Source organism: Hyaena hyaena, unplaced genomic scaffold (genome assembly GCF_003009895.1).
Source record: "Hyaena hyaena isolate Hyena2069 unplaced genomic scaffold, ASM300989v1 scaffold_304, whole genome shotgun sequence".
NCBI classification, from domain to species: Eukaryota; Metazoa; Chordata; class Mammalia; order Carnivora; family Hyaenidae; genus Hyaena; species Hyaena hyaena.
The window spans coordinates 249-144,427 of NW_024080937.1; the positions used below are offsets into that span (position 1 = coordinate 249).

Consider the following 144,179-nt stretch of genomic DNA (forward strand, 5'->3'; position numbering starts at 1 on the left):
TCTCCATGCAAAATATAAAAAGTAGACTTCTCCACAGGCAGCTCAGACTATCATGCAGCCATCGTTAGGGACAGTCTGATCCTGAAATAGTTGGGAGGTAAGTAATTGACAAAAAGGGATATCCCCCATGGGGAATGAAACAAGTTCGAGCTAGGTTGATAGATCCAAACTGACTTTCCTACTTTGCCAAATTATAATTCATCCTTCGTCTGAGCCATTGACAATCAAGAAAAAATAGCCTAAAGATATCTAGTACCAAGAACTTGAGATAAGGTTTCATGTGTGATTAAATGTCTCAAAAGTATTTGTTTTTTACTTTAGGCATTGACTCAAAATACTCAAAAGATATATACAGTTGTCTGACCCTTTTGCATGATTATCTTACAGGTAGGGTTTCATGGTGATCCTGAATATGTATTTCAGTAAGAATATTAAGAAGATTGGGGAAACGCATGGAAGGGAGAAGTGTAATCTGATGTATAGTTTTTTCTGTTGCATCTTCAGGCGTCACATTTTTCCTTCCATTATGTAGACAGGCCACTAGAGGTCACTGTAGTTTTCCACGCACCCTGTGCGTAATGCTGGGTCTGATCACCAGGTTCTACACTGAGACCTGTAGAGGTTTTGCCTGTCTTTAATCAAGCCAGCTAGTGTCAACATATCTGCCTGAAGGAAGCTACGAACCCATACTTGACCCAAGGTCAATCCCTGCTCCCCACATTATTAAGGGCTAACGAGTCTTTCCAAGTGACCAAGGGCAAAGCACCCACTTCTTTCCTGTGGCTTCATGTTCATGTAGGTGGCTACCTCTGTCATCTGGTGGCCACCACTGATGACAGTTTACTGACTAACCCTCCGCCTCTGTAGAGTATTCCACCAGATGCTGAAGGTAGAACAAGAGAGATAAGACTTACAAATATAATGAAAAGGATCATGCAAGAAAACAAATGAACTAGCCTAAGTGCTATAGGAGTTCCAAGAGTGGTAAATGAAGTGATCTGCTAGGAAAGAAGGAGGTCACATGAAGAAAAGTGTTCTCAGAGGCCAGTCAGTCCAGGTGGAAGAAGGTATGAAGGCTGGGTTTTAAACTGATTTTCCTTTTCTCCTTCTGCCTTAGAAAGACTTCATGTTGGGAGTGCCCTGAAACTAAGATATGACTTAGGAAATAGATGATAGATAGATAGATAGATAGATAGATAGATAGATAGATAGATACATAGATAGATCCCCCTCTGTTCCCCATGATTGCCTGAGAGAAATAGCTTTCCTCTGCAGTGCAATATTTATTTGTTACTTATTGATTTGACAAATAACTGTGCCCCAAGCACTTGGTGGCAAATAAAATAGCCACAGGTAAGGCATATGCACACTTAGAATTCATAGTCCAGCGAGGACACGAAGATGACTGCAGTGCAGATCATATTTTACCAAAGTGTTAAGTCCTATGATAAGAGAAGAGCAGAGTACAATATGAGTACAGAACTGGGGCCCCTGATGCAGGCAGGAAGTTAGGAAAGTCTTCCCAGAGGAAGTACTCTGAAACTGAGATGCTAAGCATAATAGAAGCAGATCATGTAAGAAGACAGTAAGTGTGTTCCAGACAGAGGTAACAAGCACACACACACACACACACACACAAAAAAAAGAATCAAACAGGATTTTATTTTTATATATAGTTTTGGATCTTGCCATTTTCCTCTTACCTCTTTCTATCCTGAGTCTCTATATCAACTGTTTTTGAAAATAATATTTGATTTTATTTTTTGAAAACATGGTTTCAGTAGCTGCTTAGTAATCCATTGTGAGGATAGTGACTAATTTATTTACTTATGGGGTTTTTTTTTGGTTTTGACATTTATTTATTTTTGAGGGACAGAGAGAGACAGAGCATGAGTGGGGAAGGGGCAGAGAGAGACACATACACAGAATCCAAAGCAGGTTCCAGGCTCTCAGATGTCAGCACAGAGCCAGATGCAGGGGATCGAACCTATGAGCCATGAGATCATGAGTAGAAGTCGGATGCTCAACCAACTGAGCCACCCAGGAGCTCCTTATTTTCCTATTTTCAAAGGGCAATAGCATTTTTAAAGCTCATGCTAATTGTTCCATCCTTAAAAATTTTAAACCATGTGACATAATTTTTTGTGCTCATATTAATATCCAAAATAAATCTCCTTTATGTGGCTATCTGTTCAAAATAATTTCTGCAACCCAACCTGATATCCAGCCATAGTAAATACTAAATTAAGCAAGTTATTCATTTACTGAATATTGGTTACATTTAATGATTTGTAAATTTTGCTGTAATTGTTTTGCATGAATTGGCACAGCCTTCAGAGGGGCTTCAGGATTCTGGGGCTTTCACATTCCTGCACTGTCCCTCAGAGTCCCCTCTGTGTCCCTCAGTCTTCGTCGCCCCTCAAGCCTGCATCTCAGTGCCTTCTCTATCCCCCAGAACCCTTCTCTGGGATGTTAGCTGACGTTTATCTCCATATTTTCCCCAGTAAATGATTTTTTTTTTGTCCGTGGCTCCATTTCCTGAGGCTGCAAACCATTAGTTTCCTAAATGGTTTCTTAACCACATTTTGGGTAAAAATATACATATAATTTATTTGACAAATTGTTGGCATAGCAAATTGATTTTCTGGGTCAAGCAGGAAAGATATTCACAGCTCTAACAGGAAGGAGATCGCCTTCTTTTGAGCTGTTTCAGATTTAATTCATATGATTGGGGTTTTTTTCTGCCTCCCTTTAAAATGGATCTGCCTTAGCCTTCCATATCTCTCATTTTAACCTGCCTTACAACAAGATTTTTGGGGTCGTCTGTTTTTGTTTTTGCGTGTTTGCATTTATTGCCTTGGCATTCACTCATGCTTACTTGGTGAGGCATATTTTGGAGAGAGATGACTCACTGACCACAGCCATGTGGGCACTAGCTGTTGAATTGAAACACTGTTTTGAATTCAAATCTTCCTGTGTCTCACAAACTCTCATATTGCTGTGTGACTTGTCATGAGTGTGACAGGTCTTTCAAACCCCCGAGCACTCAGTGGTAAGGTAAGTTCTCCAATACATTTATTTCATGTGTAAGAAGTCACCGTCACCCTGGCCCGCAAGAATACCTACATGAAAAATGAGAATGTCTCTAGCTCCCTGATAGCTACCCCAGCCTCACACAGCACCCCAGTCTCAAGCCTTCAAGGTCCAATTCCTCTTCGTTCAAATGGGCAGCTCCGGAGGCCATGGCCTTGCTGTGCGCACTTAATTTATGCAAAGTAGATTTAACACCTAACAGCCAGTTCCCTGAAGTGAGGATTTTACTGAACACTTTAATAATCCCAGTTAAGCAGCTATCCATATATCTTTATTGACAGATGTTTTACAAATTTGCATAATTTAAAATGCCTCCCAGGCCTATCAACTGATGCCTTAGAAAGGTGTGCCTGAAAGATAACAGAGTCCCAGCTGGGGCTGAGGACTTCCACTCCAGTTGTCTTTGGTGGTTTTCTGGTATTGACTTTTGAGAGCCAGCTCATGATCTCAGGATGTACGAAAAAATAATAATACTAACTGTATTACTATTCTCAGGTAAGTGGATTTTTTTTTAGCATGATGCTGTTAATATTGGATATCAGATTATAGGTTAAAATGTAAACTACGTGATTTTAGTTCTGTCTTACTTAAATGAATAAATAAATGAGTAGTATCTCAGATCCTAGTCTGGTGTATGGATTTCTATTGGGACTCAGCTGGTAAGGTGGAGGGAATTGGGTTAAGAAGTTCCGTAATTGTGGCTGAATCACAATTTTCCAGTATGAGAAGCATGCTTCAGTTCGAAGCCTAACTACAGTGAAAAGAATTGTATCAAATATTATGAGAAATATCTCTGTGTGAATAAATTTGTTGCCTTATTTGTTCTTAATGAGGTTAACTTCTAAATTAAACAGTTGTTAATGAAAGTGATGGTGCATGTCCAATTCTCAGTTTTCAAAATGTTTTCTGAAAAATTATAGTCTCCTCCTTCGCCTGCCAAAAAAGTACAAGCTATAAGCATGAACTCTGAATCCATTGGGGAGCTGTTTCCCACTCTTTGGTCCTTTACTGAGGTATGATGGAGGAAAAAGAAAAAGCATCTTATTGGCTCAGGTGTTAGGTAGTTTGGGGAGAAACCAAAATCAATCCATTAAGATGAAATAACATGGAGTATTACTAAGTTGGTATTAAATTAGGAATATTTTTGGCCTCTTTCTGAGAACGTTATGGTTAATGTCTTCTCAAATGCAGAGTCTATGCGTTAGAAATACTAGTGCCCAGCACATAGGTAACGAGCAGGCAGCTACTTGAAATGTATGGAGCCCACAGACATTGCTCTAACTCAAATTGGAGTACATTCTAAGGATCTACTGGGCACTCTCTAGGAGACAGAAAAGGGAGCCAGCATCTTCTAAGGTATATTAGTGGATAAAAAAGCATAATGGTTAAAGCATAGACATGAGGAAGAGACAGAGCTAAACTCAAACCTGGTTACACATCTGGAAGTCTGGGGAACATTAAGGCAAATGAGCCTCTTTTCACCTCCCTGTCTTCATCTATAAGATGCCCACAATGTTGGTACCTGCCTCCTACTAATGAAATAGGGACTACACAAAGGAATAGTAAATTAGCAAATAATTTAGCTATGATAGTAATTACTGACTAGGGAACAAATCTGAATACGTGATAATGATTTCTGAGAAGTCAGGGAGAATGGGACAATTACAGGAAAACAGAAAACTAACAAAATTACTCTAATTTTTTTAAGTAGCAAAGTATGAAAACATTTAGCTTGAAGAAAAAAAAAATAAGCAGAAGGAATGTGGTATAATATTTAAATATATTCTAATACTTCTAGAGCTCTTGCACAAAAAAGAGAAGAGGTACTGTGTTGTTCAGAGGGCAAAGGAGGCCTACTCAATCGAACTAGAGGCATTGCCCATTTGTTTTGTTTTGTTTTGTTTTGTTTTGTTTTGTTTTGTTTGTGGTGACGGGTGGGGGATATTTGGAAAGGATTCCTGGAGAAGAAATAAATGCTTCATGTCTACAACTGCTCAAGTGGATAGTGTACTAAGGCCTCCAATGACATGTGACCCCAAAGACCACCCCCCCACGGCTCCCAGTGCAAATCCTGCCATCACCTTTGCATTTTCTGAAACGCTCCAAAGACATTCTCTGGAATAATGGAATAATGGAAAGGTGTTTGAGCAGCTTCCACCCTCCCCTTACTCATTAGTTGAAGTGGTTTAAACATCTTTGGCTAGGGGGAAGAAAGAAAAGATGATATTTCTTTCCCTGGGAATCTTCAGGTAAAGCCACTATTTATTTATTTTTTCTTTCAAATTTTAATGTTCATTATTTTTGAGACAGATAGAGACAGAGAGCAAGCAGGGGAGGAGCAAAGAGAGAGGGAAACACAGAATCAGAAAGAGGCTCCAGGCTCTGAGCTGCCAGCACAGAGCTTGACGCAAGGCTCAAACCCACAGACTGCAAGATCATGACCTGAGCTGAAGTCGGCCGCCTAACTGACTGAGCCACCCGGGTGCCCCTAAAGCCACTATTTCTAATTCTAAATTTATCAGATGCCATTCGCCAAGTGGAGAGTAAGTTCTCTTGAAATTATTTGATTCCCAATCCCTGAATTCCTTTACTCATTTGTTCATTTGGCACTTGTATGTCAGGTGCTGGCTACGGAGGCCACGCCTAGGAAAGGATTCCTCCAAGAAAGGAACAAGAGATGGTACCTCAAAACCGACACACATTAATTTTAAATTGGCAAACCAGATTTAGCATTCTTGTGATGAATTTCTTTTTGCTTTGGTTTCTAGAGGATTATTGAGAACATCTACGAACCTTTTTGGAAGCACATTTTAAGTAATTTCCTCAACTTGTCTTTGTAGGCTACAGTTCCTCTCAAGAAACTACGGAAAGTGAGGGCACTGAAAGTCTCCCAACAGAAGCCATGACTCATGCATCACCAAGTAAGTTACCAACAAAAGCAGACGGGTAATAGATTTCCGGCCACTATCATCATTTCTGCATATGTAATAAGTACCTATCTGTGCGGTCTTCTGTGATACATGACCTAGATGGCAAGTAAAGCAAGAATCCTAAGAAGAAACATGCCAGGGCTATCTCTGGGTGTTGGGAATGTAAGACTTCTTTTTCTTGCTTTTTGATGCTTTCCAGATTCTCTGCAAAGAGAATCATAAAACGTAATTAGGAAATGGTTAAAAAAGAAAGAAAGAAAAGAAAAAGTAAATGGAACAAATCATCTTCGCTTTCTAAGAGGTCTCTGTCATTAAGCAATGCTGACAAATATGAACAGGAAAACCAAGATACTGGCAGATGCATTTCACTGTGGTTACTCAAATAAACTTGGTTAGAATGTCTGATGAATCTTATTCCAGGGATCGAGTAGAGAAAAAAGCAAGAATTGTCGGTGAACAGAGGAGATAAGCCATCATTAATTTTCCCATTTTCCACTTTTTATAGGGCTTGTTTCTGTTATGATACACAACTCATCCACATCTAGTACCATATACAGCTCATACATATCTGTTACAACACACAACTCTATTGTGCTACACAACCCCGAGCTGCCAACTGCCACACTCCAGGAGAAAAGTGGCAGATGCATAGAACCTTAGGGTGCTTTGTTCACTGAGACTTCCGTCACATCATGGGAGTCAGGCTGTGTTCTGGCCCGTGCCTGTCTCAGAAAAGTAAATGACTCTAAAACCATCATAAGCCCCAAATTGGGGTGCCTGGGTGGCTCAGTCAGCTGAGCGTCCGACTTCAGCTCAGGTCATGATCTCCCGGTTTGTGGGTTCGAGCCCCGCATTGGGCTCTGTGCTGACAGCTAGCTCAGAGCCTGGAGCCTGCTTCGGATTCTGTGTCTCCCTCTCTCTCTCACCCTCCCCTGCTCACACTGTCTCTCTCTCTCTCTCAGAAATAAATAAAAACATTAAAAAAAATTTTTTAAGTAAAATAAAATAAAACCATTTTAAGCCCCGAATCATAAAACACCATACATTCTGTCCCCGGGCACCAGGCCAACCACCACAGCAAAGATGCTGGAAGAGATTTCTGACCTCATCTCAACTAGATTTCTGTCTCTCCTGATATTTTAGACTCAGACTGAAATTTAGCAATTTTCTTTGAAGATCCAAGCAAAAGGGCTGGGTTTCTCTGGGAGGTGTGCATAACCGACAGAGGTGTTAATCTTAAGCAATTACCCAGTGATAGAGACAATGAGCCCTCTCCTTTACAAAACCCATATGTGAAGAGAGAACAAGGATCACGGCGTATATTTAACTTTTCACGTATTCATTCAAGAAAAATGGGAAAAGTATTAGTTCAAACTGAACACTTTCTGTATATCAGGCATTATGCTAAGCCCTCTTACGTGGATTTTATTCTGACAATAACTCTGTGGACTAGGTATTATTCCCATCTTACAGATGAAAAATTCAGGTTCGGAAAGTTTTTTAAACTTGCCTGAGGACATACAGTCAGTGAGCAGGAAAGCTGGATGCAAATCCAAGAGGTTTGACGGTAGAGCCGTCAGCCTTAGCAGTCATTCCTGATCTGCTATCCAGAAATAAGTACTGCTGATATTTTGGTACAAATATTTCAGATATTTTTTCTAAGCATGTTTACAAATATACACTTAAAAATTACTGTATGTAATATTCTGAAACCTGACTTTTCCTCATTTAAAAAACATCTATTCCCTATTAGTAAGTACACTTATAAAATATTTTAATGGCCTCACCTTATTACATCTGATGCCTAATCATGGCTTATTTAACCTATGCCATGTTTCAAATATTCAGGTTGCTTCTACTTCACAGTCTGGTTGTGTTTGTTTGTTTCAAGTTTTTATTTAAATTTTAGTTAGTTAACGTATAAGGTAATATTGGTTTCAGGAGTAGAATTTAGTGATTCATCACTTACATACAACACCCAGTGCTCATCCCAAGTGCCCCCCTTCATGCCTAAACAATGGCATTAAGGACAGCCTTGTAGACCCATCTTTCTGTGTCAGAATATGTACCTTTTAAAGGTTTTCATGAATATTGCTAAATTTGCTTCCCCAAAAGTTATGCCAAAGTATATACCCATCAGTACACTTTGAAAGCATCTGTCTCAGTACCTTCTTGCCAAATGATGTCCTAAGAAATCTTTATCTGAAATTAAGGTTAAGTGAATAATATGGTGTATTTATGTTTTGACTTTTATTTCCTCGATTGCTAGTGAAAACAAACTATTTCTCTCTCTCTCTCTTTCTGTGTGTGTGTGTGTGTGTGTGTGTGTGTGTGTGTGTGTGTGTGTAACAGCTTTACTAAGTTATTTGCATGCCGTGAAATTCACAAATTTCAAGTGTAGGACTCAGAGCTAAAAATTAGAATGGGAGGTACTCACCTCAAGACCAAATTAAGGGGGCACCAAAACCTTAGTCATCAAGATAAACAGACTTTCAAAAAGTATTTTTAAACTCAAAATTAATTCAAAAACTCAATGGTGAATAAAATGTCAGAATATCACACATAGCTCAGATCTGTCAGAGTTAGGCCTGAGGTGAGATGAGTGAGGTGAGGCGAACCAGTGCCAGGTCAGATCCTGGCTTCTGGTGGGCAGTTCCTGAGAAAAAAACATCTTAATCCACTCAGCAGTTGAGCAACTGAGTTGCAGCTGGCAGTCCGTCCTTTTGAAAGCTCTCTTTCTACTCACCCCTACTTCTAGGGAGTAGTGCTTTGGAGGCCCCAACTTAAATCTTGTAGCGTTTATTTTAAAAAAAAATTTTTTTTAAAGAAGGGGTGCCTGGTTGGCTCAGTTGATAATGCATACAGCTCTTGATCTCAGGGTCGTGAATTTGAGCGCCATGTTGGGTGTGGAGAGTACTTGAATAAATAAACTTAAAAAAATTTTTTTAAACATGCTGAGTTTGTCATGGCTCCTTCTCCTCCTCAGTGGGCCCTGCACCCCTAGTTCTGTGAGACCATTAAATCTCTCCCAAGTGTCATGGCCTCTTAGGCCTCACTTGCAAATAGACAAATGTCTTGAGGGGAAAGTCAACATCAAGCTCATCTCTCTGTCCTTCCTCTTCACTTTCAGAGCCTACTGTGAAATGCTCTGTCTGATGCCCTCTCTAGATGCTATAAATTTGCTCAGCTTTTCTACTTATTGTGGACAGGAGGCTTGATCTGCAACAAGCTAGTTTGACTTGACTGGAAGCCAGAAGTTTTAGTTTATTCCTCCAGATGATTTTCAGAATCATTTAGGAAACTTATCCCTTATGCAACATAAAAGTATTCCCAGGGTTATTCGGCTAAAATAGAATGAATGATAGAATTAAATGAATAGATTAGCTCAGACCAAATAAAAAATGTTGTAATAGTAAATCTCTGAATTGGAAATATATCATGTTTTCCCACTGAGTCCTATCTTATGTCTTCTCAAGAGTTTGAAAAAAATTCTGAAAAAGTAATTCTGAAAAAAATCTTTAGATAAATTTTATGTATTTCTTTTTGGAAGAGGTATTCTACATGTCCTGTTGCTGTCTTAATTAAAATATGTTTCATTACATATTCAAATTGTTTATCAATGGCCTCAGATGAATTTATTACTTTGTACATGTTCATTTTGTAAGTGACATTGCTGACTTTTTTTGGTTAAAATACTTGGCTGTCTTCAATTTCCAAAATTAAGCAATCGTATTCCTTATAAAAGTGAAATGTCGTTTCTTCACTTGAAATAAATGTTCACAGCTGCTTCTTTTCTTATGATATTACATTTGTTAGAAATTCTAACTGCTGTATATGTTAGTTAATGTTATGTAATGGTTGTGATAGCAGTCATTCTTGCCCTGAGACTGTCTATAATATGAACGTCGCACCATTAATTATGATGTCTGTCTTTCAGCAAATACTACTTATGTTAAATTTCTTGTTAGCCTTAAACAGATTCAATCAAGAAAAAGAAAAGATCTTAAATTCTATAAAATGCCCTTTATGCATCATAGTTGAAACTTTGGAAGTTGACTTCCATAACTTAATAGTATAATAATAAATTTCCTGACAGTCATCATGAGAAAGAATTTGTTATACGTAGCATAACAGAAATACTTTTTAAACTTTTGTTTGTTTTTCTGTAAGAATGTCTGTTCATCTTATTAGTTTCTATTTATTTTACTATATTTTTATTCTTCAATATGTTGAAGTGATAAATTATATCAATGGATATTATCACATTGCCCTATACCTCCCATCCTGGTATCAATTACTTGGCTATTGCAAGGTATTCTTTTAATATCACGCTGCACTTAATATTTGTTTTAAGATCATTTTACCTATATTTGTCATATATAAATCTTTTCACAATACATTTGTGAGCACACATGCATTTGCTATCAAAAAGTAAAAGAATTTTTGCCCATTTTATTAAAAAATAATTCATTAATTACTATGTGCCAGTTTTAAACAAAAGATATTTAGAAGAAGAGTCATCTCTTCCAGTTATAGTAGATGGATTTTTTTAGAGGAATAGGTAAAAAAATATATTATCCTCATGTGTACATAATATGGTAGATTATATTATCCCATTTTTTCTTCAAATTTTTATTTTGAAAAATTCCAAACACATGGAAAAAATCAAAGAAGACTAGCATAAATATTCATATATTATGTTTCTTGATTCAATAATTGTGAGTAATTGACCATATTTGCTTTACTTGCCTATAAGTGCATATATATATATATATATATACACACACACTTTGATTATATCATTTGAAATTAAGTTACAGACATTATAACACTTTACCCATAATCATTTTAACGTTCATGTCCTAAGGAAAGGACATTCTCCGAAATAATCACAATTATTTCAATATCTAACAATGTTAACAGTAATACCATAATATAATCTTTCTATTCACATTTACCTAATTGCCCCATGTATATCTTTTATAGTTGTTTTTGTTTAAAATCAAATTTTAACCTATATTCATTCATTGAATTTGGTTGCTACATCTGTTTTAGTTTAGAATAATTATCCAACTTTTTTAAAATGACATTGATTTTTTGAAGGCTCCAAAAGAGTTGTCTTGTTTGATATGCCTTATGATTTCCTCACTGAGTGTATTTCTTATTGTTTTTTAATCTTTTTTTTTTAGTTTAATTTTTGAGAGAGAGAGAGCAGGGGAGAGGCAGAGAGAATCCAAAGCAGGCTCTGTGCTGTCAGCCTGGAGCCCAACATGGGGCCTGAACTCATGAACCATGAGATCATGACCTGAGCTGAAATGCAGAGTCAGACACTTAACTGACTGAGATACTCAGGTGCCCCTCACTGAGTGTATTTCTTGAAGGAAATTTTTGACGGCATTCTTTTTATGGCTGTTTATTTCTCAAGCTTTTTTTTTTTTTTTAGATACTCAATCATACATATTTTTCCAAGACACTTTTTATTTTAATTAAACTTTTCTAATTAAAAATGTTATCTGTGAATTTTATGTATCTATTTTCATGTCTAATAATTACATAGTTGTGTTTTATGTTCTCTCCTTATCTTGATTGAAACTTGCAATGGTTTATTTTATTATTTCTTCAAAACCTATTTTGATATATTTATCAATTACAGTATTTTACATTTAGTCATTTTTGTTCTTATCTTTATTAACTTGTTCCTTAATTTCTGTAAGGTTTATTTTGCTATCCTTTTGCTCATTTCATTTATTATCATTTTATGTTTAATAATGATCAATTGAGATTGGGAGTTTTGTAACTTTCCTTTTGGCCATTATTACTAAACTTTGACAAGAGATGTTCTGCTGTTAATTTCAAAAGAGTACAGCCACTGCATTAATATTTTACTTGTTACAGTTGACTTCTTTCTTAAAGTTTACTTTTTCCTTCACTTTATTTCCACATAATTTCTCATTTTGTTGTATTGTGGTCAGACACTATGTCCCATGTAATTTCTACTTTGGGATTTTTTTAAGCTCATTTATTCATTTTTGAGAGAGAGAGAGCATGAGCAGCAGAGGGGCAGAAAGAGAGGTGGAAAGAGAATCTCAAGCAGACTCTGCACTGTCAGTGCAGAGCCCAACACAGGGCTTGAACTCATAAACCATGAGATCATGACCTGAGCCAAAATCAAGAGTCAGTCTCTTAACCCACGGAGCCACCCAGGTGACCCTCCTCTTTGGGATTTTTGTTAAGAGCTTCTTTGTATCCAAATTATTGTATGTAAGCAGCAGAAAAAAAGATGTCATCTTTATTTTTAGTGTACCAAGTTCTATATACAGCTGTTTAATCAGTTTTGATGCATCCATCTCTGGGTATAGTATAGGTTAGGTCCTATATGCAGGTGATTCCAAAGAATAATAGCCAACATTCATGTAACATTTACATACTGCCAAGCACTACTCTAAGCCAATGCATATTTATTACATGTATGTAATAAAATTCATGTAATAAATTCATCATTTTAACCATTTTTAAATGTGCAACTTAGTGGTGGTGTTTAGTACATTCACAATGCTGTACACCCATAGCTATTATCTAGTTTCAGAACATTTTCATAAACCTAAAAGGAAATACCAGATGCATTAAACTCTCATTTCATCTCCCACTAGCCTTGACAATAACTAACTTGCTTTCTGTCCCCATCAGTTTCCTATCCCAGATATTTCATATACATGTAATCATAAATACATGGTCTTTTACATTTGTTTTCATTCACCTAGCATGTAGCAAGTGCCAGTACTTCATTCTTTTTTATGAATCAATAATATTCCATTGCATGGATGTACCACATTTTATTCATTCATCAGTTGGTAGACATTTGGTCTTGTGTACATTTTTGGCTTTTGGAAATAGTGTTATTATAAAGATTCTTATACAAGCTTTTTTGTTTTTGAACACCTGTTTTCAATATCTAGGAGTAGGAATTCTGAGTCAGATGGTATTTTATGGATAACTTATTGAGGAAATGCCATACTTTTTCCATAGAAGCTTCACTGTTTTACAGCCCCTCCAGGAGTGTATGAGATTCCAATATCTCCACAACTTCAGCAACAGTTGTTATTTTCTAGTAGGTGTGAAGTCATATTTCATTGTGGTTTTGATTTACATTCCCTTAGCAACTGAAGGAGTTGAGCATCTTTTCATGTGGTTGTTGACCATTTGTATATCTTCTTTGGAGAAATGCCTACTCAAGTTCTTTGTCCATTTTTAAATTGGGTTGTTCATGGTTTTGTTCCATTATAACAGTTCTTTATATATTCTGAATACTAGACTCTTATCAGATAGATAATCTGCAAATACTTTCCCCCATCCTGTGGATGGTGTTTTTACTCTCTTGAGAGCATCCTTTGATAACAAAAAAATTTTTAATTTTGATGAATGCCAATTTACTTATTTTTTAAAATTTTGTTGCATGGCACCTGGGTGGCTCAGTCAGTTTGGCGCCGGATTTCATCTCAGGTTATGATCTCAGTTTGTGGATTTGAGCCCCGTATCAGGCTCTGTGCTGACAACTCAGAGCCTGGAGCCTGCTTCAGATTCTGTGTCCCCCTCTCTCTCTCCCCTCCCTAACTCATGCTCACTCTCTCTCTCTCTCCCTCCCTCTCTCTCAAAAATAAAATAAACATTTAAAAAAATAAATTTGGTTGCATGTGCTTTTGGTATCCTATCTTGCAAAAGAAAACCACTGCAAATCTAAGAAGATAAATATTTACTCCCATGTTTCCTTCTAAGGGTTTTATAGTTTTAACTCTTATAATTATGTAGTCCATTGGTCCATTTTTTGATTTGATATTTTTAGATGGTGTGGGATAAGAATCCAACTTCATTCTTTTGCATTAGGATACTTGGTTGTCCCAGCACAGTTTGTTGAAGAGTCTGTTCTTTCACTATTTAATGGTCTTGGCCCCCTTGTTGAAAATAATTGATAAAGATATGGGTTTATTTCTAGATTCCCGATTCTATTCCATTGATTCTTTGACCAGCAGCACACTGTTTTTTTAATACTCTTGCTTTGTAATAAGTTTTGAAATTTTGGAGTATAAGTCCTCCACCTTTGTTTTTTTCAAGATTAGTTTGTTTTTTTATAGTTCTAGAAATTCCATATGAATTTTAAGAGCAGCTTTTCCATTTGTGCAAAAAAATACACATATTTTAACTCATTTAACTAAGTCAGTAATTTATAAGATAGTGACAATTATTATCCCCATTTTACAAAAGATGGAACAAAGGTACAGAGATCAATTGACTTGCCCTAGGTCTCAGCTAGTAGGGAAATTAGTCCGAACCCACACAGACTGGCTCTAGAATTTGTGCACTTAATCAAAACATTAAATTAACCTCGTTTGTCATACAGGCTTGTTCCAGGCTTGGCTCTTCCTGACTCTTACAACATTGTCAGTGTTCTGCTTGCGCTCTCACTAAAGTGGAGCCTGTAATGAAGGCTTATGGTCTGTCTTCTCCTTCTGGTGCAGTTAATGAACCTTAATTGGGGGGACTATGATGTTAACCTTTTGCTCCTTTTAAACTGGGCTAGATACCTTCTAATCTAAGGATCTTTAATCTAAGGATCGCCTTTGACAATTACCACTTATTTTTCAGTCACAATCATATTTAAAAATCAAACGAAAGAAAATAATCCTAAAGTACAAAAAGTGAGTATAGTCCATCTGTTGAAGCCAACTGGAAAGAGGAACCATGGCAGTGAAATTGCATCTTGCTAAGAGAGACACTACACAGATATGCCTCTTGGTGTCTGTCCTCTGAACTATTCTGTCACGTACAGATCTCAAAACCATCTTGTCAGGCAATTCAGCAACGTCACTTCAAAATGAGTGTATGGGAATGTAGAGACACACGGTAAAGTTTATTCTCATTGGTTTATTACTTGAGAAAAGTCAACATCAATCACTTGTGATTGCAAGTCAGATGTTTTTCAGGTCCTGTCAGTGTTTATTTCTTTGCGTCATTGATCTATCACAGTTGGAGAAAACTGTTAAAACTGTTCCACTACCATTGTAATTCTTCAAATTCTTCTTTTGCTTTATATTTCTTGTTGCTATGCTATGGGGATATAATGGCCCATATTTACCTAAGACTCATTGTATAATATATCCTTTAACAGTATAAATTAATCCTTCATGTCTTTTTAAGCATTTTTGCCTTTAAGTCTACTTTGTCTAATCTTAAATTTTTGATTCCTGCTTTTATTCATTTGTATTTGTCTAATATTCCTTTGCATCTTTTTTTTTTTTTTTTACACATTTTGCATTCTTTTGTTTGTGCTTCTTGTGATCCAGCATACCTTTGTTGGGGTCTTTTTTTTCTTGTCTATTTTGTCTAAATCTAAAGGTCTTTGTATTTTAATATGGAAATTTAATTCATGTGTATAAATGGATCCACAACTAAAGTATCTTTTATTATGTCTATTCCACACTTTCTTTTTTTAATGATTTATCTCTGATGTTTTGACATATATGCTATGGTCAGTTTGCTTTTATCCTCCTCCATGTTTTAAAGGTATATAGCCTATAAGTAATTATCCCTTTGGTTAACTTTATATTTTTAAAGAATTCTGTCTCAGAACTCGTAAATCATTTTAATGACACAATACACTTAGAAACTGTAACTGCTGTTATGGACCCTATAAAAGCTGGATAAGATTGTTCTATGGTGGAGCCAACTGGGCAACAGCTGTGGTTGCCTTGAATGGATTTCACTTGTGTCACGGGCTGTTGATTCCCTCAGCCCCTCCGGAGGCCAGGTATTCAGGTAGGGTATAACAGGGTATATCAACCTTAAGACACATTCACGTGTGATTAAGACATACTGAATGTACACTGCAACTCACTGTACACAAATACATAAACACCTATGAAACAAAATAATGTCCTTATTATGTGTGATGCAGTCTCTTCTATTTTACATGATTTACTATTTTAATGCCAGTAACGATACAGTGAATTGATTCCAAGGCCCATTAATGCAGGAATTCACTATCTTGACTACATGTTGGAATTATCAGAGGGACTCTCTCTAAAAGACACTGACAACTGAGTACCATAGCCAGAGATTCTAAATACACTAACACAGAAGCCAGCAAACTACAGCCCGATAGCCAAACCCAGTCCACCACTGGTCTTGTAAAGCCTGCAAGTTAACAATGGCTTTTGTTTTTTTAAGTGCTTTAAAAAAGCAGAAGAATCATAATATTTTGTGACATGTGAATATTATATAAAATTAAAATGTTCATGTCTATCAACAATTATTGGAACAAAGCCATACTTCTCTATTTACACCTTGGCTTACACATTGCCTATCTAGAGCTGCTTTTGCACTAAAATGACAGACTTAACGAGTTGTAACAGAGACCAACCACGTGGCCCACAAAGCGTCAGGTATTTATGCTTTGTCCCTTTGCAGAATGTCTGCCAACTCTTGCGCAAAGGATTTCATTCTGCAATTTGAAGACTCGGTTTTAGATTGAGGACTTCCCAGCCAAGTTCTTGCAGAGCTCCTTGGAGCTGCTCCCAGCCAGCCATGGGCACAGAACACGAGACTCCAGGCCTACTGCCCACCTTCTTTCCAATAGAGCCATTGCCACCTAGTCTGTTTCATCCACTGAGGAGCTTACCTTGCAAAATGCACAAAGTTAAATCAACTGTTGCGGGGAGAGGGGCTTTTCTAAGACAAAGGCACAAGAAATACCATCACGTAATATGGTTATTATTTCTCAAGCCAAAAATTGGGCTACTATCCAATTGTTTTCTAAATTGTTCAAGCTCTAGATAAGGGTGATATAAGAACCTCAGAAAATTTAAGAGTAGATCTCAAAGCCCTGGAAAATGAAGTTTCTACATGTAGGTTTAGTCTGGAGCAGTGGCTCTCACCACTGGCAGCACACTGGAATCTCATGCCTGTGCACCCCAGATGATTCTAATACGCAGTCAGGATTGAGGATTGAGAATATTGATCTAGTTTCTATTGTTGCCATTTGTCATTGTTTAACCAGTGGCAGAAAGTCTCGGTGGTGTGAGAACTTAGGGATAAAATTTTCACCTTTATTTTGTTGTTGTTGTTGTTGTTGTTGAGAGATAGAGAGCATGCCCACACATGCAAGCGCACCAGTTGGGGAGGGGCAGAAGGAAAGAGAATCCCAGGCAGGCTCTACACCCCATGCAGGACTACAGCTCCCAATCCCTGGAATCATGACCTGAGTCAAAATCAAGAGTCAGACACTTAACTGACAGAGCCACTGAGGCACCCCTTCACTTTTCATTAGAGTTTTTCTCATCCAGCCTAACTTCCTTAAGCTGAAACCTAATGTGTGCAAGAAGTCAGTTACCAAAATGCCAATATTTTAAATAAAGCTGGCACACCTAAAGTATGCGATCCTCTTTGGTTCTGAGGATTTGGGGTAGGCTTCGTAACTGGATTGGAAGATGCTTGGCTCAAAAAAGTGAGATTTCAGCTAACAAATTGTTACTAACCAGAAACATCTGTCTTTCCATAACATAGCTGTGATACTACATGTTACCCTATACACCTCTCCCACCTCAGGTTATGCACAAGGTGAGTTATTATTTTTGTATTCTTTCACTTAGCCCCACTTTGCCATAAGTGAAGACTTGCTTGAGAGTAGTTGTATAATTTGTTGACAACTTAATCTCTCAAAGCACCTTATTTGGGGCTTTCATTCTTTTTATTCTGCATAGATCATGGTAGACCTTTGCAGACAGTTCTGCAGTCAAACAGATCTGAATTTAAAACCCAGCTCTGCCATTTATCAACTGAATCTCTTAGGCAAGTTAGGCAATGTTTCTGATCTTTGTTTTTCTCTTTTACAGATAATGGTTAATATATAATAATATGCTTTCAGGTTTTGAAGGTGGAAAGAGAGGATACCCAGCATGTAGTGAATACATAATAGGTTAAACATGAATATTATTATCTCAGCCATATAAATTTCCATGATTTTGGACTAGTGACATCCTTTACAAGCTATCTGTCCCATTACTCTCATATTAGAGGCAAGAAACTGAGACTCAGATAAGTTGAGTGACTTACTCAGATCCTCAACCAGTTAGTGGCAAAGCTTGAACTGGAACTCTGACCTCTTTTCTCACTGGGACAAGGGAGATAAACATCCCTTGCTTTCTGTCTGGGCTGAAGAATGTACAGTGGCCAAGATTATAGGCTGATTTTTCTTTCTATGCCTACTGCCTCAACAATGATTTGGGACAATGAGGATGGCCAGTAGCTGGGTAGTACAGAACCAGGCTATAAAGTTCAAGGTTCTTTGAAGCTGTTGTCATCCTAGTCCACAGCAGCTTCAAGGCAGACTCAGTGAGGAGCTATTTTTCTATCAAGTTAAGGAAAGGCAGAAGTGTGACTACCTGGCTTCAAGGGAACTGCCAGAGTAAGCCACTCTATAGTCGAACAGAAGCTGGGTCATTGCATTGGCCACCTCGCCCACTGACCAGGCTACCCTCTTCTTTAAGAGCTAGTGATCAGAGAGTTGAAACAAAATATTGAGGGCTATTCAAAACATTAGGCTCAGATATTATCACAACAACCACTTCAGAAAACTCTTTTTTTCTAAATTGTAACTGGCTCTTTTGGCTTACTAAAACCCTTCCAAAAAAAAAAAAGAAAAGAAAAATGAATGACAGCTTGACTCAGTCCTTTAGTTCAATAGCAAAACTGAATATATTGCTTAACAGCCAAAGCCTACTCCAAATATTTGGGGGGGGGGGCAGGCAAGATCCCCATTTATACATTCATTCTGTATAAAATAGTAGGGTCTGGCAGAAAAGACACTGAGCTGGAAGTCAGCAGATGTGAGTTTTTATCCCTGTTTTACCACAAATTAGCTGTGTAAAACTTCCACAAATAAATGTATCAATCAATATTCATGGTCATCCTATGCCAAAACAAAACAAAACAAAACAAAACAACAACAACAAAAAAACAACCCTATAGCACTTAGAAAATTTAGTTTTGTGACTTGGAAACTATTTAAGGCATTTCATATGCAGGATGTGTCCTTGTAAGAGTTTGCTTTCATAAGATAAGACTCCTATCAACTCCAAGTCAGGAGGGAACCAAACCCAAACTAGCAGCTGTAAGAGCAGGCTTTATCACATCGTAACAGGAGCTCAGCTACTGGAAGTTTTGGGATAAAGCAAAATTATAGGATATTTGTCCAACATTGTACTTTATCATTGTCCTTCTAACAGCATTTCATGTTAAAAATGTCAGCTGTTTGGGAAAGCCATATGATTTGGTGGATAGAGCACATAACAGGTTATTAGGATACTGGACCTCTATTCCCCATTGTATCCCTAAATGTGTCCTGAGCCCACAAGTTGCCCCACCTTCTTGGCACACTGGGAATAGTGACAGGGTCCTTCTGTGTTCCCTGCCTCAATATACAGATGTCTCAGTCTGTTTTAATGAACAACTGTGAGAACAGAGCAGTGAGGGTAAGAAAGAAGAGGGGAATGTTCTGGAACAATTCAGATATGACAAGTGTGAGATGATACAGTTACAAAAATTTGGAATCTTTGATACTCTGGGTGGTATATTAATTTATTCATTACACCCTTCCAGAACCTAAAACTATGTGATTCATTTCCAGTCACTGTAATGTACTTTGTACAAAGTACCATAAAATGTTATTTCAGTGTCTGGGAACATAAACAAAAAATTTTTTTAATGTTTATTTTTGACAGAGACAGACAGAACGTGAGCAGGGGAGGGACAGAGAGAGGGGGAGACACAGAATCCGAACCAGGCTCCAAGCTCTGAGCTGTCAGCGCAGAGCTCAGTGTGGGGCTCGAACCCACACACTGAGATCATGATCTGAGCAGAAATCAAACGCTTAACTGACTGAGCCACCCAGGCTCCCCTGAAACAAAATTTTAAACGAGGGATTTGAGGCCTTGCTAAAGCTACCCTTGTGTTTTACTTTGCTCTAATTTGCCACTTGAACTTGAAGCTCTTGTCAGTCTGAGAAGTTTGCCAGCCTTGCCTCACTCCTGTCCCCTGGTCTTCACGCAAATGCACATTGCAACTCCCGTCTCTGCATTTTAGCTCATGCTATTTCTTTATCTTAATTCCTCCTCTTCCACATTTCTACCCCAAATTCTTCCCATCCTTCAAGTTTCTGCCAGTGAGTCATTGTAAGTAGGCATGGGGTAAGGACTTCAGAGTACATTTTTTAGAGCAACTAAGGAAATGTGTAATGTTGGGTAGCCAAATGCTGACACATCTTTCATAATACCTCATATGTGTGTGTGTATATATATATATATATATGAGAGAGAGAGAAAGAGAGAGAGAGAGAGAGAAGTGGAAATTTTCAGGAATAATCTGGAAAAGTGAACAGATTTTAAAAACAACCCTCACGTCAAAATTACCAGAAGAAAAAACCGTTCCTCTTAGTGGCTATAGCAAGAGGACGCTGAGAGCTGAGATATAATGTAATTAGCACGATAAACTGGTGTGACAAAGTCAAAATGAAGAATACTGACTATTTTTAAACTCTTTGGCCCTAGGATCCCAGAATCTCAAGGAATTTAATTGTCTTTTTTTGTGTGTACAATGCACCCCAGTGTTCGCCAGCTAATATGCTAACACATCCAAGAAATCTTTCTGATAAGATTTTGACCAGTCACAGATCTGGAAATGGAAATATTATTGGAAACCAGCAGAATTAGGTCTTGGTTCCATTCCTTACCAGCTGTGTTAAACTGAGCTTATGATTTAATTTTTTATGATATCAAATTTCTTATCTGTAAAATAAGGAAGTTGGATTAGACATTCCAAGAGACCTTGTAATATAAAATGTAAAAGTACATTCTAAATTTAAAAAGATAGTATTTAAATTGACCGTTTAAAAGTTTGCAAATGATGCAATAGGATTTCTTGAAAGCCAATTTACTTACAGAAATCTGGGGCCTAGAGCACAAGAGAAGAGAGAGAGAGAGAGAGAGAGACCTTTCTCATAAGTCCATCCCTAAGAGGTTTAGGCAAACCATGTCTATTGTTCAATGGTTACAGATTTGCTTAGATGCTTTCTACCTCATCAATCCAACTGAAGATTCTATTATAAAAAGTCCTATGTATCCCCTTATTCACAGAAATGTCGCAGCTTTGCATAACCAGATGCCCACAGATGTCCATTAGCTGATTAGGGCCCAAGGAATGTGGGAAAGCCAGATAGACTGGAGAGCTATTGCTGTCAACTATAGGTGTCAAAACACTCCCAGTGGTTGTTAGGGGTATGTACTATGGGATTTGGTTTCCTTGCCTTGAATTTTGGAAGTAGCTTAAGCACCTGGGAATGTACAAAGAGATACTTCTTTTGTTTCTCCTAAGTGTTTTTCAACCAGGGGCTAGTTTATTTAATTTGAAGTGACTGATAAAATTCTTCAAATTGTCCCACATGAATCTATCTTAGAATAACCAGCAAGTCTTTAAAATTTAACTAAGTTCTAGAGTATATAAAATTTATGTGAGTGAGCATAGCTATTTTTCGTTCAAGCTGACTTTTTTTTGCTATGTATTTTAGTATCAGATATCTCAGCCCTCCTGATACTGCTAAGCAAGCTCAGGTATTAACTACTATTGAAATACAAGATTATCTATTTTTCTTTCTGAAAATGGAAGGAAAACTATGACAAAGATCATTTTATAGATCGCCTACAGATATTTGATTATTGAGCAAGTGACGTTTAAAAACATTTTTTTATCAAGTTGCTCTTAGGGCATTTGTTTATTTATTAAGTATTTACTTATTGTGGTGGGGGCTTTAGGTGACTGTGATAAGATATTGCATCAAAGCAACTAAATCTGGAGAATTAAAGCAGGTATTTCTAAGAATATCAGTGGAAAATTTCAGCCTCAATTCAATTTGGCCACCATTCAGCTTTTGTAAGGGTGCAAGTAAAACACAACATTCTCAATGAGGACTTGAATAAAGTATATGCAGTTTATGGAAATTGCCTGGAGGACTTTGTTCCTCTAAACAATGTGTTCAATGTGTTGCCTTCAATGTTAGATATTCCTAAGTTCTGACTAGAGTTTAGAGCCTTGGGTTTCGGCCTCTACTTCTTCAGAAGAAATTTTCCACTAAATGCTCCTTTTCTCTGAGAAATAATGTTGGAAAAGAAAAAAAGTCTATTTGCTAGAGGCTGAAAATAGTATTGATAAAGTTCAAAACTTCTTTTGATGAGGTCTCTCTTCCTATGCATTTTCTCATTTCAATATCAAAAAAAATTTTTTTAGTTACATATACTTTGCTTATACTTTTAAAATACTTTGCTCTCCTTCTCTGACTTTGTTTAAAATCCAGCGCCTAAAGTACCAGTTTTAAGAAATGTTAGATTTTATTTTTGGCTCTTTGCTATATATATATATATATATTTTTTTTTTTTTTACAACTTGCTGTAATTTTCTACTCCTTTAAGCCTTTAGACTACAGGCCTTCTCCACCAAAAGCAATGCCAAGTAGTGATAAGGGCCTTCTGTGAGGAGGCGTGGCTGGGTTACCAACGGACTGCTTATCTTGGCCGCTTCTGAACACAAGGTGGGATCCTCTTATGATGAGTTCTGGGCATGTTCTTCTTTCCCACATCATCCAACCTACTATTGACAGTGATCTCCCGCAAATGAAAATTTGGTTCAAGCCCTGTATGGTCTTTCCACTGCTTTAAGGATACAGGCCAAATTCCTTACTATGACCCACAGCACATGGTGCTTCACTACCTCTGCAGCTGTTTCCTTTGTTTGCTGTGTTGGTCTCTTCACATCTTGTGCTGCAGCCACATAGATACTTGCAGTTCCCTCAGTGACGTCTCAAATTCAAGACATTGCTGACATTACCGACTCTATACCTAAATGTCCACACAGTCAAAATCCTAGAGTTCTCTCAAGATGAGTTTAAAGAACACCTCCATGAGGCCTTTCCCCTTCCTCCCCCTTCCCGTAGAATTGACTGTAGCCCCCTTTGTGCCCCCACTTCCCCTTCACCCTAAAACACTTTACATAGATTACATCATTGTGTTTCTTCACTAAGCTGGAATTTCCTTGCTGTGAAGACCATGAATTGTTTGTTTGTTTGTTGTGTTCTTTGTAAGCATGCAAAACACTTTTGTAAATTAATGGAAAAATGAATGAATACCCAAGGTTCCCAGTAACCATCAGGACCCTGGTAAGACAGATCTGAATTACAGTCAATCATAAGATTTCAATGAGACTCTACCACACCATGCCAAACACTGGGGACTTGGTAGAGTTTGTGGTCCAGGTAGGGGAAATAAGAAAGGACCTCCAAATAGAAATGGTATTGAGCTGAGACCTGAAAAGCAGAGAGCTAGGCAATACGAGTGTGGAAAGGGATATTTCAGGCGAATGAAACAGGAGGCACAAATGTGTGGGCATCAAAAATATGGGGCCTTTGAAGCATCTAGTGTGGCTTGCACCTGAAGAGAGAAGGTTGGGGAAAAGAAATGAGGTGTGGAGAAAAGCGGGGGGCTTGGAGACAAGGGGGGGCTTGGCCTTATAGGTGTGCATAAAAAGGAGGGGGCCCCGACCCATAGACTGAGCACACCTCCCTAACTGTCCCCTGCAAATCCAGACTCAGGCAGTCTCTGATGTCCTGCGGAAGAGTTAGAAAGCCTGGAGGAAGGCATGTTTGTGTTCACAGTCAAAACTCCTTACTGGCTTTGGTTAAATTTCTAGCATTTTAACAATTTTAACACTTAAAAATTTGGGTGTTGTTTGTTTTGTTTCTCAGTTTTAGATTTTTTTCTTGGGTTTAAAAGATGTGCATGTTATTGAAATGTTTAAAATATTTTATTGATCTTCTGTGAATGTGTGCTTTTCAAATATTCTTGCTTTCATTCTGTGCATGCCCCTTTGCCATATGGCTTCTTTAATTCACTGTTATGTTCATTTTAGATGCAATCTGGAAATTCACTGGTTGTTTCACTGTAAGAAATTGGCTACAAATTTATAATATTAGTATTTCACTGAATACCTATTATATACAAAGCACTCTTCTAATGCTGAGGGAATTCAAAATGAGCTAGCCCTGGGAACTAGCAGACCCGGGAACAAGTTTTACATCTCAAAAGAGTCATTTTGGTATCCTAAAGCAATTATAATTGAATGCTCTACATGTAAATAATTATACTGAACTGAAGGGTATAAAGGAGATGTAACATTCACTAAGAGCTATGGATAATTTTGTTCATTAGTTATCCTTTTTATAATTTTTACACACTTTCACTGATTCTCAATAAAAATATTTCTTTCCATAATTTTGATGTTAATATTTACTGAAACTTCAAATGTCAGGTTATTGCTGAAAAACATTTCTTCTTGAATTATCTTTTAAATCATCACACCTGAGTGTTGAAGATTAACTTAGAGAGGTATTTTGTTTATTATATTTAGTGAACCTGTATAGCAATTTTTTTAAATACATGTGATGAATCAGGTGGATGAAACAAGTTGAGAAACATGGTGACCAAAATGGATTTATAAGAAAGGAGAAAACATTGGGGAAAACAGTTTGGGAATAATGATTTCTTCCTGCACAATTTGGGGGTAAGGATTAGCTGGCAGCTGGTAGAAAGAGGCAGGTCTTGGCACTCTGTCCTTGAATAGGTAGACCAGAAATGTCAAAGACATTTCAATTCTTTGTAGATTCTTCATGAAACCTTGAACACTTAGGTGAGGCGCCAAAGTGACCTTCTCTCTGGGGAATGTCTGGAGGTGCTCTTCCACCCACTCTTCATTGTAGTTGGGCCCCATTTCCCTCACTAGAATGTCTCAAAGGAAGAAGCAGAGATACATCCACAGCGTTTAGTTCACTGATATTTATCTAAGAATGATTTATAAGTCTCATAAGCATAAAAATAACATAAATTCTCAAAGTCAGCGATTGATGACTAAACAATGGTACATTCATACAATGGAATTCTATGCAACCATTGAAAATTTGTCATAGAAGAATAATCTGTGACATAGGGCACATGTCTATGGTATATATATTTTAAACACTATGTACATATTTATACATCCTTAAACACAGTGGTCCTATATTTAGATGCAAAAGCTAAAGTTTAGATGGTGCTATACCAAAATGTTTAAAGTGTCCATCTCTGGGTGGCTTGTTAATAGATGATTTTTATATTGCTCTTGCTTTCCTCATATTTCCCAACTTTTCTTCATTGAACCTAGATTATTTTTACAATAAAAAATCCTATTTAATTTATAAAACTTTATAAAATAATTCACAAATTTTACATTTATAAAATTAAAAATAAAAGTGTAATTGTTTTCATTCTAAAAAGTGGCCTATAATGCATTGCATGAGATTTTAAAGGGACATATAAGAATATATTTGTGTGCTTATGTTTATTCTAAAGAATAACCATGGCCTTGAATTGATTATATCACTTGGTTACCTGCATACTCAGCCAGCCATCTCAAACTGGACCCAGGATTTCCTACAATTCTATTACAACTCAGAAATGCTACTTTTGAAAGAGAAAAAAGAAGTATGGTTGGGGTACCTTAGAATCGACTCACCCTCTATCAAGTGAGAAGAAATTGAATTCAGTCATGTCTTTGTTTTCATTTTTACCAGGGATGTAGAATTGTACCAACAAGGTGGAGACAGGGATGCATGAGGCAGAACTTTCTTCCTATGTAAACATCACGAGTGTCCCCCTTTCTTTAACATGTACAATTTCCCAAAGTTATGCAAAATACTGTGCAAAAAAGCTTCCAGTCTTTCCGTCTTTTATAGAATAATAACAATAATAACCAACATGTATGTAAAACTCATTATGTGCCAAGTACTCTGTTAGCGTGTGTGTACACACACATACAAACACACACACATACACAAACACACACACATACTAAAGTAATTTAGTCCTTATAATAACATTTTGAGGCAGGTTTTATCATTTCATACATGAGGAAGTAAAGATACACTTTCCTCAGCTGTAAAACCCTGCTGTAGAAATTCCGGAGCTGCCACTGGGAGGGACATAGAATAAACTTTTATTTTATATGTTCTAGAGTCCACTCAGTCACCTTGTTCCTGATCTTCTTCTCAACTTCTGTTTTATACAGGTCGGGATTCCACAGCGCTCCCGCCTTTCAACATTCCTGGTAAGAAAACAAGAATTTTTAGTTACCATACACCAACATCTCCCAGATGGGAAAAAAGATTTTTCACTAAATTTTTTTTAACTTCAAGTGTAATTAACATAATTTATGATTATTTTCAGATGTACAATATAATGATCACAAGACATGTACTCTTAATCCCCTTCACCTATTTCACTGTTGGTGGAAATGCAAGCTGGTGTTGCCACTGTGAAAAACAGCATGGAGTCTCCTCAAAAAAACAGAAATCAAAATACCATATGATCCAGTAATTCCACTACTGAATATTTACCCAAAGAAAATGAAAACGCTAATTTGAAAATATATAAGTACCCCTATGTTTATTGCAGCATTAATTATAATAGCCAAGAAATGGAAGCAACCCAAGTGTCCAACCACAGATGAATGGATAAAGAAGATATAGTATATATACACAATGGAATATTACTCAGCCATAAAAAAGAGTGAAATCTTGCCATTTACAACAACATGGGTGGATTTAGGAGGTATAATGCTAAGCGAAATAAGTTAGCCAGAGAAAAACAAGTACCATATAATTTTACTCATGGGTGGAAGAAACAAATAAACAGCAACAACAACAAAGAGACAACCAAAAAAACAAGGTTTGTTCATATTTTAAGATAGTTACTTTGGAGTCATTGTTATGATGCAACTCTATCTAATTAGACCTATCACTGTGGCAAAACTGTGATGAACACTGAGAAACAGAAAGCTAAGTAGATACAATCCCTACTCCAGAGGAATCCTCACTTCTGGAATATCTCACAGAAATACTACTGTGGGCTAAAAAAATTAAAACAATCTAGCAGAGTACATACATGCTGGATGTGACCATGAAATGGTACACACAGATAAAAGGGACCTCACCAGACAGTGGTGAGGATGATCTGTGGTCAAACCAAGCCGTGTTCAGCTGTCCCAGCTTTTGACCCTGAGTGAATCTCCTTGAGGGGTTTCTGTCCCCTTAATTTTATTATGGACCCATAACATTCGTCTTACAATATTTCTCTAAAGATCAAATAAGAAAACATAGGCAAAATTGCTTCATCCCGAGCCTGACACATCATAAGTGCCTAGTAAATTGAGAACTCTAAGCCAAGCTGAGTGCTGAGAAAAGGGCAGTCAGGCAACATTCACTATTTCTGGCTATTTTTTCTTCTTTTCTCTTTTTTTCTTTTTCATTTTCTTTTCCTTTCTTCCCTTCCCTTCCCTTCTCTTTTTTGCAGGCTCCATGCTCAGCCCAGAGCCTGATACAGGACTTGATCTCACAACCATGAGATCATGGCCTGAGCCAAAATCAAGAGTCAGACATTTAACTGACTGAGCCACCCAGACACCACTCTGGAAAAAGAAGACAACTTTACAAGAGCTGGCTGAATGTAGAAAGAGAAAGTGTCTTTTGTAGGTGGGATTAAGCAAGATACTCTAGATTTTTTTTAAGGCTCAGAAAAAACTCAGAGTGGCCGCACAATCGGCCATTGAGAGAATACACTGAGATAAATGCAAGCAGCAGAGGTTATGAACAGAGACCAGGAGAGGAAAATTAGGCTAAGTGCTTGGAACTAGTTATTAAGCTTCTGCATTCAATGAGACAATCTCATTTTCTTTTTTTTTTTTTTTTTACAAATAGTTTATTGTCAAATTAGTTTCCACATAACACTCAGTGCTCATCCCCAAAGTGCCCTCCTCCATGCCCATCCCCTCCTCCCCCCCACATCCATCAGTCCTCAGTTTTTGTCAGCATTCAAGAGTCTCTCATGGTTTGCCTCTCTCCCTTTCCCCCACCATTTCCGCCCTTCTTCTCCCCCTTGTTCCTCCATCAAGTTCCTCCTAATCCTCCTATAAGTGCAAACATATGATATTTGTCCTTCTCAGCCTGACTTATTTCGCTCAGCATAACACCCTCAAGGTCCATCCATGTTGCTACACACGGCCAGATTTCATAATCTCATTTTCAAAGTGACTTCAATATGAAGCCAACATGATGGTGTCAAACCGGAAAGTATTTAAAGGTCAAATATAGACACCCAGTGTTATATGCCCTGAATCCTAAACATAATGGCTAGCATGGTGGGGCATTGTAAGTGTTTCTACGCATTATCTAATTTTATCTTACAGGAATCCAGAGGGATAGGTATTATGATCTCCATTTTCCCAAGAAATTGTTAAAGCAGGGAGAAATTAAGTAACTTGTCCAAGGTCACACAGCTAGTAAAGGAGATTCTTCTGACTGAAACCCCATCTGTATTGCTCCAGAGCTCATATACCAACCACAGCTACCAACTACCATGAAAAAAGAGGAGACAAGCCCCAATTAACCTTTAAGTATAACTTCTAAGGAATGATCAAATATAACCAAGTCCCCTGAGTACGTGATACAATAAGGTATAATGTTCTTTCTAATAAATAAATTCACGAAAATTGTAAGGCTGTAGTAGTCTTACAATTTCATGATGTAAAGTGGCATTGGAGACAGCAGAGAAAGAAATGAGATGTGGACGGATCAGGTTAACTCTGGTGATGCATTAAGGCAACAATACTAGAAACTTCTGCAGATAGGGAATCTGGTGCAACTGCTGATAAAAGCTCAGGTGAGACACAATAAGGATTTGGATCCAGATGGTAGCCATGGTATAAATCTGGAAAGCTGGTAGCAACATGATCTCTCTTGGGGTTGAGCTACAGTTCATGTGGGGTGATGACTCACTGTGTCTCCTTTTTCCCCACCAGTTTTACATATTTTTAAAAATACTTTTGATAAAAGTCGATAAGTGGTTCTTCTAGTACTTTTTAATAACACTTTCCTTCATTTAAGGAGATGATTTGCTCATTTTTGACCCATGAATACTTGTTGGGTAGTTGAAAGTGGATACTGGAATTAACACTGTTACAATGGACACATTACTTCATAATTTTACTAGCTGCTTAAAATTCAACAGTAGCAGGGCACCTGGGTGTCTCACTTGGTTAAGCATCTGACTTTGGTTCAGGTCACAATCTTGCAGTTTGTGAGTTCAAGCCCTGCATCAGGTTCTGCACTGACAGCTCAGAGCCTGAAGCCTGCTTCAGATTCTGTGTCTCCCCTGCCCCTCCCCTGCTTGCACTCTGTCTCTCTTTCAAAAATAATACACATTTAAAAAAATTAAAAACTATTGTTGGTTAAGTGACCGACTTCAGCTCAAGTTATGATCTGGCAGTTCATCAGTTCGAGCCCCGAGTCAGGCTCTGTGCTGACAGCTCAGAGCCTGGAGACTGCTTTGGATTTTGTGTCTCCCTGTCTTTCTGCCCCAGCCCTGCTCACGTTTGCACTCTCTCTGTCTCTATCTCTCTCTCTGTCTCTCAAAAGTAAATAAACATTAAAAAAATTTTTAAATATTGAACAGTAGCTGCTAAACAGTTAATAAAAAGAAACCCACTCAACAATCTAATTCCAATATGAATTGTAAAGATACACTCTATGTATTCTGACTTTATTTTGAAATTTTGTTTTAGGATCAGAACAACTGGAACACATTTTTTCTGCAGGAGGTATGTTAATATTTGATGTAGAATAACAATAATTTCATCTTAAATTATTGATTTAAGATCAACTAAGCACATTGCTAGTTCCAAGTGCGTAAGAAAATAAGAAGCATCCGTTTTTTAAAATAAATGTTTATTCATTTTTAAGAAAGAGAGCATGAGCAGGGGAGGGGCAGAGAGAGAGGAAGACAGAGGATCCGAAGCAGGCTTCGTGCTGAAAGCAGCAAGCCCAATGTGGGTCCCAAATTCATGAACCATGAGATCATGACCTAAGCTGAAGTCAGACACTCAACAAACTGAGCCACCCAGGAGCTCCAAGAAGCAACTGATTTTTAAATCAGAAGAGCATATGCTACTAACTTTCATCATACGAAATTGTGAAGGCAAGCAAAATATGCTCTTTTTAAAATTAAAATACGGATTTCTTATTTTCCTAAACATGTTGGAACTAGCAATATATAAATTTGATAATAATTTTTCTTTTAATTTAGATATTTTAGCTTTCTAACCAACCATGGGTACTTGAACAAAGTCTTGTAAGAGCTTATAAAACAGTGGAACTTCCTTGCTTCTACCTTTTAAAGAAAGAAAGGAGCTCAAAATCATCTGATTAACCGGCACCATATCAAGAATAAATACAGATCATTTATATCTCAATCTTGATTTATTTGGGGCCCTATGACACCACTTTGGGGTTATCCTCCCAACCCTCTATGACTGGAGGACTGTCACCCCCACTTCTGAGGTGCTGCTGTGGATCTAGCTTTAGTTGATTCATGTGTTCCTTTACTATTCTGCATTTCTCAGCCTCCTTCACACCTGGACTGCATGCATACTTCACATAAGAAGAATGGATTGTAGGTGCATCTGGGTGGCTTAGTCGGTTGACTATACAACTTCGCCTTAGGTCATGATCTCACACTCGTGAGTTCGAGCCCCACGGTGAGCTCTGTACTGTCAACTCAGAGCCTGGAGCCTGCTTTGGATTCTGTCTCCCTCTCTCTCTGCCCCTCCCCAACTCGCGCTCTGTCTCTCTCTCAAAATAAATAAATATAATAAAAAAAAATTTTTAAGAGAAAAGAAAAATGGAATGTAGAACTGAATCACTATTTCATGAATTACAGCTAAATGGACAGGAAGACTGGACAATACCAATGGCAGGGAAAACTACTTTTACTTTTTTTTTTCAATCAATAATAAACCTTTTCAATATAAATTATCCAAATAAATATGCCATTTTACTTCTCTGTCTTGCCTTCAGTTCTATTTAACCCATTCGAAAGCACTACAAATACGAATGAATACGCAAGAACGTCAAACTTAACCTGTATTTCATTCTTGACATGTAAAAGGTTTGAAAAATGTTTTTAGTATACTTACAGTGTAGTATATTTTGTAAATTACATTAGAAATATACTAATCAGTATACACATCATATATGATATTAGTTTATAGTATAGTTTATTTCCTCCAAAAGTTCTGATTTCAATAATCATGATCTGTCCAAAATCTTCTGTACATCAAGACATTGTTTTGTCTCATAACTTTGAAACTGTGAGAGTTTGTGTTTTTTTTCCATATCGAGGTAGAATGTCCACAAAGCTCTTATCCATAATTACACCTGTAAGATCCTATAGAACAACGGAGGTGAGTTGGAACTCTTGAGTCTTAGTTGTCATTAGATGTGTGACCTTCGACAACGACTTGAGCACTCAAAGTTCCAGTCTCCCACATGGTTACTGTAGAAACCTAATTTTTTTAAATATAAAATACACTTAAAAGTATATTAATGTATTTTCTATAAAAAGGCAAAGTGATATTACCACGATTTTACCTGTTTTATCGTTCAGTTGTTCTGTGGTAGTTTATTTCATATTTTTGTAATTTTCTGTTCTCTTTTTCTCCGATAGAGATAACAGGGATTGTTTACGCAGTCATGGTTGGTGTCGTTGGAACTATCCTCTCAATTGCTTTCTGTGTTAAGCAACTTACAAAGGTGAGATTCAGTTTTTCATTTTGCTGTACGTGCTCTTCCTCTGAGTACAATTCAACTCAAGGAGAAACAAAATTCCATAACACTCTGTCTTTTTCAACTGGACACTTTTTTTTTTGCCCTATAAAGGAAGCTGAAATACAAAACTATCCTCCATTTTCCAAAGAAAAATTTTACAAAATTTTTGTCTCTCTTGATTTAATATAGTTTGATGCATACAGATGAAATAGTCAAATTTCTAATTATAGTATATACTTTAATTTGTGTGTGCAAAATATTTAAAACACATGATATGTTTACATATGTTTAACACATTTGCTGTTTTTCATTCTCATATTTGCTGATACAAATTGTTCAAATCCCACCTATGTGTTTTCCAACATGAGTGATATTTTTTCATCACAAAAGTTAACTTTACATCCATATAATACAGCATTGCAAAGCACATAACCTTTACTATAACTTTATATTTAAGATGTTTAAGACACATTTGTGTGTGTGTTTATGATGCTATAATTAGAACAGTAATCCTAGATCATTAAGGACCTAGTCACAAAAGAATGGTATGATTGAGTTCCCATTCATCCTCTACTCTTGATCTCTCATTGTGATCTCCACACTATAACCGCTATATATATTCTTTTAAAAAAAAGCTTATTTAGAAGGGTTACAACATTGCTATGACAGGAGTATAACAAGATTGATAGTAAATTCACGTTAAGTTTCTTTGCCTTTTTCTTTTTTTTTTTTTTTAATGTTAATTTTTTTGAGAGAGTGAGAGAGCCAGAGTGTGAGCAGGAGAGGGTCAGAGAGAAGAGGGAGACAGAATCTGAAGCAGGATCCAGGCTCTGAGCTGTCAGTATAGAGCCTGACGCAGGGCTTGAACTCACAGACCGTGAGTCAAGTTGGACACTTAATCGACTGGGTCACCCAGGCACCCCTTTTTCTTTTTTAACAACTTCTATTAGGTGACCTCTATAATGATCCAAACCTATGATTGATTATAAATACTCCATGTAAATGTAACTTCTCTAAATAATACTTCTTAATAAAAGTAATTGAGAGTACCTGTTATAATATGAGAAATTTTATAAAGACTTGAATATAAGATGATTCATCTTGTCTGCAGTATAAATATTGGGAGAAAATTATCTCCTTGTGTTTGAGCCTAATGGCAAAATGAATTGCCTTCTCTCTCGGGTGGTGATCTAAAACCTAAAAAAGTCAATAGAATACTTAGTTGGCAAAATTAAGAGAAAATGTTCTGTATGTATATAGAAAAATTGGGTCATGTCCAATATGCTAAGAGACTTTACCTCTTTTTTTTTTTATCTGAGAGAGAGAGAGAGGGAGAATCTCAGCAAGCTCAACACTCAGGGCAGAGCCTGACATGGGGCTAGATCCCACAACCCTGGGATCATGACCTGAGACAAAATCAAAAGTCTGACCCTCAACTGACTGAGCAACCCAGAGACTCCCTTACCTCTTTTTAAAAAAAAATTCCATTTTAGCTTTTTATTACAGTAGGGAAATATGAGAGTCAGTGTTTGAGGTAATAATGTCCCTATAGAAACATCAAATACTATTTAGAAAGACAAATATAAATTGAAATCAAAGTTTGTAGATAGCTATGAAACCATGAATTCTTCCCAAAGTAACCTCTACAAAGCACATTTTAATCAAAAGGAAACCAACTTTAGCCCCAAAAAATATTAAAAAAAATTTTTTTAATGTTTATTTATTTTTGTGAGATATAGAGCATGAGCAGGGGAGGGGCAGAGAGAGAGGGAAACAGAATGTGATGCAGGCTCCAGGCTCTGAGCTGTCAGCACAGAGCCTGACGCAGAGTTTGAACTCATGGACTTCGAATTCATGACCTCAGCCAAAGTCGGGCACTTAACCGACTGAGTCACCCAGGCACCCCACCCCCAAAATAGTTTTAACTTGAGGCATTTTCTTTACAAGGTCTTAACTTTAGAAAATTGTGGCATTAATATTTATCTGGTTTTTATTCATAGAAAAGTCCACCAACTCCTGTGCAACCCGCACACCCAGAAGACGCAGATCCTGAAAGTTCTATAGAACCAAGAAATCCAGGTTGGTGCTAATATCCTTAATGTCTTTTGCCTTTGGTGAGGGGAAAAAAAATTAGCTACTTCTGAGTTGGGAGGGGTATGTCCAGTTAAGATTCATTTGTATTCTATTTTATTGATGCTACTTCTGTAAGATTTTTTTTAATGTGAACATTTGTCTTCAGCCTAGTGAAATTATCCCTTAGGCACAAAGTATCTTTTAAGAATAAGGTAAAACAGGGGCACCTGGGTGGCTCAGTTGGTTAAGTGTCTGACTTTTGATTTCAGCTCAGGTCATGAGTCCACTATTGCGGAGATGGAGTTCCAAGTTGGGCTCTGCATTGACAGTGCGAAGCCTATCCCCTACTTGTGTTCTTTCTCCCTCTCTCCCTTTCTCTCTCTCTCTCAGAATAAATAAATAACATTTTAAAAATTAAGGTAAAACAAGTACTACAAGAAAAGCAAAAGTTAAGATCTTATGTATACTTTTTATTTTCCAAACTGCAATGTTGTGTATAGGAGACCCTAGACTGGATACAGTTTAATAGCCCCCGATCTTCAGCCATACCTGGGTTTGAATCCATATTCCCAACACTTACGAGCTGCATAACCACGAGGAAGCTACTAGTATGGAGATAATGATAGTTAATGTGGGGATCATTTAATAATGACATAATGATAATGTCGACCTCATGGAGTTTTACGAGGATTAAATGAGTTACAACAAGCAATGCATTTAGAACAGTTCTTGGCCATAGTAAGTGCTCATGCGTGTTAGCTGTAATAAGTAATACAGGATCCATGACCACATGGCCTCCTCTGCACAACTGGCTAGTCACCTGGCCCCCTGTTTTTGCACTTGCAGGTGCTACATAGATACACACATGTGGAAAACTGCAGGTCAATTTTTTCACACAGAACAGTATTTTTTTTAAGAGAGAGATATCACGCAGGCAAGAGAGAGGGGCGGAGGGAGAGAGAATCTTTAGCAGGTTCCACATTCAGCATGGAGCCCCATGCAGGGCCCAATCCCAAGACCCTGATATCATGACCTGAGCCGAAATCAAGAGTCAAATGCCAGACTGACTGAGCCACCCAGGTGCCCCACATAGAACAATATTATCCCAGACAGTGGTTTTTTAAGAGCATTTTTTAAGAGCATTCATTGCCAATTTTTGAAAAGTGGGAGATTTTTACATTAACAAATATCCAAGTATTAGTACTTTCTCACAAAAAATATATTCTAACAATGCCGGAGCCTCTATACCAGCATGAGAGCAATTAGCTCACAAGAGCCAAGGAGTGCTTGCAGCCTCAGCTATTGGTTTAAATACCAAGCCAATTTCATTTATTTTATTCATTATGGCCTCTTGTATAACCTCTATAATTAAGTCTATAGTTCCTATTAAATGTTGCCTGAAGCATAAACCCAAGTGATATCTATTTTGGGAGATGTCCACGAAGAACAAAATCCCTGTGAAATGGGCTTTAAGGCTCAAGCAAAGAACACCTGACTCTGCCTTCTACAAAATTGACTGAGGTTTTTCCATAATTAAAAAAAATCATGGCAGAACTGAAGACCTGTAAATTTTTGGATTCTAGTTTTAACCTGGGACCAAGCACCTAACTTCAAAGGGCTTGCTAGGTTTTCTAGACTTTGGAGTGAGGAAAGAAAGTTTTAAAGGTTCACTTCAGGTACATAACCTATAGGCAGGACTTGCCTCATTGGGTTATCTTGTGGATTGTTCTTAAAGTTTAACCATGGTTGTTACATAATTAGTTAGTCCCAGGAAGGTCATGCTATGTAGAGTAAATGGCATATACAGAGGCACCTAGGTGGTTCAATCAGTTGAGTATCCAACTTCATCTCAGGTCACGATCTCACAGTTCATGAGTTCAAGTCCTGCATCAGGCTCTGAGCCTAAAGCCTACTTCGGATTCTGTGTTTCCCTCTCTCTCTCTATCCCTCTCCTGCTTATGCTCTCTCTCACTCTCTCTCTCAAAAGTAAAGAAACATTAATTTTTTTTTTTACAAATAGTTTATTGTCAAATTAGTTTCCACATAACACCCAGTGCTCATCCCCACAAGTGCCCTCCTCCATGCCCATCCCTCCTCCCCCCCACATCCATCAGTCCTCAGTTTTTGTCAGCATTCAAGAGTCTCTCATGGTTTGCCTCTCTCCCTTTCCCTCACCATTTCCCCCCTTCTTCTCCCGGTTGGTCCTCTGTTAAGTTCCTCCTAGTCCTCCTATACGTGCACACATATGATATTTGTCCTTCTCTGCCTGACTTATTTCGCTCAGCATAACACCCTCAAGGTCCATCCATGTGGCTACACATGGCCAGATTTCATTCTTTCTCATTGCCATGGAGTATTCCATGGTATAGATAAACCACATCTTCTTGATCCATTCATCTGTTGATGGACACTTAGGCTCTTTCCATGTTTTAGCTATTGTGGAGAGTGCTGCTATGAACATTGGGGTACATGTGCTCCTATGCCTCAGCATTTCTGTATCCCTTGGGTAAATTCCTAGCAGTGCTATTGCTGGGTCATAGGGGAGTTCTATTGTGAGTTTCCTGAGGAACCTCCACACTGTTTTCCAGAGGGGCTGTACCAGTTTACATTCCCACCAACAGTGTAGGAGGGTTCCCGTTTCTCCACATCCTCGCCAGCATCTAGAGTTCTCTGATTGGCTCATTTTAGCCACTCTGACTGGCGTGAGGTGGTATCTCAGTGTGGTTTTGATTTGTATTTCCCTGATGAGGAGGGATGCTGAGCATCGTTTCATGTGTCTGTTGGCCATCTGGATGTCCTCTTTGGAGAAGTGTCTGTTCATATCTTCTGCCCATTTCTTCACTGGCTTGTTTGTTTTTCGGGCATGTAGTTTGGTGAGTTCCTTATAGATTCTTGATATTAACCTTTTATCTGATATGTCATTTGCAACTATCTTTTCCCATTCCGTTGGTTGCCTATTAATTTTCTGGGTGAAACATTAATTTTTTTTAAATAGCATATACAAAGTTCTCAACTAAAAGGATTAATAAAACCCAATCTGCCTATACTTAACAAAGTTTTCATGTGCCAGATTTACTTAATTTACTAAGGCTACTTAATTATAAGACTTGCAGGTGAAATTAATATGTGTATTTTTTTAAATCTACATTACGCATGGTTTCAAAAAAATGTTTTGATGCTATTTCTAAACTGGAGCAATTATCACTCAAAGCCTAATTTCTTTGTTATTCAATTTCTATATGCTTTTAACTACTGATGTATTTTGGTGACAAATTTAGCATTTAGCATTTCCTCTCCCATTTCTTCCTATACAATATTGAGCATCTCTGTAGAATAATCTGCAAAAATTTGGGACAATTTAATCCACCAAAGTGCATTAAAATACCATTGTGAGTTTAAGTGCAACAAATGCTTACTGTGGGTTAGGCACTACCCTTAATTAGATTTACCAGTTTATGTCTTTATCCTTTAGAAGCTGAGAACCTAGTGAAAGGTGGTCATTGCAGTGAACAAATTTTAAGGTATTAGAGGCAATAACATCTAAAGAGACTGGAGCAGGTAGCAAAGGCTTTTGGAGACAGAATCTTGTGGGACCAATCTTAAAAGAGAGAGGAACGTTACCCAGGGCAAGATAAGGCAGCTCCAAGCTGAAGGACAATACGACAAAAGGCATGGGAGGAGATAGAATAGGCTGTACACAAGAAATTATGTGCATTTCGATATTAGCAAGATTAATGCTTTGGTTCTCAATTCGTGTCTCAAATATATGGAAAGACAGTGGAAAACTCCAAAGAACGAGTGGAAAGTCAGATGAACCAAATTTCAGGCTCCTTTCATTTCTCCATATTTGTGCAAATGAGGTTATTAAATGTTCCTTAGTATTAGTGAAATGGGTTATAAAATCTGATCCCATCTCACAGGAAACATTGGGAAACACAATTATTAAAAAATGTTTTAGTCCTGTTTCCGTAGAATCCTGCTATAAAGAAATGTACAAGTCAAAGGCAATAAGAGACAGTAGAGTGACCATGGCATCCCAACAAGAACTAGAAATGTTAGGGTGTAAAGTATGAACTACGTTAACCCCCTTGAACTTGCAGATTGCTTATGCCTGGTGGGAAATGAGAATAAGTGAATCTGAGTTCGCTGTCCATGGTGATGGGCACGTGTGACTCCATCAGCTTATTTCTCACAGGAAAATGTTTGGGATACACAGTTCCTATTATACTCAAATAGAAGAAAACTGTGGAAAACACTCTTATTTTCGTGAGAACAAAACTCTTCTCATCCATTTAACGCACTCTCCAGGAGTAACATAAAGTCAACTTTCTAGCCAAGAAAGGTGGAGGATCAGATTTGATAAAGGACCCAATCCAGTGCCCTTTTCCCATGTGCTAGCATCAGAGAGGAACTTAGCAATGAGTTGTTGTACAGACTTCTCCTTGTTTATGTCCAAGGAAAAAAGTTATTCTCAAGAGAGATTATAGACCAGGGAGGTTGCCTTAGGTTGAAAGACATGTATGATAATTCAACTCACTTATCATTTGCTACCTTCCCACTATACTCGGCCCCTACACAACTTCTGTGTTGGTTTCTCATCTCTGTAGAAATTAGGAGAAGGGTAATTATGTTTGTGCCTTATTTAAGGCTTTTGCAATAGATTTCCTAAAAAACTCTTTCTCTACATATTATTCTTTTTTTTTAAAAGATTTTTTTTAATGTTTTATTTATTTCTAGGAGAGGGAGAGAGAGAGAGACAGCGTGAGCAGGGGAGGGTCAGAGAGAGAGGGAGTCACAGACTGAAACAGGCTCCAGGCTCTGAGCTGGCAGTCAGCACAGAGCCCGACGCGGGGCTCGAACCCACGAACTGCGAGATCATGACCCAAGCGAAAGTCGGATGCTTAACCGACTAAGCCACCCAGGCGCCCCTCTCTACATATTGTTCTAATAGTGCTAATCAGAAAGAAAATTCCTTTCATCCCCTAATAATTATGTTCAGGAACAACTCTCTGAGAATGTAGAATTCTAAAACATATTTTATGCATTTATTTCCTGTTGTGCTTAAATATAACTATGTCCCACACTACCGCTTTTTTTCCCTCTATAATCCTTCTACAGAACAGTAATTCATGAGAATCTGCTCGACAAACCAGATTTTGGAAGACGTCAAAGACACAAGACTTCAGTCAAGTGAAAAATGAACATGTGAATTACACAGTCCAATATATTGAATACCTTCCTAAGCTGTATGTACAACTTCAGGATGAAAATTTCATTGTAATGAGTCCAGTGACTCAATGATGAAAAATGTCTCTATTCATTAGGTCTCTATTTCAAAATAGAGAACAAATATTTCTTTTCATGCTTGCTTTTGTGTGTTAGCATTATTTTTATAATTAATTGATTTGGAATTCTGATCCCCAAACTTTAGTTGGCTTCATCCGCAGTTCTTTACAAGTGACTTACTCTATTTTATTGTATTTTAATGAATGGGCTGTCAGATGAAAGGCTTGTAACATCTAGATGAAATCTAAGTTCTCATTCCAAACTCCTGCATCTTGTCATTGTTTTACATATATTAAGGAGACCTGAAATCTTAATATTTCCTTCATTGCAAGATAGGGCACTATGATCATAGGTATACGATCATCATCATCATATTTTAGTCACATGAATAAACCTTGTGTTTGGGATGCCCTCCATACACACATGCATAAAAATATATGTTATACATAACATAGATACAGATGTATAAAAAGACATTAACACTCCTTCTCTCATACATAAAACAATACAAGTTTTCCCCATGTTAAAAGGAAGTGGCATGTTACAAGTGTGTGAACGACCTATTTAAAAGAATTTGTCTGACAGTTGAGCATTAACTCCTTCAGGGCACTGACAGATGCATTGTGTTCCACTGGAAGAGTAAGAGGTCATAGTGTCCTGACAAAGAAAAGAACTAACGACTTTACCTTGCAAAGTTAATAACTCTATAAATTCAATAAGATGTACAAATTTGACAAGCAGGTGAATGTTTTAATAGGTTGTACTGTGTTCTCAATTGAATTCTTTACTTCATCCAGTCCTACATTCTCTTCTTAATAAAGCTTAAATAAAATTAGTTTAATTAAATAATCCAAAAGAAATTTCTAGACACGAGACTAAGGGTTTGTAACTATACAGCTCTCACTCATTTATCTCTGGAAAACAGTGTGGAGGTTTCTCAGGAAACTAACAATAGAACTCCCCTATGACCCAGCAATAGCACGGCTAGGAATTTACCCAAGGGATACATTTATACTAAAATTTAAAAAGCAATGTAAAAACAAAGAGGTACCCTCCTGTGATATTCTATTTCCAAATTACTACAAACCCATATGGCTTTTCAGTGTGATAATTAAGTAAATTAAGTAAATAATAGTATGTACATATTTGGGCTTGGCAACTTAAATTTTTTTAAATAAATTACAAAATCTAAATCTTAATCTACATGCTTGTTCTGAGAGTGTTGTTTTGTTAAGTTGACCATTTAGCTGAAAATAAGAATAGCATATTTCTGTTGGTATATATTTTTTAAGCTTTAACAGTATTATTGGGTTAATTTAATCAAATGAAGGGCTCAAGCACCAAGGCAATTTTAAATGTACTTTTTTCAATAAAAATAAATTGTTAAACCAAGAGAGAACAGATGAGGCTTGTTGCTAAAGTAATTTACAAGTCAAAGGCAATAGACTAGTGACTCTACCATCTCAACTAGAGGAAGAGAATTCAGAGAGCAATGAAAGTATGAATTACTTTAAACTCCTGGAACTGCCCCAGCTAATTTCTCTGCACTTCCATCCATGGACTTTTCACACTTAAACTTACTGTTTATAGGAAGAAATGACCTTTACTCTCTCCATATTTTTACAATTAAACTAGCCTAAAATGACAGCAAAGAAATCTTACCTTGGAAACCAACATGAAAGGTTCATACTGAATTTCTTAAAATTTAGAACAGAATCAGGGGTGTGAGTGAAGTTGTTTAGAAAATTCTATCTTTGGGGCACCTGGGTGGCTTAGTCGGTTGAGCGTCCGACTTTCGCTTAGGTCATGATCTCGCGGTTCGTGGGTTCGAGCCCCGCGTCGGGCTCTGTGCTGGATGCCGGCTCGGAACCTGGAGCCTGTTTCAGTCTGTGACTCTCTCTCTGGTCCTCCCCTGCTCACGCTGTCTCTCTCTCCCCTAGAAATAAATTAAAAAAATATTTAAAAAAAAAGAAAATTCTATCTTTCAGGCCTGGGTATTTGCTTGTGTAGGTGTGAGCAGAGGGGCCACAGGAATGGAAAAGAATGGAGAAAAGTGAGACACTAGTGAAGGAAGAACATAGGGGGTAGAGGAATGAAATGGCAGAAGGGGTATTTTAGTGATATTAATACATAGTAATGGAGCAAGAGCCTGGTTTTTCTAAGCATTTGTCTTACCAAATGTAGCACATTTCTCATAAGAAACTCCTAAGTGCTACGTGTCATCCAAGCAAAAATCAATACAAAATTCTACCCAATATCATGTATGAGCCTGTTCTTGTGTAAAAACATATCTATCTAAGCTTATGCCCTCAGCTCTGCTCAGCTAGAAAATGTGCACTGGCAAATAACTGATAACCCACTTTCGGTCTAGATTGCAGCATGTGGTCTCAATCCTCACAGCACTGCGCATCTCGTGCTGTATTTACTATGATCTAAATTCCATCCCTCCTAACTGAGATCCCTTGGGAGCAGGGACTTTAAATCATTTTTGTAGCTCCTGCGGGGCCTCACAAAACATGCTCTTATTCCATGATGCTTTTCTTAATATTTAAAATGACATCATTCATAGTGATAGGCTTAGTCTGGCGTGGTATGGAAAGAGAGTCAATTTTGGATCCAGAGCTTGAACCCTTGCTTCTTTATATCGTAACTTCAGTTTCCTTACCTACAATGGGAGGATAAGAATAACTACCTTGAGGAATAACTGCCTGGGTGACTCAGTCAGCTGAGGTCATGATTTCATGGTTCATGAGTTCAAGCCCTGCGTCAGGCTCTGTACTGACGGCTCAGAGCCTGGAGCCTGCTTCGGATTCTACGTCTCCCTCTCTCCCTCCCCTGCTCACACTGTCTCTTTCTCTTTCAAAACTAAATAAACATTAAAAAAAAAAAAGAATACCTTGCAAAAATGCCTTGAGATTTGTGTGAAATGAGGTATGTAGGATGTGGTCAGCACCAAGGAGGTGCTCAATAAATGGCTCTGATTAACATTACCGGTTAACAAAGTCTTCCTTATTTGCTACCTGCAAAGCAGCAGAGAGCCAATCTGCTTTAAATGACCTGTGGAAATATTTAGCCCTTAAAGGCTGTTCTTATGTTTCTTTTTGCCATCTCAGTTTTTTGTTGTGCAAAACAGGAAAGGTAGTATTTCTTTATCTTTTGTCACTGGAATAGCACAACATGTGTTTACACTAATTAGATGTACAAAGCGAAATCAGTTGCCTCTTAGGATTTCACTTCTGCTAAGTAGCTTTAAAATGCTACTTGGGATTACATTGAAAAAGTAGGTTTGTTTTGAAGACAATAGGGTTAGAAAAATTGGATCTCAATGATAAAAAGAAGTAATCAACTAATTTTCATCATGTTTTATATATCCAACATACTCACTGTAGGGTTGTAATTGGAAAAAAAGCCTTCCCCTCTTATAATTCTGACTTGATTTCTTTCCTTTCTTAGAGAATTAGATGGAAAACATATGGAGATTCAGAGTGTTATGTAAAATATTCTTGTCATTTGTACTTAACAGCTAATAATAGAACCACCCTACAAATTAAGTGTTGTGTAACTCTTTAAGTGCCAGTTACGGTGTATACAATTGACCAGAAAAAAAATTCTTCAAAGGAAGAAGTCAGTATTTTTTAGATACTAAATGACTATTAAACGGACAGCAGCATAGCCATTCTTTTCAGAATTATGAATTCTATTGACTTTTAAATGCAGCAAGTTTTTATCATTTTGATATATTCTCTTCAAAAAGAGAATTCTTGGGGCACCTGGGTGGCTCAATCAGTTAAGCGGCTGACGTCAGCTGAGGTCATGATCATGTGGTCTGTGAGTTCAAACTCTGCATCGGGCTCTGTGCTGACAGCTCAGAGCATGGAGCCTGCTTTGGATTCTGTGTCTCCCTATCTCCCTGCCCCTCCGCAACTCACACTGTCTCTGTCTCTCAAAACTAATTTAAAAAAAAGAAAAAGTTAAAAATAAATTTTAAAAATAAAAAAAAGAGAATTTTTTTTTCTAATTCCAGGTGCTTTCTAGATTCATAAACCTTCCTAAACTGTCTCTTCTCCTTAAGTGACATAGTTGTGAGTATAGCAATGATGATTTGTTTCACTTTGCTGCCTGCATAAATGTGAACATTGGCATTATATATCTTAGACTATAAGGTCCTAGCAGAAATAAGATTGAATTTTTTTTCTTTTTTATTACCATAGTACTCATGGATAATGATATAGTAACATAACATTTATTGAACTTTTGTCAGGTGTCAAACGTTGACATGCTTAATGTGATATTCACCAAACCTTTGAGATAGGTACGAGTTTATTCTTTAAAATGTAGACAACAGCATGTTTTCTCCTAATTAAAAAAAAAAAAACACAGGTACATAAATTAGTAAGTTCAGAAAAACTGTGCAGAAATACGTAGTAGTTTCTTTTTTCTTGTTATTAAGCGACACTTATTTATTTATTCATTTATTTTATTTATTTTACAAATAGTTTATTGTCAAGTTGGTTTCCATATAACACCCAGTGCTCATCCCCACAAGTGCCCTTCTCCATGGAGGTAAGCGGCACTAATTTAAAATGAAGTGGTAGCAACATTGCATGGTCCTGCTGAATCTCTCTAAGCTAGCATTCGATTTTAAAACTGAATACCAGTGATATCTTGGCTTTACATCATTGTCCATATCTCCAGAAACATATTTTTGGGTGTGCTCAAAATGTGCTGTGACTCTGCAAAATTCATCCTTGAAAGTGGCAGGATAAATGTTTCAAAGGAAGTGCCAAAGAGAAAAAGTCATCAATAAAGTAACTTGGCCTGTACACTTTAAGAGGAATGTGATCCTATTTTTTTAATGTGCTGTAGTCTTAAAAACTCCTTTTTTTCATATTAAAATATCTGTCATTTTGGTGCAATGTTAGGAGTAGGTATGTATATGATAATTCATGAACTCAACAAATTTTACATCATTTCAATCCTTGTTTGAAAGAAGCAGGCTACTTCTCCCTCTTAGAAACCCAAGGAAGCAATAGCAGAGTATCATCCCAACAACAGAAGGCAGAAAATAGTGCATCTGTTTCTCCCACACACCGAGTCTGCTACTGGATAATGTTTACTTCCAAATATCTGCCAGCCACCCCATTCAGCAGTGGATCTGGAGCCCTGGTTCCCACGGGGGTCTTATCAAAAAAACCCAAAAGGAAAGTAAAAGAAACCATCACGTCTCTCCCTGGCCCGTTTGAGCAAAACGTATAGGAGTTATGTTGTCCATTTCCCCTGACATATAACAGTTCTTTTTCACTTCTAAAGCTAAACACAATCCTCTAAGAAATGATAACCATGTAATAATTTTCTAAAAAAACTTTAATAATTTGTTTTGATCTCCTTCCCTCAGGGTTATTACAAAACTTCCAATATATGGGAGCTCCAAGTTCCCAGCTTTCTTCCTTTATTCTTATTTAATAAAGCTGTATAGTATGACCACCAGGGTCATGTGTTTTACTCTTCTCTTAGATCCACTGTGTACCGGGAGAGTTCCCAGGGCAATACAGAAGACAGCTCTTCCACTGTGCTCAGAATAGAGCCCACCACAGTGGCACATTATTACATACACGTCTAGTAGCTTCTTGCCATCACAACTAGGACAGACCAAGAGTTCATGAATTTTTTTTTCCCTCAAGTATTCTGAAGACATACTTGGAACTGAGAATAGTACTGTGTTTCCTGGTAGTTTGAAATGTTTCTTCAAGTGACTGATACTGATTTTTAGATTTATAAGAATGGCTTTTCCCACAATTCCTCTACTAAGATTAGAAAACGGATGTGAATCCTAACTCATTCATCTGGTTGCCGATTAGATAGCCCTCTCCTCTGTATCCTCAGGGCCTGTTATGATCTTGATTCTAAGCCTACTCAGGCTGCTATCCATTTGAGTTTGAGTATTGTCACTGCCTGAAATTATTGCTACATTATCTCACCCACCTGACTGCCTGTGGCTGTAATTAGATCAGTGTAAGCCCCAAAAGATAATGATGCTAACACATAAAGGTTTATTTTTTGTTCAGGTAAAGGCACAGAAATATTTCAAGTCAGTGAGGAATAGAGATTATCCTGCGCATAGTCACTCATGGATCTAAGCTGATGACATCTTTGCCATCGTCAACACATGGTTTCCAAAGTTTCCCTGGCCATCAATATTCCAGAGGAAGGAAATAGTAAGTAGGAGCACATGTGAGAGGTTTCATCAGTCCCTTCTATGAATCAAGAACCGAAAGGACAGGGGCGCCTGGGTGGCTCAGTCGGTTAAGCATCCGACTTTCACTCAGGTCATGATCTCGCGGTTCCTGGGTTCAAGCCCCGTGTCGGGCTCTGTGCTGACAGCCAGCTCAGGGCCTGGAGCCTGTTTCAGATTCTGTGTCTCCCTCTCTCTCTCACCCTCCCCTGCTCTCTCTCTCTCTCTCAAAAATTAATAAAACATTTTTAAAAATTAAAAAAAAAAAAAGAACCAAAAGGACAGGGATGGGGTCCTGGTCATTAAATTCCATGGTCGTATTTGAATTGAGTGTTGAGCAATGTACCCTGCTTGTGAGCTATACAAATTTTGTAACACATTGTCTAATGGTGCTAGGGTTGTTTTGCTAGAGGAATAGGCAAAAACTTTTTCAAGCCAGGCTAACACTTACTCTGGCAAGACACATTCTTTAGAAAATTGAGTGACTTCTAGTCGGTTTGCTTTCAGTCTGCTCCATTTACCTATAACTACACCCAAAGTTAGTTCTGAGATAAAATTCTACATCTTTTCCTTTCTTTGTGGACTGCAATTAATCCTTGCCGCTAACTTAATGACAGCTACTTTGAGGCATCTTAAATAATGGGCTATGATGAAAAGCAATATTTTTGATGTGATCTCAGCCCTAGAGCGGGGTTCTTTTGGTTAATGAGAAGCACTGATGTGTTTTCCCTCTAAGTCTTTGTCAGTCTTATCTGTCCTACTGTTTTAAGCTCAGAAGCATTTGCTTTCCCCAACACCCTGAAAATCTTAATTTCTTCTTGAAAATCAGTCAATTCTTTCCTAAACTCATTTTTTGTTATAATATTGTTAAAAGCAGTAACAATTAACAAACACTAAAACTTGGGCTCTAACCACTCTCCTACACTATAGATGCAGAAGACACACCGTATCCCTTCCAAGTTATTGCAGACAATGCTTACCAGATTATTTACTTCAGCATTGCATGAATAGTCTGCTTTTCTGAAGTAATATCTAAATATTTGTCTCCTGCCACCCAAATACTAAGCCAATCCCATATATTTCAGGCTTTTGCTATGGTAGCATCCCTCTTTCTGTATTAGATAAGCTACATGCTCTAACAAATAAGGCCAAAATTTTAGCATCCCGCACAATTAAAGTTGGTCATTGTGATCACATAACTGTCCAGTGTGAATCTGGAAGGGGAAGGAGAGATATTTCTGTTCCATACAGTCATTCAGGCAATTAGGCTTATAATTCCTCTTGGCCTGCAAAGCCATCTTCTCAATCACCTAGTGGAAGGGAAAAAGAAGGGAGAAACACTCATTTGAGGTGTTCTGGGCCAGACTGGCAAGTGATGTAAGTGTTAACCTTCCCTCACATGCCACTGGCCAGATCTTGCATGACTACAGCTATAGGTCATGGAAGCTAAGACTTGTTGTTTTAGCCACTATCTTCAGTAATATGTTATACAGTGACAGTGATAGTTGGCATCCTTCTCACTCTTTTTCTTAAAGGGAATATGTCTGAAGTTTCTCCATTAAGAATAGTGTTTCCTGTAAATTTTTTGTCTATAACCATTATAGTTTAAGAAAGCTCCCTCTGCCCTAAGTTGCTAGGGGATGTTTTTTTTCATCAGAAGAAGTTATTGAATCCTATCAAATGCTTTTTTTAATTTCAGCTAATGATAATTTGTAAAGTTAAGTCTTTCTTACTCTTGTAATTATTACTTGAACAGAACTGCACCTGATTTGAAGCCCAGGTTTTTCCACCACAAAAGGATTTGGCAACTACTCCTAAGAAGCTTCTGTGCAACATGGAAATGAAATTATGCATCAGAATGGGTGTGATAAAAGAAAAATCATAATGCACATCTTGTCTCCAGAGAAACACCACAAATGTTCCGGGAATTGAGATGAGAGGGAAAGATCATGTTCAGCTAAAGGTTTTAAGAAAGACTGAAGGGGTAGACACCTACAGTCAGAAAAATACAAAGCATATGTAAGAAGCATATATAAGCCTAAAAGCAAGAGTCAAGTTTGGGAGAGCAGGGTGTTTCACAGTTATACCCTAGGAATCCTAACGGAAAACTCACTTCTCTAGGCCATGTAAAAGTAGACTTTTCATTCAAGATGGTACAATGAACATGTAACTATATATTTTCTCTTTTCTAAGATGCCATCTAATAATAGTAAAGGATAAGAAGCAAAATGGAAAGAACAGAAGAAATAATAATAACAACAGATGAATATTTCAATAAAGATCTGGAAAATGGAAAAGAAATTAAAGAGTTAACTGATGAATTCGAAAGAAAGAGGAAATATGATCTGTATAATAGAACTTCCCCCCAAAACTGAATAAGCTACAAGGGGAATAACAAGACCACCTGTGTGAGTGTTGGTTTCTAGGGCCTGAAATGAGCAGTGGGGAAAGGCTGGAACAGGAATTGTGGTAGAATAGCATAGTGGTTAAAAACACAGTTCTTATGGCCAGGACACATGGGTTTGAATCCAAGTTCTACCACATCCTAGTTGTGAGGTCTCGAATATGCTATTTAACCTCTCTGTGCCTCATTACTCTTACTTGCAAAATAGGATGAAAATAACAGTAGTACTTTCTCAAAGGGCTGTAGTGAGGAGCGAACAAGTTTATATATATATATAACATTTCGAATACTTAGTGATCAGTTAATATCAGCTCTTATGATTTTTTACTATAATACCATGAAAAGACATTTGACTTTAAGAAATATACATGTATTACTTTATGATTTATTATTTTCAATCTATTTAAAAAATTTTAAGCCCACCCCAGGAGGATAAGTGTGAAGGAATGAAGGTGTGAACAAAGCCAAGAGCAGAGAATGTGCAGAAGGGTGTGGAAGACATCAGCCTGTATTTTCACCGTGTGGCTGTCTAGACACAAATGAAATAAGATGTGAAGGATGGGAAAGGAATGTCCTAGAAAAACTGAGATTTAGTCAAGTACCCCAGCCGCCTGCTGCTAATGCTGCACTGTTATTAAAAACAAGCAAAAGATCAAGTTTATGATTCTGTGGGCTCCTTGAGGGCAGGACTGAGTTTGATTCAAGTCTTCCTCTCCAAGGCAGGGATTGTGTTAGGCTTCCATTGGTAAGAAGTGATCTCAATTATAGTTTGCCTGCTTGGAGTTTAGAGTCTTCCCTCAACATTTAAGAGAGGGACAGGCATAGGGTAGAAACACGCAGATGAAGGCCTGACATCCAAATGATCTCTGGAGAGTACCTGACATCTCAAGGACAGGGCAGACCTTGGGTCAGAAATGTCTGGCAGACTGCATGAACCCCTATGACATAAAATTTAAACCAAAGGATCTAATGTCACAACATGGAGTCCTCTGCCTCCCCATCACTCACATCAGACACACCATGACAGCCTTGCCCCAGGAGTGAGAGTCAGGGATGTCTGAGATTTCATGTCTCCTGTCCTAAAAGACAGGGTATGGCAGGGACCTGGCCACATGCCACATGCCTTCCCTTGATAGACCATAAGAAGACTGTCACACATCTGTGTTGTTCAGCAGCATCATCATTTGCAAAAATGCATACCATGGGCTCCCAAAGTGACTACTTTGAATGTATAAGTTCTAGTGTATTTTGGAAATCTCGGGACATTACTTAACAGTCACACTGTGCTGAAGTCTATTATATTCAATGACAAAGAATGTGGTTTGTTTCATGTTTAAAAGATTACCAAGTTGGGGGTGCCTGGATGGCTCGGTCGGTTAAACACCTGACTCTTGACTTGCTCAAGTCATGATCTCCGAGTTTGTTGGTTCGAGCCCCATGTCAGGCTCTGCATTGACAGCGAGGAACCTGCCTTGAGATTCTCTCCCTCTCCTCTCTCTCCCTCTCTCTGCCCTTCTCCCGCTTGCTCTCTTTCAAAATAAATAAACCTTAAAAATGTTTAAAAACAATTTTTTTAAAGATTACAAAGGGTTCCAATAGTAAGAGTACATTGTGCACACATGTGTGTGTATTTAGAAAAGGTATTATAGCAAATTTTAGGTTTTTTTCTTTTTTACGTTTCCTAGCTTACAAATTGTCTATAATAAGTTGTATTACATCTTTAAAGAAAAAAGGTAGTAGAAATCACTGACTTCTTCAAAGTTAAAAAAAAATCATGACCACACAGGTGCTAATTCACACTTCCCTAGTGGAAAAACTACATTCGTCTACATGGGATTTTACTTAATAATGATAAAAACAGTCCCCTAGATCTATGAACTCCTAGACTGTGTTGCTTGCATGTCTAATATGTTACAGTGACTGCTTAATTGTGGTTTATAGAAAATTGTGACTTCAGTTCAAATCAGAGACAAGAATTTCAGTCCTGCAGGGGGTATCCAAAATGTTCTTCAGTATAGATGGGTTTCGGAATGGAATTTGAGGTGATCAACACATGGTGAGTATTTTCTATTTATTTGAGCTTGGCCTTGAACTCATTTGACCCTTAGAGGCATTCCTAGAATTGATCTTATGCTCCGGGCAGTCATTTTGCAAGAAGAACATACAATTTCTCAGACTTCCCTCTTTCCAAGTTTTATGACTAGAGTTCAACCTGAGTTCACATTATCAGTTGATGAACATCACTCAGCAGAGCTTATTAACTGGGATTGTTGTCTCATTTTGGTTCTCGTCCAGATGGTTTTGCCAAATGCTATCAGTGCATCATATATTAGAACATGTTATTTCAGCCTCTACTTATGTTACTCATAGGATGTCCTTGACCCTTCTCATGGACTCTTCTCTCCTGAGGGTAGTGTTATTTGTAATGAGATGTGCTCGTAGGAAAGCTAACAAAGTAATTTTTAGACCATTTATCAACGGAAGTTGAGTAATTATTTAAAATATTGCCAACCATGTGAAAATAATTTCCATTCTCACATGAAAGATAATATCTTTAAATCAAAAGCAATTTGTTTAATGTAAGTCTTAACTTATCCTAAATCAATTACATTCTTTCTAGGCCTACTAAAGCACAAAAGTGCTGAATATTTGAATTTTCTCAGATCAAAGTACTTCCATCCCTGAGTATTTTGAAATTAAGGAAAGGGAGCACTGAAAAATGACCCACATCATTTATTCTTACTACAAAGAACAGATGAGATTGTCCGGAGCACAGTGACAGCCCGCATGTTATCTCCATACCTTTATTCTTATTTCCGGCACTCCTTCTACTGCAAAGCAATCAGAGTAATTTTTCTAAAACTTAAAACAGAAATTAAAACATAAACTACTTCGCCTATTTATTTATTTATTTTTTTACAAATAGTTTATTGTCAAATTAGTTTCCACATAACACTCAGTGCTCATCCCCACAAGTGCCCTCCTCCATGCCCATCCCTCCTCCCCCCCACATCCATCAGTCCTCAGTTTTTGTCAGCATTCAAGAGTCTCTCATGGTTTGCCTCTCTCCCTTTCCCCCACCATTTCCCCCCTTCTTCTCCCCCTTGTTCCTCCGTCAAGTTCCTCCTAATCCTCCTATACGTGCAAACATATGATATTTGTCCTTCTCTGCCTGACTTATTTCGCTCAGCATAACACCCTCAAGGTCCATCCATGTTGCTACACATGGCCAGATTTCATTGTTTCTCATTGCCATGTAGTATTCCATGGTATAGATAAACCACATCTTCTTGATCCATTCATCTGTTGATGGACACTTAGGCTCTTTCCATGTTTTAGCTATTGTGGAGAGTGCTGCTATGAACATTGGGGTACATGTGCTCCTATGCCTCAGCATTTCTGTATCCCTTGGGTAAATTCCTAGCAGTGCTATTGCTGGGTCATAAGGGAGTTCTATTGTTAGTTTCCTGAGGAACCTCCACACTGTTTTCCAGAGGGGCTGTACCAGTTTACATTCCCACCAACAGTGTAGGAGGGTGCCCGTTTCTCCACATCCTCGCCAGCATCTAGAGTTCTCTGATTTGCTCATTTTAGCCACTCTGACTGGCGTGAGGTGGTATCTCAGTGTGGTTTTGATTTGTATTTCCCTGATGAGGAGGGATGCTGAGCATCGTTTCATGTGTCTGTTGGCCATCTGGATGTCCTCTTTGGAGAAGTGTCTGTTCATGTCTTCTGCCCATTTCTTCACTGGGTTGTTTGTTTTTCGGGCGTGTAGTTTGGTGAGTTCCTTATAGATTCTGGATATTAACCCTTTATCTGATATGTCATTTGCAACTATCTTTTCCCATTCCGTTGGTTGCCTATTAATTTTCTGGGTTGTTTCCTTGGCTGTGCAGAAGCTTTTAATCTTGATGAGGTCCCAACAGTTTATTTTTGCTCTTGATTCCCTTGCTTTTGGGGATGTGTCAAGTAAGAAGTTGCTGCGGTGGAGGTCAAGGAGGTTGTTTCCTGCTTTCTCCTCTAGGGTGTTGATAGTTTCCTGTCTCACGTTCAGGTCCTTTATCCATTTTGAGTTGATTTTTGTGCATGGTGTGAGAAAATGATCTAGTTTCATTCTTCTGCATGTTGCTGTCCAGTTCTCCCAACACCATCTGTTAAAAAGGCTGTCTTTTTTCCATTGGATATTCTTTCCTGCTTTGTCAAAGATCAGTTGGCTGTATACTTTTGGGTCCACTTCTGAGTTCTCAATTCTGTTCCATTGGTCTATGTGTCTGTTTTTGTGCCAATACCATACTGTCTTGAGGATGACAGCTTTGTAGTAGAGGCTGAAGTCTGGGATGGTGATACCTCCCGTTTTGGTTTTATTTTTCAGTATTACTTTGGCTATTCGGGGTCTTTTGTGGTTCCATACAAATTTTTGGATAGTTTGTTCTAGTTTTGAGAAGTATGCTGGTGCAATTTTGATTGGAATTGCATTGAATGTGTAGAGTGCTTTAGGTAGTAATGACATCTTAACTATATTTATTCTTCCTATCCATGAGCATGGAATGTTTTTCCATTTCTTTGTGTCTTCTTCAATTTCCTTCATAAGTTTTCTATAGTTTTCATCATACAGATCTCTTGTATCCTTGGTTAGGTTTATTCCGAGGTATTTTATGGTTTTTTGTGCAATTGTGAATGGGATCAGTTTCTTGATTTCTCTTTCTGTTGCTTCATTATTGGTGTATAAAAATGCAACCGATTTCTGTACGTTGATTTTGTACCCTGCAACTTGGCTGAATTCTTGGATCAGTTCTAGTAGGCTTCTGGTGGAGTCTGTCGGGTTTTCTATGTAGAGTATCATGTCATCTGCGAAGAGTGAAAGTTTGACTTCCTCTTTGCCAATTCTGATGCCTTTGATTTCCTTTTGTTGTCTGATGGCTGATGCTAGGACTTCCAGCACTATGTTAAACAACAGTGGTGAGAGTGGACATCCCTGTCGTGTTCCTGATCTCAGGGGGAAAGCTCTCAGTTTTTCCCCGTTGAGGATGATGTTAGCTGAAGGCTTCTCATAGATGGCTTTGATGATGTTTAAGTAGGTTCCTTCTATCCCAACTTTCTCGAGAGTCTTTATTAAGAAGGGATGCTGTATTTTGTCAAATGCTTTTTCTGCATCTATTGACAGGATCATATGGTTTTTATCTTTTCTTTTATTGATATGATGGATCACATTGATTGATTTGCGAATGTTGAACCAGCCCTGTAACCCAGGAATGAATCCCACTTGATCTTGGTGGATGATTCTTTTGATATGCTGCTGGATTCGATTTGCAAGGATCTTGTTGAGAATTTTTGCATCCGTATTCATCAAGGATATTGGCCTATAGTTCTCTTTTTTTGTTGGATCTCTGTCTGGCTTGGGAATCAGAGTGATGCTGGCTTCATAAAATGAGTCCGGGAGTTTTCCTTCGACTTCTATTTTTTGGAATAGCTTGAGAAGAATTGGGATTAATTCTGTTTTAAATGTCTGGTAGAATTCCCCAGGGAAGCCATCAGGTCCAGGGCTCTTATTTGTTGGGAGATTTTTGATCACTGATTCAATTTCTTCACTCGTTATGGGTCTGTTCAGGCTTTCTATTTCTTCCCGTGTGAATTTTGGTAGTGAGTGTGTGTTTAGGAATTTGTCCATTTCTTCTAAGTTGTCCGATTCGTTGGCATATAAAAACTACTTCTCCTATTTAAAAATCTCCAATGGGCTTCCCATTGCTCCAGAGCAAAATCTTTCCTCTTCACCATGCTCTTCAAGGATCTCACAAGCTAAGGCCAGATCTTATCCCTCCTTCCCCCACCCTCTTCCACCCTTTCCTTATTCATAGGCTACAATCACTGACCTTTTCTCCTGAAACTCCAACACACTCTGCTTCTTCCTTTCTTGTGCTAACTTTTTCTCCTTTTTGTCTCAGATCTTTGCTTGGTTACCTCCTGCATATCATTCCTGTCTCACACATTTGAAAGTTATTGATGGTTTTACTTTTTGTCTGCTTTGTTTACTACTATATCCCCAAAGCTGGGAATAGTGAGTGGACAGAAAAATAGTAAAATTTTGTTGAATGAAATAGGTCTCTCCTGCCTACCCAAAGTAAAACAACTGCCTCTCTCCTTCCTCCATTAAATTCTATCTCACTTTTTTCCTTTATTTTCTTCATAGCACTCAGATCCTAGGACTGTCCTCTACATTTGTATAACTGGTTATTGGTAAGTCTCGATTCAACTGGGTAAAAAAAAACATTAAATCTTTTAACAACTATGTAATGTTTATTCATTTTTGAGAGCGATAGAAAAAGAGACAGAGTGAGGGGGGGAGGTGCAAAGAGAGAGGGAAACACAGAATGTGAAGCAGGATCCAGACTCAGCGGTCAGCACAGAGTCCAACATGGGGCTCAAACTCACAAAGAGATCATGATCTGAGCTGAAGTCAGATGCTTAACCTACTGAGCCACTCAGGCACCCCCAAAATTCAATCTTTTATTCACTGATGCTATATGGAATATACATTTCCGATTACTTCCAGACATCTTGGAGAATTAATAAACTTTCTAGTCTCTTTTGTTAATAAAGCTATTTCAATTTCAAAATGCTAATGTTGTGCAAAGCTCTGTGGCTACCCTTTGCTTTCTAGCTTTAGCTTCATGAGGGTTAGAAGCTGAGAACAAAAAGCAGGGAGGGACATCGTTGTACTTAACTGTTCCAGGTTGTGGTTCTCTGCTTGATGGCTGCAGCTGCTGATCTGGCTTACAGAAACTAGCCACCAATGGTCTCTGGGAGTCAAAGTACAAAATGGGATCTCTCAAAGGCATGGGGGAATCTCAGAAGGCTTTGACATCACATGGGGATTTATACCAGCTCTGCCCCTTCCGTTCTCGTTCAACCCCTATCCCCAAATTCTTATCCCAAGACTCTTTCTGTTAATGTCACCTTGCTTAGGGGCAGTCCTTTTATGCGAGACACCAGCAAGATAATTCTTTGGCCACTTTCCACTCGATCCAGTTGGGTATTCTGGCATCTGTACACACCAAATGGATGGAGTTAAACTGCTCAAGTAATGCCCTTCTCTAAGCCCTGTTGTTCCATTCCAGGTGTCTCCCTCTTACTCATATAGAAATGGGGCCATATTGGCAAAACACTGCACAAACAGCCTTCCAACAGTAAGCAAAACGGCGGTCTCCTATTTTCTTGCAGACATCCATCCTCAACCTTTGTAAGCTTTTCTTTCAGGGTCCCTTTCTCTTGCCCACTTAGATTCCGGGACTAGAAAGCACCCTTCTTTCCTCTTCCATCTGTTCCCTCCCAGATCACTGACAAGGAACCCCCCAGTGAGTTTCATCCCTCCACATTGCCCACTTTCTATGGACTTGGCCAGCAGAAAGTCTGGCTCTGTAAAGTCTAAGAAACTCCTGTGAGATGGTTGGGTCCCAGAAGCGAGCAGAACCCAGCTCAGTGGTTCTCTTTAGAATGAGGTGGTACTCAGTCTTTCTTGCTTTGTCATGGATGCCAATTATGAGAGAATGGGAATATCTCACAACATCTTATAACATTGGCTCACTTGTTTGTCATAAGCCACCTACAGCCCCACAGACACCAGGATTTAAGTTTCCTGAGAGGAGTCAATGACAGTAGGGGTCTCCATAAACCTAGATGAGTTAGAAGAGAGACATCACTCAATAAGTAAGTGGTGGAATGACTGACAGAAAAGTTTCAAACCTTTCACTGGGATGTATAAAATTTGTTAGAGTGATTAATAGATCACATCTCCTAAAAATAGTTAACACATTCAATGTTTTTCAAAACAACAAACTTGTTCACAACTTATCAATACACATCTATTCAAACTTGCAGCCACTCTGATAAGAGATGCCAGCTCACTACTTGAAACACATTTTACCTAAGTCTCTTTTCTGCTCAAAGCCCATCTTTACCAATGAAAACCTCTCTCACAACTGACTTCTTATAGAAATGTGTGTTTCCTGCATAGGGGGCTGATCTTTGTAGACCCTTGTGATTTAACCCATCCTACAACTTTAAGTTTGTAAGTTTTTAAGTTCACTTTAAAGTGAATGAAATGTGATTTCCCTTTACAGAGACACTTACTTCCCTCACCTTGACCAGCTCTGTTGTGAACACACCATTCTGCCCCTATACAAAGGAAGTTTCATTTTGATTTTAGTTACCCACAATTCCCCCATCTATTCATACACTGGCTTCATCATGGTTTTGTTTAATGACTTGCTTTTTGTATCTTCCTTCCCTGTGCATAACCACACCAGGTCATTCTTTACACTGTGTTTTCAAATAGTCTGTTTCAGTTGTCTCCCCAAGTCAACTGCTTTCAAATCAAGGACTGATTCACCTGTCACCACTATACCAATAGCACCTCACATGGTAACGGGCATACATTGGGCACTTACAGATGAATAAATGGATTGGTTTATTAATACTCTAGTAAAATCTTATGAAAGACCTTTACATCAGCTTCCAAAAGCAAAGCTTGCAATTATAGAGTTTAAAATGATACTGTTTTTGTTTTTGTTATTACTATTACTGCCAGTAGAAGTATTATTTCTACTGTGATTAGAAAAGCAGTAGATAAGCATAGAAATTACATTAACAAAAATCTAAAAATGAAGGTCAAAATTCTCTTCCTTAGGAATCCTCCTCCCGTAGATGTCTACTTGGTTTCTCCTTCATATCCTTCAAATATACTCTCAAAAATTTTTTAAAAGAAACTTCCCTTATTATCTTTTTTTTTGAGCTATTATATCAGTATTCTTTATTTTTTTTCTTCCAAGATTTTACTTAAATTCCAGTTAGTTAACATATAGTGTAGTTTTGGTTTCAGGAGTAGAATTTAGTGATTCATCACTTACATATAACACCCAATGCTCATCACAAGTATTCTACTTAATCTCCCACCACCCATTTAGCCCATCCTCCCACCCACCTCCCCTCAAGCAACCCTCATTTTGTTTTCTATCGTTAAGAATCTCTTGTAGTTTGCCTTTCTTACTGTTTTTTATCTTACTTTATTTTTCCTTCCCTCCCCCTATGTTCATCTGCTTTTTTCTTAAATTCTACGTGAGTGAAATCATATGGTATTTATCTTTCTCTGACTTATTTTGTTTAGCATAATATACTCTAGTTCCATCCACATTGTTGCAAATAGCTTATTATCTTTTAAAATAAACAATCCCTTGCTCTCTACCTCACTCCCCACCCCCTCCAACCACACACACCTTGTACTGAATACCGGCTACTGGCTGATTACTGCTATTAGCCCTCTCTGGGAATTGCCTGGGCAGAAGAAAGCCACCTTACAAGGTCACACTTCCTTCCCAGGGGACAATCTGCAACCAGTCTTTGGTCACTGCAGGAGCATAAAGACCTGTGGCTCCTTTACCACAACTCAGCACTATTCTGAAGGCCCTTCCTGGCTCCCTTGCTCCCCAGGGGGTTAGCGGAAGTCTGGTTGTGTCTACTTTGTAGCCCAAGCTCTCCCTCCAACCAACCCTGCCTCCACGGTTCTCTGACAAGTGTTGATCCTTTCAGTAAACTTTCTGCATCTCATCTCCATCACAGATTCTGCTTCCTGGACGACCTCCCTTGTTCCATTTTATTTTTCTTCATAGCACTTCTTACCCTTCCTGTTCTATCCTATATTTATTACTGATCTATTAGATATTCATTTTCTACTGTATTATGGACCACACCACCACCTCCCCTTCATTAAATTGTAAGCTCCTTTTTGGCATGTGCTTTGTTTTATTTGCTGCTATGACCACAAGCTTTGGAATACTGTAAGCAATAGATTTCGGTGGTAAATATTGAATGAATGAAATTGAAATTTGCAAAACTATATGCTGGATATACAGCCATTGCTCAAAAGGGTTCTTAAACCTCAAATTTCACCATCTACCAGAGATCCAAAATACCTACAATGGTGTACATTCAGATCAGAGCAGAAATTAAGAAATGCAAAGCGTATACCTTAGCCTAGTTAGGACTCCAGCGTCAAATGTTAACATTGCCAGGAACGCCTGGGTGGCTCAGTTGGTTAAGTGTCCGACTTCAGCTCAGGTCATGATCTCACAGTTTGTGAGTTTGAGACTCTCACAGGGCTCTGTGCTGACAGCTCAGAGCCTGGAGTCTGCTTTGGATTCTGTCTCCTCTCTCTCTGCCCCTCCCCTACTGTGTGTCTCTCTCAAAAATAAATACGCTTTAAAAATTTTTTTAGGCTAACATTTGCAGCACAATTTCTGTTATATTTCTATAATTTGGGTAACTTAGGTTGTAATAACCATCTTCAGAATAATGATAGCTAGAATTTGCATAGAGTGCTATGAGTCATAAAGCACTGCACATATTATTTTCATTTGGTTTGATACTGACAAAAATCATGCAAAGGACACAGAATTGTGAAGTCAGTTTTACTGATGAGAAGACAAAATCTCTGAGAGTTTAAATGACTTTTTCAACGACACAGCTGGTCCCTGAGTCAAATCTGGCTCTGCTGACTCCAAAGCCAACGTCCTTTCTCTTAGGACATCATCCCAAGGACTCCCCACAGAGTCACTCTACAAAGCTAAAGTTGTACGGTAACACCTAAAGCAACAGCAAAATATGAACAACTCAGCCACTCATTTAAAAGATATCCTGTATGCTAAAGTTAGTGTTGGTAGTATATTTACTGAAGCAACATTTTGTGGCAATTCTGAGACATTTGTTTTGTTTCATTTTTTACATCTGTATCTGTGAATTGATGCCTTAGCTCTACTGGACAAAAGACTTATCCTACTTGCTAATTCTTATACCTCTAAACATTCTTTTGCAATTCTTTGCCTTTCTATGGAAGAAGATATGTAGAGATGACCCTTGAAAAGCATAGGTTTGACCTGTGCAGGTCCACTTAAATGTGGACCTTTTTTTAGAGTACAGTGCTGTAAATGTAGTTTTTCTTCCTTATCATTTTCTTAATAACATTTTCTTTCCTCCAGCTACCTTTATTGTAAGAATACAGTATATAATATATAAGACACACAAAATATGTATTAATTGTTTATGTTACTGGTAACGCTAATAGTCAACAGTAGGCTATCAGTAGTTCAGTTTCGGGGGAGTCAAAAATTATATGCAGATTTTCAACTGCATGGCGGGGTCAGTGCCCCTAACCCTCATGTTGCTCTAGGGTCAAGTGTATTTCACCCATCTGTAAAATTGACTTGCTTTTGGTTTTGAGACACTTTCATTCTCTTTTACATATTTTGAAGATAGAAATATAAAAAGATCATACATGTTGGTGGAGCATGTGACTCTTGATCTTGGGGTTTAAGTTTGAGTCCCACATTGGGTGTAGAGATTACTTTTAAAAAACGAAATATTTTTTAAAAATTCATATAAACAAAAGCAAAGAAAATTACATATAGCAGCTCCATAAAAGATCACATTATCACACTAATACTTTTGTGTATATCCTTCTAATACTATACATATATAATGCTATATGATATATATCATATAATACTTATTATTTTACTAATTTATGTTCCCTAAATTTTTCTCTGGTGATACAGAAATGTTGTCTTCTCATTTGAACATCTAGAAATCAATTAGGATTTAAAAAGCAATTAGGATTAAAAAAAATTTTTAATTTGTAGATAAGTTCTTACCAAAACTAACACAATTAATATGATTGTCCACAGCAAATAAGTCAATAATGACCTGAAACTTCCACATTAAAAATAAAAGGAAAACATCTATGTAGAAAATCCAAAAGAATGAACCAAAATGTTCCCAGAACTAATAAGCAACTATCGCAAGGATGCAGGGTACAAGTGTAATATACAAAAGTCAATTGCCTTCCTGTATGCCAACAATGACCAAGTGGAACTTGAAATTAAAAACACAATACAATTTACATTAGCACCCAAGAAAATTAAATTAAATTCTTAGGTGGAATTCTAATAAAATAAGTATAAGATCTATATAAGGAAAACTATAAAACTCTGATGAATGAAATATAAGAACTAAATAAGTGGAGAGATATGCCACATTTATGGATAAGAAGACACTATATTGTCAAGGTGATAGTTCTTCCCAACTTGATCCAAAGAGTCACTGCAATCCTAATAAAAGTTTCAGTGTTATTTTGTGGGTATTGACAACTGATTCTACATTTTGTATGGAGAGGCAAAGACCCAGAATAGCCGACACAATGATGAAGGAGAAGAAAAGGTTGGAGGACTGACAGCACCAGATTTCAGGATTTACTATAAAACTACAGTAGTCAATCCAGTGTAGTACTGGTGAAAGAACAGACACATAGGTCAATGGTGCAGAATAGGTAGCCTAGAAATAGACCCACATAAGTATAGTCAACCGATCTTTGTCAAAAGACCAGAGGGAATATGATAGAAAAAAGACAGTCTTTTCAACAAATGGTGCTTAAACAACTGGACATACTACAGGCAAAACAAAATCTGGAAATAAAACTTAAACCTTTCACAAAAATTAACTCAAAATAAATCATAGACATAAATGTAAAATGCAAATGGATAAACTTCTTAGAAAACTTAAATAAGCCTGGATATGGTGATGACTTTGTAGCTACACCACCACAGGCATAAACCATGAAAAAATCATTGATAACCTGGCCTTCACTAAAACTAAAAATTTCTGCTCAGGGGGAGCTGTTCAGGGCTACCACCAGGAGCTGACACATCTGAGACCAGGAGCTGCTGCCATCAGGGCCCTGGTTTCAGCAATGGACACCGTAGCCACCTCCTACTAGGACATGGTTCACGATGCCCAGATGGATTACTATGGCACCTGCCTGGCAACCTGCTCATCAGGCAGGTCCATCAGAATCTTCCATGTGCTCAATGGAGGGCAGATCCTCATCACCAGACCTCAGGGGACATGAGGATCCTGCGTGACAAGTGGCCTAGGGCCACTCCCTATATGGCAAGCTCCTGGCATCCTGCTCCTTTGACCAAAAAATCCTTATCAGGAAAGAGGAGAATGGCATCTAGGAGAAGACAAATGAGCGCACAGGACACGACTCCTCAGTAAATTCTGTGTGCTGGGCACCCCACAACTACGGCTTTTCGGAGTTCAGGTGGGGCCATCTCCCTGCTGATGTACACAGGAAAAGGCCAGTGGGAAATGAAGAAGGTCAACAATGCTCACATTATTGGCTGCAATGTAGTCAATTAAGCCCCTCCTTTTGAACCTGGAAGCCTCATAGTCCAGCTATCAGTGCAGAAGCCCAACTACATTGAGAAGTTTGCAACAGGTGACTGTCACAACCTCATCTAGCTGTGGAGGGAGGAGGCCAGCCAACAGAAGAAGAAACAGAATCTAGAAGTGCACAGTGACTGGGCTCGAGATGTGGCCTGGGCCCTCTCCATTGGTCTGCCCACCAGCACCAGCACCAGCTGTTCCCAGGATGGTCATATGTTCATTTGGACCCGTGATGATGCCTCGGTAATATGTGACCTCTCAAACTGCTGCGTAAGTTCAATAAAGTGTGGCATGTGAGCTGGTCCATCACGGCCAACATCCTGGCTCCCTTGGGCGGAGATAATAAGGAGACCCTGTGAAGGAGTCCATCAATGGGCAGTAGGTGTGCATCAGTGATGTCAACAAGGGCCAGGATTCTGTGTCTGCTTCTGTCACAGAGGACCAGCAGAATGAGTAGTGACAAGACAGATGAGGCCCATCTCCCCACTGCTGACTCCAGGACTGCTTCTCCCTGGACCAACTGACCAAACAGCTCAGAGGAATAGCTCCAACAAGATTACTTTCCCAGAAGTAGCTACAAATGCAACCAGATTGATTATCTGCCTTAACACAATTTGAAATGGTTTGTAATTTACTGTCTTGTAGAAAGCATTCATGTTATGAGGAAAAAGCTACAGTGATCTTCAAATCTATTATTTTAAAATAATTTTGTTCATTTTATGTACCTTTTAGGTTCAGGAATGTCTGGGAGGGGGGAGGTTTTTCTCAAAATAGTTAAATCAACTCATATTGCTTATTTAAAAAAATTCTTCTCTGAAAAAGACAAAGTTGAGAGAATGAGAAGACACGTTACAGACTAGGAGAAAATATTTGCAAAAGATGCATCTAATAAAGGGCTGTTATCCAAAATGTACAAAGAACACTTAAAACTCAACAATAAGAATACAAACAACCCAACTAAAAAATGAACCAGAGACCTTACCAGACACTTCATCAGAGAAGATATACACATGGTAAATAAGCACATGAAAAGATGCTGTGTATCATATGTGATCAGGAAAATGCTAATTAAAGCAACAATGACATACCAAATGACCAAAATCCAGAGTACTGACAACACCACATGCTGGCAAGGATGTAGAGCAAGAGAAACCCTCATTCACTGTTGGTAGAAATGCAAAAAAAGGATACAACCATTTTAGAAGAGAGTTCGGCAGTTTCTTATAATACACAAAACATAGATAAATTCTTACCATATGATCCAATAATCACACTGCTTGGTATTTACCCAAAGGTGTTGAAAACTCAGATCCACACAAAAAGCTTATACATGGATGTTTATAGCAGCTTTATTTATAATTGCCAATACTTAGAAGCAACCAAGATGTCTTTCACTGGGTGAATGGATAAAAACTGTGGTATATACAGATAAGAGAATGTTATTTGGCGCTAAAAACGAATGCACTATCAGGCCATGAAAAGACATAGAGGAGACTTAAATGCATATTACAAAGTGAAAGAAGCCAATCTGAAAAGTCTACATACTGTCTAATTCCAACTACATGACATTCTGGAAAAGGCAAAAATATGGAGGCAGTAAAAAATCAGTGGTTACCAGGGCCGAGTGAGGAGAGATGAATAAATAGGTGGAGAACAGTGGATTTCTAGGGTGTAAAAATACTCTATATGATATGATATAATGATGGCTACATGTCACTAGACATTTGTCTAACCCCATGGAATGTCCAACACAAACATTGAACCCTGATGTAAACCCTGGACTTTGAGTGATTATGATACATCATGTAGATCCATCAGTTGTAACAAAGGTACCACTCTGTTAGAAGATGTTGATAAAGGATAAGGCTATGCATTGTGGGGGCAGAAGAAATCCCTACACTTTCCTTTTAATTATTCTGTGAACCTAAAAGTGCTTTTTAAAAAAAATCTTAAGTCTAAATAAACAAATGGAAAGGAAAATATGCCTTTAGTGGTTTGTTGTTGTTTTATTGAGTTTATGTGGAAATGCCATAGTTTACATATAATCAAAAAATGTTAGTAGAAATAAAGGAATAGCAAACTTTTCAGCTCACCTCAAGGTATATTCAGCAGCTTAGATTAGCTAAGGCCCATCAAGGTATGCTCCCAGAGTTCTAACCCAGCACCAAGGAAAGATCTGGATTTACTCCACAAGCCATGAACATATATATTAAATACCTGCTTACTCTCTGCCAGGTTGTGTCAGGTTCAAGGTTTTCTATAGCATATTAGTCCAGGTAATTTACATTCTTAGGTATAAATGATCAGATTTAAGGTGTTTAATTAATTATAGCTAATCTATAATTAGACAAGCACGTCAGAGGGCAGTGTCTACTGTTCTTTGAGGAACTAGTCTTTGAGGAACCTTGGAACTAGATGTCACTTTTTCTAAGAAGTGAGTCACTCTCTTGGATGGTTATTAAATCCCACGACAATGACCACACCTCCTGAGCACATCTCAGTACTAGAACTCATTGGCTGAGTCCTCTGGATGGTTGTTCATCCCCAAGTAAGACACCCTGTGGTAATCTTGAGGAGACTTGAAATACCCCTTTATCACACCAATAGCAGTGTCACAAAAAACAGTGGCTTTCCATGGAGCACCTGCCCAGGTACAGACCCTGAGTTAAATCCACCCCTCATGTTACTCCCTTTGCATCCCACAACTCTGTAAGGCTGGTATATTCATTATTCCCATTCTACCGATGGAGGGGGGAAAGTGGCTTCAAAAGAAACTTGGCCAAATAAAAACATAAGGGCCTGAGTAAAGTTTCAACTTGCAGTTGTCTAACTCTGAAGTCCACGTATGATTCTACCACAGGCTGGGTGATGAGGGGCAAGCTAAAATCAAAGAAGACTGGCAATTTAGAATTCTGAATTGCTGGCAAAGTCATTTTTCATCTCACTTTCAGTAAAGACTTAAAGCCCGGAACATACAATCCAACTTCATATCAGGACCCTGACAAGAATGACACGAAACGACTATTACAGGCCAAGTGTAAAAGAAAATGAGAATAATCGACTTTTCAGACCTATTTCTTTTCACCCAGAGATAGAAATGATATTAAACTCTTATTTATAACCGGTAAGGAGTCACACATATTGTCGAACTCTGTATCTGATTATTACTGTAGCACGAGCAATACACTTCGGTGTAAACAGAATATTTCTGAGCTTGATTAAAAACAAAAAAAAATTAAAAAAAAAAGTATCTGTGAAGGGGAAATCATAATTCTTCTTCGGTCTCTTTTTTTCCTGATTGGCAAGCATTTTTACATTTTTCAAAGACATCGAAGTAAATTCCACAATGCTTAACTTGCTCACATGACATTTGGTATACCTTTTAGTGCTGCAGAAGGACAAAACATATGTCCTTTGTGTGGTATAGGTCAAACTTGAAATACCAGGCTTGAAGAAGAAGGTACAATTTTGCCTTCTTTACTGAAACCTTATTTTTCTCTCAGGAATGTAAAAGTTTTAGAGGTGAAAAATAATTGAGAGAAAGGGATGAAGGAAAAATATTTTTTTGATCATACGTAAACATCTAAAAGCAAATTGTCTCTTGAAATATCAGTAATACAAGTAAATTAGTATGCTAGTAGCAAGCTCTTCCTCTCTAATACAGAGTCTATTTACTGCTCATTCTTTTTCATAAAGCTCCCCCAGGGTGGTAGAACATGAAGAAAATTGTTGGGAAAAATAGATTACTTTAGATTACTTTTTAGATTACTTTTCAAATATCCCCCTCCCACCAAAATTTAAAATGGATCTGTTTGCCTACCCTGGCCCGAGCCATAGTAATGAATATCACCATTCCCCCTTCCAGTGATTTTCACAAACTTCTACATTTTTTATTTTTTTACCCAAGAAGTCATAACACATCTACCTAAAAGAAATATATTGAGCTATCTCAAATATCTTCCAAAAGATGATCTTAAAATTGATTTTTTAAAATAAAGTTTATTGATTTTTTTTTCCTGCTAGAATGTGTTCTTCTGGACATATCCTATGCCCATTTACTTGAATTGCTGATATTTCAGGATAGGATTTGTTTTTAGATGTTTACATATAATTGAAAAAAGCATTTTTCCTTTACCCTTTTCTCTCAGCTGTTTATGTTTCATCTTTAAAACTTTTTCATTCCCAAAACTGAAACATGGACAATTTTTAGTACACAGCAAAATTCTCTCCATCTTCATATCCTTAATTTTTAAAAATTTTTTAAGTTTATTTATTTACTTTGAAAGAGACAGAGACAATGTGAGTAAGGAAGGTGCAGAGAGAGAGGGAGAGAGAGAATCCACAGCAGGCTCCTTACCATCAGTGCACAACCCTATGTGGGGCTTGAACTCATGAAACTGAGATCATGACCTGAGTCAAAAACCGAGATTGGACACTTAGCTGGCTGAGCTACCCAGGCACCCCACATCTTCATATCCTTTAAGTCTTGGGTTAATGCATAGATAAAATCAATAGATTTATTCACATATTCTAAGAAAATGTATAGCCTAAAAGAAACAAAGGAAAGAGAGGACATAGGAATAAACAGGATGGAATGAATTTTACACATAGGCATACATGCCGTCTACAGGAGTAGATGTTGCAAACCCTTGTCCTGGCCCTTTCCCCATGACTTCTGCCAGTTGTGTCTTACAGCCATTTTCTATTCAGTATAACCCAACAAGGCAGCATTTATCATTAACACAAGTGTGTGACAGGGCATATTCCTAATATCAGCTCGAAAAGGGATTCTGGGGGGTGCCTGGGTGGCTCAGTCGGCTAAACTTCCGACTTCAGCTCAGGTCACGATCTCACAGTTCGTGGGTTGAGCCCTGCGTCGGGCTGTGTGCTGACAGTTAGCTCAGGGTCTGGAGGCTGTCTTTGGATTCTGTGTCTCCCTCTCTCTCTGACCCTCCCCTGCTCACACTGTCTCTATCTCTCTCTCAAAAATAAATAAAACATTAAAAAAAAAAAGGAAAGGGATTCTGGGCTTAACTGTTTTTGTTCAGCATAGTTAGACCTGAGTCTACCTACCATGTTTCATCTATTTCATTGAAACTTCAGTTTTGTGAGCACCTAAATCCTGGCAAAGATTTATGCTTCTACAATCTTTAACATACTTGCTTCCCAGTTTAATCGCAAACTCTGATTCAGTTTGCATGTTATAAACTGTCTTAAACTTTCTTTAATTAGACTCTCAAATCCTAAAGAGACCCAAAGACAATTACTTTTAAAATCTTTATAACTATACTCATATCCATGTGCAAATAGACGCTCTGCTATCAAGAAATGACTAAATAAATGCCCAATAGGTGTCAACCGATCTTTGAAACGGGGAAAGGAAAGCTCCAGAGTGATTAGCTTGAGTGACAAGCTGTCTAATTTATTTCCGCTGAGTGAAATTTATTCATTTGCCAGGAATAATAGTAACACAAAAATAAAAAGGACATGCAAGTGCCAAGTAATTTAGCATGGTAATGGAATTACATCAGGCTGCCGTGGGGGGTCTAGGTTTTAGCACAACACGGATAGGAAATTGATTTGTATTATCTAGATGATTGTGCCTTTTCTTTCTGTGCCTTATACTACCACTTTAATATACTCTGGTCTCCTTTACTATTTTTCCTAAGATTAGGCCAGCTGAGGGCAGATGCTTTTGCTTTTACGTATGTAGTCCGTCAGTGTACAGAAATGTTCTTGTCTTCCAGAGACACATAAATAACATAAAATGCTGAGGTTCCCCTCTGTTCTGGAAGTACCTTAAATATTTGATTGATAGGGATTCAAACTGCCAGTCAGACTATAAAGACTCTACTATCTGCCAATATTGTAAATAGAAATTGCAAAATATGTCGTGATGGAAACAAAAAAAGAAACACAGAAGAACAGGGGCCCAGTTTATAAAAGAACAGTGATTGACTAACCCCTGTTTTTATGTCCTTTATTCTCTAGGACCTACAGTATTTTTGTGGGTGGGGACGCCAACGCAGAAATGAGTTCTTTAAGGAAAGCAGCCCTCAGGAGCACACATCCCTGAAAAAGGCAATAATAGCTTGGTGTCCAAGTGGCCCCAATTAAAAATAATACTTATCTGCACTTTTTATCCTAACAGACCTCCTGCTGTCCCATCCTCCCACCTACTCCCACCTCATAAAAGGACAGTCCATCAAGAGGTATTGTATACGTATAGGATACCTCTTTACTGTTAATTCTATTTAGAATTGTAAAGATTTATGTAGACGTGCTTGTGAAAATAGAATATGGAGTTTGCCCAACTCCAAGTATTAGAAGCTTTGGGATAAAATTTTTCTAATTTTGAATTTCAGAAATGTGGCAACAAAACTTTGCTTGCAAGAACAAGTCAGATCCAACAGTTCACAGATCAGGTCAAGTGAGAAAAAACATTAGATGATTACTATGTCTGTGCTCCCTATCCTGAAGAAATAAATCTGAGATTTGAGTCTTCTTTAAGTCATGAAACTAAACTGCAGAAATCCATCTTCTCCTTTTTAGCCCTATATGGTTTACAGAAAAAGAATGCCCTCATCTGCAAGAAATCTCTAGTGCCAGGGTCTGGAACTCACAAGCCCTGATATTCTCACATCTAGGCACATCACTTTGTCAGGCGCTCAATAGATTTCATTGCTTGCTTTACTTAGAAAGCAGTTTCAACAGAGAGCAATAATTGTATACTTTCCAGCTAACCAAGGGATCACCTCCAGCTGGGGTTAACAGCAAAAACAAGAAAATCATTTCCTTGTATTTTACTACCATGATGATGGCAAATGTTACTTTTGAAGGAAGAAACGAAGTTGAGAAAGAAAGTGAGATCCTAAAGAGTGAAATAAAGGCAATAAAAATAAAATACGCCATGTTGAGGTCAAGCAAAGTGTGCTATATTATCCTGAATGAAAGAAACTGAAGTAATATTGTAAATTAGTCCAGATGACCCTATGCTCTGGGTAAGAAATTCTATAAAGATGAAACCAAGTATATCTTTCTCAAAATCCATTTGCTTCATAATCTAATTGTTTGGTTTTTACAGTAAATCCAAAGGATTGTTTTAATTTAATGAAAATTCAGAGGAAGAATGTTGACAGAAAAATCACAAAAAAAATAGAAATACAATTAGACCCAAACACGTGGAAAAGAATGTTCCACTTCCTTTTGAGTCCACACTTTTTTGAGTGGATCTAAGAAATGTATCTCCAGGCTCGCCTGACCAGTAAGTCCGGTGTTGAAATTTAAGGATGTGTCCTGACATTTTGCTACAATTGCAGTCTATCCAACTGTCTGGGAAGCAAACAAATAAATAACTATGAATTTATTTATTATGTTCTGGAACATCCATAAAATGAAATAGTCTGCAACCATTAAAGATTATCTCAGGAAAGTGTATTTATTATAAAAGAAATATTCAAGATTAGAGAATTTCACATAGCTGTTTTATGAGTCATATTGGATATGCCCTCTTTGATTTGGGTGCTATTTCACAGCCCTAAATAAAGTCATGTTAATTTCATCTTTGTAAAAAAAAAAAAATAGTCTTTATGCTACAGAAATTTCTCCGTATCCCCAGTACCAGCCTCTCCAGAGTCTCCAGGGTAGGTGAGGTGTGGACAGAGGTAAGTGAGCCTGAGAGTTAGAGGAGCAGAATCTGCCAAAGTGAAAATAGGATGACAAAGACTTGAGTCTTCAAATGCCCAGAGCATCAAAATAGATAACATTGTGCATGTATTTGATCTTATTTGCAAAACATACATTGTAAATATCAAGTATGGATGAGATTGTGAGGAAGCAGATCGTCAAGGACAAAACATGAAAGTAGAATAGGGAAGTCACCTCAGTAGTGGAACACTTGAAAACATTTTACTCTATGAACCCACAGTTTAAGTTAATCTATGCTTAAGAAATAAAACGAAAACCCTCAGATAGATATCTACTTTTAAAAAAAAAAAAGCACTTAGTATCCTATACACACAAAAATCTTCATTTCAATCCTTTTTATTTATTTGTGGATTTGTTAATTTCAAAACTTGGAAACGGTTAACAAGGAATGGATAAATAAAATGTGGTACTTTTTTTTTTTTGCATTTCAGTATTTAATTGACATTGACCTTTTTTTTTTTTTTTTTTTACAAATAGTTTATTGTCAAATTAGTTTCCACATAACACTCAGTGCTCATCCCCATAAGTGTCCTCCTCTATGCCCATCCCCCCCTCCCCCCCACATCCATCAGTCCTCAGTTTTTGTCGGCATTCAAGAGTCTCTCATGGTTTACGGTACATTTTTATAATAGAATATATGCAATGAAGAGAAGTAAAAGAGATTTATATCCCAGGTGTATCACATGTAAAATGTATCATGGAGTGGACAAAACAACAATGAAAAGATACATATGTATAAAATATTCTATTATAGTAAGAAATACATAGGACTAGAGCAAAATCAGAAGCCGCTACTATGAACATCTTAGTTGAGGGGAGGGGGTGTCTCATGTAAGTATCTCCTAGTTATAAGTAACCACCTACTGAGCAGTAGGAGTACAGTACCTGGGCCCTCAGATATTTTCAGGACATGTCCTCCTTGGTATAAGACAAGAATGTTTTATTTTTTAAACTGTGGAAGGAGAACTTGAACTCCCATCTTTTGGGCAATCTCAGTGCCTCAACCTCTGAACGGGGGCCATCTGGCCTGAAAAGAAAAGTACCACCTGCTTTCACCTTTCTCTTCTTGTCCCCCATCTCTTCCTTTCCTAGCTGCTTCATCTTCTACCCCTACCTCCCCCCCCCCCCGCCACACACACACACACACACACACACTTGATTTCCAGTGAAGTAGGGAAGGGAGAATTGTGTAGCACAGGGTTGATAAGAAAGCAATTCTTTTCCTGACCCTCTTCCCATAATATAACATAGAATTCTATATATTACATATGTATAATACATATGTATTGAATAGAATTGAGTTAGGGGGAAAAAACGCCCAGTTTTCCCTCCTGTGTCTTCCTTTCCTGTGTGTTTCCTTTAAGCTCTTATACCACCACATTTACTACCCCCCGGCACAAGATGTGCGGAGGTTTTTCCCCACACCAAGCAATTCTTTGTGACAGCAGCTGGATATCTTACAATTGAACTCAATGCTAATACTATCTACTTTGAGGTAGTGTTAGATGCCACAGGTTAAGAGCTCAGTCCCACAAGACTGCCCCCACCTACTTCAGTAGCTACTTTAGTCGCCAGTCTCGAGTGGTGTGTCCCCAGGTTACCCATGACTTCTGTTCCATTTGGCTAAAAATTGGAGGCTCCCATGGCTCTTTCCTCGGTTTTGATTAATCTGTGAGACCAGCTCACAAATTCTGGGAAATACTTACTCATCAGCTTATTAAAGGATGTGACGAAAGATACGGATGAACAACCAAATCAAGAAATACACAGGGTGGGGTCTGGAAGGGTTCTGAGTCTCAGGAGCTTCTGTACCCATGGAGCTGGGGTGCGCCATCCTCCCATTGTGGATGTGTTTGCCAACCCAGAAGCTCTCTGAACCTCACAGTATTAGGATTTATGGAGCTTCATCATATAGGCATCCACAATTACCTCCATTTTCTGCCCTTCTCCCTTCTCAAGAGAATGGATGTGGGAGACTGAAAATTCCAAGCTTCTAATCATGGCTTGGGCTTACTGGTGACCAACCCTCATTAGAACAAAAGACATTCTCATTATTCAGAAAATTACAAGGGTTTCAGAAGTCCAGTGTCAGGAAAAAAAGATGACAGGAATTGGGGGAAAAGACTCATACATAAGTCTATACACACACACTATATACATTATATACATTACATATGTGATGAAAATATAATATATACACATTTTTTCTTTTTTAACAAATAGTTTATTATCAAGTTGGTTTCCATATAACACCCAGTGCTCATCCCCACAAGTGTCCCCCTCCATGCCCATCTCCCTCCTCACCCCTCCCCCACACCCATCAGTCCTCAGTTTGTTCTCAGCATTCAAGAGTCTCTCATGGTTTGCCTCTCTCCCTTTCCCCCACCATTTTCCCCCTTCCTCTCCTCCACGGTCCTCCAGATACACATTCTATTATCTAACAATTACAAATATATATATATATATACACATTATATGTGTGATAAAAAATATATATTCACATTCTATTATCTAATAATTACAAACAACAGCTTCACATAACAAAAGACTATCAAACCATAGATCTTACAAAGCAAGGCTTTGTCTGTGTTCCAAACTATGTAGGTTAACACTTCTCAAATTGTAATACCCTCCCCCTTTGAAACCAGAGTCCTCTTTCAATTTCTACCTTCTCCTCTTCCAAGAATTCCAGAGGATATCTGAGATACTAGACAGATCTCAATCATCCTAAATTCCAGAATGTCTTATAGAATCTAACATTGATTTCCTTTTGTTAGAGAACAGACATTTCTAGAATTGGTTTTTGTTTTTGTTTAGAATAACATTGATTTATCAGATTTGTCTATTGTTTCCTTTTTATCTCAGGAGGGGAAAAACAGTCATGATCATATTTCTTACCTAAGTATTAGTTTAAGGTGAAATGAAGAATCAATACATCAAAGATTTCTTTGCAGGGTAAGAGTAGGGTAGCTATGTAGAAAATGAAGAATGTGTAATCACATTTTGACACAACTTTATGACTCTAGAATCAATACATTTAAATAGAGCCAGACCATTAGTTTCATTTGGAAGCGTGGGCTTAACTACATGACTTGGATGAAATTGAGTATTATATTTTGGCTCTAAAGCCACATAATATAAACAAAAGTTTCACTGAAGCAACAGAGTATCAAACAGCATAATTTTACAAAGCCAGGTCTATTTCTATGTCCAAAAAGTTTTTGTGTTAGTCTCAACATTTGCTACAGTTCTACAGAGAAATGAAAATTAGAAATGACATCATTATCCAGTATTATTACTTGCAATCAAGCCCCATTTTGTTAGCACTTAAAAATTGAGTGTTTGTGTGGCTATTTAGGATAATGGGTTCCATTGATGCTGATGTTTTGTTATGATGAGCTTTGCCTAGTGGCCCAGTACATTGTTCTTCATCACTTTACTAAATGTATCTACATTTCCTTCTTGGCCAAAACTTCATTTTTATAATAACTCCTGTTTATTCAACTGGCTATGGAGTGGCTGACTCATATCATGGATTTGACAGGCAACTGCCTCTTATCTTCATTCTTCCCTGAGCCTCTCTATGCTTCCCTCAATGAGATTAAACCAATTTCCATTTCCTGGAAACTGAAAAACATGAGAGTATCAGAATTACTTCTCAAGAAAGGAAATGTTTATCCCCCTAGAGTGGCACTTGAGCGGGTGAGGGGCAGAGCAAGAGAAGAACACACACAGAATCCCAAGCAGAGTCCAAGCTCTGAGCTGTTAGTGCAGAGCCTGACAGGGGGCTTGAACTCACAAGTCCTGAGATCATGACCTGAGCCGAAGTTGGACGCTTAACCGACTGAGCCACCCAGGTGCCCCATTAACACCTTTTAAAGAATTAAGCCAGGTCCCATTTATAGCTCTTGGCAAACAAAAGAACTTCTAGGAAATTTAGGGTGTTGTTCCTCAGGAGACAATGTATGCAAAGTAGCAGTGATTAAGTGGAGAAAGGCATGACTGCAATCTGACTATAGGAGACTACTAACCCTGAATCAGTATTGTGCTTTCCCCCCTCTCTCTTTACTCTCTCCCTCTTTCTCAATCTTCCTAAGTTTTCCATCTAAAATTTTCAAATATCCCCAAGTCATGAGTATGAAAAATAACAAAAAGAAACCTCATTTAAAATGGGATGGGGTGGGGATGCACCTGGGTGGCTCAGTCAGTTAAGCTACTGACCCTTGATTTTGGCTGTCATGATCTCACAGTTCATGAGTTTGAGCCCCATGTCAGGCTCTGTCCTGGGGGTCCAGAGCCTGCTTGGAATTCTCTTTTTCCCTCTGTCTCTATGCCCCCCTCTCTCTCAAAAATAAATAAATAAACTTAAAAAAAATTCAAATAAAGAAAATAGACTCAGGAAGCACCTGGGTGACTCAGTTGCTTAAGCAACTGATTCTTGATTTCAGCTCAGGTCTTGATCTCATGGCTCATGACTTCAAGCTCCATACCTTAGGCTCTGCACTGACAGTAAGGAACCTGGTTGGGCTTCTCCTTTTTTGCTCCTCTCCTGCTCACATGCACATGCTCTCTCTCTCTCTCTCTAAAAAAATAAAATAAACTTAAAAAATAAAATAAAATAAAAGAGTCAGGAGATTAGAAGAGGGAGCTCTCACGCCTTACCACTCATCAATGGCAGACCAGACAGGAAGAGATGGACCTTGCATGTGAATACTACTTTAATACCACAGCAGAAGGAATGCTTTTCCTCCTACCCTGGCAACAGGCCAGCCAATGAGAGACAGTCACAACTCAGCTAATGAGAAGCCACTATACTGCCGGTTTACTCCAATGGACCTTGTGTTTATAGCAGCCCCTCCCAACTTTCCCTTTCCTCTAAAAAAGAGTGTCCTCTCCTTTGTTCTGAGTATTTGCCTATGGTTTGTCATAGCTTGCTTATCCCAGGTTGCAATTCTCTGCTATTCCCAAATGAACCCATTATGCTGGTAAAATAACTGGCAGTTTTATTTTTAAGGTTAACTCCACCTAGAGTTAGACTTAGGTAGGAATAAGCAATCATATTTACCATCACACTGCATTTGCAACTTTTTGGAACCAAACCAAAGATGTGTTGGCAGGTTACTTATCACACTGGTAGTTGGAGCCTTCATTGCTGAGTCTTTTGTCCTTTCAAATTAATATAAATCAATGTGTAACAGTTAACAAATATACAACAGCAAAGGTAAGATTTCCAAGGAATATAATATAAGGAGATTCAAATAGTCAAGACGTTCCAAATTCAGGGGTGTGGAGCTGCTGAAAGAGAATCCTGGGACAATGTGCTTGTCAGGAATGTATCTTCAGAGACTGAGCATAGAGTTTGAAAGGTTTAATTTGACTTGAGAAGTTATTCCGCATGCATTAAATAGCTCTAAGCCTTGCTGTTGGCCCTCCACATCATACAGTTTTTTAATAATCGAATAACCTTTATTTCCCAGGAGTAATACCTGGTTTACAATTACTGACAACACTATGGGTCAAAGAAACAGACACTCCTCTATTGAACTTGACTTGAAAAACTCCTTTTGATCTCTATAGCCAGAGGTAACAGAGTTAATAAGTTTCAAACACTACAACCCCTAGAGACTAGTTTTTCTTACTTGGAAAAGCAAGTGTGAGATAAAAAAATAAGTATAAAAACCTTACCGTGGAAGTAAATTTCTATCCCAATATATTGAAAACTACTTAATAATACTTAATAATAAAAAGCAAAAAAAAAAAAAACAAACCACATTGTCTCACAGAAGGAGCAGACCCATGTCTTCTTTTTTTCTTAAGTGTATTTATTTATACTGAGAGAGAGAGAGAGAGAACACAGCACACGATTGCCAGGGAAGGGCAGATAGATGGGAGGAGAGAGACAGAGAGACAGAGAGAAAGAATCCCAAGCAGGCTCCACACTGTCAGCATGGAGCCTAATGTGGGGCTTAAACTCAAAAACTGTGAGATCATGACCTGAGCTAAAGTCATGACCTGAGCTAACCAAATGAGCCACCCAGTGCCCCAGACCCACGTCTTCTGATTCCCATTCCAGTGATCCTTCTACTGCTGCCTCATTTGGCTGGATGTTTTACATACTATAAAGATTATTATCTATCCCAAATAATTCCAATTTAATTTTCTTTAATGTTGAGATTCTGTAAATTGTTATTGAGAATGAACACTTTTGGGGGGGAAAAGGCATGGTACAAACAGTATATAATATGATGTCATATTTGGAACACATGTTTTTTACTTCTAATATAATTGACAGTTGAACCAATTAAATTCCTATTAAGTTGAAGACACTTCCAACTAATTGAATGAAAACAAGATTAAATCTAAACAGAAGGAAAACCAATATTTCATGATTATCTTTGAAGAATACAGATGAAGAAAAACAGTTGCTTTTCGCCAAATGTTTTATTTTTTTTAATTATTTTTATAGGTTTTTTTTTGAGACAGAGACAGACAGAGCATGAGCGGGGGAGGGGCAGAGAGAGAGGGAGACACAGAATCTGAAACAGGCTCCAGGCTCTGAGCTGTCAGCACAGAACCCGATGTGGGGCTCCAACTCACGAACCACGAGATCATGACCTGAGCAGAAGTCGGACACTTAACTGACTGAGCCACCCAGGTGCCCCTTACCAAATGTTTTAAATCAACCCATGTAGGGCTTGTGATTAAAAGGGCCACTGAGGGGGAAGGGAAGGGTGCCTGGGTGGTTCAGTGGTTTAGCGTCTGACTCTTGGTTTTGGCTCAGGTCATGTATCTCACAGTTTCATAAGTACCAGCCCTGACTAGAGCTTAGCTCAGAGCCTGCTTGGGATTCTCTCTTGCCCTCTCCTCTCTCTGCTCCTCCCCCACTCATGCTGTCTCTCTCTCTCTCAAAATACAGAAATAAAACCTTAAATACATACATATATACATACACACATACGTAAAAGGGGCCACTAGGTAGAATCACCAAATAATATTTTGAAATGGAATGAGTAGGATTATGGGCTGACAAGCTATTATTTAAGTTCATGTAACCTTTATCTCTAAAGTAGCCCTATTAGGAATTAAGAAATCCTAGAATGCTTGGAATAAAAAGATGTTGAAAAGACTTCAGTGTTCAGGCAAAATCATACCTAAACCAAGCTAGAGGTAAGTGTTGGCTTATTAATTTGGGGCAGAGACTATATTCAACACATTTGACCACTTCTATCACATGTACCAGCCAAGCAGATCAGAATGAATACTGGCTGACATAATGCAGCAGTGCAGGACAGATAAATATCAGCCCCACGTTTAGGTAAAATTAATAAAATGAGCTAAGCAATAATGGGCCATATTCTATTGTTTTTCCCCTAAAACTTTAATGGAAATGCTTGAAAAGGTAGGAATGCATGTTCTTTAGCTGCCATATTGAAAGATGCCCTAATACTGATGCTACAAAGCACTGGGACATTTCTGATCTAAGGGCTACTTTTGCTTGGCCTGCATAGCATATGTTTAATATGAATTAATTGACATTATATTATAATAAATAAACTTCACATAAAATGTTTCAGCTTCTCTTGAAATGTCAAAAGATCTATACATAATGGTCTCACAACCCCTCATGACAACAGGGACTAGCAGTTGCTCCCTTCGGAAGGGACATGTTCCCCGTGGGGATGCAGTCGCCACCAGCCATGCTCTTTCTACACTTTTAGGGAACATGCGTCATGCTTACAGACACTTGAGCTTGGAACCCACGTAGAGTTCAATTAATCAAACTACTGAGAACAGCCTCAAGCTTCCTATGCGTTTAAGTCATCTAATTAGAGTTCCTCTACCCCATGTGTCCTTCCACAACCCAATCCAACCGCTGGCATACGTACAAAGGGGCTCAAAGATGAATAAGTGACTTGGAAATGAATATAAATTGTATGAACAGGCTGTCTACAAAAAGCAGGGTACAGACTACTTTATGATTTAAAAAACAAAAAAGCATTAGTGTTTCCTGTCATTTCCTTACAATTTGTCACAATGCCTCTTTATAAGGAGTAATTATTCCAAACACAGTGCCCTAAATTGCAATTGGGATTGGATGTCAGATGAACTATTTCATGTCTTCTAAAATTTCAATTAAAGCTTCAGACTTCTTTTCTCTTGCTAGACCTTGGCTACCTGTGGTTGGCTGAAGGGTTAGACACAAAGCAATTAGTATGCTTTGACCTTTCTTGTGACTCAGAAACATGTATTTGTAAAATCCTCATACTATAATCCAACCTAGTTTACTAGACAATAAGACTATAAAACACTTCTAACTGCAAATGCTTAATAACAGTTGATTAATATTGATCAAAGAAGGTACAAAAGAGGGATGCAAAGCCTAGTCAATATCTAATCATGTCAAATAAAACTCATTTCCTTTTTCCAATAGGATTCCTAGATTGGTAGATCAGGGGAGTGTGGCTATAAATAATAAATGTTTACATAAGCTTTTTAAAATTATACTTACTTTATTTTTATATTTATTGTATATTATTTGTATATATTTATAAATATATATTTATTTTATATTATTTTTTATTTATTTTATAAGACCACCTTGTTTTAGAAAACACTCAGTGATATACCCACTACTATCCATCGATTCCTCACAGCCTCAGAGAGCAAGTCTGTCACATCAGGAGTTCCAGTCTCAAAGCTTTTGTCACTCCGTGTCCTTCAGAGGTACCCTTGCACACTGACTATGTAATAACCTTTTTCAAAGATTCTAATTTTAAATTCAAGTCTAACATTCCTGATGAATGTTGGATACCTCTGCCATCCAAACTATATGACACTCAGAGCCAGGAGACGGGGGAAAAGGCCAAGTAGGAAAACAAAACACACACACAAAAAAAAACAAAAGCTAGCACAATACTGCCAAGTAACTTATGTGGTCAAAGTTTCGTTACTCGGTGTGATCAGTTTTGTTATTTTTTATGGGACGAAACAAGTTCCTGGGACTAGAACTCTCTTCTAGGAAGAAATTAGATCATACATTGCCCATGTGCCTTTTTTCAAGGAAAATTGGGAAAGGCTACATAAATATAACATAATGATGGCAAAGGATGTGGCATCGTATTATTTTTCTGCTGCTAGTCAAGTCTTTTCTTCTTGCCAAGTTTAGAGGAATTGAGTGTAGAAAAAGACTTAGCAAACTTTTCAACATTCTGGCCACTGCACAGGAAAGATGTAGACAGAAGCCATCCAGAAACTCATAACTATGAAGCTAGGAGTCAGGCTCCTCCTTTGATGATCCTCCAAGCATCTAAAGGAAGCAGGTCTGGATCAAGCTGAGGTTTCTAAAGCCGAGGGGGAAGCTCGCAAGATGGTGGTCAGCCTTCGGGACAAAGATAAATGGCTCTGGTGCTTTCTCCAGTACACATGCTATAGCATGCTGGCTCCTGTTGTGGTGTGGTAACTCTGTCAGAGGAAAATCCAGACATAGAAATACAAGAGGGTAGGGACACCTGGGTGGCTCAGTTGGTTAAGCCTCCAACTTTGGCTCAGGTCACGATCTCATGGTTCGTGAGTTTGAGACCTGTATAGGGCTCTGTGCTGACAGCTCAGAGCCTGGAACCTACAAAGGATTCTGTGTCTCCCTCTCTCTCTGCCCCTCCCCTGCTCATGTTCTGTCTCTCTCTCTCCCCCAAAACTAAATAAAAACATAAAAAAAAAAAAGAAGAAATGCAGGAAGATAGACAGATCTAGGGAGTGTGCAGTGAAAGAGAAATGGGAACTGTAATACAGATTCTAGCATAGCTTAACCTTCACTGGCCATCATGCCACATATTCTAAGTGGGAGAATCTGTGCCTGTTCTCAGTCTGGACTTTGACAGGGGAAGGGGTGAGGGAGGGGGTTGCTGAGCTTTCTAGAGGCTTTAATTTAGAAATTCAGAGAGAGGGAAGTATCTTCTCATTACACGTAACTGCAAAATGTCAATAAATTAACCTTAATGTCTTTTCCAAAATATCCCATAATGTATGGACTGTAATGGAATGTTAATACCCAATAAAATCAGAAAGGAAAGTTCAGATGATCATAAAGCATAAAAAATATAGTCATCAATTCATTCTCCACTCTTAGTTCTGTTAATCATCTTCCCCTGGATCTTTGATGCATGATAACTCTCATTTGCACCCCTCTGGAAATGGCTAAGTATGTTTTGAAATTGTATGGCTCATTTCGTGATCATTCTAACAGCAATTACAATATTCTGTGGTTAATACAGCATAATGTTCACTGAAACTCTATCATAATTATGCCAGCCAATTGTAAGTGAATTACCATGGCAGGCACTCTGGGAATATAATACCACCGAATAACCTTCCCTGGCCACCCACACAGAAAGCTCTCCCTCTCAGAGCAGAGGATAGGTTTGTACATCTCTCTCAGGACTTCTGAAAGAAGTTGTACATGGCAACTGAAAAAATATCTTCTGATGGTATCATTTGTTTCTAAATACTGATGACCTGATGGAGTTCAAAAATGTCAGTCTCCAAGCCACATTCCTCTGTGGGAGGTTATACCTAATGCCCCACAGTGCTTTCTTCTTGCTAATGAATCATTTTAAATGACTCTCCACATGACTCATATCTTGTTGCTGCCATGCTCTTATGCCATCTATTTTTCCATTGTAAATGGACTCTTGTACTTTTTCTTTTTTGTTGTTGTTTTGGTTTTTTTATTTTTATCTTTTGTAAATGGACTCTTGTGATTATTTAAAGTTAGTTTCAATTGTAAATATTTTGCATAGGATTTATACACACACAGGATTAGAACTCCATTGCTGCCTGTGGCTCTTGACCAGTGTTTATCCTCAAGAGAGGTGGGAGAAGGAAGGGCAGGAAAGCAGAAGTAGAATCCACGGTTTTCCTGAGCCCACTTTCTCCAGGTAAAGAGCTTCTGGCTTTGATCCTCCACTAAGACCAGCTGCCTGATTCCATAATTCTTGCGCTTACTTTCTGCGTGTGACTCGATTCCATAATTTCTGGCCCCTTTAGGAAAAAGGAACACACAAAAGAAACCATACCAGGTTTCGCATCCATCTTTTCAATGCCCATAAGCTGGAGGTCTGTGCTCAAGGCACCACTAAAGGCTTTCCCTCAGAAACTGGCCTCAGGGGCCAGGGGCTGCCTCTGTGGCATTCATGGTGGTCTCTCAGTTCTTACTTCCTTGTAGACACAAATATTTCCCACACTGAGATTTCCATTTCATGTCCTTTTCAACTTCAATTCTTTGTTCTATTCGCTTCTGTTCCAAATGGGAAACCAGTGACCCCCCCCCCAATTAATTAATTCATCCATTAAATCTTAATTTAATTTAATAAATTTAAAAAATTAAAGCTCATAAAAATAAAAAGAAGAAGAAAGGAAGGAACCATAAACCTCAAGTAAGACTTCTTAAGCCCCTCTATCTGCCAAGAATTCTAAAAGTGGTGTGTATATCTAAATGCCTGCCTCAGTAGCAAGAAGTCAGAGGAGTAGCAAAACCAAGAATTGGGCCAATGAGTGAAATTGGTAGTGGCTGGCCTCATGCATTGACATTCTGGTCTCAGCCATTGAAATTCTGAAGAAACTACCCTGTGTCCTCTGCCACTGGCATGACACATATCTGTTCTACATAGATGGCCACAGTTCCAGACAGAGCTTTTCAATTCTGAAAGATTTTATATATATATTTATATTTATAAACTATGACCAGATAATATTATTTTTGAGATTCGACCTATATATTTTTTCTCTCCCTTCCATTCAAACAAATACACAGCTGTGCATTTCTTGCCTGGGGGAGTAACCTAACAACAAAAAAGCAAAATTTATTCTAAGTTTCTCCAGCCTTTGGATTCCAAGCACACAAACTCCAGAGAAGGAAATCTACATGATTTTAACAAAATATTTTTAAGAAACAAGACGGGGAGAACAAATAGCCCCAGCAGGAAGGTTCTCTGGGAATGCAGGAAGTGGGAAGCGGGACCCGCTTCTTGCTTGCTGGGCAGTGCAGACACAGCAAAATCACAGAGAAGAAATGGCTCAGCATGCACCTTGAGAACTGAGGCAGCGGGAGGGGTGTACCAAGGAGCCAGAGGACATCGAGGCCTGTGCTGGAGGACAGGATGGGTGTCTTTCTGCTCACCGTCTGGGTAAGTGACTCCATGACCAGAGGCCATGCCCTGAAATCTTAGTAAGTTTTTATAACTATGACACAAATTCCACAGAGATAGAAGAACTCTTCAAAAGACTAGGGGTAACATTCTCTGCCTTTCTGGAGGCACAGAAGCCCCCAAATAAGATTTTTGATGAATTACAGAAAACCAAAGCAGTATTTCCTCCCCACCTGCAGTGTCTCCCCAGGCAGAGTAGGTGGGGATTCCTGATTTCACTGTGACCAGCACATAGCCATTGAACAATGCGCCATAGCTCCTCAAGTGTTCAAGAACTCCTTCGCTCCCAACTGCAATTCCATTCTAGCAGCTCATATTTCTCCCATCTCAGCAGAGGATGGGAGCAACTCTACATTTTCCAGCTATGTAATCATTAGACGCCTAATCCACGTGGGATTTGCAAACACTTAAGGTGTTTCAGTGAGTATTTTCAAACATTAATTCCTCTCTCAGCTCTAGGGTCTTGATTCTTCCTTAGGAAGTGGCTTTTGCAAAATACACAGCACACTCTCTTACATTATCCTCTACTGTATACTCTTTTACACGTCTGTGTGCTTCACAAGCCACAGAACTCCCTCTGCAACCTTGAACAGATGAGAAAAATGTCTTCCACAGATAGCCTCTTCCTAGACATTTTTGTGCAGCAATCAGAGATTAAATTCTGTATGTGCTTCAGCCACCTGAGTGATTGACTACTGTGCAAAGAAAATTCATCTCAATCTTCCCTATTGTTTGAGAGCAATGCTGGGTCGATACCTACTACGTAGTTTCACTGCTATCAGTTCAATCAATGTCTCCATCTTTGTTCTCTGCTTCTTACAGTGGGATCTGATGTTTCACTTTATCAGTAACGGAGCAAAGGCTGATGACAAGGCATTTTATTCCAAACCACAACTGGCAATTTATTTTAGTTTTTTCCCTACTTGGAGACTCAGCACAAGTACAGGTCATTGTCTCTTGCCTGTGTTGTTGCCTTTTTGATGACATCTTCACGATGGGAAGCAATCTACTCATCTGGCACCTCACTTGTCTCAATACATGTTAATGAATAACTGTAGCCTTTGTTGTTGTTGTTACAGTAACAAAAAGTGAAAACAAGGATAGAAGAATTGATCCCAGGGTCTGGGCCAGGAAATAGATTGCTTCCATGTGGCCAAAAGACAAGCTAAGGAGGTGTACGTGCCGTGGAATAATTGGTAGAGTGAAACGGAAAAGCTAGAGAGAGAAAGGGAAGAGAGCCAGAAGACTAAGAAGGAGAAGCCAGATTCATTAAGAGAGTAGCACCCAGGAAGAGATCCAGAGGTGAAGAAAGATCTCCTCCATTCAGAGAAATATGTAGAAAGAGAGAAATCCAAAAAGGAGAGATGCAAGCAATGAAAACAAACAAAAAGCAGGAGAGAAGGGGGCTCAGTAAGCTCAGAATTGCTTTAGTTGGCTTATGGGTTTCAGAGGAAATCATCACATATTACTTTCACCATTTGAAATTCTAATCTGATTATTAATGTTTATTTATAATTTTTATTTTTGTGAAGTCTGAAGTGAGTCCTCACTGAAGAGGTAATAGCTTCCTGTTTAATGAAGAAAGGAACAAAGATAATTATTTTCAACTGTCAGAAGTGACCAAAGTAATACTATCACCAAGACCTGATATTGTAGTGGAATTTTCAAACTGTCAGAAGTGACCAAAGTAATCCTATCATCAAGATCTGATATTGTAGCAGAAAATTGCATCAAGTAGCCAAATCCTTCATCACCCTCTGTGTTAATCTTTTGAACAAGTTCAACTCAAAGACTGAATTATGCTACCTCTAAGAGTGTTAAAAAGATTAATGACCTTAATATCTATAAAGTTCTTTGAAGGTTAAAAAGTACACATAGTAAGTTTTTAAAAGCCAGCATGTAGTTTGTGTAACTAAAATATATTGTAATGTTTCATTTAGACAAGTCTTTGAGAAAGAAAGAAACATGCATGAATTACATTGATTTATGTCTCAGTGCTGCTCCTGATTGGGAAAGTGATTTGTTACATGACCTTGGGAAAGATACAAGATACCAGAATGGGGATGGCGAGGAGAGAAAGCTAAGTAAGGAAAGCCACCTACTTTGAAATCATAGCTACCACAGGAGCACATCCAGGGACAATAAGACTGGAAAATAGAGTTGGCCTTTGTGAACACCTTCACCTCCTCGAAAGGCAACCATCAAATGAAGACATGCTCTCGCTTACCCCACCCCCTGGCTGTCTGGAAGCACTTCATTCTCTGTGTTCCAGACCCTCAATCAACTATAGCTCCGGCTCCACCTTTTCAGATTGAAAAATCCCACTTTCTTTTTTTTTTTTTTTAACATTTTTTTCTTCAAGTTTACTTATTTATTTTGAGAGAGAGAAAGAGAGAGCACAGTAGGGGCAGTGAGAAAAGAAGAGAGAATCCCAAGCAGGCTCCACACTGTCAGCACAGAGCCTGACCCCGGGGCTAGAACTCACAAACTGTGAGATCATGAACTGAGCTGAAATCAAGAGTCAGATGCTTAACTGACTGAGTCACCCAGGCATCCCCCAAATCCCACTTTCTTAACAACACTGACAAAACTAAAGTAATAGAAGCATCTTGGCTTTTGACATAGACCAAGCCTTTTCTATCTTATGATACCCAAACAACAACAACAACAACAAAAAAAACCCCAAAATTATAAAGCAGCTTCTAAAAATGGTTCTAGAGGGGCACCTGTGTGGCTCAGTCAGTTGAGCGTCCAACTTCGACTCAGGTCATGATCTCACAGTTCATGGGTTTGAGCCCCGTGCCAGGCTCTGTGCTGACAGCTCAGAGCCTGAATCCTCCTTCAGAGTCTGTGTACCCCCCTCTCTCTGCCCCTCCTCCACTCATGCAGTCTCTCTCTGCCTCAAAAGTAAATAAAACATTTACAAAATTAAAAATTGTTCTAGAAAAATGCATGCTGTTAAAGTTTGCTAAAATGTAAACTTTGCAAGATCAATAAAGAGGACTATAGTAGTATCAGATGTTTTTAAGTAGTTGTCCTACAATTCCAATTCATAACTTCCAAGATTCAGGAAACTTGTAACTGCTCTTCATTTGTCCTATGAAGAGTCAGAGATATCACCTCAGTGTGATAATCACAAAGTGTCTTTAGATGTTTATCCCTACTTAACATCTCAGGAACCTAAGACCCAGACTATTAATTAAGGTGTTTAAGCTACTTTTTAGAGCACCTGAAATATATGTGTGGCCCCCCCCTCACCTTTCCAGGATCATGGTGTTTTTGTTTGCTACTGAACTATGCTCTTTTTCCTTAAACAACTATTTTAACCTTTAATCCATCTATTTCTGATGAAAATGCTTCTTCTTTTTTTTTTCTCCCCCTCCTTTCTCTCTTTCTTCTCCTTCTTCTTCACTGTCATCTCAGAAACCATTATTTTAGATAAGAGAATTTAATACTGTTTCATCATAAAATTAGAAAACAATGTATTCCCATTCTGTCACCACTACGATAAACCAGGTATCAAAAAACATTCTAGCTTTACATAATTTTGGGGTAGAATTTAGCCATGGCAAAATGCTAACCTTTATCCTGAATGGGTACATTGAACTCTTTCAAAATGAAGCAGAATTAGGAATAGCCATGTATCTGAATACAAATCCTATAGGTTTAGGGGTAATAGATGCATTTATAACATGCTATTATATTGAGTTCAATAGGAATCTAGTTAAGAAATTTAGAGATTACTCTGCTAACAAAGGCTAGTGTCACCAGTACCTCAGTTTGAAATTGGACAGTGATCCCTGTGAGTAACACAGCACTGTTGACCTTCAGGATTATCCTTAGTTACATAAAGCAAACTGGAGATGTGGTCAGCTATTTGAAACAAGAAAATTCCCATAAGCTGGTTTGCATAAGGACATTGCCTTTGGATAGAAGCAGAAGATGAAGATTTTAAAAAAGACACAGAGTGCAGGAAGGGGAAATAGAGAGAAGGAGATGTTGTTGGGGCTCTATGGAATGACTCTATGACATTCAGGGTATAGGCTTTGTTAGGTTCTTTAGGAATAGAGTACAAAACCCACGAGAGAAAATGAAACAAGAACCTCATGCACCTTGAGGGCTGATAACTTTGGGAACATCAGATAATAATGCCCATAACTTTGACACTACTATTACAAGGCAAGCATAGGAAGCAGTGGTAGTAATGAGGCATCATGCAGTTTTGTAGACAGAGCATAAGCAATGAGGGTGGAAATAAAGTCTGAGGCAAACAGCTTATAGTGACTATGGCTGGCAGATGAGTTTGTGCTGGAGGACTCTCAAGGTGACACTGTATACCCTCCTACCAACTGAGGCCTTCTTTTCAGACAAAGAATATGTGCTTATAGCTTCCTCTAAAATAAACTCTTTTTCAGGAGATTTCTCAATCCGTCCTGAGGAAAAAAAGCTACCGGCCAATATCCCTGATGAATACAGATGCAACAATTCTCAGTGAAAGACTAGCAAATCAATTTCAGCAGCACATTAAAAGGATCATTCCCGATGATCATGTGGGATTTATCCGTGGAATGCAAGGATGGTTCAACATACACAAATCAGTCCTTCTTGAAGATGGTATGCTATATCCACCAGATGTGCCAGCATCCTGAGATGAGCTTTAGGCCAAACAGAGGCCACACAAATGATATTTAATCAATATTTCCCTATAATTACTGTTCCACATTTTTCTAGACTCTTTCTGCTACAAAGTTCATTCCCAAACACTACCAGGAACAGAGACCAACAGTTCAACAATTCCATTCTAGGTCCTGGTTAAGGGGCTGATATTTCCAACCATCTGTGTTTATGACCCAGCAAGAGATGACAAAAGTCACAGAATGCCTGTGTCTTACTTTTCACAGAGAAGAAAGACTGTTCTGAGCTTGCTAGAGTCTCCCTTGTCTTCTTCCACTCCTCTACCACACCAGACATTCTTCCTTCTCCCCTATTTCTAGAAAAAACTTTTCCGTAGGTCTCTCAGATGAATCACTACAGTTTCATCCCTTAAATTTGTTCTTTTATCCCAAAGAGTCACAGTATAAGAGCTTGCATGGTTTGGTTTAGCTTTGCCTACTCCTGATGGATAGGACATCTAGAAAAGTCTAGAGAACCATTCAGTTAATTCTAGCCTCTCCTTAGCTTCCATTTCCTAAGCGTGTCTGTAGGATAACCAAAAAGCAGAGGCCCCAATGCCATGTGTCACTCACAGATGAGATATGCACAATGAAGTGAGTTTTCCTGAGGCAGTCATTTCCCATATGGCCCACATCACCTCCTTTGCCTGATTGCCAATGTGGACAGCCTTCCTGTGGCTGCAGGTTTAGCACAGGATACTGGCACTACAGCCCCTCCATTGGTGGTTTTGTATTAAACCTCTGAAAGCATACTCTCCGAGAATAAAAGCTGAATTCCTTTTTTGTCTATTTTGTTACCAATAGTGTTTGATGTGAAATTAACATTGCCGAGAAGCTGGAAGGACTTAGTCAATCAATACTTTCAAGAAAATATCCAGTAAATTCTTTTTTCTTGATAGGATGACTTTTACCCAGTGAAGAATGCAGTCTCTGAGGTTGTCTTAGGAACACTTATCTTCAACACCTCGACCCAGGCCACATTTCAACAACCTGGTGAAAGAAATGAAAATCATCTCACATTGCTTCAGACAGTCTTGACTTGCTGGTTTTGAAAGTAAGAGATTGTAAAATGAACCCACAAAAAAAACCTCATAACATTAAACCAAACACCCAAGTTCTATAATATAAACACCAAACTCTTGACTCTTATAAAATTATGGAAACATGAAGAAGTATCCACTAATTGAAATACAGAAAAATATTATTTACACAGGAAACTTTAAATTTCAGGCAAGAAAAGTGCAGAGAAGGAATCATACATATAAAAGCCGGGGTGACTACTACATGACTTACTTTATAATGTTAAGGTTAATTCTGTTTAATATAGTGGAGGTGAAGTGAACCATTGTTTTCTTTGGTATTCACATTTAATATCATCGTACAGAAAGAGACCAAAGCAGCCATCCCTGATGGTTCACAATATGGTTATTGTGACTTTTGGAAAAATTGTATCTACTAAAATTTCTCAGATAGCACAAAACTAGACTTTCCTGTGTAAAGGGATGGGTTCTGATAAGAACCAAGGATCTTTATGTTTCCTTACATTTAAGCATCCTCTTTTATTGTTATGGAAATAAGCCAAGGATTCTTGGGCCCACTCTGCAGGTAAAAATCTCATGAATACACAGAAGTACAGTTCAGTTATCTATAATTTCAGATATAAATTCATAATAAGATGTGAAGAAAATATTTATTTGAAATGTGAAATATTGTTTGCACACCACTCATAACATGATAGAGATTTAATAAACATTCCTTCTTTCCTTCATTTCTATTTTTCTTCTCCACATGTTTCTGATACTATGATAGGGAAAGATAGGATAAAATAGGCTGAGAGGAAAAGGCCTGCCCAGACCCTATAAAACAGAGTTCCTTGCCTATAGTCGCCAGCATTCACTTTCAAATAGCCCCTCTCTGTAAAAAGAGCTTTCATACTATTGTTACTTTCTGACCTTATACTCTAGTAAACTTTTGCCTGCACATTTTATTCTGTGCCCACCTCTTCATTCTTCGAAGTAGTGACACAATGAACCCTGGGCGTTGAGGTAAAAAAAAATCCTGCAATAATACTATGAAAAATCAAGGACGCCATTTTCAACCTGAAGAATAAGGAAATAGCGGACATTTTTCCATTTCTCTGGAATAGCATTGTGCAGACCAATCTTCCCATGAAAAACAACTACAAAACAGGATAGTCCTTTTGAAATATTTGTTGGAAGGTATCAGAGAGCAGCCCCTGGCCCCTCGGCCAACATACTGGAAAGAAGGAGTGTGCAGAGAGGTGAGCCAGCATCTAGTGCCGCTTTTCCTGAAGGTACACGCCAACTCCTAGACAGCAGCCTATTAATGAAGAAACTGAGCAAATGTTACAGCAGTTTTATGCAGCTAAGGGATAACATTGAATTCGGCACAGTAAAAAGCAGATAAAGTACCTCAGGCTGTCAGTTGTAACCTGACTGTTTTTATCCTGAGTAGTGTTTGTACAAGTGTGTTCATTTTGTATTAATGCAACAATTCATATACTTGGGAGTTTTGCACTTTTCTGCATGTATGTTATATATTATTTGTCAATAGGAAATATTGGTAAAAAATAAAGAAAAATAACTTGAACAGAAGGAATAAAGTTTTGTTAAAAATCAAGTTGCAGGGGCACCTGCATGGCTCAGTCAGTTAAGCGTCTGACTCTTGATTTCGGCTCAGGTCATGATCTCATGACTCCTGAGTTCAAGCTCCGTGTCAGGCTCTGAACTGGCAGTGTGGAGCCAACTTGGGATTCTCTCTCTCCCTCTCTCTCTGCCCTCCCCCCTTCTTGTGCTCACTCACTCTCTCGCTCTCTCTCATGAATAATAAACATTTAAAAAAATCAAGTTATAGAGTTGTATTCAATATTTTACCCGCTTTTTATCTAGTTTTTAAATCTAGTTTCCTGATATGAACTAGAAATTTGGATTGGAGTTGTGATTTCATATTTCACAGGGCATTGTTTCATTGCTCTCTCCAAGAAAATAGGAGCGTGGAGATCTAATAAAAGCTGGATTTATCAGCCAACAAATTGTTCTAATTGATTAAGTTCTTTCCAACTAATCTCTTAACTCAGGCAAAAGACCCTGAAGGCAAAGCGTACCTCATGGGAACAGAAACTAGTCCTCAAGGACTAAGGGCTGCCCTGAGGCAGCACGATCCCTTGTGATTGACCTTGATCAACCTTTTTGTTACAGCCTGCCTACTTGTCCCCACCCACCTTTATCTCACATTTTCCTTATACAAACCTAGAAGGATTTTAGTAAATTAGAAGATGTAGAAGGCCCTAGAAATTTGCTCTGGTGAGTTTCCCTGGTAAATGCATACCGGACCCTGTCAGTCCTTGCATGGTTCCCTGCTGTTGGGTTTTTTAAGCTATTTGTCAGGTTTCGTAACCCAGTTGTTCAGGCCTGCATAGCTTGAGTTGTAGCAGGAGCCGTGGTAATTTGTGATGGTACTGATGGAAAGAGAAATAGGTGTGAAGCAAATGGGAAGCCAGGTACACATTTGGGGAGATCTCTGTTGGAATTTGTGTGTGTGAGTATGTGAGTGAGTGAGTGAGTGACTGTGTGTGTGTGTGTGTGTGTGTGTGTGTGTGTGTGTGTACATGATGGAGAATACTCACCTATCCCCTCCCAAAGCCCCCTAGGGAGAATATTGGCTGACCAGACTACTTTTAGTTATAAACCTATGACTAAGAAGAAAGTGACTTTATTTAACACCACCTGGCCTAAGTATATGTCAAGCTCAGAGAAAAGATGGTCACTGAATGGCTTTCTTGGATTCCTTCCTCCCATTTAGCTGCCTCCAAATAGCGGGTTTGGGTTTGACTCTCTCAGCTCATCTAGGAAGCCATTTGGTTCAGCTGGTGAAGCTCTGACTTCTGAGGAGGAACCAGAAACCAGGAAGCCATTCGGTGGCCTTCGCGGAAGAAGGCATGCTAACAGAGGTACTTTAGGCTTTCATTTAGTCATACTTTTATTTCTTCTGTGTTCTTTCCAAACTTCTGCCTAGAAAGATGGGGGGTACGCTTGTTTCCAAAGAAAGTCTATTAGGACGCATTCTGAATAAATGGTGAAGAGGGCTGAAAAGCAACCAGGGAAAAAGCTTGTTTTGCAGGAGGGAGATGGAGATGGAGAGAAAGAACTGTTAATCCCAACTTTGAATCTGCCTCCAGCCTTGCTGGCAGCACCTTCCTTTGCTCTTCCTCACTCCCCCTCACTTTCTGCTGTTCCTGCAAGAAACTTGGGCTTCTCGTACATCCCACCCCTGTATGGTTCTCAGCGCCAGTACGCCATCATCTGCTTCTTCTCCCCTGACTATCAAGGAGCAAAAAGCACCCTAAGCTGTTGGGCCACTTCCTGATGAGATTCAAACTGAAGCACCTTCCAAACCAGAATGATCAGGCCCAAGTGCCCCCCTGAACTTAAACGACCCACTTCAGATATCCCCAAAGGAGCCCCAGGTAGACTTGACAGTGAGAAACAAACAGATTGGCTTTTTAGTGGACACAGGTACAACATATTTGGTATTAAAGCTAATTCGAGGTTGTTTTAATTAAAATAGAATTGTCTTTAGAGTTATCAGCATTGACTATCAAGCTTTTGTACTGTAACTTTTAGTAAACTTACCAAGGGTTTACTAAAGGTCAAATAAGCTCATGGCATCTGTGTTGCAATTTGTCAGCTAAAAGATGGCTTAAAAGGATGGCTAATTTTGTGTCTCCTAAAGTTTCCATGAGCATTTGTTAAGAACTGGTGGGTTGAGTAAGTAAAAAAGATAATAGCTTTCAAAATCTTTGGTAACCTGAAACTTTGAAGTTTTGCTAAGTTAAATGATAAATTGGGTTGGATTCATTGGGTATATAAGTCTTTTCCAAATAAGGTAGAATACTCAAGTATTGATTACTGGAGGTAGGCTTGTCTGCTTTTGGCTTATTGTAGAGAAACTGGATACTTGGGTCTGTTGGTGAACATACTTTGTGCTTTATTGTAAGGTGTGCTAAACAAAAAAAAAAGTAGGTTTCCAGAAATTATGAAATGTATTCATAAGCTTTTAGTCTAAAGAATTATAGTGTAACAGTTCACAATTGATACTACTTGGTTTTCACGGGAGACTAAGGTTTCTAAAAGTAAAATTCTGATCAATGTATTAAGATTGCTAGAAAATAATAAGGAAAACAACGTGATATGCAAAGAAGTAAGATATACTTTTGATTTATAAAATGGGGGTAGGGGAAGATGAGGAATAGGAATACATTTTTGTTGAGGGAAAAAGAAAGTTGGTTTGTCCTGGGATGCTTGCTGGCTCAGTCAGTAGAACGTGTGACTCTTGATCTTGGGATTGAAAGTTCAAGCCCCACATTGGGTGTAGAGATTACTTAAAAAAGTAACTTTGGGGGCACCTGGGTGGCTCAGTTGGTTGAGCGTCCGACTTCGGCTCAGGTCATGATCTCACGGTTCGTGGGTTCGAGCCCCGTGCTGGGCTCTGTATTGACAGCTAAGAGCCTGGAGCCTGTTTCAGATTCTGTGTCCCTCTCTCGCTCTGCTCCTTCCCTGCTCATTCTCTGTCTCTCTCACTCTCTCAAGGATAAATAAACATTAAAAATTAAAAAAAAAAAAAAACTTTGTCCCAAAGTGAGACTGGTTATTTAGAGAAGAGGCTTAGGACAAAATCTGAATGAAATAGAAAGTTGTACAAGTTTTGTGAAAGGAAATCTTTGGAAAAGAATTTTATGCATGGTCAGAACTAAGATTGCCCTAAATAAATTAATAAGCAAACATTTTAAAGAATAGCATAAAAAAAGAATAGCATAAACATGGAACACAGAAGAAAACCCTCTCTGAGCTCCTTCTTGAGACTCTTTACAAAATAGCTTTATGTTTTACACAAAGCTGCAAGAATTCATATTCTAAGGACTGTAATCCCTGCAAGGGGTCATTTTTTCTTTAGAAGCAGTTCAGAAAAATTGCACTGCAAAAGGTGGTTGAATTTCAACTGTGGGTCCCACCCATCTCTTCACCCTTGAAGGCTGTGTGTCAGAATTGGTCCCTGAGACTAAGTTGCTCAGTCAGCACCTGAGCTAGAGGCAGGAAGTCTTCTCCAATTATTTCGGGTTTTCCACGTACTTTATCTATTGTGGTTTGTGATAACCACAGATACCATCGTGGTAACAAAGAGCTTATTACTATCTTTACACATGAAACCAAGTTCATGTGGCCTGGGAAGAGCTGCTTACTGCCACTAAGTTCAGTTTCCTTCTCTATAAAATGGGGATAATATTACATATTTCATAAAGCTGGAAAAATAAAAAAGCACTGAACATATAGTAAATACTCAATTTATACATTAGCTCTTATAATTAATGAGGCTCAGAGTGGGAAGATGACTTTTCTGTCATGTGTGCAGTATTCACACTATTTTACATTTTAAGGCTGAAGCCAAATTGGCTTTTGCTCCTATGAGTCTTTAATGGTTCAATAAATGTTCAAAAAACTGAAAACTACTTCCCTCAGAGACCTCAGTTCTCACACTGTGGAATTCATTTTCGAAGACTTCTAGGACCCTGATAATGGGTGTGTCCTTGGTCACATTATCATTTCAATTTCAATTCTCTAGAAGTTGTTCACACAAAACATTGCAACAAAATATTGCATTTCAGAAGCTTCAAGAGAACAGTGTTGAGACAGTCAGTATGATTATGAAAAAAACTTACTACATTACTAATAAAAAGTTCAAGATACCCAAAATTTTTCTTTTCTTTTTCTTCTAACATAAATTTCAAACTTTTAGACATTCTCTTAAAATTTCCATTCTGTTAATAAGATGAACTTTCAGATCATCAGAGTCCTCATTCCCGAAAAAAATGAATAAATTCTAGAAAAAAATGACAAAGTATTTTGCTGCTGGGAGCAATTTACATGTTAATTGGGAGTTATTATATTCAAGTCTTTTACCATCATTCATAAAACAAAATAGTCTTTAATTCAACGCACACGATAATTATAATACTTTACAATAATTATCCAATTTTAATAAGGAATAAATGATGTGTATGTTTCTGAACTTGTTACTTTAGAGCAAAGTCATACCAGTAGTCAAGCTAGGTAAGATTGACTCAGTTTAGCACTGCCCCAACTGACTACAATGGCTTTACAAAGAGATTCAGATTCACTCTTAACTCCAATGTCACTTGATTGGCCCCAAGCTTGTCTAATTAGAAAGCCAACTCACCACTGAATCCCATCATTCATCAGGACTTCTAATTAACTGCACTCTCCTATTTGACTCAGCTTCCTTTGGTTTTCTTGATATAATTTCTCCATCTCCTACTTTCCTGATCCCTCCCCCCATTTTGTCATATACCACCCACTCTCCTTGGAAAAGCCCTGATTTCCCTTGCATTCAAATCCTCTTCAAAATGCCCCAAAGAACCAGTATTCCCCGACTCCTTCTTAAAGTTTCACAGAAATCACTGCACAACAGAATTTAGAGGTTGGAGTATACATAATCCAGGTTCTTGCAGAGTGACTGATGCATGTGACATTTGAGAATGAGGCTACCTCTATTTTACAGAGGATTCTCAGAAAAAACCTTATCACAGGATCAGTACCGAATTGCTGTTTTGGAATGTGATGGTTGAAATAAAAGTATCTCTGCTGCCAGAGTTCCTAGTTCCAATCTTGATTGGGCCATTGGTTATTTTATTTTTCTGATCTTTAGTTGCCTTGTTTGTAAAGTAAGGAGACTAGAGTATGTGGTCTCTTTCAGCTTTAAAATAGTATGCCCTGGGCCGCCCCCCCCCCCCCCCCCCCCCCCCCCCCCCCCCGTGGCCCAGTCAATTATGCATCAATTGCAGCTCAGGTGGGGATCTCAACCCTCCTGCTCCCTCCTCCCTCTTCTGTGGGTTTGAGTCCCGCATCAGGCTCTGTGCTGACAGCTTGGAACCTGGAGCTGCTTCGGATTCTGTGTCTCCCTCTCTCTCTGTCCCTCCCCTGCTTGTGCTCTGTCTCTCTCTCTCTCAAAAATAAATAAACTTTAAAAAAATAAAATAGTATGCCCTAAGGTTAGAATTTATGTTTCAGCTATAAATCAAAATGATTTTAATGTTTATTTAAATTTATTCAATTCTTGTTAAATTTCTAGGAGGTTTTATTCTTTTATTAATCTCATCTCTGCCTATATCAATTATGAAAGGTCATGCCTACAGTGAGTGTATAATTTCATCAGGCCTTTTTAGAAACACGTTTCTCCTATACAAATGAGAGCACACAATACCTGGTCTGAAGGCTTGTTTCTCAGAGCATATACTGTAGTCATTTCATAATCTTTACATAACTGTGCTCTAACACACAGCTACTCTGAGGTTAATCTAAAGTCTTAAAGCCAGACAGCCCATTTCCTTTATAAGTTAGTCTGTTTGTTGTGGAATTGGTAGTCAATTAAAGCAGGAAAGTACCAAGAATGATTTAGGTGTATCCCAGGCCAGTGGTTTGCTAAGTGTGGTCAATAATCAACCAGCCCATTCTTCTAAATGTTCTTCAAAGAATAGGATATAAGCACCTGCCAGCAAGCAAAACTGGAGTTAAACCATATCTCCTATCAAAGATGTAAATCAAAAGTCTGACTTAAAAACTATATCTGACACTCAGATGAAATACAGTCCTTGGTTGAGTGAGAAGATAATTAACACAGAGAAAGGAAAATGTGCATAAAAACGTGCTTATTTTTTATTTGGAGTGGTGAGACCTTATGGTTCCTGGATAAGATTAAGAATTCATATTTGCAGGGCACCTGGGTGGCTCAGTCAGTTAATTGTCTGACTGTTAATTTCAGCTCAGGTCATGATGATGTGGTTCACAAGAGTTGGAGCCCTGTGGCAGCCTCCACACTGCTGGTGCAGAGCATGCTTTGGATTCTCTCAGTCTCTCTCTCTCTCAAAATAAATAAGTAAATTAAAAAAAAGAATTCATATTTCCATTTTTAACTGAATCTGTTTCCAGCCTTAACTTGAAGGAAACATCTACTACAAGGAGACAAACCTGTTACCTTGTATTTTCTAAGAAAATACAATTGTTTGATTTATATAGACTCAACCTTGAATTACTTTAGGGAAACCTCTGTACTTCTTTATCTCACTCAAACTATTGAGTGATTTGATAGCATGAAAAAATACTGTAAGAACTGAAAGTGTATGGCAAAGCCACCAATACAGTTATAAAGAATGGGTTTTATTATTCTGTATGTCCCCCTTAATGTGACATTATTACTATAAATAGAGAAGTCTTCAGATGTAAGTAAAATCTTTATGAGTATTAAAATATTATAAATAGAAAAATAGGATAAATATTGCTGCTTTAAAACATTTTGTTTTAAATTGCAATTTTAACTTTCTTTAATAAGTAATCCTCTAGAATCCTCAGGTAATTTCAGATACATTCAATGCTTGGTAGACTATAATACACCTGACAGTTTATTCTGAAGAAGTCAAGGTCTTGACCTTTCAGTTTTTCAGTTCATTCACAGTCCAAAGTGGTCTTTTTAGAATAAAACCTTGAATGAAAATAACCAGAGCGTGAATATTCAACTCCAGCCATTCATATCAAGAGCTACAGCATCTCTCATTTGTAAAATGAAGTCAATCACTCCACAAGATCTATTTGGCCTGTATTATACGCACCATCTTGAGCACAATGTAAAAATGTGTTCAGTCACTTGCTCTCTCAAATATTTGGCTTCTTGAACTGAGAAGGATATACATTTTGTCCTCCAAGGACACAGCAGGGAAAGATGTGTACCAATAAACAAATAAATAAGTAATAGGAAGACTTCAGGTGAACTTACAAGTTAAATACAAGCAAAGCTTTCTGGACAGGTAGAGAATTGTCGATGATCAGAGTCTCGCCATTGCAAATGGACAGTGGCCACTATTGGCTGAAGTATCATACTGCGTAATTGGCTTTTGGGGAATTCTACTTATGTTGCTCTTTGAAGCAGAGGTACCAGCTTCTCTGGAGAAATCCACTTCCTGGCCTCACAGCACTCATGAACTCATGAGTAGCTCAAACCACCTCCTCCGAGGAGTCTGGCCTTGGAAGAAATGAGGGATTAAAGACCCTATGAAAATCGCAAGTCACAAGCCATAAAAAGGCTTGTTTTGAGCGTGAAATATGCTATTTTATTAAATACCTTATTATATTGTCAGAATCCCCTGAGAGGAATTAATATATAAAATTATTCTCCTGGACTACTGCACAAGGACACCTGAGTGAATAGGTATGTGGGTGCTGAATCCAGCCCCACATTCCACTTAGTCAGACATGCATTATGAGGCCCAGTCTATACAAACAGGTGACCTTTTTCAAATTTACACAAAGTAATGACATGAGTTAGCTGAACCTTGTTTATTGTGAGCATAGCACCAAATCCCATAAGCTTAACACATTCCATAAAGTAAGATGCCAATCCAGGGGTGCCTGCATGACTCAGTTGGTTAAGCATCAACTTCAGCTCAGATCATGATCTCATGATTCATGGGTTTGAGCCCCACATCCGGCTCTGTGCTGACAGCTCAGAGCCTGGAGCCTGCTTTGGATTCTATGTCTCCCTCTCTCTCTCCCCCTCCCTCACTGGTGCTCTGTCTCTCTCACTCTCTCTCTCAAAAATAAATAAACATTAAAAAACTTAAAAGAAAAAGATGCCAATCCCAAATGGAAAACAATATATGCCTCAACTCTTTCAAAGAAATAGAGTCCAGGGATGAGGTCACTTTGTGGCTCCAACCCAAAGACCAGAAAAGAAATTAAGACAGAGTGCGAAGTTCATAAATGTGCTTGTGGGACCATGGTGAGCTTCTGTCATTAATCCTGGGCTTTCTTTTACCCAGTGAATAAGAATTCACAGCCTGAGTTATCAAACAATACTTAGAACACACCTTTACTCGCATGTCATTATAAACTTGTAAGATGCCTTGTTTTAACGTATCAAAACAATGAAAAACTAGCAAATGTTAAAATATATGAAAATACATGTTCTTTTCTGCTGTGTTTTTTAAATAATAGCCATCCTAATGGGTGTGAGGTGATATCTTCCTGTGGTTTTGATTTGCATTCCCTAATGATTATTGGTACTGAATATCTTTTCATATGCTTATTGACCATTTGTATATCATCTTTGGAGAAATGTCTATTCAAGTCCTTTGCCCATATTTTTAAAATTGGGTTAGTTTGTTGTTGTTGTTGAGTTGTGAGAGTTTTTATATATTCTGGAAGTTAAACCCTTATCAAATACATGATTTAAAACTATTTTCTCTCTGTTGCTTTTACACTCTGATGATTGTATCCTCTGATGCACAGAAGTTTTAAAATTTTGATGTGGTCTCATTTACCTATTTTTGCTGTTGTTGTCTGTGTTTTTGGTATCATATCCAAAAAATCATTATCAAATCTCATATCATAAAGCTTTTCCCTTGTTTTCTTCTGGGAGTTTTATAGTTTCAGATCTTACATTTAGATCTTTAATCCATTTGAGGTAATTGTTGTACATAGTGTCAGAATCCAGTTTCAACCTTTTGCATTTGGCTAACAAGTGTTGGTGAGGATATGAAGCAATTAGAACCCCACGCACTGTTGGTGGGAACGTAAAATGATATAGCCACTATGGAAATTTCTCAAAAGAATAAAAAATAGAATTATCATATGACCCAAGAAGTCCACTTCTGGGTTTGCAGTCAGAAGAATTGAAAGCAGAGTGTCAGAGAGACACCATGACCGGAGCAGCTTTATTTATAATAGGTCAGAGGTAGAAGCAAGCCAAGCATCCACCAATGGATGAATGGATACACAAAATGTGTTGTATATGTACAATGGAATACAGTCAGCCTTAAAAAAGAAGGAAATGCTGTCCCATGCTACAACATGGATCACCTGTGAGGACATTATTCTGAGTGAAATTAATCAGTTACAAAAAGACAAATACTGTATGATTCCACTTAGATGAAGTATCTAAAGTCATCATATTCCTTGATACATAAGGTAGAGTGGTGATTGCCAAGGGCTGAAGAAAGTGGGGAGAACTGGGCATTTTTTCGTTTATTGAGTATAGAGTTTGTTTTACAGGCTGAAAACGTTCTGGAGACGTGTTGCACAATCGTGTGAATAAACCTAGCATAACTGAATTGTACACCTAAAAAAGGTTAAGATGGTAAATTTTACATTATGTGTGTTTTGTGACAATTAAAACTAAGTATATATGTGTATATATGACATATGTAAATACAAACGATTGTACAACATAGCTGCTCAGAGTTACTTTTAAAAGATCAAAACAATATGTATTACCATAATGTATCATTTTGTGACTTAAAAAATTTTTTTTAATGTTTGTTTATTTTTTGAGAGAGAGAAACAGAGTGTGAGCAGGGGAGGAGCAGAAAGAAAGGGAGACACAGAATCAGAAGCAGACTCCAGGCTCTAAGCTGTCAGCATGGAGCCCGATGTGAGACTTGAACGCACGAACCATGAGATCATGACCTGAACTGAAGTCAGAAACTTAACCGACTGAGGCACCCAGGTCCCCCTCATTTTCTGATTTTTGAAATGAGAGACTAAAATTTAGAAAATGTAGTAAGGACTAAATAGAAAGTCTGTCCTTTTACAAGATCTTGAAATTCAATTTTTTTTTTTTTGCAGTTCTTTGAACTGCTTATTTTAGATCCTATGCTACCACATGTTTAGATCACTAACAAAGTAATACTATGGTGTTAAGAGTGAATGACAGTTTTTGGATAACATTTGAAAAGATTTTACTATTCCACGGGGCATATTAAGCATTCAGTAATTATTTTTAATTAGATTTCTTCATAAAATAATAAACCAAAATTATTCCAGCTCCTAGGAATGGTCAAGCTAATTTTCCTCATTCAAAGTCATGAATACTGACCTCAGATGGGTAAGGGTCCCCAGTCCACAATTTCTAGCAGTAAGATATTAAGTATATTAATTCTTCATAGCCTCATTTTCATTATCTGTAAAGTGGGGATAGTTTTCTTAGTATTGAAGTAAATAAGGTAATCCATGAGATGCTCTTAGTAGAGTAATTTGAACTGTATTAAGAAAAAAGAGTAATACGGTAAATGCAAAAATTACTGGCTAGAAACGATGGCTTTCCACTTTTGGTGGGCTGTTTTCAATTGTGCCTTAGGATGTGATAGTCATCTACCACAGTGAGATTCCAAAAGAAAACTTGACAAAGAAAAAAGCTCTTAGAACCGAGAATATATTAAAAAGAGCATATGAGATTCCAAATTCCAAAATGAGATGATTACTCCTCCAGATGTGGTCAATTTAGTGCCATGTAGTTGTAAGAGGCATCAGGATGTATCAGGATATTAATGTGGTTTGGGAAAATTGCTTCCAAAATGTTATTTTGTATAAAAGGTTGCCAAATATTAGATGTTAACAGTAACTGGAAATGCCTTTTGGAATCTTAATGTCTAGTTTTACATGCCCTTCAAATTGGATAGAGAGAGTTGTGTTCCTGTAGAGTTTTATTTCTCTGATGGAAAAGAAAAAAAGGATGAAACTGGGTTACTCATCCTTTACATGAGTTTTCTGCTATTAAAGTGGCAGGCAATGAGACTATTAGTAGCAAGAACAAAGTTCACTGTTGTATGTTAAAAATATTTTTTAAAATCTAGTGTTAACACATATATTTAAGCACTGTTCCCAGCAGGATAGTGATAAAACAGTTCGGTTCCTTGGGCTTTGCTCTAATGAGGATCTATATCCAAGAATTATAGGAAATGATAGGCGTGAAATTTTTAGCCTTTCCTCAGTCCACACACTGATTATTTTAGCATGATCAGGAGGCCAGATATAAAATGAACACAATGCTTTTGAGCCTTTTCATAGTTTATTTTCCTGATAAAAGAGCTTGGGTTTTATTTTTATAGCATAGAGATTTGAATACTCTATAATATCAATTATTTGATCTCCCATGATCATTGGAGACTATTCTTTTTAAAGTCATGAGACAGTCAATGGACTTTTCCAAGTGAAGAATGCAAGCTTCCTGTCCTTTGGGTTATTTTGTAAGTTTAGGTCTTTATACACTGTCAATTCAAAACTGTGCTTTGAATAATAATAATAAAAAAAGAATGACTAGGCAGAGCTTTTTTTTTTTTTTTTTCTATTTGGTTCATTGAATCCATCAGTGCCTACAAACTGCTCCTCCTCCATTCATCCTCTCCCTTAAAGATGTCTGTGTTCTAATCCCCAGATCTGTGACTGTGCTATGTGACACAGTAAAGAGGAAATAAGGTTGCTGGTAGAATTAATGTTGCTAATGAGCTGACTCTGAGATGGGGAGGGTATCTGGATTACTTGTGTGGGCTCCATATAGTCACAAGGGTCCTTAAAAGTAGAAAAGGGTGGGGCACCTGGGTGGCTCAGTTGCGTGGGTGTCTGACTTCAGCACAAGTCATGATCTCACGGATTGTGAGTTTGAGCCTCTCCTTGAGCTCTGTACTGACAGCTCAGAGCCTGGAGCCTGCTTCAGATTCTGTGTCGCTCTCTCTCTCTCTCTCTCTCTCTCTCTCTCTCCCTTCCCCACTCATCCTCTGTGTCTCTCTCTCCTTCAAAAATAAATAAACATTAAAAAAAACTTTTTTTAAGTGGAAAAGGGAGGCAGAGGAGGGAGTACCAGAGAGATGGCAGTCTGGAAAGGACTTGGCCCCACATCACTAGCTGTGAGACTGGAGGAAGGGGTCACAAACCAAGTGCGAGCAGCCTCTAGAGGTTGGAAAAGGCAAGAAACCAATCTCTGATAGACCCTCCAGAAGAAACCCAGCCCTCCTGACACCTTGATTTTAGCATAGTGAGACATATGTTGAACTTCTGGACTCCTGAAGTCTAAGATGATAAATTCTCACTGTTTTAAACCACCATGTTTGTGGTAATTTGCTGCAGCAATAACAAAAACTAGTGTAGCCAACAACTACTTATGGAGCATCTACTCCGGACCCGGGGCAGTAGGGCCCCTCGGGGTCTCAGCAAAAACTATAGAGGTGGTTTTGAGAGGGATCTCTAAGGAAGGCAGTGGGGCTAGGGCTGGAGAGGAAATGTGAAGCATCTCTACGGATCCCATTTCAGTTTGAGACCAATGTCTTTTCATCTCTTGATGCTTTCAGGGGTCATGTTCCTCTCTCGGGAAACTGGCACTTTCTGCAGGGGAATTTGCTCCATGGAAATACTTGTCTTCACAAAAGTAAATGAAGTTTCAAAATATGGGATTTTAGGCTTGTAATTAGACTTGGTCTTTTGTTGTTTAGCATCTCTTAAATCAATAGAAAATTGATTTTGTGACATTCAATAGTATTTGATTTTTACCTTGAAGGCTCAGATAAAGTATGCGCTACAGACTTACTTCTCTGCTTTCCCTCCACTTTGCCTCCTGGGAATATGAATATACGCCTGTGACTGCTCGTAGGTTCCCCAGAGAATAAGCCATGCCCTGCCCTTCAGCCAAGGAAAATGTTTGTGGAAATGGCAGGCTAAAGACTTCACAGGAAGCTCACCAAAGCAGGATCTTGTGAAACACAAAATACAGTACATGAGAAAGGTGAAAACACCTTCCACTCCCCACATAATACTGGCATATTCTTCCATAAGGTTTATGTTTATGTTCTATAAACCTGGTTCAAAATACCTTTATTTATGATTATGTTTGTCTGAAACTTCAAGGTTTCTTGGTTTGTTTCTGGTTTTCTTTTTTCTGTTCCTCTTGGGTTTGCTTTTAAAGGATAGAAACCTTTTAAAAGATGTGCTCAGGCAGCATGCTACAGTAGAAAGCATGGCTACCTTGACATCAGAAATCTTGTGACGACATGGTGCCGCCACCTGCTCACCGAGAAACCTAAGATGGGTTTCTCCAATGACTTCTGGCTCAGTTTCTTCCTTGTAAAGTGGAGGTGCTGATAAAAACACATACTTGCAGGGTTATTGAGTGTATTTCAGACATATGAAATACAATACATAAAAACCTATGACATGTAAGAAGCACTGCATAAACAGTGGGTCAATGAGTGAACAACAGCTAATGGAGCCTTGAGAGGTCACTGCATTCAGGTGTCCTGGTCCTTGCTACCAGTTGTGTGACCCTCAAAGTCTCAGGAACTCAGCTCCTTTGTGTCCAAAAAGGAAATGACTCTACCCACCTCACAGACTTTTTGTGAAACTTTATTAGGTCAAGTATATGAAAGCAGGGTGCCTTACTTAATTTTAGTTGAAAAAGAAGCTGACTGGGTAGTAAATGTTATAATTATTTGGCTGGCTCACACACACACACACGTGCACACATGTGCATGCACACACTCCTATAGATACGATAGAACCTTCTTATCCAATGTTGAATTTTTCCATTTACTGTTAGTAACACTTATCTGATTAGGACCCAGAGTTGTAAATCATAATTTGGTAATGTCTTATAAATACAGAAACTGCCTTAATATGCTCAGCAGTTTCTCATTTTTCACCAATATTTATGCAACAATATTATGCACAATGCAAAAAGACACAGATCTGTCCCTCTGCTGTAGGATGCTAGTTTTTCTTGTGTGGTTTTTTTTCCCATTAGTCTTCCTCTCTCTCCTTTTGAATTCTGAAATAAATGTGCCTTCCAATTCGTGGTGAGAGCATAAATCCAGATTTAATCTCCTGGCTCTGAGAAGGAACTGGGTTTTGCTTTTTTGCTTAATGCAAAGTGAAGCTCGTGTATTGAGCAATTGGTATTGATGAAGTAGCGTTTTGTCTCATTAAGAGGTAGTGTGAGACTCCCTTAGTCTTCCTCAGTGACTGCTGCCGATGGAAAGATGGTAAATGCTAGCACCTGTGTGGGCTGACACTCGGGTCAAATGACCTGGCCACCTCCCTGTTTCTCCAATGCCTAAGGGGAGGTGAATCCCAGGGCCCGCACTGCACTTTGTCATTTATATTGAGAATGTGTCAAGTCCTGTCTGCAACTTCTAGCTTGTTTTGTTGTTCTAACTCAACCTTGGGGAAAACACTCACCCTTGAAATACCTGGCCTGAAAATTTCTCACTTTCATTTTAATGGCCAGATCCCCTTTTTCAATGTGTATTTGGGAAGACTGAGTCCATGTATATTCTTCATACCTGCTTTCAGAGAAAACAGAGTAAAGGGGCTGCTGGTTAAACAGTAAAATACATAGGTAGTTGCGTTGGGTTGGAACATTGTTTTAAGAACAGCTGCTCTTGCAACATAGCTCCAACCAAACTGCCCAAACCACGGGGCCGTTCCCAGAGAGGAAGCACCTCCTGCCGATCTGTCCCGTGCAACCCTGGAGATGAAGACACTCCTCTTGGCTTCTGACTTGCACATAAGCATGTGCTTTCTCTGCACACCCTACTTCAACAATCAGGCTGACAACAAAACAGCAGCACTGGCACCCAAGAAACATTTTTTAAAGGAAGTCTGTGATTTGGAGGAGGAGAACAGAAGAAGTGAAAGGTAAGAACAAGTCAGAGGAATTGGAGGAAAAGTTGCAATATTAACTGTGCTGGACCCAAGCCCTCCATCCCCTGCAAATTCCAGCCCCTTCCTGAAACAAACGCTTCCGCCATGATTAAATACTTGTTCAGTTGGTTTAAACTCTAATTTCACAGCTCATAGAAACTGCCATATCAATCCTGTGAACTCTGCCTTTATAGAGCGAGCTTTCCAAACTCTCCCCACACTCCTCCATTTCCAACTTCTCCCCTCTATCACGCCTTCTACCCTGCCTGCCACACCCCCACCTGCCACACCCCAACCCTGCTGGTGAAGCAGTCTTAAAAGAATTAATTAGTAACAGACTTCTGGAGCCACAAAGGCTCCTGCTTAGGTGGAGAAGAGTGATGAGTGCTTATTCATTTATTCATTCATTCAACAAATATGTGTGGAGAGTCTGTTCTGTGCAGGCATTATTTTAGATTCTGGAAATCCAGAAATGGAAAGGCTAGTCAAAAATTCTTCTGTCACGGAGCTTGCATCCATGATAGATTGCATGCACTGTGTTAGATGGTCATGAGTGCAACAGGAAAAATAAAGCAGAGAAGAGAGAGAAGGATTAGTGTGGGCGGGTGCAATTTAAACATCACAGGAAGGGTGGCATTTGACGAAACATCCTAAAAGAGACATGAGCCTAGACGTTACGTAGGGAAAGAGCATTCCAGGTAGAAAGAGCATCGGGGTGCAAAGATCCTGAGGTCTGGCTTGTTGAAGGGGAAGCAGGAAGGCTAGAATGGGTGGAGGGCAAGTGAAGGGACCCTGGGTCAAAGAGGTGAGAGGGACTGAGTGTGCAAGCCCTTGTTGGATGGTTTTCTTAGTAAGATGAGTAACTATTAGTTCCAAGCAAAGAACAGTTACCACTTGGCTTATATTTTAACAGATTTGGCATGGACACTTATTTTTATTTATGGCTTGTCTATTCACATGAAGTGCCTAGTGAGAATAATGGGGAAACAACAAGGTGCACCCTGACCAGGAGTGGGGAGTTTCTAAGTGAAGAGATGCTCACAGACAGGATTACGAAGACAGTAGGAGGCACTTTTCATGAAGTCCATGCTATAGATGCCCCATAGGCCAAGAAAGAGACTCCGAAGACAAATACATAAGTCTTCTAGGACCAGGTACACCCACCCAACTGTAGAATGAGTGTCTGAATATACAATGTTATAAGCAGGAACTAGGAGCCTCAAGAAAAGAAAATTCTTAGTTTGAGCACCTGGTTGTCAGAGCTATGGCTTATCTTAGGAGAGCTTCATCGTGTAAGAACCCAGATGACTTCTTTCTTGCTAAATCCCATGAACAATAATACCCGATCTTTCTTATTTGGTCTATTTGGAGCATTTCAGACTGCTGACCTCGCCCTTTGTGAAATTCTCCTTCTCTGTCCTTCTCTGTTGTTAAGGACACCACACTTTTCTAGTATCCTTCCTGTCTCCAGAAACATGCCTTCTCTGCATCCTTCATGGCCCCTCTTTTTCCTACACATGGTCCAGCTTTCCAGGGTGAACCTCAGCCCTATTTTCCTCTCACTCTGGGTAAACTGATTCTTTCCCATGGCTTTAACTACTATTAGTATTTGAATATTCACTCCACTTGAATCTCCCACGATCCCTTGAACCCAGCATTCTTAAAGTTTAAACGTCATATTTATTAGCCTTTATTCTCTTCTCCTTATATTTGTTAATTCTTAGAAGATCCTTCAGAAACTCATGTTACATCATCCAGGAAGCTTTCCATGGATGTCTTTGTCCAACTCTGCACAACCTGGCCTAGGATTCTAACCTTCAACACTTTCCACTTTGTGCTTTCTTACCTCTGCCATCATATTGTTACACCGACAGGTAACTCTCTCTGTAGATAGGGCAGGGGAGGGAACCTTTCTTGTGAAGTTGGAAAATTCACCTGGGGCTCAGAGGAGACTTTTTCATTTGCAAAAAATAAATATTTCTGGGGCGCCTGGGTGGCTTAGTCCGTTAAGAGTCTGACTTTCGCTTAGGTCATGATCTCGCGGTTCGTGGGTTCGAGCCCCGCGTCGGGCTCTGTGCTGACTGCCAGCTCAGAGCCTGGAGCCTGTTTCAGTCTGTGACTCCCTCTCTCTCTGACCCTCCCCTGCTCACGCTGTCTCTCTCTCTCTCCCTCCTAGAAATAAATAAAAAATATTAAAAAAAATAATAATAAATAAATAAATATTTCTATGAAAGTCAATAAGGAGATGTATTACTCTGCTTAATAAAGTAAAAGGGTACTGGGGCACCTGAGTGGCTCAGTCAGTTGTGCATCCGACTTTAGCTCAGGTCATGATCTCACGGTCTCTGGGTTTGAGCCCCCTCTTGGGTGTTGTGCTGACAGCTCAGAGCCTGCTCCCTGCTTCAGATTCTGTGTCTCCCTCTCTCTCTGCCCCTCCCTTGCTCTCTCTCTCTCTCTCTCTCTCTCAAAAATAAACATTAAAAAAATAAAAAAGTAAAAGGGTACCTTACCTAGGCAGAAATTTTGTTTTTGTTTTCTGATGTTTGTAATGATAAAGAATTTTCTATTTTTTCTCAGCAACTTGGGAAGAATATAAGAAAAGCCAGGAGTTTAGAGTCCTGGGTCTGGGGAAGTGATTTAAAAAAAAAAAGGAAAAGTAACTCAATTCTGAAAAATAAGGCACTGCAATATAGCAGCAGGCCAGGGCCATGACAACAATGGTGAAAAGAGGGTCCCCTGTAGTGAAGATGGCCTAGAGGCTTTAGGTAAAATATTATTTTCTAGTCTGCAATGTAATTTCTCTCTCGTATCCCTAAACCTTTAGTAAAAGCAATTCATATGCAATGACCATCTGTTAGTGGTCTCTGGGGAAGAATGAGTAAATGTTCTGTCCATGACTTCCATGCAGGGGAAAGTGAGTGGGCCCTGGACTAGAGCAGGCAAAGGGCCTAATAAAAGAGATGATTGAAGAGAGGTCTTCAGGATCTTTTGAAAGACAACAATGTGGCCCACCTAATCATTCTCTGAAATATTAAGGAAGGCATTGGTGTATGTATAGTAACATAGGGTAGAGCCCATATGATTTACTTGGAATATTAAAGGAAATGATGACTCCAGGAAAATGTCAGATTTCTGGAAAAACCTCCAATTCACTGTCTACCCACTGGGGTGTGGGCTACTGGACAAATAGGAGCTGTATCCCTATCTCAGTATTTCCAGACCCTGACATAGTGCTTCTGACCGAATAAATGATTACTAATTATTGTTTTTTTTTTAAATGTTTTATTTATTTCTAGGAGGGAGAGAGAGAGAGACAGCATGAGCAGGGGAGGGTCAGAGAGAGAGGGAGTCACAGACTGAAACAGGCACCAGGCTCTGAGCTGGCAGTCAGCACAGAGCCCGACACGGGGCTCGAACCCACGAACCGCGAGATCATGACCTAAGCAGAAGTCGGAGGCTTAACCGACTAAGCCACCCAGGCGCCCCTATTGGTTGTTTTTATAAATGCTTGATTCCTCTCTTCCATTTTGTCTCTGAGAGCCAGATCAGAAAGGAAATTAATGGGGTGGCCATGGTTTACTATTATGATTGCTGGAGAGATTGCCTAGGAACCGACACGGGCTAGAACAGTGCTTCTCAAACTTTAATGCTTGTGTGAATCACACAGGCTTCTTTCTAAAATGAAGATTCTGATTCAGTTGGTTTATAGTGAGGCCTGAGATTCTGCATTTTTTTTAATAAGATCCAAGATGATGCTGAGTTTGCTGGTCCACAGAATACAATTTGTACAGCCAGGCATTAGAAGACATTGGGTCACCTAAGAATAGCATAACGGTTTATCATCCCAGAGTGAGATTAGGCAGTGATATGGGGAGAGGAAAATGGAATTATGGAAAAAGCATACAGTACCGGTGAGTCACAGAATGCTCTGATCTTTGTGACTATAATAAGATTTTAGGTTATTATGTTTGGGCTATTACATAATATATAGTATTTGTTGCTTTCTCTGTTCTTTTAAATGAGGTGTCCTTTTGAAATACAGCCAGCTGTTGGCAAGCTTGCAAGTTTGGTAGTTAATGCCAATTTCCTGACCTCTCTATCCAGAAGAGAAATTTGTCCAGATTTTGTATAAAGCTTAGACTTTGGGACATGAAATTCTATACAAACACAGCAAAGGAATCCATCTCTTAAACGTATTTCAAGACTGAGAAAAAAGAATAATCTGTCAGTTATGTAGAAATGAGTAAGGATGTAAGGAAAAGAATGCTAGCTAATTATAGTTAAAAATTAATTAAATGTAAATAAACCCAGATAAATTTCTAAGCACTATCGAATAATGTCTTACAGATAAAAAAATCTCTATCTGGAGCCCAGAATTTCTACTGGCCATTTTGTATCCCACCTTCCCTACATCACATGTAACTCACACATTACCTTTTACCCTCGTCACATGCACAGAAGTTGATTCCTCCTAAAGTCCAGGGAAATTTGGGCTGCTGCATCTTCACTCATTTATCCATAGTGCAAAGGACTTTGTTAACGAAGGAGAATGTCCTAGGAGATGTTCTACACATATAGAACCTTCTTTCTTAAGTACGATTATCTTTCGACCACATTGCTGTTCATTTATTCATTTTTAAATGTTTTCCCCCAAAGCTGTTGCTGCTTCTCAAAATCATTCAAATTAACTTCATGAATTTGAAATTAAAATTCTGTCATTCAATGTATTATTTTCTGTTTTCTTGGTTGTCACTGCAGCATAAGCATCAAATTCTGCACGGTCTGGCTCTTAGTATTTCCAGATTCACTTAATTACACATCTCACCCAAATCCAGGGATCTGGTTTCCAACTCCTCATCCCAAGGTACATTACATTTCATGGTACGAAATGATCCAGGCACATGAATATCAAAACACAGTGTGTGATAGATCATTTTATTGCATCTCCTCTGGGCTTACTTTCTGTAAAGATGTCAATAAATAAAAACAGGATGACTTTACCTAGTTGACTCATTATTTCATGAAATACTGTGAAGCCTCAAGTTAAATACCAAGCATGAAAAGACAAACTGACTTTTTTTTCAAGGCAGATCTTAGATTGTAAGACAAGCAAAGGATGCTATAAAGTTTGTTAGCAAAGTATCCAGGCCTCACTATAAATAGCTGGCAGTTGAAACCGTGGAAGGGACCTCGCTCCTTCTACCTCCGTCCTCTTTCGGATTAGGTCTCTGTCTTTCCAAAACCAGATTTCTTCATCCTTCCTTGTACAGCATGCTTTCCAGATTCTTCACATCTGAGTGGGTGCTAATCTGTAAATACCTTGCTCAGAATATAGTGTCCAAATTGTACTCAGCCCCCGTTTCTATAATTTTGTCTAAGGTACCAATGTGCATTTTGGTAGCAGCCATGTCATATGGTTGGCTCATATTGATATATTTTAAGGGTTCATATATTGCTTCTAAAACACATGTGAAAGCCTGATTCAGTCCTTATTTAGCATTGTTTTCTGGTTTCAGCATCATTCTCTGGTTTCCTTTGCTATCATCTGTTTAAACTTAAATATATTCTCTTAGATACCATTTTTTAAGTATTTCATGTATTTTAAGTATTTTAACTACATTATATTATAACATAAATGCCTTAAGGATAACTAATGTTATATCAACCCATATAACTTTGTCTATATTAGATAAATGGTGCTCGGGATTCTCTGTCCCTCTCTATCTGCTCCTCTCTTGCTCTCTCTCTTTCTCTAAGTAAAACAAACATTTTTTTGAAAAAGGAAAAAAAGAAAAACAACATAAAACTATATGTCTTTCCGCCATCATGTTAGTTATGGTTTTAGCAGTAGTAAATATATTTGTCAGAACTCTTGGATGATTAAGCAAAGGGAGGAATTTATCAATATGCTACCAGGCTATCTCATGTGGCTTCTTAAAAACAGGGGTACATGGAGCCTCAGGATAAACCAAAATGAGGAATTCGGATGTGGCCAGATTCTTAAAAATAGAGAAAGAATAACAACAATAACTCGACCATATTAATGATTATTTAATTTTTTTAATGTTTATTTTTCAGAGAGAGAGAGAGAGAGTAAGAGCACAAGCAAGGGAGGGGAAGAGAGAGAGAGAGAGACAAAAGATCTGAAGCAGACTCTATGCTCTCAGTGCAGAGCCAATATGGGGCTCACACTCATGAAGTGTGAGTTCATGACCTGAGCTGAGATCATGATCTGAATCAAGATCATGACCTGAGCCTAAATCAAGAATTGGTGGCTTAACTGACTGAGCCACCCAGGTACCCCAATGAACATAGCAAATGTCAGCACTTATATTAAACCTTAGAGTGTATCAGGATTGATTTGAAAACCCACACACACACAAACAAAAACAGACCCTAGTGCATACTATTAAAAAAAGATAAAAATAGGGATACAGAAAGCTTGAAAATAAAAAGATATAAAGGACATACATGTAAACACTAATCATAAGAAAGCTAGTATAGTTATATTAATATTAGAAAGGAAATTAAGTATTATCCAGACATAAAGAAGGAAAGAAAATATCTGAGAGAAATAACAATCCTAAATATATAAACCTAGGAATATAACTTTATAATTTAGGAAGGAAAAATTCCTCAAACTATAAAGAACAATTTTTTAAATGCATAATCACAAAAGGAAAATATAACATACTTCTCTCAGCAGTTAATAGAAAAATCAGACAAAAACTAGCAGAGATGTAGAATATTTTAATAAAGTGATTAACCAGTTTAACCTGGTGGGCATTTAGAAAACATTAGACAGCAATTGCACCAGATATTCTTTACAAGTGTGCATGGAATATTTGCCAAAATGAAGCATATACTGAGCCATAAAATAAATCTTAATAAAATATAAAAGATCAACATCATTAAAAGAGACCTCTAAGAGGGCACCCGGGTGGCTCAGTCGGTAAAGTGACTAACTCTTGATTTCAGCTCAGGTCATGATCTCATGGTTTGTGAGTCTGAGCCCTGCATTGGGTTCTGTGCTGACAAAGCGAAGCCTGGTTGGGATTTGCTCTCTTCCTCTCTCTCTCTGCCCCTCCCCAGCTCATGTACATTCTCTCTCTCTCTCAAAAATAAATAAACATTAATAAAAAAAAGAGATTTCTAAGAAAGTTAAAAGGCAAACCACAGAAATATGAATTAAGTACAATTTGGAATAACTAGTTCAAAGTGGGTCCCACTAAAGAGGACACAAGGAAGAAAAGGGCTGTGGTAGGAAAGAGCTGTTTTCTGTCTAAATCTGTATAAAATATATATATATGTCACTTTATGTATATTATTTTGATAAAGTTAAAAGTTAAATATAAATAAGATCAAAAATAAAATCTGTTAGGGTGCCTGGGTGGCTCAGTTAGTTAAGAATCTGACTCTTGATTTTGACTCCATTTCATGATCTCACCATCGTGAGATCGAGCCTAACATTAAGCTCTGCCCTGGGCATAGAGCCTGCTTGAGATTCTCTTTCTCTCCCTCCTTCTGCCCCTCCTCCACTCATTCTCTCTCGCTCTCTCTCTCTTTCTCTCTCAAAAGAAAGATAAATAAAAATAAAATCTACTAATGTGATTTAATAAAGTAGGAAAATACACTTAATCTCAATAGGTATCAATATCTTCCACTTCAAACTAATTTTAATAAATTAGGAAAGAAAACACATTAACTTGTTAAAGAAACTTTATACTGCCTCTAGCACTGACATTGTGCTTACTGTTAGAAGCAGTACTATCAAAGCCAGATACCATATCCACTGTCATCATTAATATTTAACATTATTCTATAAATTCTAACCAGTGTACAGGGGAAATAAAAAGATAAAAGAAATATGCATAATTCTTATTATTTTAGATCATCTGCCTAGAAAATTAAAAATGTCAAATGAAAAATGCCCTTATTAAGTTTTCCCTGCAGGGAAGATTACCGATGATTTTTTTAAACTTTTGCTTACCTATATTCTAAGTATTTGTAATAGAGTTTTCTTTTAGAATTTAAAATATTTTAAAATTATAAACACTAAATATTTACCTGAAGCACAAAAGTTAAGAACATTTCTGTGTATACATTTAGAATTTAAATTGTTAATATTTTTCTCAAGCATAAGTTTTAAGATCAGACTGTTAAATATTTACCTGAAACATGTGTCTTGTGGGTTTCCTGAGGCAAAACAACTGTTATGAACATAAATATCAAATTCCACCCATAGATTGAAAATTGATTGTAACTTTAGAAAATCTTCCCATATTTGCAAAACACTAAAATATAAATTCCTCATGAAAGAATGATGCTAACGTTTGTATATTTTGAAGGATACAATCAATTTAGAAGGATTACAGGGGCAAAATGCACCAAATATTTCCTAAGTTAAATAAGCTTTGCCTCTGTAGTCCCGTGTATGTTACTTGACATTCCTCCAGAATGTAGCCTCATTCAGATACCTGAATAATGTGAGTAGAAGAGACATTTATTATTCTGATTCCTCCTGTTTCCCTTTCAGCTCAGGAAAGTAACATAACCATCTTTCTTTCCCTTCAGACAAAGCAGTTTAACAAATTAATGATGTGTCCTTAGTGACATCAAACTGAAAGTAGTTGGCAGTCCTTGAGGATGTAATTTGGACCCACTCTGGCAAGGTTAATGAGTGATACCTTGCTGGTGTTCAATGACGTCTTTTATCCATGATGTTTAGTCGGCCAGGGCATACCGTTACCTAAATAACTCTGCCCTTTGAAAATAAATGATCCTATGGTTCAACTTAGAAAATCTTCGAGAAGTTCCATAAAATTAAATCTTGCCATTGCAGTAGTGATCAATGGTATTTTAAAAACAGTATTCAAGAAACAAATTAAATGAACCCACTATGTGATATTTCTCTATAAAGTGGAGATCAAGTTTCAAGGCATGGATGTATATCTCCCAGGATTAATTTTTTAACATCTTTAAAAGTCTGTCATAAGAAAGTCCTCAATGGAATTTTTTTGTTTGTTTCTTAGCTCATTTCAAATTCTCTCCATAACTCAAGCGATAACCATTTAGATATTGAGCTATATGGTAACTTCTAATAATGAACTACTTACTTTTTATAATGCATCTCTCTGAAATAAATACAGATTTACACAGGCCTAAGATATATTTTTAATATATTCTTTTTGCATGTATTTTTAATCTATTTTTAATTTTCAAAAAAATCCTTTGATGGTAAGGCTAACCCTTAGCAAAACTCTTGTACACATATTTTAAACATTTCTCCTCAAACCTCAACTCCCCACTCTTTAGATCTGGGGTCTTGTAGTGTGGATTCATGGGTAAACCTCAGAAACTCATATAAACACCCTGAAAATTTGGAGCAGTAAGCATATTTTCCAATAAAAAAGTCTCTAATTTTCATCAGTTCTAAAAATATCAATGGCCTTAAACTGTGATGACAATTTTTTGGCCAAAGGAGTGAGCTTCATTTTTATTTATTCTATACTGACTTTTTCTGGCTCCCAGAACTATAATTTTGTCCATTTCTATAATTTTGTTGTATTATTTTATTCTTATACAAAGACAAATTGTATACTCAGTAATTTTCTGTAATATATGACAGTCTTTTGGATAAAACAACAATCTTATGACTCTCTTTACAACTGTAAAGTTGTTTGCTTAAATGTATTTGTATTCACATGAGAGACTTTCTAATCTGTGTTTTTGGTTATTACTATGTACAGTACATAAGTACTAGAATCATAGCAGCTCAGGGGCACCTGGATGGTTCAGTCTGTTAAGTGTCTGACTGGCTCAGGTCATGATCTCACGGTTCGTGAGTTCGAGCCCCATGTTGGGCTCTGTGCTGACAGATTGGAGCTTGGAGTCTGCTTCAGATTCTGTGTCTCCCTCTTTCTCTCTGCCTCTCTCTCTCTCTCAAAAATAAATAAACATTATAAAACTTAAAAAAAAAGAATCATAGCAACTTACAGTGGTAAGGAGTCTTAGTAGACACTGGTCTCTACATTCTGTCCAAACCATGAATACTGTTTGCACCACTCTTGAGAGATGAAATGTTCATTCTCCATCTGGATGTTTCTAGTGACAAGGAACTCTCTACAGTTTAAGCTAATCTACACATTGTTGATAGTTTTAATTATTAAGAAGTGACCTCCTTTGTAGAATCCACATTAAGGATTTGAATTTTATGCTAAAAGTAAAATGAGACCATTGAAAAGATTTATATTTGAAGACATGTACTCTGAAATGCAGAGAATGAAATAGAACTTTAAAAAGTCAATCAAGAGGCCAGTATAGATGCTCAGGAAAAGAATTTGATGGTGGTCTCAAGAAAGTTGGCATAGAAATAGGAATTTTAGAAGTTTTTTGGGAGGTAGAAATAACAATATTTAGGGGTTGGGTAGACTAGGGAAAGAAACAAAACAAATAACACCCAGGTCAGTGTGGGGAGTAAGACCTTTGAATCAAGTAAGAATTCAGAAAGATGAGCAAATGTCAAGGATCTTGCTTCATTCATGGTATCTGCAGGGCATCTATGAAGTTCAGACAAGACATTTGAACTTAAACGTATATTTTCAGAACCTTAAGGATAAAAATGTAATTGAAACGATAAAAGTGGGTGAAATTGCAATTCAAAAAAAAAGACAAATAACCCAATTTAAAAATGAGCAAAGAATATGAATAGCCATTTCTCCAAAGATGAAAAACAAATGCTCAATAGGCACATGAAAAGATATTCAGTATCAGTGGTTATTAGGGAAATGTACATTAAAATGACAAAAAGATAACCACTTATCAAAGTGGTTATAATAAGAAAAGATAGATAATAACAAATGTTATCAAGAATGTGGATAAATTGGAACCTTTAAACACTGCTGGAAAATGGTGTAGCCTTTTTGGAAAGTGGTTTGGAAGTTCCTCAAAAAGTTAAACATAGAAGTTCCACTCCTCCATACATACTCAAAAGAAATACAAAAATATGTCTGAATGAAAACCTGTGCCTAAAGCTTCACAGCAGCGTTATTCGTAATAGCCAAAAAGTAGAAACAATCTAATGTCCATAAACTGATAAATGGATAAATAAAATGTAGTACATCAATACAGCAGAATATTATTTACCAATAAAAACACATTTCTGTTTCTAAACAGAAAGTAGGTTAATAGCTGGTTATGATGATGAGAAATGGGTCAAATGAGTAACTGTAAGTGGGTAAGAGTTCTTTTGGGAGGGATGAAAAATCTTTTGGTATTGATTGGGCGATGGTCGCACCATACTGTGAATATGCTCAAACCACTGAAATGTACACTTAAGGTGGATGAATTGTATAATATGTGAACTATATATCAATTTTTAAAAATTTTTTCTTTTTATTTAATTCTAGTATAGTTAACATGAAGTGTTATATTAGTTTCAGGTGTACAATACAGGATTCAACAATTCTAATTACTACTCAGTACTCATCATGATAAGTATACTTTTAATCTTTTTCACCTATTTCACCCATACCCTCACCCTCCTCCTCTCAAGTGGCCATCAGTTTGTTTTCTATAGTTGAGTCTGGTTTTTTAAATTTGTCTCTTTCTTTCTTTGTTTTTGTTTATTTCTTAAATTCCACAAATGAATTAATGATATAGTATTTGTCTTTCTCTGACTGACTTATTTCACTTAGAATTATATTCTCTACATCCATTCATGTTTTTGCAATAAGAAAATTTCGTTTTCTTATGGCTGAGTAATATTCCATTGCCGATACTTCTTTATCCATTCATTTATTGATGGACACTTGAGCTGCTTCCATATTTTGGCTATTATAAATAATACCACAGTAAACATACGGGTGTATTTATCTTTTCAAATTACTCTTTTCATGTTCTTTGGATAAATATCCAGCAGTGGAATTAGTGGGTCATATGGTAATTCAATTTTCAATTTTTTGAGGAAACTCCATACTGTCTTCCACAGTGGCTGCACCTGTTTGCACTCCCACCAGCCCGCATGAGGGTAACTTTTTTCCCATGTCCTTACCAACACTTCTTGATTCTTGCGTTTTTGATTTTAGTCATTCTGACAGGTGTGAGGTGATAGCTCATTGTAGTTCTGACTTGCGTTTTCCTGATGATGAGTGATGTTGAGCATCTTTTCACACATCTGTTGGCCATCTGTTCATGTCATCTGTCCATTTTAATTGGATTTTTTTGGTATTGAGTTGTGTAAGTTCTTTATATACTTTAGATACTAATACTTTATTGGGTATGTCACTTGCAAAAATCTCCCATTTAGTAGGTTGTCTTTTAGTTTTGTTGATAGCTTCCTTTGGTGTGCAGAAGCTTTTTATTTTGATATAACCCTAATAGTTTATTTTTTGCTTCTACTTCCCTTGCCTCGGGGAACATATCTAGAAAAATGTTGCTACAGCCAATGTCAAAGAAATTACTGCCAATGCTCTCTTCTAGGAGTTTCATGGTTTTAGGTCTCACATTCAGGTCTTTAATCCATTTTGAGTTTATTTTTGTGTATGGTATAAGAAAGTGGTCCAGTTTCACTCATCTCACATTTAGATCCTTAATTCAGTTTGAATTTATTTTTTGTATAGTGTGAGAAAGTGGTCCAGTTTTAACTTTTGCATGTAACTGTTCAGTTTTCCCAGTACTATTTGTTGAAGAGTCTGTCTTTTTTCCATTGCATATTGTTGCCATAGATTGATTAACCGTATAATTGCAGATTTATTTCTAGGCTCTGTATTCTGTTCCATTGACCTATGTGCCCTATTTTTGTGCTAGTAACATACTGTTTTGATGCCTATAGCTTTGTAGTATACCTTGGTATCTGAGATTGTGATACCTCCAGTTTTGTTCTTTTCCAAGATTGCTTTGGTTATTCAGGGTCTCTTGAGGTTCTATACAAATTTTAGTATTATTTGATTATTCTGTGATTCTATTAATCTTAAGACTATTTTAAGATTATTCTGTGAAAAATGCTGTTGGTATTTTGTATGTTGCTTTGGGTTATATGGACACTAACAGTATTTTTTCTTCTAATCCATGAGCATAGAATGTCTTTGCATTTCTTTGAGGTGTCTTTAATTTCTTTCATCAGTGTTTTATAGTTTTCAGAGTACAGGTCTTTCACTTCCTTGGTTAAGGAATTTTATTATTTTTTGGTGCAGTTATAAGTGGGATAGTTTTCTTAGTTTTTCTTTCTACTACTTCGTTATTAATATATAGAATGCAATGTATATCTGTATGCTGATTTTTCTATCCTGCAACCTTACTGAATTCATTTATCAGTTCTAGGAGTTTTTTGGTGGAGTTCTTATGGTTTTCTCTATATAGTAATATATCATCTGCAAATAGTGAAAGTTTTACTTCTTCTTTACCAATTTTGACTGAAAAATTTTTTTTTTCTTGTCCAATTACTGTGGCCAGGACACCCAATACTATGTTGAATAAAAGTAATTATAGTGGAATTCCTTGTTTTGTTCCTAATCTTAGGGGTAAAGCTCTCAGTTTTTCACCATTGATTATGATGTTAGCAGTGGGTTTTTCATACATGTAGCTTTATTATGTTGAGATATGTTCCCTTTAAACCTACTTTGCTGGGGCGCCTGGGTGGCTTAGTCGGTTAAGCGTCCAACTTTCGCTTAGGTCATGATCTCGCGGTTCGTGGGTTCGAGCCCCGCGTCGGGCTCTGTGCTGACTGCCAGCTCAGAGCCTGGAGCCTGTTTCAGTCTGTGACTCCCTCTCTCTCTGACCCTCCCCTGCTCACGCTGTCTCTCTCTCTCTCTCTCCTAGAAATAAATAAAACATTTAAAAAAAAATTAAAAAAAATAAATAAATAAACCTACTTTGCTGAAGATTTTTATCATAAATGGATATTTTACTTTAGCAAATGCTTTTTTGCATCTAATGAAATGATCAAATGGTTTTTATCCTTTTTCTTATTGGTGTGATGGGTCATGTTGATTGATATGTGAATACGGAACCACACTTGCATCCCAGGAATAAATCCAACTTGATTGTGGTAAATGATTTTTTAAATATATTGTTGGATTTTGTTTGCAATTTTTGTATCTATATTCATCAGAGATAGATATTGATCCATAGTTCTATGTTTTTGTAGTGTCTTTATGTGGTTTGGTATCAGGGTAATTCTGACTTGATAGAATGAATTTGGAAGATTTCCTTCCTCTTCTATTTTTTGGAATAGTTTGAGAATAGTAAGTATTAACTCTTCTTTAAATGTTTGGTAGAATTACCTGTGAAGCCACCTGGTCCTGGACTTTTGTTTGTTGAGGTGTTTTTTTTGTTTTGTTTTGTTTTGTTTTTTACTGATTCCATTTCATTGCTGGTGATTGGTCTGTACAACTTTTCTATTTCTTCCTGCTTCAGCTTTGGTAGATTATATGTTTCTAGGAATTTATCCATTTCTTTTAGGTTGTCCAATTTGTTGGCATATACTTTTTAATAATTTTTTTTATAATATTGATAGGTCTGTACTTATTGCCATTTTGTTACTTGTTGTAATGGCTGTTTATGTAGTTCTCTCTTTCGTTTTCCTCTGGCTCCCTTCTCTCATAGTTTGTTGGATTTCTTTAGTGATTTGCTCAGATTCCTTTCTCTTTATTTTTTGCATATCTATTACCAGTTTTTGATCTGTGATTACCACTCTGTTTAAATGTAACATATTATGCACATAGCAGTCTGTATTAAGTTGATGGTAGCTTAAGTTTGACTTCATTCTTCACTCAACTCCCTTACCAAATTTTGAGTATATGGTGTCATACTTTATTTCCTTTTATTTTGTCAATCTTTTGACTGATGTTAATAGATAATTTTACTGCTTTTGTACTTCCTACTAATTCCTACTTATGGTCTATCTTTTCTACTCATAGAGTCCCTTTTAAAATTTCTTGTAGGGCTGGTTTAGTGGTGATGAATTTCTTTAACTTTTGTTTTTCTGGGAAGATCTTTATCTCTCCTTCTATTCTATTCTGAATGTAGCCTTGCTGGATAGAGTATTCTTGGTTGCAGGGTTTTTTTTTTCTTCAGTATTTTGAATATATCATGTTACTTCCTTCTGGCCTGCAAAATTCCTGCTGAAAAATCAGCTGATATCCTTATGGAGTTTCCTTTGTATGTAACTGTTTTTGTTTTCTCTTGATGGTTTTAAAATTCCTTATCACTACTTTTGTAATTTTAATTACTCTGTGTCTTGGTGTTGATTTTGTTGGGGATTCTCTGTGCCTCCTCTTTTACATGTTTCCTTCCTCAGATTTATGAAGTTTTCAGCTATTATTTCTTCAAATACATTTTCTGCCCTTTTTTCTCTCTTTTCTGCTTATGGACTTCCTATAATGCAAATGTTGTTATGCTTGATGGCACCTCTGGGTTCCCTTAATCTATTTTCATTTTTTATCATTATTGTTCTCTCTCCTGTTCATCTGGATTGCTTTCCATTACTCTGTCCTCCAGGTTACTGATTTGTTCTTCTGCTTTCTCTAGTCTACTCTTGATTCTGTCTAGTGTATTTTTAATTTGTTACTAAGTTCTTCATCTCTGGTTGATTATTTTTCATGTTTTCTATCTCTTTGTTAAGGGTCTCAGTAAGGTCCTCTATTCTTTTCTCAAGTCCAGTGAGTATCTTTTAAGACCATTAATTTAAATTCTCTATCAGTCATATTACTTACTGTTGTTTCACTTAGCTCTCTTGCTGTTATTTTGTCCTGTTCTTTCATTTGAGATATATTCCTTGTCTTCTCATTTTGTCTAACCCTCTGTATCTCTTTCTATGTGTTAAGAAAGGCAGCTACATCACCTGATCTTGAAAGTAGTGGCCTTATGAAGAAGAGGTCCTGTAGCATCCTGTGGTGCAATGGCTCCTGCTCACCAGAACCTCACACTTCAAGGGTGTCTCTTATGTCTGTTGTGTATGCCCTACTGTTGTGACTAAGCCACATGTGCCTTCAGTACAGTCATCTGCAGGCTCTCTTTGCCTGTTATGGGTAAAGTTTGGTCCCTTTGTTATTAGTGGACTGGTCTGGGGCTACCTTAAGGTTGAGTTGAGTCAGACCAGGTATTTGCCAGAGATGTAGTGCACTGAACTGCAGGGCCCTTTTCCTGTGTTGTCCCTGAGAAGCTTTCATTGGTGGGTGGAGCCTGCAGTCAGAACAGGTGTCATTCCCTAATCCACTGCTAGGCTCACAGTTAGACTGGTGTGTGTGGTTGTCTTCCCCTCTTTTCAGGGCAGAAGCCATGTTAGAGTAGTGCTGGCACCTGTCAGAACTGCTTGGACCCTACCAGGCTTGTGGCATCTCTTTGGATGGCATTGGCCAAGGCCATATTGGGGAGGGCAGGCTGACAAGGAAACGGGCAGAGGGGGTGCGTGTGCTAGTCCATTGGAGGAGGGGACCTACAGTTTCCTGGGAAAACGCCTGTCCAGGCCTGCAGGGTTGGAGGGGGAGTGTCCACAGGAGAAGCTGAGGCAGCATGCTGGTGCCAGCAAGGTGCATGCCAATCCACTGCAGGAGGGGGCCTGCAGCCATTTAGGAAAACTCATGCCAGAGGCCTGCTAGGCTAGAGGGAGCAGATGTGCAGAAGGCCTTAGGGGTGGGGCATGCTGTTAGCAAGCTACTCGGAGAGTGCTGCACTGCAGGTGTCCTTGTATCTAAGCTAGGAGGTGCAAGAAGGAAATGGTGTCCACCAGCTCTTTTGGTCTTGGAGAAGTCTCCCAAAAATCTCTGTCCTTCCAGCATATACTCTGAGAGTAATAAATAAACCCTCCTTCCAGTATACCCTACGCATTTTTCAAACTACTGCTTTTATGTCATATCTCTACAGAGCTCTTTGTTGTGCCTTTTCTCCTGGAGTTGAGCCTGCTGATTTTTAAAGTTTCAAGTTTTTTGCCACACTGACTTTTAGGTTCCTCTGATTGTCAAAGTTAAATGTTATGGGGATTTTGTCTTCCCCATGAGGGTCCCCTGGGGTTCCTGGGGTGGGGTTTTGTCCTTTCTCCTCTTCGTATTCATGTCATCCCTCCCTCCCTCCATTCCTCCTTCTCACTCCTGTGGGTCCATTAGGTGCCCAACCATGTCTATGCCCTTTCTGCCCTTTCTGATGTGGCCTCTTCTCTACGTTTCGCTATAGAGATTCTGTTCTGCCAGTCTTTGTGTTGTTTTCTGGGGTATTTACACTGATGTGGGTATTATCTAGTTGTATCCGTGGGACAAGGTGAGCTTAGGATCCTTCCCAGAAGTCTATATATCCCCTTTTTAAAAAATGAATGAGATTTCTAACAGAAAATATGCAAAGTAAGACAATAGAGAAGCCTAGGGCATACCACTGAAGAGCAATGATGTTTAAGAAATGAAAGGAAGAGGAACCCGCAATGGAGGCTAAGCAGAGTAGATTAAGTGGCCAAGAGGGAAAGTGGCTATTGGTAGCTAGCCCCTGGGAAAGCCAGTTATTTAATTATTCAAGAATGGTTGGAGTATTTAAGGCTACGGTAGAAGTATTTACACCAAAGAAATTGGCAACACTACAAAGCAGGGCTTTATTTTTTAGAAAGCTAATTTACCATCATAACACTGGCTATTACTTAAAAGGTGCTGGGGTACCAAACATTGTTTGAATCATCTTACATACATTCACTCAATGACATCTTACACCTACCCTAAGACATAGGTACTATTATTGCCCCCATTTTAACTGTAAGGAAACTGAATCCTAAAGATACTGAGTGACTTAATCAAGGTCATACAGCTGAACAATATCAGAACTAAGAGTTGAGCCCAGACAGTCTGGCTCCAGAGACCTGAAAAATAGGGCAAGTGCAGTGTCTTCTATGCCAAGAAATGAAAGTGCTTCCAGAAAAGGGTAACCATTGATAGTGCCAGATGCTGCTGAAAGGTCAAATAATTGAATAAAAACTCATAAGTGTTCACTGGATTTAGCAAAAAATGAGTCATTGGTGACCTTGGTAAGAGCATTTTTGGTGGAATAAAAAGATGTATATCTCTGTTAAGTGAGAAAGGATGAAAGATTTGAAAATTGCGTTGTCTCCTCAATAACTTTTTTCAGCAATCTTACGAATAGTCAGCATTCCCTGATCCGAGTGAAGGATAGCAAAAAAAGAAAAAAGGAGCAAGAAGCCCACAGTGACACTAGAAAAAAAAAAAACCCTGAAATGAACAGAGATGAAATAATCTACAAACTTTCCATTTTCATGAGCAATGTCCTTAAAATGAGAAACTGGCATTACTGACACAAGTGAACAATTTGAACACATGTTTGAAATCATGATTATCATGTCTGTAAGGTGAGACTATATACCATATGTTTCTGAAAACAGATTTTATCTACTATCTTTGGTAAAAATCTATATTTACATCAATATCTAGGTAGAGGTGTTTATTCATTTAAAAAAATATACGAATCCTTATTTTTAATATGTACTCAACTCTTGCATCATATACAGTCTTGTTCCCAAATGAAATTAATATTTTCATGTGCCAAAAACGCAACCACAAATGAAAAAAGAAGTAATACCTATGAAAGTGTATAAAATTAATTATGTCATATACATATGTGTGTGTATATATATATCAATTTATATATATATATCAATATATATTGTTGATATATATATGTGTGTGTGCATATATACATACATATATATACATATATATCAACAATGATGCTGAAATCATAAGATCTTAGAACTATGATAGGCAAAACTTTAGATATTACTTATGAGACATGTATAAGTCCTTCAGCAACCTTCAAACTTTTCATTTTCTTTTGTCTAGTAATACACAATTGGAAATATTATTTCCAAGGAGAAGTAGTCTGAAATGCCAAAAATAAGTTTTTGGCCAAAAAAAACCAACAGTAAAAATTTGCAGAAACATAAATATGCTGGATATTTTCATTTGACCCACAAGATGTTGCCCACTTTTTCTCCAGCCGGCTCTGTGCTATGAGAGGCTAGCCTGTTTAGATTGCATCAACAGATCCCTTCTGCTCTGGCTTCTAGTTGAATTGAGCCAGTGAGAGGCACAAGCAGAACAATCAGAAGGGAGAAGGGTAAAGCTCAGGTATTTATAGCCAAGAATCTCTGTTTTAGATCTCCAAGTGCTGGCTGGTTTCCCGTGCCCCTTTCCCCAAGGCCCTAACTCCAGGGAGACTGCACATTCCCTTCAGCTGCTCCAGGATCCTTTCCCTCTATGTGTACTATTGCGAGCTCCAGCGGATGACACTATCCCTTGCCTGTTTCCCTAAACTCTGCCCATATCGTTACAAATTAAGCCTCTATAAAAATCTTCCAAGGAGAATACAGAGCAACAGGAGCCCTCATTCATTGTTGGTGGAATGCAACATGGTACAGCCACTTTGAAACACAGCTGGGCAGTTTTGTGCCAAACTAAACCTAATCTTACCATGCAATCCAACAATCACATTTCTAGGTATTTACTCAACTGATGTGAAAATGTATGTCTAGACCAGAAAACTGCAAATGAATGTCTATAGCAGCTTTATTTGTATTCACCAAAAACTTTAAGCAATCAAGATGTCCTTCAATAGATAAATGGATAAATACACTATGCTTCATCCTCACAATGGAATGTTATTCTGCAACAAAAAGAAAGGTACTATCAAGCCACCAGAGGAAACATGGAGAAACTTTAAATACACATTGCTAAGTGAGAGAAGCCAGCCTGGAAAGGGTACATACTGTCTTATCTCAATTACATGATTATATAATATTCTGGAAAAGCCAAAACTATAAGGAGAGTGAAACAGTCAGTGGTAGCCATGGGTTTGTTGTGGAGGAGGGTTGCCTAGGTGAATTACAGAGGATTTTAGGGCAGTGAAACTATTCTGTATGTTATTATAATGGTGGGTACGTTACATAATGCATTTGTTAACCCCCATAGAACTTACAGTACAAAGAGTAAACCATAATGTATGTAAATTTTGAAACATTATTTAGGAGGTCAGAGGATCCCAGGATGGAATGCAGACTATGAGCAGAGAATCTGACTGTATTACAAATACATGAAACAACCTCAGTGTAAGAGGATGCGAGAGAAATGTGCTGACCTAAGTAACTTTGGAAATGAGATGAATCTGTAAGACTAAGGGCAAATGAAACTGCGCATGAGCACTAAACCCCATCTGATAAAGTTGTTTTCTACAGGAGTAAAGGTAAACAGTTCTAATACTCCTATGTACATATCATAATTGAACAATTAAGTCAACATTTAGTGGCTGGCCAGAGCCAGGTTTCTCGTGGTTGGAGTGGAAATTTACAGACAAGCAAGGGAGAAATTAAAATAATCCATGTGGTAATGGATCAGAGTTGAAGACATCAGTATGAATTCAACTTTAGCTTAATATAGAGATGTGTACATAATGAGATATTTATAAATATGAGTATATGCATGAGTAAGTATACACACATATATTTCCCTGCTCTGTCAGTTGAGTAAGTCAACAAGTAACAAATCTCAGTAACAATGAGCACACCAAATGCCCAGATCTTGATTTCTAATAGTTATTCTCCAATAAAAGGAATTAGGGCTCCTTGAAAAAATGGCTGATCTTAACACTAGGGTCAGAAATAAACAAGATAAGCCTAGAGCATTTTATAGTGTCAGAAAGTAAGGAAATGTTTTTTAAAAATCCTACATTGATGGGAGTGTGTCAGAGGAACATAGGAGCCAACTGAAAGAGCCCCCAGTGACCAAACCTGGAATGATTTGAGCAACAAAATCAAGTAGTATTATATTAAAACCCAAAGAATAAAATATATATCCATGAGTCTATACTAATAAAAAATGACTAAATAAATAAATAAATAAGTAGGGCTAAAAGACAAGCCCCCTTGCAGAAGAAGTCTAAATAATATTTGCATACATATCCCTCCAGGAAGGGGAGCATAAATCTTCACTTTTTAAGTGTGGACTGTACATAGTGATTTTGTCCCCAGTGAATACATACTGGAAAGTTATAGTAACTTTACAGTAGAAGAACCTGACAAATATGACTCTTACCAGGTGGTTGAGGTCAACACCAACAGTGATAAATCATGCTAACATATGTACCCTTCATATGACATAATGAAAAATAGCATGGTCTTCTCAAAACTCATAGCTCTACTATAATCGCAAAATAGAAAATCATAAAAAAATTCCATTAGTGTAGCCTTCTACAACATACCTGACCAGTATTCTTCAAACTGTCAAGGTTATGAAAACAAGGGATGTCTGAGAAACTATGACAGCCGAGAGGTGCCTAAGGGGATTTGATGACTCAATGTAATGTATCTGGGTTGGGACCCTGAAACAGAAAAAGACATTATGTAAAAACTAAGAATATCTGAATAATCTATGGGCTTTCATTAATCGCAAGGAATCAATATTGGTTTATTAGCTGTAACAGATGTACCATACTGAAATGAAATGTTAATAAGAGAAGCTGGGTGAGAAAGGATTAAAAAGGACTGTTTGTACTATCATCTCAGTTTTGATGTAAATCCAAAACTGTTCTCAAAACTAGTCTATTTTTCAATGATCCAGTGTAATTGTGCAGTTTTCTTGGTAGACACTGACTAATAATCCAAATGAATTCAAACCAGAAGCAGAATGATTAATAAAACAGTTTCTTTTGACTAGGTGTACCATTATACGCCTGTTAGAAATATTTAAATGAAAAATATAAAAGGGAAAATGTTTAAATTATATTGAGTAAATATTTGAAAAGCAGAATGCATCGTTTCGGATACATCATGTTTACCAACTATGTTTATTTTTTAATGTGAATAGGAAAACGACCAGGAGGATCGGCATCAGTATGTGAAGAGTACGTACGAGCAGCAGAAAACCATTTTTCCCCCACTCTCCTTTCTACTTTTCTGTGTCTTCCAAAATTTCTGAGTAAGTATGGTCTTTGCTATGGAAAATAATCATAACCTACACTTGAAAGCCTTTTCTAAAATTTTTCATGTTTATTTATTTTTGAGAGAGAGAGAGAGAGAGAGAGAGACAGAGTGCGAGTGGGGGAGGAGCAGAGAGAGAGAGAGGGAGACACAGAATCCGAAACAGGCTCCAGGCTCTGAGCTGTCAGCACAGAGCCCGACGTGGGGCTCGAACTCACTAACCACGAGATCATGACCTGGGCTGAAGTTTGATGCTTAACCGACTGAGCCACCCAGGTGCCCCTACACTTGAAAATTTTTGATAAAGTGTTATTCTTAATTATATTTGATGCCTATCTGTTGTCTTAGTTTTGTAATTTCAAAACTCTAGCATAGTTATAAAACTCAAAATTTTGCTGTTTGGTGTATGTTATGGTCTGAATTGTATTCCTCTAAAATTCGTATGTTGATGTCCTAACCTCTGGTACCTCAGAATGTTATTGTATTTGGTGACAGAGTGTTAAAGAGCTAATTAAGTTAAAATGAGGTCATAAGGGTGGACTCTGGTCCAATCTGACTGGTGTTCTTATAAGAGGAGAAGATTAAGATATAGACAGACATGGGTGCCTGCATGGCTCAATTGGTTAGTGAGTGATTTCAGCTCGGGTCATGATTTTGCAGTTCGTGAGTTTGAGCCCCACATCAGGCTCTGTGCTGACAGCTTGGAGCCTGGAGCCTGCTTTGGATTCTGTGTCTTTCTCTCTCTCTTTAAAAAAATAAAATAAAATAAAATAAAATAAAATAAAATAAAATAAAATAAAATAAAATAAAAAATAAAATAATAAATAAATGTTTAAAGACACAGACAGACAGGTACAGAGGAAGACTATGTGCAGAACCAGACAGAGAAAGGCAGACACCTATAAGACAAAGAGAGAGGCCTAGAAAAAAACATCTCTGCCCATATCCTAAGTTTGGACTTCTGGCCTCCAGAACTATGAGAAAATGAATTCCTGTTGTTTAAACCACCAGTCTGTGGTAATTTTTTATGGCAGTCTCAACTAGCACAGTGAATCACTATTTAGTATGAGTCTCAGTTCTCTCTGCATCTTTTTCAGTTGTATTCTCTATATCCTATGATTTAACAATTAGTTTCTGGTAATAACTGTTCCTAAAAACAGTACCACTATGAAAATAATTTGTCTTAATCTGATAGTAGCTCAATTGAAAACATTGAAACAAATAAATTTTAATTGAAATTTATTGATGCTAAAAGTAATTGAATTTGTTCCACGGAGATAAATTCATGTGGATAGCTACGCAAATTTACACATATTCTGAAATAAAAACAAAACAAACAAAACAAAGCACATAGAGAAAGAAGTATTAGACTCTACATTGCTGCTTAAGCATTAGAATCACCTGGGAGATTTTTCAAATGGCTGATGCCTGAGTCTAGCTCTGGAAGTTCTGGCTTAAAGGTCTTGCATATAGTCAGGTCACTGGAATTGTAAAAACTCCTCCAAGAAATCCTAATGTGCAGCCGGAATGGAGATCCACTGCTTTGTAGTAAGAAAGCACTACCTGAGTTTTAACCTGGGTAAGCTACTAGTAAAGGTTTTTAAAATTCTCTCTTACTCATAGAACCAATTGGAAACAAACTGAACAGTGGAAAATAAAAAATATCCTGTCATCAGTAAAAGGAGGGAATAGCCATAACCTCAAAGCCTAAAATTTGAGGACAATATCGATACTGATCCTATAGAGAGGGAAGAAGGTGGACATTAATCAGCTTTGGAGCAGTGGTTTGGAGTCAAAAGTAATAAACTGTAAACAACTAAACATAAGGCCTCGGATGCATGGAGCCTCTCAGGACAAAAGCATTGGCCAGCTGGTCAGCACCCACCACGGTTTTCGTCACTTTCTTTACAGTGGTCTCTACTGTGGCCTGGACCAGGGCTAATTACATTAGCGGGTTCCCTGGAGGTGCTCCACTTGAACATCATGATTCAGGGTCAGGAGAAGCAGAGCTGCCAGAAAGGTCTCTGAACCACCTTCAATACCTGTGGCCACAGGGGGACCCCCCACTCTCCTAACCAGGAAGAAACCTGCAGATCTTTATAGATGAAACCACAAACTTACTCGCTGCTATGTGGGTAATATAATGGACAATAACAATCCTGGTGAGAAGCTATAGCAATAAGACTGAGAGGCCAGTTGGTGAGATGAGGAAGTAAAGACTTCGAGTATTGCAAGCTCATAGCTGTGCACCACAGCTCAGTTGTACCTTCAGTAATGAACTCTGCTGTAAATGTATACAGAGAAAAAACACTGTGGTGTCTGCAACTCAGTTTTTTTCAGGCTAATAGCTCGTCAACTTGCTAAAATCTATACTATTCATGCACACAATGGTTGAATTCCCAAATCTAATCAGTGGCTACAGATGGGAAGATATTTCTCTCTCATTCCCACAGCATTTGCAGAAAAAGATATTAAGAAAATGTTCCGAAGTAATATACAGAACCCTCAAGTTCTTCAGGAGGAGATGACATTTCAAGGAGATTCTTTCCAACCTGGGAGTACCAGCTGTAATGACCTCTTGTGTAAGAAAGAATAGAATCTATAGTGAGAAAGAAGCTGTCATACAGTTCATTGATTCTAAAATTCTTGGCATAACTACCTGCTGCATGATATTAGAAATCATTTCAGTGAATGCGTAGGTCCAAGTGATGCAGAGTATATTCTCTGTCTAGATGAAGAACTCCAGGGCCAGTGGCTACATTCTTACCTTGAAGCCTACAAAGAATATAAGGACTTTCGAGACAGAAGTTACTGAAAAGGAGGTAAAAATATTCTAGTCAAGTCAGTTTGCACTGGATTCTCTTCTCTTTAGGGATTATGGGCTCTGATTAAAGCCAAATACTCCAGTGTTGAGTTTGATTTCCTGGAGTATACAATTGTTCGTTTTAACAAAGACTTCAAAATGAAGCCTGCAGTTACTGTATTAAGTGCTTAAGAGATTTAATTATTTGTAGGCAGCTGAGCAATCCTTGTATATCTCTTCTTAAGAAATTCTGAAAAGCCAATATTAATTAGAATTCTGTTATTTAATTTTGTTATCTTGCTTTACAAATCGTGCCCCTATACAATCTTTTTTGTTTTTTAAATAGATTGGACCATGTCAAGAAATCTGCCTACTGCTTTCACTATGTGGAGGCCTAGAAATAAGTTGAATTTGCAAAAAGCTATGAAGATGTCAGTTTAATCCTTTCTTTGATAATTTAATCTATGTTTATGTGAATTATTATAAATTTAACATGATTCTGTGACTTTCTTGTTTTATCTGTTTGTTGAATGTAAGCAATGAGAATGTTCTAGAATAAAGTTAAGTTTTACTTCAATTAGATTAATTTCAGTAATCATTCTAGGTATTCAGTGTAAACATTGTAATCTTAATTCACTATAAATAAAATGGATTATTTATTCTTTTTTCTTTTTTTTAAGTAAGCTCTACACCCAGCATGGAGCTTGAAGTCATGACCCTGAGATCAAGAGTGACATGTTCTACCTACTGAAACACCCAGGCACACCATGAATCATTTAGTCTTTAAATGTCAGTCTCTTGCATAGAGAATTTGGAATGCTGACAATAACAGTTTGTGTTTCCCTTCTGTGTTGGTGGTACATCGTTTTGATTTGAATATTGAAAGGCAATTCTTTTGGGGAAATCTATATTAGAATTAAGTTTCCCTTTCCCTGTAGAGTCTGTCAGTAGAAATATTAATATTTACCATATGATTTTGGAATAGAAATGATTATTTAATGTTATCAAAATTGTATTGATGTTTCCATATGCTATATATGGTCTGTTTCAGTTTATATTTTATTTTTTAATTGATTTATTTATTTACTTGAGAGAGAGAGAGCGCATAAGAGGCAGAGGGAGAGGGAGAGAAAGATAGAGAGGGAGAGGGAGAAAGAGAATCTTAAGTAGGCTCCACACCCAGCACAGAGCCTGACTTGGGGCTCTATCTCACAACCTGAGTTGAAATCCAGAGTCAAATGCTTAACTGACTGAGCCACCCAGGTACCCATGTCAGTTTCAGTTTTTGAAATTTTATTATGTTAAATTTTTTCTAATAAAAAATATTCTTTAACCTAGATATTCTAGGTTTTGTTTGTTATTAGGTAGTAATACTTAATGCTAATTTTCTAAACAAATGTAGCGAGTTTACCATACTTGGGGACAAATCAGTATCATTTAGATTAATTTATTTTTACCTCTCTCACTTCATTCCTTACATTTTGGCTTCATGTTTTATTTTGGTTCCATATCCAATGACTACTTGCTACATTAAGTTCAGAGAAATATGTTGAGGTGGCTAAAAAGATTTAATAAAGAACAATTAGGACACTGATGTTGTATGCTTAAATATAATATAACAAATTGTGAGATAAATACTTCCAGTACAGAGCTTCTGTTTGGTTTGTTTTGTCTTGTATTTTTTGTTTGGGGTTGAGGGGGAAGCCATTCGTATATGGAAGGAATTTAGATCTCTGGGATAGATAAGTAGACATCAAGTTTCAGAAGTTGCTGTGTAGAGTTTTATTTTGAAATAAATACTACTTTACTTTGAAAATTAGTCTGATATGTTTTGTGTTTTGGTCATATGAGTGCCTATATGCAAAATTGGCTTCATGGGTCTGCATTTTCAAAATATGCAGCTACACATTTGTTCTCTAAGAAATTGTATAGGAGTTTGGTATGTGATTCCAGATTACTTATATTCTCAGACAAGTGTTTCAAAATACTTGGATTATTTTGAAGAATTTGAAGCTAATAATGTAAGTGGAAAGAGCTAAGTGCCATTTAAAATGGCAAATTCTAATTACACAAATAGAATCTTAAAATCTGTGTCTATAGCTGTATTAGAACAAGATTTTTTTCTACCTCCCCAATGTTATAAACATTCCCTTTTATTTTTATAAACCATATGGCTACAGAATCAATAGAATTTTACCTAGTTGAGTAAATGAGTAGAAACAATTAGACAAGTTTTATAGTGTTGGAATGAACTTGAAAGTGTAGTTTTGGTGGAATTTTCATCTATTGGTGGAACATTTTTACAGAACCATAAAGAATATGTAACACTCTTGATTTTTTTGCCTACCAATCTCTTAAAGTGTGACAGTACATACCTTGGAAAACTAGGGGAGGGGATGATCATTTATACCTTACCTCATAGGTCTTATTTCAAATCATTTTGAATAGAGATTCACTGAGCCATTACTGGTAGACTGAGCACATTGCCAGCTGTGATACTGTTGTAGGCTTTTTTGGAGAGATTTATGTAAAGGTGAATCTGACAGGGAATAATAGCTCTCATGTTAGCCCAGGGAGAATGCGTGGATGTTAGGGAAAAAGTGAGATGTCTAAGATATTGTCTCCATTCTTTGGTGAGATTTTGTGTGTTTTTAGTGTTAAGATGCTCATACTTCCTGTACAGGTCAGTAATATGTTCATATTGCTTCTCTATATATTGACCATTTAAGCATTTCTTTAAAAACATAAATCTCAACAGTGTTTTTAAAATATTCCTCTAATTTGCAGTGTGGCTTGCTGAGAAGTCTGTTGTCTTTTTATGTTAAGCCAAAGAGCTTAAATGCTTTACCTAGTAGCTGGTGGTAGGCTCAGTTTGTATCTGAAAAAGGTTGTTAGAAGTGGTACATGAATACATATTTAACAAGCTAAATTCAACCTTCTTCCCTTTTTTCCTTATATCCTGGCACTGTCAATCTTATCTGACAATGCTATTTGATGTTTCCCTCTTATAATCCCATTCTTTTCTGGAAATCAAAGAGATATGGTTGTAAATGGTCATCTGAAATCAATACGGGCACAAAACTCATCAACTATATCTTCTTTGGATGTATATAAAAGACTACAGATAAAAATTTGCAGATTACTGTAAAATTTGTCATCTATATATGAGTGTTAGAAATTTATCTGTCAGAAAATGATCTAGGTCTTTGGTTTTGAACTGGCAAGAGCCCATAGTTCTGGCTGCATAGTGAGATAACAGAGGAACTAGAAATAGTGTTTATCAGGTTTTATATTAATGTCAGTACTTATTTATATAGGCTTTTGGTGCCCATTATGATGTTTCTTCTTGAATGGCCATTCATTTTTGTGAGGTGGGATTCTGGAAGCCATCAATTATCACATTGTTATATTAATAGAGCTCCATTCATTGAGTCGAGTTGAAGCTAAAATAAATTTAAAATATAATTCAATAATTGCAAACTGAGGTATTACCCTTTCTTATTTCCTTTTTCTACCAAAAAAAAAAAAAAAAGAAGAGCCTTGAAATTGCACATATCTCAGTGTGAATCTCCATCCCATGTATATAAAAGATATGATAATAATAACTCTTAGTTCAACTTAAGCATATCTCGTTGGCTTCTCTAAGTAAAATTGTTCATGAGAGGATTGTAAAAGATAAAAAAAAAGACATAAATGATCTCTTAATTACAGCTATTTCCATTTTTACTGAAACAAAATATTTATCTTAATTTCATCTTAACTTAATACATACGTGTTTATAAACCTTCCAGACTTAAAGAAAAGAACATTGCCTGAAAGGTTAGAAACCTCAACTTTTAAAATTATACAGATATTTATTTTAGACTAGACCCAGGTTTTCATACTTTTGAGAATTCCTTTGTTGGTAATATAAATAAAATTATTACCTAAAAGTTTGATTTCCTGCCTTGAATTGCTTTTAATGAGTATTTTTACTGCAGTCCATAGTGATCTAGACTTAAACTTTTAATATTAATCAGTCATTCAGTTGACACAGAAAGTTAACAATGTTTTACGCCAAGAGGAGAGTTTTGTTATTGGCAGCAATTTGTGCTACTTTACAGAAAAGAAGACAAGTGCTGGTAATTATTATGCACAGAGGAAAAAAGATTTGTAAGTGTGTAGTAAAGCAGTTTTATCTTTATTTCACAATGGATTTGCTCTGATTTTTCTTCTTTATGCCATTAGATTTTAGCATGTCCTTTGGGGACACATTAAGTCAATATGTTTTGGGGGGATTTTGTCAGTTTTTTTAAAACAAGACATTAGTTATAATAAATCACCTTTTTCTCTTTTTATTTCCTATTGCATTCTACCTCTGCCATTACTCTGTTATACCTTGGGTTTTAAACCTTTGGACAGAAATGTATACCCATTATTTTAAATTATTTTTCCCTTTCTTTGAAGCTCAGTCTACAAATGTGTTGCTTAAAAAAATTACTTCGAGGGGCGCCTGGGTGGCTTAGTCGGTTAAGCGTCCGACTTTCACTTCGGTCATGATCTCACGGTTCGTGGGTTCGAGCCCCGCGTCGGGCTCTGTGCTGACTGCCAGCTCGGAGCCTGGAGCCTATTTCAGAGTCTGTATCTCCCTCTCTCTCTGACCCTCCCCTGCTCACGCTGTCTCTCTCTCTCTCTCTCCTAGAAATAAATAAAAATATTAAAAAAAAATTACTTCGATTAGCATTACTTAAATACTTGAAAACTGAAATTGATAGCATATATTATAAAATAGATTTTTATGAGCAGGTATTTTTATACTAAAATATTTCATTTCTGGTTTATAATATGAAAGGGATAAAAGATTTGTACCATGTGGATGGAAAAAAGAGATAATGGACATAGAAAATGTTCTTTTGTGTTAGAGACATCGAAAATTTAAACTGTTAATAGGATTCTGTCCTGAAATCTACTTCCCCTTCTTCACTGTACTCGATTCACTTATAATACTACTGATATTATGAAACAGCAAGGCTAACAAATCATCATGTTTGCGTTCAGTATAAATCCTATGGCTTTTCTAGTTATGAAAAAATTGCTCTCTAAAATATTCATCTAAAATAATAATTCCTAAATGTAGGCATGTTTTGTTTACATCTTACCCATTAATGGTGTTATGAGTATCATCAATCACTTTAATAAAACACTGATAAGCTGTTTTAAGTTAATAACTAATATAAACAATGGTTTTGGGGTGATAGTAATGTGTCAGTGTAGGCTCATCAATTGTAATAAATATACTAGTCTGGTGGAGAATGTTGATCATGGAGAGGGGCTGTGTGGGCGGGAGGGCAGGGGGTACAGAGAAATCCCCCTCCCTTCCTCTCAATTTTGCTATGAACATAAAACTTCTCTAAAAAAATAAAGTCTTTTTTAAATTAAAAATATGACATATTGTATATGAACTAATCAGTGAGGAGTAAGAGAAAGGTGACTGATTAGAGTTTGTAGGTGGTCCTGTTAGTTACATTTCAAGAGGAACTTTCAAAGACAACATTAAAACCTATGGTATCATTTTTAAATAAACGAGCTTCTGTGACCTGGAAAAGAGCCTGCAAAGGGGCAAAGAGCCAACTCTGCATAGCAGTCATTGCTGTGTGTGTAGTATGCTGCTATTTGCATGTAGGTAGTGACACTGTGAGGTTTTGTTGTTGTTCAATGTTCTGAAATCATTCCCTGAATGTATTTGGACTGAAATACAATAAATGGTTGGAATCTGCAAAAAGGAAACATTTTCACCCTACTGTATTTAGAGCCTTTGTACATCTAGGTCAGTTTCCATGAAATGAAGTATTTGAAGTTTGAGAGCCTGGGTGGCTGAGTCCGTTAAGTATCCAACTTTGGCTCAGGTCATGATCTCGAAGTTCATAAGTTCAAGCCCCTCATGAAGTCAAGCCCTATGACAGGCTCTGTGCTGACAGCTCAGAGCCTGCAGCCTGCTTCAGAGTCTGTGTCTTCCTCTCTCTCTCCCTCTGTCCCTCTCCTGCTTGTGCTTTCTCTCTCTCTCAAAAGTAAATAAATAAACATTAAAAAAATTTTTTTAATTCAAAATATATCGTTGTATAAGAGGAAGACATAACATTATACCATGTGTCTAAATAATAATTTATTTAGGTTTAGGAGAAAAAAATAAACTAAATGTCATTGCATTAACCATATCTTGAATTGAGAAATTGTGGCATAAAGGTAAACTGTGTGTATCAAGTGTGAACTATGGTAGTATAATACTGCTTTGTATATATCGTAGGTGCTGTGAATAGTCCTAGCACTGAAAATATAGTGAATGCAACTTTTAATGTAGGTATTTTGATATGCCTTCAGAAAGTCTAAGAATTTGTTACTCTGACAATATACTTCCTATTTTTGTATATTTATGTGTTTAAAATTTAATTTTTCTTCTGTGTACTACTAGGTAAAATTGGCCCTGTGATGTTTTGCTTTATTTCTGTTTAATAAGGCCTTTAACCAATGATTTAAGGAAAGAACAAATCTTTTTAAAAAGATTCTATTCTGGAAATAAAAATTGGTCATAACAGTCAAGGTGGATTCTAACTGTAAAAGAAAAACAAGATAATTTAACATATTAACAAATTTTTAAAAACACATGATTTCAATAGGTTAAAAAATGCACTTAACATTTATGACAAAGAAAAAAAAGAAACTTTTTGGTTTCAAGAAACGGGCAGCCAGGTGGCTCAACCAGTTAAGTGTATGACTTAGACTCAGGTCATGATCTCAAGGTCTGTGAGCTCAAACCCCATGTCGAGCTCTTGGTGACAGCTCAGAGCCTGAAGCCTGTTTCAGATTCTGTCTCCCTCTCTCTCTGCCCCCCCAATCATGTTTGCTCTCTCTCTCTCTCTCTCTCAAAAATAAACATTTAAAAAAAGTATTTAGAAAAAGAAACCTTTCAACAAACTTAGAATAAAATATTTTCCTCAGTTTAGAAAAGCTCATCTATAGAAAAGCAATAGCTAACATCATACTTAATAGTGAAATATTGAATAATTTCTTACTGATATAGAAACAGGGCAAGAATGCCCATTTTTTTCTACCTCCACTTAACATTGTCCTAACTCTTCCCATAAGGCAAGAAAAAGACACACATTCATGAGAATAAGGAAGGAAGGAAGGAAGGAAGGAAGGAAGGAAGGAAGGAAGGAAGGAAGGAAGGAAGGTGTAAACCTGTGTATTTTCAGGTTACTTAACTGCTTACTTAAAAAATGATAGGGATCATAAGAAACAAATGAAATTAATAAGAGAATTTAGCACAGCACAAGATACAAAGCTAATTTACAAAAGTGAGCAAAAACCTTTAGGTTGAAGAGCTTATAGCAAAGCAGAACTATGAAAATACACACATATAGAGGTACACTTACAATTTTTGCTGAAATACAGTTGACACAATGTTACATTAGTTTCAGGTGCTTGGACACATAGTGCTTGGGCAGGTCTTTCTGTTATGCTATGCTCACCACAAATGTGGCTACTAGATGTCACCATACAACACTATTACAGTATCATTGACTGTACTTCCTATGCTGTACCTAATGGTACACTTTTAAGAAAGAAAATGAGAAAAGATAGATCACGTATTTTTTTCAGCTCTTTTTTAGTAAAAGGTATGAATCCAATCATGTTCTCTAACCTCTCAGCATTGGAAGACTATCCAAGACTTCCCACCTCAGTAATCTCAAACTACTTGTAGTGAAGCACAAGATTTTTCTTTCTTTTTTTTAATGTTTATTTATTTTTGAGAGAGAGAGAGACAGAGAGAGAGAGAGAGAGAGAAAGAGAGAGAAACACAGAATCTGAAGCACGTTCCAGGCTCCAAGCTGTCAGCACAGAGTTGATGCGGGGCTCAAACCCACGAACCCTCAGATCATGACCTGAGCCAAAGTCAGATGCTTAACTGACTGAGCCACCCAGGTGCCCCGCAGGATTTTTCTTGATTCGTCTTGAATACATGCTTTTAAAAATAGATAAAAGTATCATGGCAATGTTAAATTGCTGCAGAAGTTTCTAAATGCATAATCTAGTTCCTGTACTTACCTTGTTGCTCGCTGGTAAACCCAGAGTTAACAGATCAGAACCAGTTATAAATAAACGTCCTAAAAAAAAAATAAATAAATAAAAAAATAAACGTCCTGCTCCAGCTAACATTGAAAACTTTCCCTAATCCTGTTCTTCCACCTATTACTTTTATGTATTATTTGAGTTTTTCTTTTTTCCCTACCAACTTGCATTCTCTCTTCTTACTGGTTTGACCTTATATTAAATTTATCCATGTCAATTGGATATAATCTGAGCAGTAAAAAGCATTTAACTCCACTTATCTCCATTATCCTATAAAAAATATAATTGGACTTTTAAAAGTCTAAAGCTGACTAAATAGAAATTATTATTATTATTACACCACTGAAATGGCCAAAAACCACTGTATGAGCTGATAATTTCTCTCTGATCTATTACACTTATCTTTATTATATCAAAATTCATATCATACTCACATATTAATAATTACACACTATTAACTCAGCTTGAGTTCTGAGATTCAATAAACAGTTAAGGAAAGTTAGCAGAGATAAGGTGAGTGATTCAGACTGCAATTGCTTAGAGACATAATCAGGTGCTACCTCTCAGAAATACATACAATAAATATTTTTTCTCTAGAGGTTTGAAAGTACACTTCAAAAATTAGCCTTCTAATCTCTATTCCTAATTCTCTCTTACCTACATGTACCACCAAAACAGGAAACAGAATCCTATCCTATAGGTAAGTTATTCTACATTGAAGATCTCAATAAATTCCATGCCATAATTTCCTGTAGAATTCTAAATAGCACATGTATGTGTATATAGCATGTGTAACCATACATGAATTACACGGTTTTCTATTTACTGGTTGATACATTATATTTTGGACTCTACATTTTGACTCTGTTTAAGCGACACACATTTCCTGCTGATTTCTCATTAATGGAAACCATAGCTACTCTTTGGATTTTTCTGAATCACTGTTTTCATATCCTTATCCTGCACATTGCAGTTCTCGAGAGTTCATGAAAGTCTTAGTTCTCCTGAGCACTTTAGATTTCAAGGTCAGAGGTTTACCCCATTGGATGGACAGGAGGTGAAAAGATTATCTCAACACAAATAGAGTCTCAATCCAAATAAAATTTGCTCCTCATAAACAGGAAATTCATTCTCGCTCTCCCTGGCTTTGTTTCTTCCTGAGCTTTTTATCTAGAAACAACCTCTTGTGACTTAATTTATTACACCCAAATGGGCTCAGGACTATGTGCTTTGATTTAAAAAAAAAAAAAAAAAGAAAGAAAGAAAGCATTCGATAAATATTTATTGAATAGAGCGTATTCACAAAATTATATTTGAAGTTCTAACTTTTCACCTAGGTGAAGATTCCAACATTTGAGAAATAACTGCCGAAAGCTTTTAAAAGAAAAGAAATTACCAGGGCTCCCTGGATCAGTCAGTTAAGTGTCCAACTTCGGCTCAGGTCACAAACTCCTGGTTCAGGAGTTCAAACCCCACATAGGGCTCTGTGCTGACAGCTCAGAGCCTGGAGTCTGCTTTGAATTCTGTGTCTCCCTGTCTCTCTGCCCCACCCCTGCTTGTACTCTCTCTCTCTTTCTCTTTCTCTCTCTCTCAAAAATAAATAAACATTGAAAAAAAAAGAAAAGAAAATACCAAACCCAAATTCTGTATTAAATTTTAAAATTTTAATACTTCATAATATTTCACATCTAAAGTATCTTGCTGCATAAGAGTAGCATAGTCTCTCAAGAAATAGGTGGGCAACATAAGATGACCTAATTATCATCAGTTCTTTCATCCTTATAGTTTACGATTCTAATATTCACCATTTAAATTTAGCATACATTATTACCTCTTTCAAATCTAATCATGAATAAACATATTTCAAATGTACCATGGAATGTAGAACAGATTTTCATGTCATACACACACACGCGCACACACACACACACACACACACACACTCATATACATATAATTTTACATTGCACTGTATTCATCTACTTTCAAATTTTTGGTGTCAACATTACTTTCTTAGTTAGAGATTGTTTGATCACCATCAACAGAACTCAATGAATCACATTTAAGCAAAAGAAAAAAACATAAGAATGTCTCATGAAACTCAGTGGTAGGAGATACAACCAAGTCTCACAAAGAACTGGAACCAGGGACTGAAAGTCAAATAAATAAGGCCATTCACTCCCTTTCTTCTGGGGTCACAGAACACTCAATTTCTACTCACCCTCCACATATGCTAAATTTCTCCCTTCTCTCTCTCTCTCTCTCTCTCTCTCTCGCTCTCTCTCTCTCTCCCTTCCCCTTGCTTTCTCCATTTTAGTGTGCGTATGATTGTCCCAGGCCTACTTGGAAATAGTTTCTCTAATTAAAAGTCCAAGAGAAATTAACTAAAGTTCCTGTATTCCAATCCCTAGGAAAGAGAACTTTATTGGCCTACTTTGAATGAGATTTCCATTCATGTTTCGATGAGCTGTGGCCAGTAGAGGTGAATTCACATGTCCTATGATGATGGGAATGTGCATAGATCATCTAGAAGGTGTTATTATGTTGATTTAAAAAGAGCCCTATTAGTAATACAGATATAAAGCTATAAAAATGTGTGTCCTTTCCCTCTCCATGATTACTAATGCTGAGTCCAGTATATTGTGCCTTCTTGACTACTTGTCCAAGTACTGATTGTTGACTTCTTTAGAAACTAAGTGAAGAATCCTGGGGCGTGGGGGTGGGGTAGGGGAGCTCCGTGGCCCTGGATGAATAGAAGATGTTACAGGAAAAGTCCAGTTACCTGGGGTGCAGTGACCCTCCTCCTGGCACTAGCAACACATCTCTCAGTGATGAGACACGAGCAGATGCATATTCACCCCTTGCTTGCTTCTGTCATCTTTCTGTCTCCTAACTTTTCCCTCCCTAGTAAGCAACTCCTGGAATTAAGCAAAAGCAAATTCTCTTTTTCACAAGCTGGCAGAGAGATGTTCATGTATAAAAATTGGTGTGTAAAAATTAAATTTGGCCTAATCAGGGTTAGAGAGTGGAAGAACTGACAGTGTCAGCATATGTCTTGTTTTACGTATTCATAGAATCGGTAGGTGGCTTCTGACCTTGGAAAAGAAAGCTCTGTTTCATTACTGTTGCTGTTATTGTTTGTTTCCTCAGAGACTAAGTTTCTTCCTTGATAAATGATGGTAATAACAATCATTACTGCCTCCTCGTGCTGTGGCAACATTTTAGAACCGTCCCTAAGACATGGTTAGCACTTATTAAATGTTAGCTGTTATGCTCTTTGTCACAGATAAAGCAGTACTGAAAATAATCCATATCCTTAAATACTTACATTAATAACCAACAAAGAATACAAAATAAATGAATTAAGCCCACAATTCTAGAAAAAGAGTAAAATTAATTTAACAAAAGAATAGAAAGTAGAAAATCAAAGACAGGAAATATAGGAAAGGGGGTGCTAATAATTATATTCAAGCACTGATTTCTTGGTAAGGGAGCTAATGAAATAGGTAAGCTATTAGATTACCTAATGAAGAAAGGGGGCACATAAAAGCACAAATTTAAAAAGACAAAGATATATAAAACCACAGATAACAACAAAACTGCAAAAGTATTGAAAGATTTTTTTTCTCAATTCTAAGAAAATAAATTTGAAAAGCTGTATGCATGACTATTTTCTGGGGAAATCTGAATTACCAAGAGTAATTCTAGAAAGATAATAAATGTAAACAAATGGATTACCATTAGAAATAGAGAAAAGTATCAAAGAGCAACCATCCCCCCAAATAAAGCAGTATGATTAAATAATTTCATGATGGCATTTTACCACATTTTTAAAAATTAAAATCCCAATGTTCTTGAACTGTTCAGGAGCATGAAAAAAGGATCCCTTTTAGATTATTTTTATAAGAGTACAATAAAAAATGATACTAAAAACCATCATGATCACTTAAGAAAATTATAGACTACACTCACCTATAACTATTGAAGCAAACTTCTAAATAAAATACAGGCAAATATATTCCATTAGGAACTCAAGGATGAAGATTCACTATAAGAAAAACTTACAACTCATAATAGTTGAGTAAAAGAAAAATCATAATATCATTCCCATAGATGCTGAAAAAGACTTGATAAATTCAATATCCATTCTTGTTTAATATATATATATATATATATATATTTAAATTGGAACAAGTGTGAACTTCCTAAACATGATAATATTGTTCAGTATTTTGGTCAATGGAAAATGTAGAAAACTATCCGGTTAGGAACAACAGAAAGATCCCCACTATCACCAATAGTATATGACACTGCAATAAATAAGGAAAGGATAGAATCAGCATAAAAATTGGAACAAAGACAGATTAAAACACTGGTTTTGTAGATAATATAATTGTACACCTAGAAAATTCCAGAGGTCCCCCAAAGAAAACTATTCCAAATAAAAATACAATTTGGTGCAATGATGGAGGAAAAAATTAATATATGAAACTCAACATCCTAAATGTAATAAACATCCACCAGTTATAAGATATAAAATAGATTAAAATGCCCCCTATTCAGTAACAACAGCACAACAACAACAAAAATACTTAGGAAAATAATTAACAAGGAAATACAAAACCTATATGAAGAAAACTTCATAATGTGAAAGATGAAAGAAAATGAAGGAAAAAGGAAACAAGTGGAAAGAAGAATTAATAAAAGGCAAATTGTGTTCTTATGTCAGGGGTCTATCATCATGGAATAATATGAAGGTTCCCTAAATTAATAATTTAACACAGTCTCAATAAGAAATAGGATCCTCCACACTGTTTTCCCTCTGGAAAACAGTGTGGAGGTTCCTAAGGAAACTAACAATTTCCTAAGGAAACTAACAATAGAACTCCCCTATGACCCAGCAATAGCACTGCTAGGAATTTACCCAAGGGATACAGAAATGCTGAGGCATAGGGGCACATGGACCCCAATGTTCATAGCAGCACTCTCCACAATAGCTAAAACATGGAAAGAGCCTAAGTGTCCATCAACAGATGAATGGATCAAGAAGATGTGGTTTATCTATACCATGGAATACTACATAGCAATGAGAAACAGTGAAATCTGGCCATGTGTGGCAACATGGATGGACCTTGAGGGTGTTATGCTGAGCGAAATAAGTCAGGCAGAGAAGGACAAATATCATACGTTTGCACGTATAGGAGGATTAGGAGGAACTTGACGGAGGAACAAGGAGGAGAAGAAGGGGGGAAATGGTGGGGGAAAGTGAGAGAGGCAAACCATGAGAGACTCTTGAATGCTGACAAAAACTGAGGACTGATGGATGTGGGGGGGAGGGGGGAGGGGCATGGAGGAGGACACTTGTGGGGATGAGCACTGGGTGTTATGTGGAAACTAATTTGACAATAAACTATTTGTAAAAAAAAAAAAAAGATAGGATCATGATTGCTTTGGAGAGTGAGCAATGTATTTATGATGATCATATAAAAATAAACAATAACAACCAAATATTGAAATGCGTTATAACCCTACCAGTGACGTATCCACAGTAACGGCTCTCTGATGGAAACAGTGTGATGACGTAAAATGGCAATGCAGGCTCTGACAGATGGCGGAAGAGACCTCAAGTTTCAGCTATAGATTCAAATGTACAGGGAAGTTTAGGATGTATGTGCTAAAAGTGGCCTCCTAAATCAGTGGGATATTCGACAAACGGTGTTTAGAAGACTGAGTAGCCATCTAGAAAGAAAAATATTAACTTGGATTTCTATTTCATATACATTACCAAAATAAATGCCAGACTGAGGGAAGATGTAAATTAATAAAATACTAAACCATATAAACATGAGGAACAAATGAGAGAATTTTTTTAACCTCAGAGTGGGAAGGGTATGCCACAAACACCCAGAAGCCATTAAAAAAATTATTCAAATCAAGGGCATAAAAATCAATCATTTTCTGCATAGGGGAAAAAAAGAACAGTAAGAAAGATAACAAACAGGAAAACAAGCTTAGAAAACAAATTCATATACAGCCATCCTAAGACCTGCTACACCTCAAAGGAAAACGGCTAACATCCAATAGAAAAAATGGTCATAATATATGAAAAAACAATCCCCAGAAATAGAATTACAAATGACTATTAAATATATGAAAAGATCTTTAATTTCACTCCTAATAGGAGAAATTCAAACTACACTGAAATGTGTACATCCTATATTTCTGGTAAGTACACAAGACACAGTGACTGCCTCTGGAAAGGGAAAGTGTGTAAATTGGATACTGATATTTTTAAAATATAGTTTTCATAGAATATCCTTTTGTGTTCTTTTTATTTTGTACCATGCATATACAGGACCTATTTAAAAGTAAGTGAAATTAATTTTTAAAATATAAGAAAAAGTGCTTAGTACAGGGTCACATCCCATAAGTACATGTGGAGAATGCAAAATAATGCCAATATTCATGAGTGCACACACACATGGTAAGCGTTTCATAAATGTGTACCAGCTTCAGAACGGTGTTGCCTCCTTACAGAAAGAGCAAGAGACGAGCTGAGTACAAAAGTGTAGAGACCCTCCAATTTATCTATACCTTTTTTTAATCTAAGGCAGATTTTATCATTGTTAATTCCGAGGGGGAAATACACAGATACATGCAAATTTCTCCCTATTTTTTATATTTGAAATAGTTCATAATTTTTATAAAAAGCTATGGAGGCTTTTCAGAAAATACTATCGCAATGATATGAAAAGTCTATCAAAGTGCTGGCTGGGAGAAAACATTTTCTGCAGACCACTTAAGGACAGCATAATCCATTCATTCTGGTGTGCGCTTTTTGTTTTCCTCAAAAACATCTTTATTTTTATTTCACGTTTTTATTTTAATTCTAGTTAGTCAACATACAGAGTAATATTAGTTTCAGCTGTATAATCTACTGATTCAACACTTCCATACACACGCGTGCACCCCATTATCCCCTTAATCTGTTTCACGCATTCCCCACCCACCTCCCCTCTGGTAACCCATCAATTTGTTCTCTATAGTTAAATCTGTTTCTTGATATCTTTCTCTGTCTCTCTCTCTCATTTTTCTCCCCTTTGCTTGTTTTGTTTCTTGCATGTGCTTTAAATTCAATCTTTAAACCAAACTGTACCAGCAGATGTCCTGTTTCATGCTTGGAACAAGTCACTAAGCCCCTCACAGAGGCCTATTCATGTTGATACAGTTGCTGTAAAATACTGTTATGGAGACTGTCCACTACATCCCTCATTGTGGTCCCCATGGGAAATTTCCTTTGGTTTTTCCATCCAGGAAGAGCTCTGCTTCTTTGAAGGAGCTGCTGGGCATCATTCTTTCTACATAAGAATCATCAATTATGTGTCACTTTTTCTTTTGGTTAACCTTGAAACTCTCAGTTGATTTTGAAGCCCAACTCAGCAATTAAGGTTCTTACTAGTTTTATCTTTGTTCTAATTATCTATTTATATTTCATTATTCTATATCCTTTATATCATTCCTATATGCCATCTCAAATCCACTATTTTTTTAAATTTTTATTTCTTTATTTTGAGAGAGCAGGGAAAGGGCTCAGAGAGAGGGAAAGAGAGAATCCCAAGCAAGCTCCATGCTGTTTGCACAGAGCATGATGCGGGGATCGATCCCACGAACTGTGGGATCATGACCTGAGCTGAAATCAAGGGCCGGACACTTAACCAACTGAGCCACCCAGGTGCCTGTCGTATCCACTATAAATATACCAAAAGGCAAGGCATTAATAAATGCAGGTAATACATCAGCTTATCTTCATGTGATCCTCAGAAATGCCCTGTGAGGTATATGGGATTGCCACTATTTGATGCATTTTGTGGAGGAAAACATTCTAGAGAAGCTCAGAGAAAATAGGTCAGAATCTCCTTCTATTGGTTCAACAGCAGTGATAGGCAAATTCCTCAGATACAATGGAAAAATACCATAACATACACACACACACACACACACACACACACACATACACACACATACACACACACACACATTCCTTTATTCACTTATATGTACAATATACATTTGGGTCCCTTATTTCTGGAAGAAAAAT

General features: G+C 37.6%; 1 protein-coding gene and 2 pseudogenes across 1 annotated transcript; all 3 read left to right on the plus strand.

The window, feature by feature from the left end:
• Nucleotides 1-3,507: 3,507 nt before the first annotated feature.
• Nucleotides 3,508-85,478, plus strand: GYPA (glycophorin A (MNS blood group)). The gene is made up of 7 exons (XM_039248216.1): nt 3,508-3,588; nt 5,934-6,014; nt 17,580-17,633; nt 29,766-29,801; nt 31,706-31,791; nt 33,807-33,885; nt 85,399-85,478. The coding sequence occupies exons 1-7, from the start codon at nt 3,546-3,548 to the stop codon at nt 85,476-85,478; spliced, it is 459 nt and encodes a 152-aa protein (XP_039104147.1). The 5' UTR covers nt 3,508-3,545.
• On the plus strand, nt 60,610-61,878 carry LOC120242430 (annotated as a pseudogene).
• A 4,597-nt stretch (nt 85,479-90,075) lies between the features above and the next one.
• LOC120242431 lies at nt 90,076-128,164 on the plus strand (annotated as a pseudogene).
• The last annotated feature ends 16,015 nt before the right edge of the window (nt 128,165-144,179 follow it).

Coding starts and splice junctions, on each gene's coding strand:
- GYPA (XM_039248216.1), top strand. CDS start 3,546: ATGTACGAAAAAATAATAATACTAACTGTATTACTATTCTCAG. Junction 3,589..5,933: donor AACTGTATTACTATTCTCAG/GTAAGTGGATTT, acceptor TTGTCTTTGTAG/GCTACAGTTCCTCTCAAGAA. Junction 17,634..29,765: donor CACCTCAGGTTATGCACAAG/GTGAGTTATTAT, acceptor ATTTTGTTTTAG/GATCAGAACAACTGGAACAC.